Source organism: Hyperolius riggenbachi, chromosome 12 (genome assembly GCF_040937935.1).
Source record: "Hyperolius riggenbachi isolate aHypRig1 chromosome 12, aHypRig1.pri, whole genome shotgun sequence".
Taxonomy (NCBI): domain Eukaryota; kingdom Metazoa; phylum Chordata; class Amphibia; order Anura; family Hyperoliidae; genus Hyperolius; species Hyperolius riggenbachi.
The window spans coordinates 64,444,086-64,588,264 of NC_090657.1; the positions used below are offsets into that span (position 1 = coordinate 64,444,086).

Below are 144,179 nucleotides of genomic sequence, written 5' to 3' on the forward strand. Positions count from 1 at the left end.
TGGCTGCAGCCTGCCCTGGTGGTCCCTCGGACACTGGGACCACCAGGGCAGGAGGCAGCCTGTATAATACACTTTGTATACATTACAAAGTGTGTAGAGCTGTACAGAGGCGCCAGTAGGATAAAAGTCACTAAAACGTTTAAAACGTTCGGGATGCGGTGGTGGACCAGCCAACCCAAAACAGACACAGGTACTGTCGATTGGAGTATATAAATAAATTATTTATTACTTGAATCGACAGTACCTGTGTCTGTTTTGGGTTGGCTGGTCCACCACCGCATCCCGAACGTTTTAAACGTTTTAGTGACTTTTATCCTACTGGCGCCTCTGTACAGCTCTACACATCAATAATCCACCCTTGGTGGAAGGGTGGTACACCCTCTTTTTCTCCTCTATCCACAGAGAGCGACGTCTTAATCCTGAGTGGGGACAGGCTTGGTCTCCCCACCTGCCTTTTCAGTGGTTAACTTGGAGGTAACCCTGGTTTGTAAGTACAATACTTACGTTTCATCATTATCATTCGCACTCCTCCAATACAAGCTACACTATATTGGGCTCTCGGTTTTCTACCTTTATTACAAAGTGTATTATACACTTTGTATGCGGCAATCCGGGTGCTAGTAACCCGCTGGCACTTCCGAACGGTCGGCGCGTTACAGCGCGAGGGGGGCGGAGCCAGGCGCCGTTGGCTGAACGCGTCACGAATGACGCGATCGCTCCGCCCATGCCCATACAAGGACCGCCGCCAATTGTACATGCGGCGGTCCTTGCGGGATCCACTTGCCGGCCGCCTCTGTGCAGTGGGGGTAGTCGGCAAGTGGTTAAAGTTCCTGGAGAGAACTGCAGACGCATCCGAAGCTTACATAGATACATTTTGTTTACATAAATGTATCTAAGTGTGGAATGTGACTCACTCTCTCTGACTGAGGAGCTGGAGGACAGCCAAAGAGTGTGTAACATTTCTCACTTGTTACATTCTATTTAGTTAAATGTATCTATCTGAACTTCTGCATATCTCTCCAGGAACTTTAAACCTCTGTGTTTAACGCTTCCAATGCTGGTCTAGTAAAAAGAAAATGCTGGTTGCATATAATATGCTGTAAATAAGGTTTTAGAGCAAAGTTGAAATGGAGGGTTAATTCCGCTTTAAGCTGGAATTTTTTTATTGACTCAAGTATAAGTCTACCCAGCAAAGTTAATGGCTGCAATTGGGTCTCAGGAGGGGTGAATGACTGCACTGCATAGAGTATTGCAGCCATTAACCCCTGCTGTCCTTTACCTGCAGCCAATACCCCCTCCAGGCCCCCAAATGCAGCAATTATTCACTCCCTTTTATGCAGCCCAGTATATCGCCCGTCCCTTTGTTAATTGCGTCGCCCAGGACTTTCAGACCCGTGTTTACTTGGTATTTCCTTTCCTCAAAGTGTGTCACTTACCACTGGGTACCATTGCTGCAAATGGGAATGTCACTATTAGATCGCACATTACTCAGTGTGGTCAGTGTTGCCCGTGACCCGTGTATAAGTCAACCGCTATACTTTTATGAAGTTTATCAGATCTACATTTCTAGACTTATACTCTAGTATATACACAGTATGATTATAATTAATTACATGTGTAGTACAGATAATGAATAGAACATTAGTAGTAAAGAAAAAAAATGTCATTTTTATTTTCAGTTATATAGCCTTTTTTCCCCATAACATTGCATCATACTGTCACATTTTAAAACCACACTGTCTTTTAAGCTATAAAACCGAGCAGAATTAATGACCCTTTGAACTGTGCTGTAGTAATCTCAAGCTGTCTCTGACTGTTTCTTGGCTTGGCATTTGCCAAGCAGTTCAGTCTCCTGTCTGCCGCCCACCAGTGCAATTTAAAGAGGAACTCCAGTGAAAATAATGTAGTAAAAAAAGTGCTTTATTTTTTACCATAATTATGTATAAATGATTTAGTCAGTGTCTGCCCATTGTAAAATCTTTCCTCTCCCAGATTCACATTCTGACATGTATCACATGGTGACATTTTTACTGTGGGCAGGTTATGTAGCTGCTGCTAGCTGTTTTGGCTGTTACAGACAGCTGTAAACAGCTAATTCCTGTCTGTGAACATTGTTACATTGTGGCAGTTTGCCCAGAGTACCGCGGTACTCAGAGCTTCTTGTGGGAGGGGTTTCAGCACAAAATCAGTCATACAGCGCCCCCTGATGGTCTGTTTGTGAAAATCATTATATTTCTCATGTAAAAGGGGGCATCGGCTACTGATTGGGATAAAGTTCAATTCTAGGTTGGAGTTACTCTTTAAAGCTGAATTGTAGTGTTTGTAACACCGCGTGTGTCAAGCATTGACACGCAGTGGCATTACTGGGTGGCGGAGAAATGCAACATGTTGAGTCCGAGTGTGGCTGCGCTCAGATCTCACTCCATGGGGGGGCCGTCTGTACAGTGCCAGTACCGGGTGCTAACAAGCGCCTGGCTAGTGCAGGGAGCAGCTGACGGATGGTGACTTCACTGCTCGTCAGCTGCCCATGTGAAAGGGCCCTTACTGCTTCAGAACTGTATTCCATTCAGTGGATCGAATAGCTCAGAGAAGCTCTTTTACATAGATGAGGTTGTTGTTTTTTTTTGGGGGGGGGGTTTATTACTCTTCCTGTACCGGAAAACAATACAAGACTCTTCTCTTTGCTATTCTCTTTGCTACTAATGTTCAATTTCTTAGCTGTACTACACATACAATTCATCATCTCATAAGTTTATTTTTGTGTCAGGTTTGCTTTAACACGCAGTAATGCACTGCAACTGTAAGTCTATAAGATGTTCAGAGTGCATCTGCGGAGACAGTGGCAGTGAAGCATACGTTTCATTCATTGTATGTGATAATGCTTGCATAATGGGCAATGTCACTTTTCTCCTACATTGCTTTGCGCTCCTGAGAACACAATGCAGCTCCCCACAGTGAACTTAGCTTTAGAGAAGCAGATTTAGTGATGTGTGATGCACCAGCTGAGAACTAAGCTAATCTTGGGGGGACAAAATGTATGACTTGGGGTAAACACACAGAGGGGAAAAAAAATGGAATCAAAAAGAGATGTCGATTCTAATGTTTTTGCTGTGACACAGAGTCCAGGGGTGTAACAGCTGTGGTGGAAAAGAGACCAGCATACCAAACGCTAGGATCCACTGGTATCGTGGTAAAGGTCCCTTCCTCAGGAGCAAGTCATCATACTATCGGAACAGCCTACCAATGGATATGTTACTCTCTTGTCCACCACAGCACTGTTACACGCCTGGACTAACAACCATACTCTACATTACAGACAATATAGAAGTAGAACTTTTTTTTATAATCAGCATGTTTCTTGCTTCATGTATTTTTCTTTAGCTGCCCATTAACACTACAAATTTTTCATCAGATTCTCTCATGGAAGCAGACAATTAACATCTGGTGTTTACAAGTTATCTGCTCTGCCATGGCAGTGGGGATTCCTGAGCTGACACAGCTAGGAGATCAAATTACAGTGGTGATTAGTCACAGATGAGGGGGGAATCAGACAGGCTAACTTATCTAAATACATACAGGGTGCATTTCTCTATGTTTTCCTTCTGTCCTGTGCAAGAGTTCAGGTCCACTTTAAAAGGAAAAAAACATGGCAAACTTCAGGGTACTTCAGTAGCCCTTTAATTCTTCAGGAGGATTCCTGTAAAACAAAGTGACGCTCTCTGGTTACTGTTCAGACTTACTGGAGGCTCCCATCCATCTGTGTATTCTGAATAAAGATGGAGATGGACTCCAGACCAGTGTACAAAGTATGATCCGATGGGTGACACTTATTCCGTGCTGTCAGCACAGCACCTCTTCATTTTGCTCCGTTGTAGTTTTTGTAAAGTAAAGGAAAAGATCTGCAGCACCAATTCACAGATCACCATCCACTTACAGCTGCCTGCTCACTTCAGCTAGTCAGTGAGATGTAAATAAATTCAGCTTGCATGCAAATTTAATGCAGCTTAGAACTGGGCAAGTCACAATCAAAAGGAAGTGCATCTGACTGACAAAAGTCTAAAGGCACGTACCACTGCCGGAGATTTTCAAACTACGAGGTCGTCTGAAACGCCCGAGGGGGGGGGGGGGGGGGGAGGGTTGTTATGATGACAGTTGCACGTGACTACAAGCTGTCGTCAAACTGATAAGGCTGGTTTTGACTGATCCGCCGACCCGTTCATTCTGAAATCTATTGGAAATCTGTTCCTAGTGTGTGGCACACATCAGATAAGATTTCTGTCAGATGCCTGTCAAGTCAAATCTGATGGTCGAATCTGCTGCAAATCTATAAGTGTATGGCCACCTTAAATGCATTTCCATTAATTTTCCATGCCGTCTGTAATTAACAGCTGCCCAACTCTACTGCTCAATTCCTTTCCCATTCAGTGTAAGGCCACGCCTACCCTGCTACACATCAGCCCAAAGGGAGGAGTGGTTATAGCTAACAAAGCGATCATTATCCCTGCCCCGCCTGCATGACTAAAGTGGGAGTGTTTCAGACTGCCTCAGAGTGAGCAGGCAGGCAGAGGTCTTAGAGAAGGAAATGAAGAAGATTTATGAATTGTTGCAACAGGTATTTTACGGTTTCAATTTGTAAACACTAAAACTTGATTATACATACATTAAAAAAAAAAAGTTCTATTACACATATCTAAAGACTCATATCCCAGTTTGAATTTTAAGAACTTGGGTGTCTAGATCTGAAGCTGTAAGTACTGTAAATGTTGAAGTGAACAGATCTTCTAAAAGCAGGCAATGAGAATACAGTAAAACCCGTTATTCAGAACTCCATTAACTACTTTTGCCTTTTGGACATTACTGTTACTTCCAAAAGGCTGCTACTGCTGTGCTGCGCGCGGGCTCCCGTGCCGCTGCCCGTTAGCCCGGAGATCAATGAATGGGAACGCATTCATTGATCTCAGTCCGTTAGAAAGCCCGACAGCTACTATAAGAAGCTGCGGTCTTTCTGAACAAAAAATAAATACCATCCTCCCTTCACTTCTTGGAAGTGAGAGCGCTTGCTTACAATACTAAAAAAAATAAAAAAAATAAAAAAATTACAATTTAAAAAAAATAAATAGTTACCTAAGGGTCTGAACTTTTTTTAATATGCATGTGAAGAGGGAATATTACTATTATTTTAGTATAAGCTTGTAAATAGCGATGGGCGCAAAACTGAAAAAAAAATGCACCTTTATTTCCAAATAAAATATTGGCGCCATACATTGTGATAGGGACATAATTTAAATTGTAATAACCGGGACAAATCGGCAAATAAAATACGTGTGTTTTAAGTACGGCAGCATGTATTATTTTAAAGTCATAATGGCCGAAAACTGAGAAATTATGATTTTCTTTCCTTTTCTCAATAGTCCCGTTAAAATGCATTTAGAAAAAAAATTCTTAGCAAACTGTACCACCCAAAGAAAGCCCAATTAGTGGCGGAAAAAACAACAATATCAATTCATTGTGATAAGTAGTGATAAACTTATTGGCAAATTATTGGGAGGTGAAAATTGCTCGGATGCATAAGGTGAAAAACGACTGAAGGCAGAAGTGGTTAACCAGAAGTCTTATGCAGCCAGAAAAAAAATCCTGGCCTTGCAGAAATCATACATCTACTTTTACATGTCTTTATACAGTAATACACCTCTGTTAAATTGAGTGAAGTCTATCTTTTGTCCTAATTTGCTTTTTACTGTATTTTAACATTAATAGAGTTTATGGTAAGTATACAGTGTGAACTATAGTATTGGTTTTTTTTAGTTAGGCCTATTTTTAACAGATCTTGTTCTTCCATGTAGTGAAGTGCACCACTTATTTAGGGCTGTGATAATTAGAGGGGCCGTGGGCGCCGCCAACCTGGAAGTCTGAAGAACTGCACACTTCATATCGCTGCTTGGAAGAACCGGCCCTGCGTTCTATCCAAACAATGATAGCAGTGGGAAGTGGAGGGGCGGAGCATAGTAGTTTCTCAGCCCTGGCCTGGCTGCAGTGATGGTATCACAAAGAGGAGTGGGTGGAGATTGAGGCTTGCACTGTTCTGTCCCCACTGGCTGCTGTACGGATAGCAGAAGTGGCCATTCTCCAGGAAGATGGGGAAGCAGTGTTTTTCAGCTGCACCTTTGTGGCTTTTGGACCAGCACTGCTGTCACTCTTCATCTTGAATATCACTCAGGATCCCCTTATGTGTCAGTACCTGTCCACCAGGATTATGACTGTCGCTCATTTTTCATGGGCCGTATAGTTTGATTCCATTGTGTCGTGTACTCCCTGCATCTTGTATTATTATTTACTATTTATATAGTGCTGACGTCTTCTGCAGCGCTTTACAGAGTATATATATTCTTGTCACTAACTGTCCCTCGGAGGAGCTCACAAACTAGTCCCTACCATAGGCATATGTCTATGTATGTATCATGTAGTGTATGTATCGTAGTCTAGGGCCAAATTTTCAGGAGGAAGCCAATTAACTTATCTGTATGTTTTTGGTACGTGGGAGGAAATCGTAGTGCCCAGAGTAAACCCATACAGACACGGGGAGAACATACAAACTCCTTGCAGATGTTGCGACAGACTTGTGTGAAAAAGTCCATGCTTTGTAACAGGAAACTATGAGGCCCTTATGTATGACCGTTGCCTCCCAGAGGTGGAGTCAAGCTCTGATCTATCTTAAAGTTGCCACACACTTATAGATGGCCAATAGATTCATCAGATAGAGTCTTCACTGATCAAAATCTGACTACAGGACACAGGCATCCCACGGCAAAATATTGGACACAGGAGGAGCGCGTGTCAGTGGACAGGTAGGTGACCTGGGACAAGGGAGCCCGCCAGCTGTCCCAAAATGACCACCGTGCAGCGGACCGCTCATTTTTGAGTGAGACCTTGCTGGCCGGAAATTGATTGAAACTACAATCGGGTTACCACGTTTCGGCATCGACCTCTGGGAAATGTTATCATAATGATCCAATCTGATGGAAAAATCAAGAAAGTGTATGGGAACCTTTAGCTGTATTGTCTGTATACACCTCTCTGTGTCAGACTGACAGGCCCCTCACAGACTGCTCATGCTCTGCCTGACCTCCGTACTCAGCACAGATGACCTATGAAAAAAAAGTATTTAAAAATGCAAATTTCCACAAGAAATTAAGCTAATAGCTGCAGATCCATTAGCTGGCAGTTTATTAGTTAACCATTAGCAAAAGGTTTTTTGGCTAAACATAAGTCTCTCCTTGGATCAGTGAAGTTTTGCAAGTTAGGAGGGCGTTTGGCTTATCACTGATACCAAAATGGTCAATTAAAGATCCACCTCAGGCAGTATGTATTTTTACCTCTGTAGAAGCTCATTAACTGATGTCAAATCACCTAGAAGTGCCTAAAAAGGGATCCCTTACGCCAGTCCCTTCCTGCAGCACTTCAAGTGCTCCAAATTGCAATATTTTCAGAATTCAGTCTCTGTAGTTTGAAAAGTATGGTGATGTAGGTCGAGCAGCATATCAACCTACAGAGCCTCCTATTGACTCCTTCAACCATTTTTTAGCAGGCATTTTAGCTGCAGATTCCTTGCTACACCAAAAGGTGACATTTTGGCCACTCTGCTTACTGAGCTAACCGATGATAGGTTAGATAGGAACCCAATTTGGGACCATACATTTATATTCATTAATTCCTGATTATACCTTTGTTGTTTGACGGGTTTGTGAACCTCAGCTTTCAGCAATGAACTGAGGCGCCAGGTAAGGAAGTCTCAAATCCAAAGCTATACACATTAAGAAACATGAACATTCTTTCAGAAATCTAAAGTGGGACCAATACAGAGACACTGCGTGGTTCTCTTCTAAGTAGCTTGTATGTATTTTATGGAGACTGGAGAGGGAAGGATGAGCGCAAAGTTCCCCATTACCACAGGAGTCGGAAAAATATTATTTGGATCAGCAAGCTGTTGAATTAAAGGCAGCCACTATCAGGTCCAGAGATGGGGTCCTAGGCAAAGTAGTAGCTGTGGTTTCCCCTTTAATGGACCATTTGGTAATCTGAGTTAAAGAGGGGTCAGAAAAGGGGGCAGGTGGGCCCCTTTACACCCACTAAGCCCCAGGCACCTACCTAGGTTGCCTTGTGGATGACCATGCTGTTGTCAGGTCACACCTGAACTCATATTAGATTGTCACCAAAGAACAAGACCAAACTTTCCAGGTGAAATAATTGTAGAGCATGTCCGTAACACTCTGTACTGAGGAGAAGACAAAAAGTAAAGAGTGGACACAATGCTCTTCCTGACAAGTAAAGCATTACTATTAAATCTGTGTACTGGTGAATTTTCAAATTATGATCAACAACTTCTGAAAGGTTCTCTTGGAAATCACTGGGAGTCCATGGAATTCCTGCTAGGTTTAGGCTGTGAATTATTTCTCGTGTGAATAACATAGCAGTATGGCATCTCTATGGTCTTTACCAGTAGTCACATATGGCTGTGAAAGTTGGACTATAAATAAGGCCATGCATAGAAAAATTGAGGTTTTTGAATTGTGGGTTTGGAGAAAGCTACTGAGAGTTCCCTGAACTGCTAGAAGATCTTGCCAGTCAATATTTAAAGAAATAAGACCAGAGTGTTCACTAGGAGAGTTAATACGGTTATTAAAACGCAGATATTTTGGTCACATAATGAGAAGACCATATTCTTTGAAGAAATGCTTGTTGCTTAGAAAATTGAGGGCAGAAGAAGAAGACGGCAGAGGCTAAGATACCATACGTGAAGTTACGAACGTGCCTATGCAATAGATGAAAGAAGCAGAGGTTGACAGTACACATCTGGCATGCAAAAGTACATTTGGTCATAAACAAGTGGAGTCAACTAAATGAGGATAGCACCTCTATAAGTGTAGCATGCCAAAAACAAAATTCAGAGACTTCATAGGGTGTAGGTTATGTCATCTGTCTAGAAGGAAACAGAATTTGAATGAATACTTTCAAATATGAAGCAGTCCTTTACGGGTTGCTCCACAAGAACTAGCAACACCAAGGAAACACCAGAAAATGGCACACTTTATTAAATGTGAGCTGATGAGAATGCAATGCCATTAAACTGGCTCTAGGATCCTATTTTACCCAGATGCCAACTAGAAACTGGCAAGCAGATATACGCCAGCCAATAGAAAGCTGCCACATCAACACCACGTGACCGTTCCGCTGACCACAGTGGAATTACAAAATAGACAACCATTTTGTCAATTGCTTTTTTGTCTTTTTTTATCTTTCCGACTCTAATAAAAATGAAATATATCTTATCTAAACTCTTCTTGTGAATATACATATATATAATTTTTATATATAATTATAATGCACAAAATTTAAAAAGTCATATATAGAACTATGAATCTGGATTAGAAACCAATACTGTTACTATACAGCTACATCCACAAAGTTTGTCGAAAGAAAAAACAGCTGAAGGCACCCAAAATCTTCTTGATCAAATAAGGAACTCGCGGCCGGTCCCCTCTTTATATCTAGATATCAATTCTAGATGAAAGTGAAGATAAGGCACTGTTGTTGGGAGAGGGACTCAGCCCAAGACGCTCTTCTGAGCTGATTTGTGCATGGCTAGCATTGGTTATCCATGACCCATCTCCAGCCATCTTCCTTAGGGAAGGAGACCCAGGCGTGACACCTTGGCTGACAGGAACGAGTGGATGATGAAGACGATGGTTTTGGGACAAGAATGGAGATCCAATTGCTAAAGGGTATAATAAAATAAAAAATAAATTAACAATAGTAATAGTACCTTTATAAAGCTTAACCCACACGCACATAGTTACATGGTTATTTGGGTTGAAAGAAAAAAAAAAAAAAAAAAAAAAAAGGACAGACGTTTATCGAGTTTAACCAGAAAACAAAGTAAAACACCAGCCTGCTCCCTCACATATCCCTGTTAATCACATATCCCTGTTGATCCAGAGGAAGGCGAAAAAACCCTTACAAGGCATGGTCCAATTAGCCCCAAAAGGGAAAAAAAATTCCTTCCCAACTCCATATGGCAATCCGTTAAAATCCCTGGATCACCACCACTGGGCATTACCTAGTAATTGTAGCCATGGATGTCTTTCAACACAAGGAAAGCATCTAAGCCCCCTTTAAATACAGATATAGAATTTGCCATAACTACTTCCAGTGGAAATGCATTCCATATCTTTATCACTGACTGTAAAGAACCCTTTCCTAAATAAATGTCTAAAACATTTTTCCTCCATGCGCAGATCAGGTCTTCTAGTCCTTTGTGAAGGCCTAGGGACAAAAAGCTCATCTGCCAAGCTTTTATATTGCCCTCTGATGTATTTATACATGTTAATTAGATCCCCTCTAAGGCGTCTTTTCTCTAGACTAAATAACCCAGTTTATCTAACCTTTCTTGGTAAGTGAGACCTTCCATCCCACATATCAATTTTGTTGCTCGTCTCTGCACCTGCTCTAAAACTGCAATAGCCTTCCTGTAATGTGGTGCCCAGAACTGAATTCCATATTCCAGATGTGGCCTTACTAGAGAGTTAAGCTGGGCAATATTATGCTAGCATCTCAAGTTTTTATTTCCCTTTTAATGCATCCCAAAATGTTATTACCTTTAGCTGCAGCGGCTTGGCATTGAATAAGATTCCAGATGGCGGATGAAACTCAGCCAATATGGACTGCTTTGGGTGACAATTTAGGGTTTACTGCAAACAACCAACCCAGCGCCGACCCACCCCCACATCAAGTTATCTGGATCTTTAGTAACACGATCTGACGAACCAGGAGCGCACTGCTCCTCTGCCTCATCTTGCCCACCGAAAGCTCCACCACAAACTGCGTGTCGTCCCTCCTCCCCGCTCCATTGCGGCACACACGTCACTAGCCTCTAAGCTTAGAACCCTGGATTCAGTTTCACTCAGAAGCTCCTCAGAAATTTACAGAGGCCACGCACTCTGCGGACATTTACCGAGGCTGGTTGTTCTGCAGCCACTCCCCCAATGCCAGACAATGCAGACATTCCCCAAGGTTAGTGCTCTGTACTCACTGAGGCCAGGCGCTCTGTAGACATTTGCCAAGGCCAAGCTACCTGCATACATTCGCAAAGGCCGGGTGCGCTGCAGACATTTACTGAGGCCGTGCGGTTTGCATACATTAATAGAGACCGGGAGATCTGCAGAAGTTCATTGAGGCAGAGCACTCTGCAGATATTCACCAAGGCCAGCCTATTCACAGATATTTACTGAGGCCAGGCAATCCGCAGACATTTACCGAGGCCAGACTCTCTGCTGACATTTACTGAGGCTGAGTGCCCTGCAGAAATTAAGAGGCCAGATGCACTGCTGACATTGGCGGACGCCAGGTGCCCTGCAGACATTCACTGCAGGCTAATGATGCATCTGTCAGCCTCAGCCCTGCAATGTCGCCCGAGGGATCAAGTACAGATCCCTATCGGGTGACATGATCTTGCGTGTGGGCCCAATTCACTAACATCTGTTTGGTAAAAAAAAAAAAAAAACTTTAATGTGAGGTAAATTACCTCATGCAGTAAGAAAAAAAAATTTAGGAGGAGCATTCACTGAGATTACTCACACATTACTGAGATTTTCACACATGCAGTAATAGTTTGGTAAATTATCAAACAACTGTGTAAGTCATCACTCTGTTGTACGTACCAGTTCCCCCTCCGGGTTCCCAAAGTCCAGATAAAGCATCCTGGCCCCATCATCAGAAGACATACGGAGTTTCTCAAATGATTTATGGAGGTGAACGATTCTGTTGAGTCCAGGTTCCTCTGTGAACAGTGTGAAGCCTTTGTCGATGTGTATGCAGAGCGCACACTCTTTCCCACCCCATGTGCATGCTGGGTAGATAAACATTCATAGTCAGAGGACACCAAGGGTCATCGTTACTTCTAAAGGTAACGCAAGGTTACTTGTTCTGGTTCAGTAATGCATAAAAGTAGAGGGTCTCTCACCTGTGGTCACCTCCTGAATAAGCTCTGCAGCACTGTGGCATCCATCTACTAACGCCCGTGTCCATTCTGCCAGCTCTCTGGGGGTCTCCACACTGAACAAGTGAGTCTCCACCCCCTTCTGGGTACCAGACCGAAGGGCAAAGGCGAGCTCTGTGTCATACAAGGGTGAACTCTTGGGAGGGCCAGAGTGTACAAGCCTGTGAGGAGAGAAAGCAAAACAGAAGGTCATCTCATACCCTACATGCATAAAGTCACACAAATCTATAGCTGAACCTTTGCTCAACTATCATCTTCTGTGTTTTTTTTTCAAAACAGCCTCACTCTGTGTTGGGATGGCAACGCAAGATAATCACAGATTCCTCAACTGTCCATAAGCATGTGGTGGTCTGGCAACTAAACAGGTGGCTTTACAGTTTAGATTTAAACGCCTCCAGGGTTGGAGCCATCTTGATTGGGTGTGGCAAGGCGTTCCAAAGGATAAGGGCAGTATGACAGAAGGCTCTAGCTCCAAAAGGTTTTGAGTTGGACACACCTTGAAAAGAGACACCAATGTATGTAATGTATAAATCAGTTAAAACTCAATTATCACATAGCCGAGCAACCACACTCAGCAGGATGCAGCATCACTCATTGGGCTTGATTCACTAAACCGTGATAACGGATATCATAGTCGCGCTAGCGGTTTGAGCGTATTATAACACGCTTAACGTTTTTCGTGCGCAATCGCCTTGTAACGTGCGCAACCGGATATCCGTTATCACAGTTTAGTGAATCAAGCCCAATGAGTGATGCTGCATCTTAGCAGACAATGAACAATGAAGCAGGGAAGGGAGGGATTACAAAGAATTGGAGAGTCCACTGGACTTCTAGTCAGAATTTGGCTGAGATCATTAAAAGGTTATTTTTAATTACAGAAAATGGGTATAAATATAAAATATCTAAGTCAAATATGCTTATTTATCTTGTGTAGAAGGGAAAAAAAATCTGGGAAAATTCCCCTTTACTGTTTAACTACACCACCGTGCGGGCAGCGTGGTGGCGTAGTGGTTAGCGCTCTCGCCTTGCAGCGCTGGGTCCCCGGTTCGAATCCCAGCCAGGTCAACATCTGCAAGGAGTTTGTATGTTCTCCCCGTGAGTTTCCTCCGGGTACTCCGGTTTCCTCTCACATCCCAAAAACATACAGATAAAATTAATTAGCTTCCCCCTAAATTGGCCCTAGACTACAATACATACACTAAACGATAGACATATAACTATGGTAGGGACTAGATTGTGCGCTCCTCCGAGGGACAGTTAATGACAAGACTATATATACACTCTGTACAGCGCTGCGGAAGATGGCGCTGTATAAATACTAAATACTAATAATAATTAAGTCTCTAAAATTATCCCAACATCCATAATATAACTACTAAATATGGCCACTAGATGGCAGCATAATTATATAAAATGGCAATGGTCAACTTTCTGTATACACAGGACATCAAGTGCAGCTTTGAATATCAGAGGGCTGGCTGCACATTATACAGAGAGCTGCTCCACTGCAGGTCTTGACCTTATAACCCACCTATAGGCAGCCAGCAGCCCATGGATTATCACTGCTCAGTCACTTTGGCGCAGAGTGAGCTGAATGACAATGCTGCCACTCATATTCCAGGCGGTGTTAATTACTCTTCCCCCTCCAAGTTATAGCAACTTGGAGAGAGAAATAATTCAGGTTCTGGCGATAATCGGCCCACAAATTACACTGCTGCGCTACTATAGACATAACTTTATGCCTAGGGCGGTGACCAGGTCAGGTGCAGAGTGGGGAAGAGCGTGTACCAAAATTATCTGCCTTAACCTTGAATTTGGGTTTATGATGGTACTTCTGGGTCATTATTATTATTATTATTATTTTTTAATGCAGCTTTTTAATAGTGTAGTGAATGGTAAACTCATTTGGATTTTTTTTTTCTTTTTGCCAGTACCCATTTGTATGTTTTTGTTCGCACTTCCTGTCCAGACAGCAATAAACTTGTAGTGTTGGAAACAGAATATCGAACAAGTTTATTTTGCTGTACTTCAGGTTCTGTCCCCTACTACCATGTTTCATATTAACCACTTAAAGGAATACTTAAGTCTGATAAAAAAAATGACTTTTACTCACCTGGGGCTCCCCTCAGCCCCCTGCAGCTGAACGGTGCCCTCGCCGTGTCCCTCCAATGCGGCTGGTCTCGCCGGCGGCCATTTCCGGTGTGGCCGTCACCAGCCGACAGGCTGGGAACGCGGCTGATTACCCGCGTTCCCGGCCGCAATAGCATTATAGAGGTCGCTATTGCGGCCGGGGACGCGGATAATCAGCCGTGTTTCCAGCCTGTCGGTCGGTGACGGCCAAACCGGAAGTGGCCGCCGGCGAGACCAGGTGCATCGGAGGGACACGGCGAGGGCACCGTTCAGCTGCAGGGGGCTGAGGGGAGCCCCAGGTGAGTAAAAGTCATTTTTTTATCAGACTTAAGTATTCCTTTAAGTACCAGCGGTCTCTGCCCCCTTAAGGACCAGAGGCCGCTGGTACAAGAAACGGCAGAAAAGCGACGAATTGCCGCAATTGCCATCACCGCCGCACGTCGGGAACCTGGGCCACCCACTCTGCCGTCTCTATGACGGCATAGTTCCTGTGAGCCGGTCAGGAGCCGCTTTCATTGGCTCCTGACCAGCTCACTTAAGCCAATGGGAGCTGCTTACGTTGATATGAAATCAGCTCCTGACCTGCTCACAGGGTTCTGTCGTTATAGAGACGGCAGAGCGAGTGAGCTGCTGTGGGGAGTCAGCGGCAAGAACTTCGGGAGCGCCGAAAGCGGCGAGAACGTGCAGCGTCAGTGTACTGAAATCTACGCCCTGGCAGCCAGGCAGCCATCAAAAACGGGTGTAGATTTCAATTAAGGTCCTAAAGTAGTTAGCATCACAAATAGGTCCCAGGTTCAGGAAGTGAGTGATAGTCTCTGCAATGGGGACACCGACGGTAACAGGAACAACCGAAAGTATCTAATCCCTTTAAACTTTATCAAAAAGCTTATTTACGGTCTATGGGCCCCTCAAGGAAAAATAAAATACAGTTTCCCAGCCTGACTTTTTTTTTTTTTTTTTTTTTAAATCTGGCCACAATAGAGCATGTACAACTTTTGCAAAGTCTTGCAGCTGATTACGGTCTTAAACTGAACCCGAGGTGAAAGTAAAAAGAAGGCTGACATTTTTTTCCTTTTAAGCAATGCCAGTTACCTGGCTATACTGCTGATCCTCTGCCTCTAATACTTTTAGCCATAGATCCTGAACAAACATGCAGCAGATCAGGAGTTTCTGACATTGTCAGATCTGACAAGATCAGCCACATGCTTGTTTCTGGTGTGATTCAGACACTGCTGCAGCCAAATAGATCAGCAGGGCTGCCAGAGAACTGGTATTGTTTAAAAGTAAATAAATATGGCAGCCTCATATCATTCTCATCTTGGGTTCACTTTAAAGGATACCAGAGCTGAAAATGTTTGGAGAAACAGGGGGAGCAGGCATATACTACCACGTGGTCCTGGTGCCCCCCACTACGCTGTAACCGACAACGCACGTTTGCACTCTGAACGTTGTACATAATCGTGGTCAAATTCTGTGTAAAATTGTCATATTTGTTTGGATTATGCTTGGTGATATAAACTGGATTCTGATTATGCACCTAAGTGTTTGTGTGATTAGTATTCACTTATTTAAAGGACAACCAAGGCGACATGTGACATAATGAGATAAACATGTGTATGTATAATGCCAAGCACACAAATGGCTATGCTGTGTTCATTTTTTTTTTTTTTTCTCTGCCTGAAAGTTAATCAGGTACGCAAGTGACGGTTTCTGTCTGGGTCGGGTTTGGGTCAGAATATAGCATAACCCTTACTGATAAGTAGTTACAGCCAAAAAACACTTTCCTATCAGTAAATGGCTTCTGAGAGCAGGAAAGATACAGTATAAAAAGGGTCAATAGTTCATAGATTTGAGCTTTGGCATACTTCAATGAAGGGGTCATTGAGCAGAGACAATAAAACAGTAAAAACTTAAAAACTAGATTTAAATCTAAAATTAAACTGTGGGATATCTAAAAACGTCATTTTTAGGAGAAAGAGGGTTGATACAATTGTTTATCTCATCAGATTATTTTCACCTCAGATGTCCTTTAATTAGCAAGACACAAAAATACAGAAACTCATTTAGGAGTTCAGAATTTTTAAACAAGAAACCACATTTTGGGTGAAACTGCTTACACCAGATCTCAAATAGGAACTCTAGTGCAGATGCAGAGATCCGGTTCCTGCAGCCTAGTGCCCCTCCATTCCAGAGCGGAAGTTGTCATCAATAGGGCTGTCACCCTCCATCTACCTCACGAAGCGAGACAGGAGATAGGGATGAGGTGGGGCTTACAACATAGTAGCGCTACACAGATTTACCCGCCCCCTTGTTTGCTGAAGCCCAGCCCCTCCTGGCTACCTCCGCCTTTTTTGGTAGGTAGGAGATGATGCTACTATTCTTTACCCCTGCACGTGTGTATTAGAGAGTGGCCAGATCTCTGCTGATCCAGATAGAAATGGCATTTCCTCCTTACCTGGTGGCGATGAGTGGGTGGCAGAATGCTGGCTTGCTGAACCCCTCTCTGGTGTGCGGAAGGCTGTTGTATAGCAGGAAATCTTTTTCTGTTAGAATGGCCAAAAGGTTCCGCTTCCCTTCCGGTGTCAACTAGAAGCCAACAGATGGGAAATCATGTGATGAGTATTGAGGTTTGTGCAGTGGATGTAGAGCAGTGTTTCTCAACATTACATGCATGTACCCCTACATGGAAGAGGCTGTGAGCCTATTCTGAAGAACATCTCTAGTACCCCTTGAAACGTATTTGGCATGCTAGGTACACACGATGCAATATTCTGACAGATTTACTGTCAGATCGATTATTTCCAACATGTCCAATCTGCCTAATTTCCCATAGATTTTCCGTTTACTTCCATGGGATATCAATCGGAAAATTGATCTGACAGTAAATCTGTCAGAAAATTGCATCAAGGGTACCTAGCATAAAATCACAGCTGAAGTGAGAGGGATATGGAGGCTGCCATTGGATTTCCTTTTAAATTTTCCGATCGATATCCCATGGCAAATTAGGCTGATTGGACATGTGATACATTTGACCGATTTTTGCCAGAATCGATTGAACTATTGATTGGGCGGACATATTGCAGCACCGATTTTTATCGGATTTGATAAAAAATTATCAAAACTCATGCTCGTTCGAGCTGTAAAAACGCCAGAGTGCACCTAATCAACTATGTCTGATGGAGATTTTAAGCATATCCGATTGATACATATATATGCTTAAAATCTCCATCAGACATAGTTGATTAGGTGCACGATGGTAACGGTGTGCAATATCGCGATAACTGAGTGCCCTGAGGGCTCTTTTACACTGAAAGCAATTCAGATTTTAATGCGATTCCGATTTTTTGATACGATTAAAGAAAATCCTGCATGCTGCGCTTTTCTAGTTGTTTTGCTAGCATCCAGTGAAAATCAGAATCGCAAATCAGAATACAAATCAGAATTGGAAATTGGAATTGAAATTTGCAGTGTCCAAGAAGCCTGCAGGACTTTCTTTTAAATCACATCAAAAATCAGAATCGCATGTAAAAAAGAAAAAAAAAAACAACGCATTGAAATCGCATATAGTGTAAAAGAGCCCAGCAGCAGGTCCTCTAATGGTATACAACTAATTATAATGGGAAAGGTACAAAGGGCAAAATATTTTGTGTGCGTTCATACACTGGCTACAGTTGCCATCTGCATGGAAGCACCAGTACAAACGTTGGGGTGCCCTATGTTGTAACTTCCTGTTTGCAGTGCATGTACACAGCACAGGTCGGTGCTCTATTTTCTTCCCTTCCTTTACCACTTCCAATCATGCACATATGAAGTGCTCACGGGCCTCATAAAATGGCAAGGAAGGCCACAAGACATCTCGTACCTGTTCCGTCAGCCAGCCCATGTGTTTGACCTCCTTCCCCAGGATCTGCTTAACATCCTCACGGACACGTGGCGTCAGAGCGCTGACATTAGCGTGAATGGCACTGAACCATGATTGGGCTGTCCCAGCATCTTTCGCTCGGAGGAACAGAACGTCTCTGCCGTCAGCTGAGCAAATTTCAAGATACCTACAGGATAAAAAAAACAAAATGCCAGTCAATGAAACTCCAGTGACAAGGGAGGTTCTGCTCCAGGCCTACCACATCTGTGCCCTCATTTACATTTCAAACTCCGCCCCCTGCTTAAGGTGTACCTGAAGTGAAAATAAACTTATGAAATTATTAATTCCACTAGTAGACCTACGCCCGTTTAAAAGCGGGCTCTAGGCCTGTGTTTCTGGGCGCGCGCGCCCGCCGCCCGTGCGCAAACCCGCCGCACGCCCGGCCGCATGCTCACCCGGCCACCCGCTCGGCTCCCTGTCCCCGTCCTCTGGTCTCTGTGAGGCTGGGTCCGTGCTGCGCACATGCGCAGTAGCAAAAAGCACGGACAACGCTACACAGAGACAGGTGTACGCAGGGACATAGGGGTTTTATTATATAGAATGTGTAGTACCAATGTCAAATAGAACATTAGCAACATAGAAATGAGTCTATTTATTTTCAATTTAACAGCTTAATTTTTAAAACAGCATCAGTCTCAGTTGCTGTTTAGAATCCACACTCTGCCTAGTTAAGCTGATAGCAAAAATAAGTAGTGATCCTTTGTACTTTCCTACAGTAAAACTCAATAGAAGCCCTGTTTCAGTGCCCTGAAACCGGTCCTCTAATGCAGCGGCGTCAAACCCAATCTCGTAAGGGGCTAAAATCTAACAAACCGTCTAAGTCAGGGGTCCCCAAACTTGTTCAGTCAAGGGCTGAGTCAGCATACATCAGACTGCTGGGGGGCCGGAACATACATAAAATGATGCACAAAAGGAGAAGAGGGGGGATTGGCACTGCAGGTGACTTTATTTCAAAGTGGGGCACAATAAATGTTGCACTGAGTGAAATAAAAATGCTGTTGCACAAACATGTGATCAAAATTGGCATACCGGTGCTGCGGAGTGTGAAGATGCGGTGGGTGCTGGTCACTAATCGCCTGAGGGCTGTCTCGCACTACTACGCACTTCCACGGAGGCCAACAGCCTCAGGCGATTAGTGCCCAGCACCCGCACCCCGCACCGGTATGTCAATTTTGATCGCATGTTTGTGCAACAGTTTTTGTATTTCACTCTGTGCAACATTTATTGTGCCTCACCTGCAGTGCCGATCCCCCCTGTTCTCCTCTTTTGTGCATGTACAGGCTTCCAGTCTGGATCAGAGCACGCAGCTGCATCTGAGTGAGGGAAGTGAGAACTTTGCCTGTCACCTCCATCATCACCTATCCGCTGCTGTAGTGCCATCTACCCTATCTCTGTCTATCGGATACATAAAATGAGGTTGAAAAACATTACTTTGAATCTAGGTATTGATGCCCCCCCAATCATGCCCAGAGAAGAACTCCCAGCAGCAGCCATTCAGTCATGTGGCGCCCGAAGAAAGTCTTTGTGCATCAGACAGTGAAGCATACCCAGGTGACAACCTGTCTTCCAGTTGGATATCAGTGTCACCTGATGTGGAATTGGATTGAAAGCCAGCAAATTACTGCTCCCTGGCTTCTACAGTGTGTGGATGGATGGGGCCAGCACTGCTATTCTATATGCGGGCCGCCAATATTTAAAGGTGCAGTGGGCCACATCTATAAGTTATACACTTTGTGTTTGGGGGCCAGTGAAAAAGCCTTGGGGGGCCGCATTCGGCCCGCAGGATGTAGTTTGAGGACCACTGGTCTAAGTCGTGGGCCAAATTGTTTACCTAACTATAGCGACCGTGGGAGGCTTGTATCCCCGCTCCTTCTCCTTCTGCAGATTAGCACAGTAGAGCAGTTTAATATTCACCTGCTCCAGTGCTGCATTGTTTATCACCTGTTTTAGCCTCTATTTACTTTTCTGGAAACTACACTGAATGCAGCAAACTGTTTGACAAGCTCTTTTGCATAAATACCAACTAAAGGTGTTTTTTTGTTGTTTTTTTAACTTTTGCTGTATTGGAAACAAGAAAGACTTCAGACAGTTTCTTACTTGGGCTAGTATTATAGGTTTATCTCATGTCACTTCAGGTACGTTTTTTTGTACAGTAATGCATTATACAACTTTTTAGGGCACCATCCTGAACCCTTGCATATCCGAGGTAATCCAGGGGAAGGTGAAAAACCTTACAAGGCCTGGGCCAATAATCCTTAAAGATGAAAAAATCCTGCCCAACTCCAGATGGCAGTCAGATAAATCCCTAAATCAACCCTTACCTAGTAATTAGGACACAGAGACAGACACATTCTGTTTACAATGAGCAGCCTCTCTGTGCTTAATGTGTTCCTCCACCCCCCCCCCGGCTCCGCTGTCCACCATAAAGAGGGGAAAAGAAAAATCGCCAGGCTAGCGACACGCAGATTGTCACTAGACTGTCATTTACCTTTGCCATGTCATTCACCCCCATTCCCCCGCCTCCGCTGCCGATTGGAGGAAGATTACAGAGGCGGGGAGAGAAAGGACACGGACGGGAAGCCGCTCTAAACAGGAGGCAGGGGAGCGGCGGTGAATGACAGGGCAAAGGTAAATAACAGACTAGCAACATTCTCCGTGTCGCTAGCCTGGCAATTTTTTTTATGGGGGACAGCAGAGACCGGGGGGAGCTAGAAGAACAGCTGTAAGGACACAGAGGCTGCTCATTGTATACAGAATTTGCCTCTGTCCTAATAGGATTTATCAAACTGACCTCAGGTTCTCTTTAAATGAGGGTGTGTGTGTGTGTGGGGGGGGTATGTGCACAGACCCCACCTGTGCTATCTTACCAGGAAGTAACAAAAGTGACCAGATAAGGCTTTTCAATAACTATCAGCTGTCTGTATTTGCAGTGAATCTACAGACACAGACAAAATGTCAATATTGTGCAGTCCTCCTTATGTGTCGCTACATTATTATTATTATTACTACTAGGAGTACAGTAGACATCAGTTAAAGCATATTATCATTATCTTTCCGATACGCTCCATGGGATAAAGCTGAACAAACTGTGCAACTTTGCCTCTGATAAACTCACAATTTAATTGCTACCAGAAATGGTCTGTGAAATGCAGAAAATTCCAGGTGGACAGCTTGGAAATAGGCCTACAAAATGCAGCAGTCCATTTCCAACCTGCATAATTTTGCACAAAATCAGCATTTACATCAGAATTATTAGTAAAATAATTCACTGACCATCTCTAACATGGTCATAATCCTCATACACATATGCAAGGAAAGTCACAGGGATCGGGATCCCATCCTTCAGGAGACATTACAGGTCCAACACTATACAGACGCATTGCTAGCTTCCAGGCAAGCAACGCATTCTGTTGCTATGCAGGGGGACGGGGAGGAGGGCCAATGGAGAACGCCACATGGGTAGCATCATGTGGTGGGTGAGGTAAGTTGGAAGAACAATGCTCTGGCAGAAAAGACAAAAAAAAAAAAAAAAAAAAAAAAAAATAAGAGCCACTGAGATCCACCAATAGTCTAGTACAGGCTTTCTCAACCAGGGTTCCCTGGAACCCCAGGGTTCCTTGAGGACTCTGCAGGGGTTCCTTGGCGTTTTACCCCATCATGGCGGAAGTGTCATAGAGCACACTATAATAGGGGGTACTGTAACAAGAAGCACTAAATTGGGGGCTCAGGAGACACTATAATGAGTGGCAGTGTAATAGGAGATAGTGAAATTAGCAGCCTAACCTATTTAAAGACCATGCCTCCTGAAAAATAAATGTAGGGGTTCCTCGAGACCAAAAAATTGTTTGCAGGGGTTCCTTGAGATCCAAAAGTTATTTACAGGGTTCCTCCAAGGTAAAAAGGTTGAGAAAGGCTGGTCTAGTAGGTTAGGATAATGGTGAATGATACACATGCCGGTTACCACTAAAGCAACCAGTGATTGAACAGGAAACAAAAAAAAAGGGGGATGACACCCCTCCACCAAGGGTGGACCCAAAACTGGTAAGAAACACAACAGAAGTGCCAATCATAGGTTAAACACGGTTTAAAAGAAGTGGTGGACTTGCCTCCCCAAAGAAGACCCTATTTAGTGGAATATTAAACAAAAAATAGGCTTTGACTACTCTACAGTGCAACGTGTTTTGCAGGCATAACCAGCTTCATCAGGCAAAGTAGGGAGTAACTGCAAACCAAGCACCAGCACTTGACTGAGTTAATCCACCAAGGTGTTTATTGGCTGAGACGTCGGGGTGCATCAGGGTCCGCTGTACGCACACGAGTTTCGTGTAGGATGTGGACACAACAGTAGTCTGCTGTCCCTAACATACTTTAATGCCAGGTCTGTTGGGATAAGAAATGACTTACTATTATGGTTTTGGTGACATGGGTGGAAACTGCAGTGCCCAGGGGAAATCATACATGGGGCAATCTGATTGCATTCTGGTCCAGGATCAAACCTAAAGTATGTTTCCGGTTGTGGAAGTAAACTGGCGTTCTTTGGTTGAGGTAGGAAAATCGCACAAATATGCGAAAAGTTTTATGCAGATCCTGGCTCAGATTCCAACCTGGGATTCCAACTTCATAAAGAGAGACCACTAGCTACTCAGCCACCCTACACCTGTTCATGTGGGCAAGCCCCACTTCTTACCTGGGTTCTAGATTGGCAGGCAGGCAGCTTTGAGCCACATAGTTCCACAAAGAGAGAACGCCTGCAGCTACCATACACATATGTAGTTAAGCCCCACCCCTTACCTGGGTTCTGGATCGGCAGGCAGGCAGCTTCGGGCCACGTAGCACATCTTCAGTGGGATGCTCTTCCCGTCTTTTATGTCCCGGGGTTGTAACGCAGGGGAGCCCCTCTTCTGTGGGATGGGTGGTACATTATCCCAGCCAGGTGGGCCTCCGAGGGAAGCGCCTTTAAACAAGGGCGATATGTCCTTCATGTACTTTACTAGGGAGAGAGCACAATGTGATAAGAGTGAGATATACAGTATGCACAACACTGCAACATGCAAATCACAGAGCGACTACAGCATCAGATGTTTCACCAGGACAAGAATAACCTCTTCTCAAATAAGAACTATACAGAAAAAACCTCATACTATGCCTAACCCTAACAAACCTTCAAATACTTCTAACCCTAACCAGCCTCAATTTTTTTTTTTTATACTATTTTTTGCAGTTCATTCAGATATAGGCGCACCTTGAGAATAAAGGACTGCTGTGCATCCAATTTGTCATCAAATGACTTACGGTATATCTAACATCATCATCATAATCATAACGAGTTGTAGAATAAATGTTGATGTGTAGAATAGATTTTAGGGCAGTAAAGATTAAGGCCCATGTCTTGTGAATTAGGATGGAGGCCTACATCTTGTAAATTATTTTTAATGACAAACTGAATCAAAAGCAATAAAAATGTTTATGTTCATATATCCTGTACCTTTGGGACTCAGCTTTTGAAATATGTATTATCCCCATAAATCGCACTGGGGACAACATTTTAAGAGAACCTGAGATGGGGGCTTAAAAAGAAAATATGCGTACCTGGGGCTTCCTCCAACCTCATCGCTCCCTCATGGTCCCCCTCCACCTCCTCATTCTTTAGCAATTGGCCCCAGAAAGTCATCCGATCCGGGGCCAACTGTGCATGCGTGGTGCGGCCGTGTGCTCCCAACGCACTCCCGTTGCCTGGAGCACACTGCTTCTGTGTAGTACAAAATGGGCAGGTGCAGAGCACTCCCGGCGACAGGAGTGGGACGAGGGAACGGACACAGCCAGACTTCGCCTGAACCAACTAGCACCGACTAGACAACTTACCGGAGACATTTGCGCACGAACCAGACGGCGACTGAGAACGACGAGGGAGCAATCAAGCCAGAGGGGGCTGAAGGAAGTCCCAGCAGGGCTGTGGATTTAATACAAAAAACATCCGACTCCATAGTTTATGAAACCACTGACTCCAACTCTGACTCCAGGTACCCACAATTGCTCCGACTCCAACTCCTCGACTCAGACTCCAACTCAGACTCCACAGCCCTGAGTCCCAGGTATATTTTATTTTAAGGCCCATCTCAGGTACACTTTAAATGTTGGGATAACCTGAATAAATGGTCAAATAAAATTTGTGGGCATTATCTACGGTGGCATTGTTTATTTTAAAACTATAGTGGATGGAAATTGAAAAATCGTGTATTTTAAAAACAAATTTCTTTTTTCCCTCTTTAAAATGCTTTGAGAATAAAATTAATTAAAACAAAAACAACATCACCCCCAAAAAGCCTAATTAGTCATGAAAAAAAACTAAAAAAACTAAATCTAGATCATTTTGGTCTGCTAAGTAGTAATTAAGTTATTGGAGAATGAATTGGAGGAGCGCTGAAATGTGAAAATTCCTCTCATCCATAAGGTGAAAACAACCCATGGGCTGAAGTGGTTAAACAATGTTCATTGCCTGTGCCTGGCTATTCTGCTGAGCCTCTCCCTCTAATACTTTAAGCCATAGACTCTGAACAAGCATATGCAGATCAAGTGTTTCTGACTGAAGTCTGACTGGATTGCTGCATGCCTGTTTCAGGCAATTGATTCAGACACTACTGCAGCCAAAGTGATCAGCGGGCCTGCCAGGCAACTGGCATTGTTTAAATGAAAATAAATATGGCAGTTTTCTTTCCTCTGAGCTGTTGAATGAGAAACTTTCACCTTTACATGGCTGGTTCTTGACTTATGTCCGCTACTTTGCAAAAAAAACCAGACTAACTTTTCTTGGGCCCCCTCAATGACTTTGGGGACTGTGTGTATGGCCCACTGAGGGCGTAATCTGTATGGAAAGCAATTAGGTTAGTGTCACATGTTATATTACACCCTCCGCCCCCGGTGTAGACATCTGTTCTTGCTGGATTTTCTTCCTTTAAACTTGGGTGTGACACACACATGACAGCTGGCGCTCCGCGGACGGCTCGCACAATCTGGATGTAATAACTCTGCTTACTCATCATACAACTATTTTATTTGCAAAGTTCCCCTCTCTTGTAAGATCGCAGTGTTCTCTGTATTTTTTCCAACATATTTCTATCTGCGACGGCACAGCCATGTCCCAGAATGGGCATAAGTGACTCAATGTGCGTAGAGGACGCTAATTGCTCAGACACAGCTTTAAAAATAATACAGTACTCTGGGTAATCATGTCATTTTAGTTCTGAACAGGCTGGAAGGAGTCGTGACAGTTTTTGGGAATTTATTGCATATCCCCGTACTGGAGAGGGGTTCCCCCACTTCATGCACCTGGGACCTCTACCAAGCTTTTAAGGTGGCCATACATCCGGCAACTTGGCGGCCGATCGACCATCTGATTTGATTATTATATTTGAATCAGATGAAAATCGGTGCCACCAAGAGCATGCCTGATCAATGATGCAACCAATTTCTGGGAGAAATGGGTCGCATGTATCGATCAGACAAGCTGCAAGATGTAGGCCCAACATGCTCGATCAGGTGTGTGGGGGTAACTGCTTGCGATATTGGGACATATTACGTCACACACTCCCATGTGAGCCGACAACCACATGGGGCGTGTGTATGTGAAGCAGTATGGAGACAGAGCCCGTGGCGGACAGCAACCGGTAAAGTATTCACCCACTGCCACCAGGAAGACATATTACATTATTACATGGGGGGGGGGGGGGGGGGGGGGCTGGGGTTTAGGCCGGTCAGTTCCGGGTGTAAACAATTCCAGTTGTCTGGCTGTCCTGCTGACCATTCTGGCTGCAGTAGTGTCTGAATCACAACAAAAACAAGCACGCAGCTAATTCAGTCAGACTTTAAATCACAGTACCTGATCTTCACATTCGTTCTAGGTCTGTAAATGAAAGTATTAGGCAGGTGTCATACTTGCTCAAAACGCATGCGAAAATGCACATAATGCTTCCTGATGCACAGTTGCAGTGCAAAATACATATATATATATATATATATACACATATATATATATATATATATATATATATATATATATATATAATATATATATATATATATATATATATATATATATATATATATATATATATATATATATATATATATATCACTGCTGTTTTGTTTTTCCCCGACGGTCAGCTGCCAGTCAGATACCAAACACTTTACTGCTCAGTTGCAGAAAAAAAACTGTTGGCTACAGCATGATGAGACACCAGCAGCCAGCCATGCGGAACCAACCAATGACTGCACTGTATTCTCACTTACCATGCCCAATGGAGGCCGTTTGCTCATGCACCACCCCATCATCCTTCCTCCATTGAATAGTAAATGCTCCTCTGCTATCGCTTAAAAGCGTGTAGTGTCATCAGGGGCGTAGCAAAAGGGGGTGCAGAGTTAGCGACCGCATCGGGGCCCTTGGGCCGAAAAGCCCTCCCTCAACTATAGTATTAGCTCTCTATTGGTCCTGTGCTCATAATAATCACTTCTATAGATACTTTGAATAGTAGTTATCATTAACAAACTGTTCCCCATCCCCTTCTTGCACCTCTGACACTGTGGTTGCTATTGGCAGGATTTGGTGCGCTGTTGCAATTGTTATGTATAGAGTGCGTGGGGGGGGGGGGGGGGGGGAGAGGCGGGGCATTGTAAAACTTGCATCGGGGCCCACAGCTCCTTAGCTACGCCACTCAGTGTAATTCTAACGAACGAGCAACAATGGTTAAAGGCGACACACATTAAGCAGGTGTACATTCCTTTATGTACGGGTGTGTACACACATCAGGGCCGGTGCTGTATCCAACTGTGCTGCCCGAAAGCTGCATTCTGCAGTAGGTTATGCACATGCTCAGTGGGAAATGAACAAATTACATCAAATATCTCCTACAGTTCCCAAATGTTTAGGGTATGGAGGGGACCCTGCGAACTACATCTGCACCAAACTGCAGCCCCTAAACTAATCTGATTCCCAAGATAGGTTTCTTTGATCCCTCTGGGGGGAGGTAGTTGGGGGAGGGGGTCCCCCCCCATACCTACACACTTTGGGGCATGTAGGAGGCGTGGCTAAGGAGATATAGCCCACAGCATAAAATAGGAAATCTCAATCGTACTGCGCATGCGCAGCAGCTCAAATTTACAGGCAGTACGATCAGACACAGCACTGGATCCCTCTGAATCTATCTGGTTCATTGAATATGCTCTGGAGGCCAAGCTGCCCTCCGTGTAAGAGCCCCACCATACCAGGCGTGCACGAATATGGTCCATGCTTGCCCAGTACAACGAGGCGGCTCATGCATGGCTTTTTTCCTCCTTGTCTGAGCAGACCATACTTGAATATGCGCAGTAAGGATGCACTCGCATATGGACAGGAGTGCAGCTATGAAAACTATGTTAGCAGCGGTGGGCATGACTAGAATCAGGAAAGCCTCTAGACCATCCAGAGCAGCTTTGGCTTACTGCATAGGCCTGACCATACATGTACATAGCAGTGAGCCACGAGAATAAATAAGACAAGTTTTTGTGACATATGTTGAGGGGCTCAGCATGTGGCAATAGTGGTCTCCAGGAGGACAAGGGGAGCCTCTGGATCATCCTTAGGCTAGGGTCACACTTATTTGAATTGCATGCATTTTAGAAAATGCACACCAAAAAAAAAATGCAAATGTCATATGTTGCTGTGACTTACAGTGAACACTGCTATTCCAGCGCAGGAGATTTGGGCGCACCCGGCGCCACCATAGGCCGTAATAGGAATTACAGCTATAGCGGCACACAATGAGTAACTTCGGGGCCGTCAGCAGACGGAGCTGAAGTTACTTTTTAAACCCTGTAATTCGCACCCCGCAATAGCTGGAAGCCAAATTATTTAATTCCCCCACTATCCACGTGGACCTAGAGGGGGAATAGTATTTAACGTTGCCGGGAACTTGTGCAGAAGCAGGATAAGCCATACCGGCTGTAACCTGCGCCCAAGTCTCCCAGCGCCGACTTCTCACGTACGCGACTTACAGTAGGTAATAGAAATCTGACATTATCGACTGGTTTTGAGCCAGTTCATCTCCTCATGGGGGGTTCAGGGTTTTCTTTATTTTCAAAAGCACTTAATGAATGCCAGTTGCTTAGTCCAACTGTCAGAATAGTGTGGAGCAAGCAGGGAGGCTGGGTAACATATTTGTATTAATCCTTTTCAGGGAGTGTCTTTATAAATAATAAAGGCCATGCTGAGAATCCCCCATCAGGAGATAAGCTGGTCCAACACCTGTCAGTTCTGTTAGACTTCTACTACCTACTGTAAGTGCCCGCAACATAGGAGAAAAGTAATTTATGGCTCATTTTACTCTGGAAGAAACATACTTCTTATCTGTATGTGTTTACATGTAATTTAAATTTTACACTTTTCGTGATAGTGGTCCATAAAGAAAAGAAACAGTTAAATCTTGGTTTCTGCCAGCCATGGAATTCTTCAGACTCTTCCAAGTACAGTTGGATCACTGAAGCGTTCACAGCTCACTGGGCAGAAGTGTCAGCGCTCTGGATTCCTCCACACACAAGATAAGCTCTGAGACCCAAGTTAAACTGAGGTAACGGGCGGATATTACTGTAATCACCTGCCTCAGTCATGTAATTATTCAATCACCTGCGTACAGAGGGCTCGAGATCTCCAGGGTCAATCGCAAGGAGTTTTCTCAGGGATTAAAGGATACCCGAATTGACACGTGACATGATGAGATAGACATGTGTATGTACAGTGCCTAGAACACAAATAACTATGCTGTGTTTTTTTTTTCTTTCTCTGCCTGAAAGAGTTAAATATCAGGTATGTAAGTGGCTGACTCAGTCCTGACTCAGAAGAAACTATAAAACATTTTCCTAGCAGAAAATGGCTTCTGAGAGTAAGAAAGAGATAAAAAGGGGAATTTCTTATCAGTGAGGGTAACACTGTAGTCACTTCCTGTCTGAGTCAGCCACTTACATACCTGATATTTAACTCTTTCCGGCAGGGAAAGAAAAAAAGAACACAGCATAGTTATTTGTGTGCTAGGCACTGTACATACCCATGTCTATCTCATCATGTCACATGTCACTTCGGGTATCTTTTAAAGAGGAACACCCTCTGCTACAAAATCTACCATAAAATATTCTGATACACAGATACCCTAAAGCGGACCTCAACTCAGAACTTCCTCTCTGCTCTAAAAGATAAGCAACAGCATAATAGCCTTTAAAGAAAAACATTTCTTCGTTACAGCCGATATAAATCTTGCAATAATTCTGCAGTGTGTCTACTTCCTGCTTTCATGGAAACAGACAGTGTTAACCTTCTATACTTTCAAATTAGCCTCTGTGCCGAGGCAGCCAGCTGACACAGCTGGGAGATCAAATGACACAGGTGATTAGTCACAGGTAAGGGGAATTAGACAGCCTAAACTCTCTAAATACACACAGGGTGCATTTCTCTATGTTTTCCTTCTGTCCGGTGCAAGAGTTCAAGTCCACTTTAAAGCTCACCCTCTGATTTTCCATCATTAGTAATGCTGAATAGGGGATTTTGCCATTACTCACACTATTTGCATTTCATTCAGCCATTGGAGATCTCTACATACAGTGGTTTACAAAAGCTGGGCAGAGGTCACATGACCAATGTTTTGAACTGTAAAATACACTGATCAAGACCTTTACACATTTGCAGTTTAGGTTGCCCGAAACAATGAACTGCGATTGTTTCTGGTATCTTTTCAAAGTGTCTCCGGTCACCCGCTTATTAGCAAATGGGCATGGATTTTTAGTATGCTTGATTATATTATTTCCCACCAGACACGAGCAGCATACACCTCCACGCGTCCTCCCCCCACCCTCCTCCCTTTCTCCACAGAATAATGTTTTAGTTGGAAGTGTGTATGTAACTTAAAGCAGACCTGAACATATAATAAAAAATAAAAAATTCACTTTCCTGGGGCTTCGGAAAGCCCCCTGCAGCCATCCTGTTTCCCCGCTGCGCCTCACTTTCTCTTCTTGCAGTCACCCTCCACTGCACCTGATTTGCTTTAGTTTATTGATCAATTTTGTATAGAAGTGCTCGGAAAAACAATCCGAAAAATAATCTGAAATCGGACTGGACCCCTCAGAAATCATTTCGACCAGTCTATCCGATGGGAAATTGCATGGTGTGTACCAGGCAAAGGCTGCCTTATCTCCTTCCAAAGCTCAGTGCTGATAAAAGAAGGCCTCATTAGGAAGTATTGACAGAAAAGGATGTCATCAAGAATACAGAAAAGAATACTAAATGGGGTCAAACCTGCAAACCCTGTGGCTGGGAACACACTAGGCAGTGCGTGAAAAGTAGCGTTTCGCTGCATATGCATTTGTGCGTTTTCAGTAGGTTTTGCGTGTGCTTTCAGTGCAATTGCGTTTGTGTCGCCCATGCGGTTTTCTTGCATTCTGTGTGCGTTTTAAAGGGGAACTTAAGCCTAAACAAACATACTGTCATTAAGTTACATTAGTTATGTTAATTAAAATAGATCGGTAATATAATCTTTTACCTACCCAGTTTTAAAAGAACAGGCAAATGTTTGTGATTTCATGGGGCAGCCATCTTTTTCATGGGGCAGCCATCTTTTTGGTTGAAAGGAGGTGACAGGGGGCACGAGTCACATTTCCAACTGTCCTGTGTACTGATCACCCCTCCCAGCTGTGTGCACTAGGCTTCAAATCTCAAATTCAAAATACAAAAAAAATTGTGCCAAAACAGCAGAAGGACAACATCATCATCAGAAATCCCATCATGCTTTGCACAGCATCAGGGGAAAAATGCCCGGGCAGTTTTCTTCTGTGCAGCTAAAAATGAGACTTGGGTAAGAAAAAGAAAGTTCTGATGCTGTGAAACTGTTAAACACCAAGCCTTTTCAGTGCTGCTGAGTAGATTTTTAATCTGGGGTTCACTTTAATGCGTTTGCAGTTCGCATATTTAAATCGCATATGCGTTTTGTATGCGTTTTTGAAATGCGGTTTATGCTAATCCCTAGGAAGTCAACAGGAAGCGGAAATACAAACCCATTTAATGTATTTATTTTAAACTCCCCAAACGCAATACTTCTGCGTCACCATAGACATTTATTATGTGCGTTTAAGATGTATTTTGGAAAAATATGCAGCAAGTCCTGCTTTAAAAAAAAAAAAAAAAAAGCACATTGCAGAACCCACACATATGCGTTTTTCCATGCGGCCCATTGACTTGCATTATGTGGCTTTTTCGCAACGCTAGCGTTTCTGCCTAGTGTGTTCCTACCCTGAAATGTATATAATTTTTTTTTTCAGACGATTAAACACAGTCCATCGATTCTACAGTGCCTTGTGGTAAATACGGCTGTTCTGAAGACTTTTTGCATAGCTAGACTAGTGTGATGGGAATAAAAGTAATAAAATGATGCCTGGAGAGAACCAGTACCATGACGGTGCAATCAAATAAAATAACTATTTTACCCAGTTATATGCAGCCAATGTCCAGTTTGACAAAAATCCGCAACACTTTTTAAACTTTACGAACAGCTTTAATACAAGGGGGATAAAGAAAAGGTCACATTTTACATGAATAATTGCTACGGTATACTATACAGCTAAACGCTTCAGCTCTTCCCCTATTGATTTTATATAATTGACATCTCCTGATTAAGATATAGTGCAGTAATAGCAGTTACAAGCGCTGAGTGCACAATGAAATCCATTTCCTGCGGAGAGGAATTGGTGACCTACTGAGATCAGCAATCCAGCAATCCATGGCTACAATTACTAGGTAATGCCTAATGATGTTGATCCAGGGATTTTATCTGATTGCCATCTGGAGTCAGGAAGGAATTTTTCCCTTTTGGGGCTAATTGGACCATGACTTGTTAGGGCTCGTTTCCACTATCGCGAATCCGCATGCGTCCAACGCATGCGGATTCGCACATGTAATGCAAGTGGATGGGCCTGTTTCCACTGTAGCATTGTTGAGGTGCGTTTTTTTCAGCGGTGAAAAAACGCACAAAAGAGCCGCAGAATTCGCCTGCGAGTGGAATGCATGCGAATCGCATGCAATGTATTTAATAGGGAAATCGCATGCGGTTTCCCCATGCGTTTTTTGCCGCGAATTTGCATAGGTCCCAATGTAAATTCACACAGGCAGTGACATGGTTAAAATCGCATATACACTCACCTATGCAAATTCGCATGCCAATTCGTGGCAAAAAACGCATGGGGAATCGCATCCGCATGCGATTTCATCAGCGGTGGAATCCAGGCGAATCAGCACCGCAATAGTGGAAACGAGCCTTAACCACTTGAGGACCTAGGGCTTTCTACCCCTTAAGGACCGGCCACTTTTTTTCCATTCAGACCACAGCAGCTTTCACGGTTTATTGCTCGCTCATACAACCTACCACCTAAATGAATTTTGGCTCCTTTTCTTGTCACTAATAAAGCTTTCTTTTAGTGCTATTTGATTGCTCCTGCGATTTTTACTTTTTATTATATTCAGCAAAAAAGACATGAATTTTGGCAAAAAAATGATTTTTTTAACTTTCTGTGCTGACAGTTTTCAAATAAAGTAAAATTTCTGTATACATGCAGCGCGAAAAATGTGGACAAACATGTTTTTGATAAAAAAAAACCCATTCAGTGTACATTTATTGGTTTGGGTAAAAGTTATAGCGTTTACAAACTATGGTGCAAAAAGTGAATTTTCCCATTTTCAAGCATCTCTGACTTTTCTGACCCTCTGTCATGTTTCATGAGGGGCTAGAATTCCAGGATAGTATAAATACCCCCCAAATGACCCCATTTTGGAAAGAAGACATCCCAAAGTATTCACTGAGAGGCATAGTGAGTTCATAGAAGATATTATTTTTTGTCACAAGTAAGCGGAAAATGACACTTTGTGAAAAAAAAAAAAAAAAAAAAGTTTCCATTTCTTCTAACTTGCGACAAAAAAAAATGAAATCTGCCACGGACTCACCATGCTCCTCTCTGAATACCTTGAAGTGTCTACTTTCCAAAATGGGGTCATTTGTGGGGTGTGTTTACTGTCCTGACATTTTGGGGGGTGCTAAATTGTAAGCACCCCTGTAAAGCCTGAAGGTGCTCATTGGACTTTGGACTCCTTAGCGCAGTTAGGGTGCAAAAAAGTGCCACACATGTGGTATTGCCGTACTCAGGAGAAGTAGTATAATGTGTTTTGGGGTGTATTTTTACACATACCCATGCTGGGTGGGAGAAATATCTCTGTAAATGACAATTTGTTAATTTTTTTTACACACAATTGTCCATTTACAGAGATCTTTCTCCCACTCAGCATGGGTATGTGTAAAAATACACCACAAAACACATTATACTACTTCTCCTGAGTACGGCGATACCACATGTGTGGCACTTTTTTGCACCCTAACTGCACTAAGGGGCCCAAAGTGCAATGAGTACCTTTAGGATTTCACAGGTCATTTTTGTTTCAAGACTACTCCTCACGGTTTAGGGCCCCTAAAATGCCAGGGCAGTATAGGAACCCCACTAATGACCCCATTTTAGAAAGAAGACACCCCAAGGTATTCCGTTAGGAGTATGGTGAGTTCATAGAAGTTTTTATTTTTTTGTCACAAGTTAGCGGAAATTGATTTTAATAGTTTTTTTTCACAAAGTGTCATTTTCCGCTAACTTGTGACAAAAAATAAAATCTTCTATGAACTCACCATACTCCGTACGGAATACCTTTGGGTGTCTTCTTTCTAGAATGGGGTCATTTGTGGGGTTCCTATACTGCCCTGGCATTTTAGGGGCCCTAAACCGTGAGGAGTAGTCTTGAAACCAAATGTCGCAAAATGACCTGTGAAATCCTAAAGGTACTCATTGGACTTTGGGCCCCTTAGCGTACTTAGGGTGTAAAAAAGTGTCACACATGTGGTACCGCCGTACTCAGGAGAAGTAGTATAATGCGTTTTGGGGTGTATTTTTACACATACCCATGCTAAGTGGGAGAAATATCTCTGTAAATGACAATTGTTTGATTTTTTTACACACAATTGTCCATTTACATAGAAATTTCTCCCATCCAGCATGGGTATGTGTAAAAATACACCCCAAAACACATTATACTACTTTTCCTGAGTACAGCGGTACCACATGTGTGACAATTTTTTGCAGCCTAGGTGCGCTAAGGGGCCCAACGTCCTATTCACAGGTCATTTTGAAGCATTTGTTTTCTAGACTACTCCTCGCGGTTTAGGGCCCCTAAAATGCCAGGGCAGTATAGGAACCCCACAAGTGACCCCATTTTAGAAAGAAGACACCCCAAGGTATTCCGTTAGGTGTATGGCGAGTTCATAGAAGATTTTATTTTTTGTCACAAGTTAGTGAAAAATGACACTTTGTGAAAAAAAACCAATAAAAATTAATTTCCGCTAACTTTTGACAAAAATAAAATCTTCTATGAACTCGTCATACACCTAACAGAATACCTTGGGGTGTCTTTTTTTCTAAAATAGGGTCACTTGTGGGGTTCCTATACCGCCCTGGCATTTTACAGGCCCAAAACCGTGAGTAGTCTGGAAACCAAATGTCTCAAAATGACTGTTCAGGGGTATAAGCATCTGCAAATTTTGATGACAGGTGGTCTATGAGGGGGCGAATTTTGTGGAACCGGTCATAAGCAGGGTGGCATTTTAGATGACAGGTTGTATTGGGCCTGATCTGATGGATAGGAGTGTTAGGGGGGTGACAGGAGGTGATTGATGGGTGTCTCAGGGGGTGGTTAGAGGGGAAAATAGATGCAATCAATGCACTGGGGAGGTGATCGGAAGGGGGTCTGAGGGGGATCTGAGGGATTGGCCGAGTGATCAGGAGCCCACACGGGGCAAATTGGGGCCTGATCTGATGGGTAGGTGTGCTAGGGGGTGACAGGAGGTGATTGATGGGTGTCTCAAGGTGTGATTAGAGGGGGGAATAGATGCACGCAATGCACTGGCGAGGTGATCAGGGCTGGGGTCTGAGGGCATTCTGAGAGTGTGGGCGGGTGATTGAGTGCCCTAGGGGCAGATAGGGGTCTAATCTGATAGGTAGCAGTGACAGGGGGTGATTGATGGGTAATTAGTGGGTGTTTAGGGTAGAGAATAGATGGAAACACTGCGCTTGGGTGGTGATCTGATGTCGGATCTGCGGGCGATCTATTGGTGTGGGTGGGTGATCAGTTTGCCCGCAAGGGGCAGGTTAGGGGCTGATTGATGGGTGGCAGTGACAGCGGGTGATTGATGGGTGGAAGTGACAGGGGGTGATTGATGGGTGGCAGTGACAGGGGGTGATTGATGGGTGATTGATAGGTGATTGACAGGTAATCAGTGGGTTATTACAGGGGAGAACAGATGTAAATATTGCACTGGCGAATTGATAAGGGGGGGTCTGAGGGCAATCTGAGCGTGTAGGCGGGCGATTGGGTGCCCGCAAGGGGCAGATTAGGGTCTGATCTGATGGGTAACAGTGACAGGTGGTGATTGATGGGTAATTAGTGGGTGTTTAGAGGAGAGAATAGATGTAAACGCTGCGCTTGGGTGGTGATCTGATGTCGGATCTGCGGGCGATCTATTGGTGTGGGTGGGTGATCAGATTGCCCGCAAGGGGCAGGTTAGGGGCTGATTGTTGGGTGGCAGTGACGGGGTGATTGATGGGTGATAGGTGATTGGCAGGTGATTGACAGGTGGTCAGTGGGTTATTACAGGGAAGGACAGATGTAATTAATGCACTGGCGAATTGATAAGGGGGGGGTCTGAGGGCAATCTGAGCGTGTGGGCGGGTGATTGGGTGCCCGCAAGGGGCAGATTAGGGTCTGATCTGATAGGTAACAGTGACAGGTGGTGATAGGGGGTGATTGATGGGTGATTGATGGGTAATTAGTGGGTGTTTAGAGAAGATAACAGATGTAAACAATACATTTGGGAGGTAATCTGACGGCGGGTTTGCGGGCGATCTAATGGTGTGGGTGGGTGATCAGATTGCCCGCAAGGGGCAGGTTAGGGGCTGATTGATGGGTGGCAGTGACAGGGGGTGATTGATGGGTGATAGGTGATTGGCAGGTGATTGACAGGTGATCAGTGGGTTATTACAGGGAAGAACAGATGTAATTAATGCACTGGTGAATTGATAAGGGGGGGTCAGAGGGCAATCTGAGCGTGTGGGCGGGTGATTGGGTGCCCGCAAGGGGCAGATTAGGGTCTGATCTGATAGGTAAAAGTGACAGGTGGTGATAGGGGGTGATTGATGGGTGATTGATGGGTAATTAGTGTGTGTTTAGAGGAGAGAATAGATGTAAACAATGGATTTGGGAGGTGATCTGATGTCGGATCTGCGGGCGATCTATTGGTGTGGGGGGGTGATCAGATTGCCCGCAAGGGGCAGGTTAGGGGCTGGCTGATGGGTGGCAGTGACAGGGGGTGATTGACGGGTGATTGATGGGTGATTGACAGGTGATTGACAGGTGATTGACAGGTGATTGACAGGTGATCAGGGGGATAGATGCATACAGTAAACAGGGGGGGTGGTCTGGGGGGGGGGGGGTCTGGGGAGAATCTGAGGGGTGGGGGGTGATCAGGAGGGGGCAGGGAGCAGGGTGGGGGATAAAAAAAAAAATAGCGTTGACAGATAGTGACAGGGAGTGATTGATGGGTGATTAGGGGGGTGATTGGGTGCAAACAGGGGTCTGGGGGGTGGGCAGGGGGGGGTCTGATGGGTGCTGTGGGCGATCTGGGGCAGGGGGGGGGGAAAAATCAGTGTGCTTGGTGCAGACTAGGGTGGCTGCAGCCTGCCCTGGTGGTCCCTCGGACACTGGGACCACCAGGGCAGGAGGCAGCCTGTATAATACACTTTGTAAACATTACAAAGTGTATTATACACTTTGTATGCGGCGATCGCGGGGTTAACATCCCGCCGGCGCTTCCGTATGGCCGGCGGGATGTTGCGGCGGGTGAGCGGCGCCAGGCGGAGGCGGAGGATCGCGTCACTGATGACGCGATCGCTCCGCCCATGCCCCTACAAGGACCGCCGCCAATTGTCAATACGGCGGTCCTTGCGGGGTGCACTTCCCGGCCGCCAATTGTACATACGGCGGTCGGGAAGTGGTTAAAGGGAAGGTCCAAGCAAAAAAAAAAAATGAGATTCACTTACCTGGGGCTTCTACCAGCCCCATGCAGCCATCCTGTGCCCTCGTAGTCACTCACTGCTGCTCCAGTCCCCCGCGGGCAGCTTTCTGACCTCGGAGGTCAGGGCCAAATTGCGTACATTTTTACACATTCCCGCTAGTGCAGGAACATTAACACATACATTTTTACGCGTTAGTGGTGAAACGCGTAAATTTTTGTTCCTGCACTAGCTGGAATGCGTAAAAATGTATGCAATGTGGCCCTGACCTCCGAGGTCAGAAAGCTGCCAGCGGGGAACTGGAGCAGCAGTGAGTGACTACGAGGGCACAGGATGGCTACATGGGGCTGGTAGAAGCCCCAGGTAAGTGAATCTCATTTTTTTTTTTTGCTTGAACCTTCCCTTTAAGGGTTTTTTCGCCTTCCTCTGGATCAACAGGGATATGTGAGGGAGCAGGCTGGTGTTGTACTTTGTACTGGTTGAACTCGATGGACGTATGTATTTTTTCAACCAAAATAACTATGTAACTATGTAAGCACAAGCGAGGCTTTCTGCCCATCAGTAATTTTAAACCACTGGATGATCTGCATGCAATATGAACAGATTACATGGCGAATATCAATCATTTCTTGATCTCTCTTCTATTTTTTAACTTCTCACTTTGCAATGTTTCGATTTATCTTTTTTCATGTTTTCGCTTAAAGAGAAACTCCGACCAAGAATTGAACTTTATCCCAATCAGTAGCTGATACCCACTTTTACATGAGAAATCTAATCCTTTTCACAAATAGACCATCAGGGGGCGCTGTATGGCTGATATTGTGGTGAAACCCCTCCCACACGAAACTGTGAGGATCATGGTACTGGCAGTTTCCCTTTCTGTGAACCTTGTTGCATTGTGGGAAATAGCGGTTTACAGCTGTTTCCAACTGCCAAAAAAGCAAGCAGCAGCTACATCACCTGCCAACAGTAAAAATGTCACCATGTAATACATGTCAGAATGTAAATCAGGGATTTAAAAGATTTTACAATGCGCAAACACTGACTAAATCATTTATACATAATTATTGTAAAAATAAAGCACTTTTTATTACATTATTTTCACTGGAGTTCCTCTTTAAGTTCCTCTTTAGCCAGTTCAGCCTTCAGTCGTTTTTCACCTTATGCATCCGAGCAATTTTCACCTCCCATTCATTCGCCAATAACTTTATCACTACTTATCACAATGACTTGATCTATCAATGTTGTTTTTTCCACCACCAATTAGGCTTTCTTTGGGTGGTACATTTTGCTAAGAATTATTTTTTTCTAAATGCATGTTAACGGGAATATTAATAAAAAAAAAATATTTTTCAGTTTTCGGGCAGTATAGCTTTAAAATAATACATGCATCCATAATTAAAACCCACGTATTTTATTTGCCCATCAGTCCCGGTTATTACACCATTTAAATTACGTCCCTATCACAATGCATGGCGCCAATATTTTATTTGGAAATAAAGGTGCATTTTTCAGTTTTGCGTCCATCACTATTTACACGCTTATAATAAAAAAAATAAAATAAAAAAATAAAAAAAAAGTAATATACCCCTTTTTACATGCATTTAAAAAAAAAAGTTCAGACTCTTAGGTAACACTTTTTTTTCTTTTTTTTATTGTAATTTTTTTTTCTTAATTAAAAATTGTATTTGGGTATTTTTTGGAGTGTGGGAGGTTAACAGTTAATTTTAATTGTAATGGTTTGTGGGTTTCTTAAAAAAAAGTATGTAGATGTAGTTTTACTATTTGGCCACAAGATGGCCTCAGTCTTTCTTCCTGTAAGCGAGCACTACAGGAAGTGAAGGGAGGATGTGAAACTTTTTTTTTTCTTTAGAAAAATCGCGGCTTCTAATAGGAGCCATCGGTCTTTCTAACGGGGACTTAGATCAATGAATGGGAACTGCGACATGCAACATCTCTAGTTCTCTTTAACGGCAGCCTTTAAAGCAGGGGTCTCAAACTCGCGGCACGCGGGCCATTTGCGGCCCTCGATACAATATTTTGTGGCCCTCGCCGGCAAAAGCTTCCTTACAGTTCGCACCAGTGCTCCCAAGTAATCCGCCGCATCCCGTCCGCTAAACAAGGGCTGCAGAGCCCTGAAATTGCCCGGGGGGCAATCCGCCAGCATTTCCTGTAAGGGGCAGAGCTTTCAGCTTCAGCTCTGCCCCTCCTGACATCAATCGCCGCCTCTCCCAGCCCCTCTCTGTGAAGGAAGAGTGAGAGAGGCGGCCATGCGCCGCGATTGAGAAATTCCTTATGCGGCCCAGCCTCATCCTGACTTTGCCTCCTGCGGCCCCCAGGTAAATTGAGTTTGAGATCCCTGCTTTAAAGTGACCCAGAGATGTCCGCTATTAAAGATTTTTTACTTACCCGGGGTTCCCTCTCCAGCCCCATAAGCATGGATGCGTCTCTCGCCATCCTCCTGCATGCCTCCTCTGGTATTCGACTCAAGTCGGGTCCATTCTGACTCCGTGACGTCAGCCGTTTGCACAGAAGGCCCTATGCTGACGTCACTGAGCTGAATACCGGATCTGATTGCCGCTTAAAGGATACCCGAACTGACATGTGACATGATGAGATAGACATGTACAGTGCCTAGCACACAAATAACTATGCTGTGTTCCTTTTTTTCTTTCCCTGCCTGAAAGAGTTAAAGGGATACTGTAGGGGGGTCGGGGGAAAATGAGCTGAACTTACCCGGGGCTTCTAATGGTCACCCGCAGACATCCTGTGCCCGCGCAGCCGCTCACCGATGCTCCGGCCCCGCCTCCGGTTTACTTCTGGAATTTCTGACTTTAAAGTCAGAAAACCACTGCGCCTGCGTTGCCGTGTCCTCAATCCCGCTGATGTCATCAAGAGCGCACAGCGCAGGCCCAGTATGGTCTGTGTCTGCGCAGTACACTCCTGGTGACATCAGCGGGAGCGAGGACACGGCAACGCAGGCGCAGTGGTTTTCTGACTTTAAAGTCAGAAATTCCAGAAGTGAACCGGAGGCGGGGCCGGAGCATTGGGGAGTGCCTGCGCCAACACAGGATGTTTGCGGGGGACCATTAGAAGCCCCGGGTAAGTTCAGCTCATTTTCCCCCGACCCCCCCTACAGTATCCCTTTAAATATCAGGTATGTAAGTGGCAAGTGGTATGTAAGGAAGTGACTACAGTGTGACCCTTACTGATAAGAAATTCCAACTATAAAACACTTTCCTAGCAGAAAATTGCTTTTGAAAGCAAGAAAGAGGTAAAAAGGGGAATTTCTTATCAGTGAGGGTCACACTGTAGTCACTTCCTGTCAGCACTGAGTCAGCCACTTATATACCTGATATTTAACTCTTTCAGGCAGAGAAAGAAAAAAAAAGGAACACAGCATAGTTATTTGTGTGCTAGGCACTGTACAGACACATGTCTATCTCATCATGTCACATGTCAGTTCGGGTATCCTTTAATGGAGGCACGTGGGAGGATGGCGAGGGACTCATCCGTGCCTATGGGGCTGGAGGAAGCCCCGGGTAAGTAAAAAAATCTTTAATAGCCGACGTCTCTGGTACACTTTAAGGCAGCAAGTCTATAAGAAAACGGAAAACTCCTGCACTTGCTCCTTGATGCAGGAAATTGTAATTCCATGTAACTCCATTGTTTCCAAACTTAGAAAATGTGAATATTTTATTTGGATATTATAAATTTAAATGGCACTTGACAGGACGTTGCGCGATTTGAGGCTCTTTAACATTTGATGCCCAAGTTCGTATGAGGCCGTTTCTTTTACAAAAGCCGTTTCAGCTTCCTCCACAGCTAGAAAACTTTAGAGGCTGGCATTGCGCCCACCGGCTCCATGTTCCCACTTGTGCCTGCCAGCTGCCCGTTAAATCTGCCTCTACTCATTCAACCAGACGGCAGCGCCCAAGCCATAAGCAGAGCAGACCATCGGACTATAAAAAGACAGACGCAAACACTGGCGAAACTACAAGGCTACCGGAGGTCAGAAGAAAAAAGGCATAGCCGTATGTGAAGCACAGGGCTATTCACAGCTCTCTGCAAAACAGATCTCAGTGCTGTGTATTCATTTTATGGTATTTGCAGGTTACACTTACTCAACTTCAGTAGAAAAATCTAAACACACAAGATATTTGGCAAAAAAAAAAACAAAAAAAAAAAGTCATTAAATATTTCAGCTTTCGCATGAGTCTGCTGTAAGGGCTCTTTTACACTACATGTAATATAGATTTTGATGCGATTTTACATGCGATTCTGATTTTTGATGCAATTTAAAAAGTCCTGCATGCTGCATCTTTTATGCCTTATTCTTCTTATGTTGCCAGCATCCAGTGAAAATCAAAAATCCTAATTGCATATTGGAATAGCGATTTGCAGTGTAAAAGAAGCCTCAAGGAGCATTTCTTCCAAGCACGCTTTGAGGTGTTTTTTCTGCTCACGCATTTTTTACCTGATTGCAAGGATGCTCAAGTAGCAATGCAAATCCCAGTACATCACTTCTAGTAGACCGATCGGATTCTGTTTCTGTTCTGTGAGATTTGCGTTTCAATCCCATCCACTGTAAGGCAGGTGTCACACTTATTCAAAAAGTGCAGCAATTTATTGGATTTGCAATCACCCACATCTAATGTATTGTAACGATGACAACTTTTATGCGTTTGTGCATGATGAATGTTTTGCAATTTTTCTGACTTTTAAATTCAGGTGGCAGGTCATAATTTTTTTTAATGCACGATTAAGGGCCTGTTTCCACTACAAGCAGATTGGATGTAGAAAAACTGACTCCAATGAATGTCTATGGGCCTGTTTCCACTAAACGTGATTTTTCTGATGCAGATTTTCCCATTGGCATTCATTGGAGTCAGTTTTTCTGCATCCATTCTGCATCAAATCTGCGTGTAGTGGAAACAGGCCCATAGGCATTCATTGGAGTCAGTTTCTCTGCATCCAATCTGCGTGTAGTGGAAACAGGCCCTAAGGCCTGGAACCCACTGAAAACAGCAAGCGCGAAACGCTACCGCTAGAGTTTTGTCTGAGCGGTTTGCAAGCGGATTCATGCGCGTTTGCGGTCGCGTTTTGCAACATTGTATTTTTTTGCTTAGCGGTTGCGTAGCGTTTTACGTTTTTATCCTGATTGGTCCTGTGAATTTTTCATTTTGTTACAGTGTGCTGAACCGCAAAACGCTAGCAAAACCGCTCAGTTTAGGTTTTGCTGAGCGTTTCCGCTAACGCTCCCAAAATGCTGCACGTCCTGCGTTTGCGTTTCTGGGAAACGCAAACGCTCCTGTGGAAGTTGCCCCATCCATTAACATTGGCCCAGTGTTTTGGCAAAGTGCTAGCGTATCGCAACGCTGCCAAAACCGCTCCTGTGGGTACAGTTGAATGACAGTCATTGGCACAGCAGAAAAGTCCGTTAAAAAAAATAAAAAAAAAAAAAAAAAATTGCACATTTTCATGTAAATTCACAGGTATGCACGGGAAAAACCACGAATTAAAAAAAATCACAGAATTTATGTACATTTATATGCAAATATATGCAGCTTGAAAATGGACCAATCAAGTCCCACTCAGGTTTAAAATGATTGGTCCATTTTCAAGCGGCATACATTTGCATAAAAATTCATATAAATCTGCATGGACTTAAAAATATTTACATCTCACTGATCATCCCTAACACACACACGTGCATAAAGAAAAGAAAAATTAAAAAAAGAACTTGTGCGAGTTTTTGCAAAGTGGACCTGAACTCTTGCACAGGACATAAGGAAAACAAAAAAATACACCCTGTATGTATTTAGAGAGTTTAGCTCGTTTAATTCCCCCTAATTTGTGTCTAATCACAAGTTGTAATTTGATCTCTCCCATGTCACATGACTGCTATGGCAGATAAGGCAGATAAGCTCATTTAACCTCTTGAGGACTACAGGGCTAAACCCCCCAAGGGACCAGGCCATTGTTAGTAAAATTGGCCACTGCAGCTTTAAGGCCAAGCTGCAGGGCTGCACAATACAGCACACAAGTGATCCCCCCCCCCCCCCACCTTTTCTCCCCACCAACAGAGCTCTGTTGGTGGTGTCTGATCGCTCCCCCCATGTTTATTTATTTAAAAATATTTATGTCCGTTTTTTTTTATAACAACCCGTTTCTTTAACTATCTCCCCTCCCTCCCTCCCCACAGCCAGCCAATTGCAGCGATCGGCTGTCATAGGCTTCTGCCTATGAGAGCCGATCGCTCGCTTGTCCCCCAGGGGGACAGCCGTGTGACACGGCTGTCCCCAGTACAGCGCTGCTGCCGATCGCAGCGCTGTACATAGAAATAGACGGCGATCACGCCATCTAATAGTCTCCCGAGCGGCAATAGCCGCTCGGAGACTGAAGGCGGGGCGGAGCTCCGCCCCCCCAAGCAGGAGATGCGCGTGCAGCCTGCACGCGATCTTCTGCATTAGCTGGCCCCAGGACTTTACGCCAATTGGCGTTAGGCGGTCCTGGGGCTGCCGCCGCAGCTACGCCCTTCGGCGTGACGCGGGCGGAAAGAGGTTAAAAGCACAGGATGTTAACAATATGTCTGCTTCCATGAATCAGGAAGTAGAAACCGTGCAAATGAAGTTTAGGATTTCTATCAGCTGTAACAAAGAAATTTTTTCTTTTTGTTTAACCTCCTGCTGACTGCGTCACGCTGATGGGTATGGCAGCGGCGGCAGCCCCAGGACCTCCTACCGCCGATCGGCATAAAGTCCTGGGGCCAGCTAATGCAGGAGATCGCGCGGCAGGCTGCGTACGCATCTCCTGCTTGGGGGGGCGGAGCTCCGCCCCGCCTTCAGTCTCCGAGCGGCAATTGCCGCTTGGGAGACTGTTACGGCGTGATCGCCGTCTATTTACACGTACAGCACTGCAATCAGCAGCAGTAGCGCTGTACTGGGGACAGCCGTGTGACACTGGAGAGCGATCGGCTCTCATAGGCAGAAGCCTATGACCACCAATTGCCATGATTGGCCGGCTGTGGGGAGGGAGGTAAAATATTGAAAGAAACAAATTTTTTATTAAAAAAAATATATTTGTGTAAACAAAAATAAACATGGGGGAGCGATCAGACCCCACCAACAGAGTGCTCTGTTGGTGGGGAGAAAAGGGGGGAAATCACTTGTGTGCTGTGTTGTGCAGCCCTGCAGCTTGGTCTTAAAGCTGCAGTGGCCTATTTTACTAAAAATGGCCTGGTCACCAGGGGGGTTTAGCACTGCGGTCCTCAAGAGGTTAAAGGTTATTATGCCATTGCGTATCTTTTAGGGCCCATTCACACTAGAAGCTCTTTTCTGAGCGTTTTGCGATTGATTAGCGGTTTTAAAATCACTTCCATTCACTTTCATTAAAATCACGCTAAAATTAATGGGAAAAAAAAAATCGATTCTCGCATACGAAATCGTCCCGATTTTCACCGTGATTTTACTGAAAATGAATGGGACCGATTTTAAAAAACGCAAATCCATTTAAAAACGCTCAGAAAAGCGCGTCTAGTGTAAATGGGCCCTCAGAGCAGAGCAGATGTTCTGTGTTCAGGTCCGCTTTAAAAATTGCAGAAAATGTCATGCAGGAAGATTTGTACTGACAAGAATTAATGGATCATAACTCAATGGGACCCACAAGCACATTGAAAGCCACACAGCAAAATAGGGGGAAACAAGCTGGAAACCATGGCAACAGTGTGTGGTTTGGTGTTGAAAGGTACCCAGAATTCTTTCTCAGTTGGTCCCAATGGCTAACAGGTCTGCCAGAAGCAGAAAGGAACCCTTCTCATCTTTTCAGCTTCACTGTGTGTACTCTTTTTTTTTTTTTTCCACAGGGAAACTAAAGTTTGCTTTCTTAAAACAGAAAGAATTTGCGATAATTCAGGATGGAGTGAGCTCTGAGATGTCTCCCAGAGCATCACTGCTGAATATATGCAAATTAACCACTGTTGCCCTTAGAAGCTAAACACACCTCCAGATCCGCTGGAATGTAATGATGTGTCAGCTTGTTAATTTGTACAGAGCCATAATAATCCAACATGCAAATAGACGGTTTCGGATTGGTTGATCCTCATCAGTGCATGGCATGGATTACTTTGGCTCTATGGAGTAGGGCTTGAAACACCCAGAGGTACAGACTAACCAGCAAGCTCATGGTAAACCAGAACTCATTGGAGGGTGTAAGGAGAAAGGCTCCCGTTTGGACGGATGCTGGCTCTGCGTATGCAACAACTGAGGGTAGGAACACACTAGGCAGAATCACATATGCATTTTCCACTATGTGCTATGGAAAACGCATATGCGATTCTGCTTAGTGTGTTCCTACCCTGAGAGTAACCACTTCCACTACAACAACAGCTGAGAGCAGCACGCCAGTTTTCACAGTGTAGCATGAGAGTGCCTCAGAGTGATGATCAGGGACAATGTTCATGCAATACAGTTTATTAAAATGCCTGGAATGTGGTATATAGAGAGGTTTTAATATGTTATTTTTCCTTTGGGAATTTGGAGAAACAGTAATAGTTTGTGACCATTTTGGTTACGTCTACTTTAATCTCTGTGCAAATTTCCCTTGATGCCAGCTCTCACTAAGTGGAGTATGGATTTTTTTTTAAAAATCTTACACTAATTCTATTCCAGTTCCTCAAAACTACAATTACAGGTCCTCGGCAGAGTCCAGAAGGCTTTCGTGTGAGAGAACTATTTTTCCCCTCTTCTCCATAGAAAGTGCAGGACACTTTTAAAAGCAGGTAGTGTTTTGCTCCCCCTATTTCTGAAATTAGAGACTTTATAATAAAATGTTAATAAACTAGCAGTTGCTGCTTTACGAATGTGCGTCTTGTTTATTTCCACATGAGCAAGCGCTGACGCACCTGAGCTGCTGTGGACTGAATACTTTCGGTTATAAAAAGGACTCTGTGAGCCGTCATTGGCATGCACACGGAATAAGAATAACGTTCATAAACTTTTTTTTTTTTCTTTTTTAAAGAAAAATTAGTTCTGTTATGTTGCTGCACAACTTAAAGCGGACCTGAACTCAGAACTTCCTCTCTGCTCTAAAAGATAAGCAACAGCATAAATAACCTTTACAGAAAAACATTTATTTGTTACAGCTCATACAAATCCTACAAAAAAAAAAAAAACTGCAGTGTGCCTACCTTCTGCTTTTATGGAAACAGGTAATTGTTAATAGTTTCAAATTAGCCTCTCTGCCATGGCAGTCAGCTGACACAGTGGAGAGATCAAAAATTACTTTAAAAAAAAAAACTTGTGATTAGACACCGATTATGAGGAATTAGAAAGCCTAAACTCTCTAAATACAAACAGGGTGCATTTTCTAGGTTTTCCTTCTGTCCTGTGCAAAAGTTCAGGTACACTTTAAAGGGAACCAGAGACAAACTAAAGAAAATATTTTATACATACCTGGGGCTTCCTCCAGCCCCATACCCGTTGCAGTTTTCAGCGTCGCGCATGTGCGGAAACATTTTAGCAGTACACTTCCGCACATGTCATCAATTGCCCAACAGGAAGTGTTTGGCTGTATGCCAGACGGGGATTAGAGTGTAAGAACGTGGTAATCCCTGAAGGCCGGGTTTTGGCGGTGCGGCGGCCGCACTGCAAATCTGTGAAGCTAGCCTGAGGGTTTACCTACACAATCTGCTCATTGTATTCAATATCTGTTGACCCTCCTACTACACGGTGGTGGTAAAATTGGTCAGTAATTGGCCAATTATAATTGAAGATGTGTACCAGGCTTTAGTGTAAAAAAGGGCCATAATATGAACAAACCTACTGACATACAGTAAGCCTGGTACACACTTTACGATTGGCCAATCGCTGACCAATTTAACCAACGCCAGCTAGTATGAAGGTCAACAGATATTAAGGACTATGAGCAGATTGTGTAGTTAGACCCTCATATTACATATAGGCAGCAAATTTAGTCAGCGATTGGCCAATCACATTTGAAAGGGTTTACCAGGCTTTACAATGGTTGTACGTTCTAATGCAAATTCACATGTGGGAAAACGTACAGGAATCAGTCAAGTGTGAACCCTGACTAGAGAGTGAAAGATAAGGGAGCAAAGTTGGGAGGGGGACGCAAAGATGGAAATAAAATACTTTAACCACAGTGGTAAACCCCCCCTAAAGACCAGGCACATTTTTACTAAAATGGCCACTGCAGCTTGAAGGCCAAGCTGCAGGGCCGCACAACACGGCACACAAGTGATCCCCCCCCCCCCCCTTTTCCCCCCACCAACAGAGCTCTCTGTTGGTGGGGTCTCATCGCCCCCCCCCCAGTTGTTAATTTATTTTTTTACAAATAATTATCTCCTTATTTTTCTATTTTTTTACTATTTTTTTCTTTTGTATCCCAAACCTCTCCCTCCCCCCAGCCGGCCAATCACGTTGATCGGCTGTCATAGGCTTTATCCTATGAGAGCTGATCGCTCTCTTGTCCCCCAGGGGGACAGCCGTGCCGCTCGAAGACTGAAGGTGGGGCGGAGCTCTGCCCCCCCCCCCCCCCCGAGCAGGAGATGCGCACGCAGCATGCGCGCAATCTCATGCAAAACAAAGCCCCAGGACTTGCCGCCAATCGGCATTAGGCGGTCCTGGGGCTGCCGCCGCGGCCATGCCCATCGGCGTTAGCCGGTCGGCAAGAAGCTAAAACAAACAGTTAAAAAGGGTTGGCAATGGAAGGCTTACATCTCCCGACCCACAGGACTGATACGTTTATTGTACACAACAAAGATAAGACTAGTGATGGTCAAGTAGATGCAAATAACTTCGAGTTGATGCAAATTTATGCAGCTTAAAATGAACCAATCAAATTGATTGGTTCATTTTCAAGCTGCATAAATTTGCATTTTGCATCTACTTGACCATGACTAGATAAGACGACACGTTTAGCTGGTTTCACTCGCTTATTCAGGTCAATGATAAACATGTGCCAATCGGCTAAGGTGAACGGGGCAAGGGTGAAAGAGTTGAGTGGTCAGTAGGATGCAGATGCAATACAAAGCATTGGAGCATCGCTCTTGTGCTGTTCCTGCCTGCGACCCCCTCACTATCCAGCCCACTCAACCAGCCAAAGTACGGTCTTTCCCAATCAATGTTCAATCAAACAAATTTATTTTTTTCATAAACACAGAATGTATTATTATTTAGTATTTATATAGAGCCAACATCTTCTGCAGTGCTGTACAGAGTATATGGTCTTGTCACTTACTGTATTTTTTGGACTATAAAAGACTTCTCTCCCAAAAGTGTGTGTGTGTGTGTGGAGGGGGGGGGGGGGGGGGTCTTACGGTCCAAATGCAGATAGTTCCTGACTTGCAAAACGCCTGCCAATATGAACCTCCAACCAGCCACAATGTAAGGGACTCCCTGTACTGTACCCATGCAGAGGAAGGCACAGGGGGACAAACGGAGGACACAAAGGAGCATAGAGGAGGGCACAAAGAGGACAGAGGAGGGCACAAAGAGGACAGAGGAGGGCACAAAGAGGACAGAGGAGGAGAACACAAGGGGGATAGAGGAGTACAAGAGGCACAAGGGGCATGAGGTACAGAGGAGGAATAATCCACAAGATGCCCCTTCACCATGGAAGCACCAGGTTTAGTATATATATTTTTTCCCCTGGTTTTTGTCCTCTAAACCTAGGTGTGTCTTATAGTCAGAAAACTACGGTAACTGTCCGTCAGTGGAGCTCACAATCTAGTCCCTACCATAGTCATGTGTCTATGTATATATATCGTGTAGTGTATCTACTGTAGTCTAGGGCCAATTTTAGGGGGACGCCAATTAACTCATCTGTATGTTTTCAGGATGTGGGAGAAACCAGAGTGCCCGGAGTAAACCCACACAGACACAGGCAGAACATACAAACTCTGTGCAGATAATTCCTTGGCTGGAGACCCAGCGCTGCACGGTAAGAGTTCTAACCACTACATCACCGTGCTGCCCGTATGTATGCTCTGCTCTACTTCTCCTTTCTGATTGCATCCCTTTTACACATCCAGCAGTAGGAGTGGCCTAGATATCTCCCATGTTTTGTGGAAGCACAAAGGTGAACATGCCCAGCATAGGAGTGGGTGGGGTGAGACTGTACTCCCCTTTAGGTGGAGCACATGAGGGGGGGGGGGGATGTAAGATATTACTGTTTACTAGAAAAATGTTGACAGTGCAAGACTAGAATTTATTCCCAACATTTGTACAGCGCTGACAGGTTACAGTTTTACTTTACAAAGTACATCCAGCCCTTCCCACAATTCATTACTGTGATAAGGAATCAACATCTGACAAGCAGGCCTGGCATTCAGCATTAATCCCTTCTATGATTTATCACATTATCTTTATAGTGTATATTTACAGCCTTTACACACTGCCAGCATGTTTAATATCCGCCTTGCTGTGTGTAGGTCTCCCGAGCAGCACTTTCTGTTCAGTTCCAAGCCTCCCACATTCCCCTCCCAGCATCCCTGGAATGTACAAGTCCCCCTTAACAGCTGTGAGGGAATCATCAGCATTCCTGGACACAGAGTAACAGTGGGGGAGAGTTAAACTACAAGCAAATCCCCTGTAACACCCATTCTATCACTCTACCACACGTCTGACCCTTCTTCAGGGACATTTTATTTCACAGGGATGCCTTACTACCAGCCTTCATTGGACACCCCCCTCATGACAGCATCCTCCAGTTATACAACCCTCAACCCAGAGACAGACTGAATGCATACAGAGGCCTGCGGAGTGCTGGTGTGCAGAAGGCCCCCGTATATTCTGGACGTGAAAGGGAGGCCTCTTCCAATTCCATGAGGCAATAATCCAACGTATGTTTGTGTAGCAACACAATTCAAAAAGTAATTTCAAATTGCTCTAAAAGCCAGGAAACTATGACTTAAATTACTTAAAAAGAACCTGAAGTGAAAATAAGTCAGAATAGCCATAGGCCTCAATTCACTAAGCTTATCTCCTGTCTTTAATAACGTTTCTAGAGTTGTTACCATGGTGATAAAGCATGTAGTATTCAGGAAACATTTTACCTCAGGCAAACCTAAAGTTAACGCTTCTGTCTTTAAGTTAACTCTTCAATCCTTAAAATAACTCCAGAGTTAAAGACAGGCTGTTTATTAACTGCATGTGAAAATAACTACAGAGGAGGTAACTTAACTACAGAGGAGGTAACTGAAGGAGTGAAGAGATAAGCTAACTCTTATGTGGAGGTAAGTTTTCTCTTGCCTTATCTCCAGCATGATCTTAGTGAATTGAGGCCTTACTGTGTGGAGGTAAGTTTTCTCTTGCCTTATTATCTCCAGCATGATCTTAGTGAATTGAGGCCATAGACAGGTCATACTTGCCTTCTGTGTAATCTACTACTCAATCTCTTTCTCCTCTCCTGCGTCCCATTTGTTCACTGTGATCAATGGATTTCTCCGTCCTCCATTTTAAAAATGGCCATTACCCCTAACAGCTTGCTGGTCAGCACACTGTTAAACTGTAATATCACCCACTTGAGCCATAGGGAAACATTGACATTACCTTGCACATTCAGTTGTAACTGAAAGCTGAACTGGTATATTTCAGTTCTGACAAAATATTGTCAGAAGTGGAAGGGATCACTGTAAGAAGAAAATGGTGAGTTTCTGAAAGGAACTGATGGTGAGGTAAGTATGTAATATTCATTTGCAGCTACGTCCTGTGTTTATTTTAAATATTTTTCCTCGCTTCAGGTTCTCTTTAAAGAGGAACTATAACCGAGGTTTGAACTTCGTTCCAATCAGTAGCGGATACCCCCTTTCCCAAGGGAAATCTTTACCTTTTCTCAAATAGTTCCTCAGGAGGTTCTATGTGGCTGATATTGCGGTGAAACCCCTCCCACAAAGTGATGTCAGGACCTAGGTCCTGACAGTTTCCAGTTTGTGAACTTCGTTACATTGTGGGAAAGAACAGCTGTTTCCAACTGCCAAACAACAAGTATCTCCCCCTGTGCATATGTATACCTATAAAAAAAAAAACAACTTTTTTTTAGCCTATCGCATTGTTAGTGGGTGTGGTTATAAATAATGGCAGTTGGTGCGGTCTAGTTTTTTTTTTTTAATGCCAGTAGTAGTAGTAACAATGATGACGTGCAGGCTCATGTGGATCAAACATCATGAACAAACAGCCTTACCTTCAAGCACCACCTCTTTGCCAGTCTTCTTCAGAGCTTGCACAGCGTCGTCATGAGTCGCTTCACTAAGGTCAACCCCATTCACAGAGAAAATGGCATCTCCCACGTAAAGAGCACCTGTTAGGTCTGCAGCCAAGCCCTTAAAAATCTTGGAGATAAGGATGGGCATCTTGTTTTCTCTTCCACCTGTGAAGAATAAAAGTATGTATGAGGAATATGCACATCGCCTTTTGAAGATGAGAGAATACAGATTTAGTCTATGAAGGCAGAAAGGATTAAAAGTGGACCTGAACTCAAAACTTCCTCTCTGCTCTAAAAGATAAGCAACAGCATAATAACCCTTAAAAAAATGTCCATTACAGCTGATAAAAATCCTGCAATAAATCTGCTGTGTGTCTACTTCCTATTTTCATGGAAGCAGACATTGTCATATCCTGAGTTTACAAATGATCTCTCTGCCATGGCAGTCAGCCGACACCGCTGAGGGATCAAATTACAACTAGTGCTTAGTTACAAATTAGGGGGAATTAGACAAGCTAAACCCTCTAAATACATACAGGATGCATTTCTCTGTGGTTTTCCTTCTGTCTTGTGCAAGAGTTTTGGTCCACTTTAAAGGATACTCGAAGTGACATGTGACCTGATGAGATAGACATACGTATGTACAGTGCCTAGCACACAAATAAGTATGCCGTGTTCCTTTTTTTCTTTCTCTGCCTGAAAGAGTTAAATATCAGGTATGTAAGTGGCTTACTCCATTCTGACTTAGACAGGAAGTGACTATAGAGTGAACCTCACTGATAAGAAATTCCCCTTTTTATCTCTTTCTTGCTCTCAGAAGCCATTTTCTGCTAGGGAAGTGTTTTTTAGTTGGAATTTCTTATCAGTGAGGGTCACACAGTAGTCACTTCCTGTCTGAGTCAGGACTGAGTCAGCCACTTACATACCTGATATTTAACACTTTCAGATAGAGAAAGGAAAAAAGGAACACAGCATAGTTATTTGTGTGATTGGTACTGTACATACAGATGTCTATCTCATCATGTAACATGTCACCTCGAGTATCCTTTAACAGGCTGCTGTGTTGCTCAAGAAGGAATCTGAGGGAAGCACGGAAGTGTCTCTGGAACAGCTCTGTGTTTTAGCAATAAGCTCAGTACCTTTTTAACTTGTATAGAGTAATCGGTAGTTTTAAGAGCACAAAAGGCTGCACATGAAGACATGGCTCAAAATATCTTCATCTAAATATCATACTTATTTATTTTTACTTTTGAAGGATAAAGTGGGCTTGTAAATAAGCTGAACCATCTTCAGATTGCACTCGGAACAATAACACCTCAGTAATTTAGCCCTCCTGCACAGATCTGAGAATCTCCTCAGCTGCCTGTTTACATGTAGTTATGTTTTACCAGCAGCTGACATATTCCAAACACAGCTGTGTGGCTGCTTGCTAGTCTGTGGGCTTCTGCATGCCTATTCTTGCTCCAACCAAACTCCTCACTGCTGCAAGTAGCTTGTGCAATAGCATGTAAATACGCATCAGTGATCTGCACTTCGGGTCTGGTAACTACCGGTACTCTCCATTGTTACTTCCACATGTTCTCTCAGACACGATGTGCAAACGATCGATCAAGACAAGCAAGGGCTTTGTTGAGAGGTACGCGTGGCCGTGCTCCCATCCATGAATGAGCGTGGCCACTTCGCACCTGCACAATAGCACTAAGCCTCTTGAACTACTCTGCAGGCTCAGTGCAGCCGCGCTCATTTAGGGATAGGATGCAGATGTCATGGCCCATTTTTCAACCAGGAACCCAGCGCTGCAAGGGGACAGCACTGCCCACTATAGCACCTTACCCAAAATTAGTCTACAATATTGTACACAGTACAATGGAATTGTTCAATTTTCCTGTTTATTCAACCAAAACAATTGAATATTAAGAGAAAATCGAAAGGAACTCTTTTTTAGATTGAGAAATAATGAATGATTGTTCTGTATTTTCAATAAAAATCTCATCAGATGTGTTGGAAAAGTCAGATAGAACAATATAAAGACTGCAATTTCTATTCAATCATTTGTTTGATATTTTCGAAAAAAAATTGGTTTGATTTTTCTGATTATTCAAACAATTGGAAAATTGATCAGATTGCTCTGGTTAAACACAAAATAGGCCTGAAAGATTTTAGGCAAAAATTGAATTGCGTGATTTCTGTCTGAAATTTCGATTCACGATTCGCTTCAAATCAAGCTTTTTTCCTTCTCCGTGCCCATTTGTTCCCCCCACTGTGCCTCTCTGGGTCTCTCTCTGTGCCCCCTCCTGATTCTCTCTCTGTCCCCCTCTGGGTCTCTCTCTGTGCCCCCTCCTGGTTCTCTCGCACGCATGCCCAGAAGACCCAGGCTGGACACGACTGAGTTATCGAGGCTGATTGCAGCTGAACGGCAGACCACGAGAGGACAGCAAGGGAATCGCACAGGTTTATGCTGCTGGCGAAAGCAGCAGGTAAGTATCGACTTTTCTTACATCTTCAGCTCTGGTACACTTTAAGGACCAGAGATTGCTGGTACCACAAAACCGCGCCTCCCAACGAATCAAGCACATCTCTATGATGGCAGAGCTCTGTGCGCTGGTCAAGAGCTGCTTTCATTGGCTCCTCAACTTGTCCATCAATGTTAGCCAATGGGACTGGCTCACATCGACCACGAGGTCAGGAGCCAATGAAATCGGCTCCTGACCGGCTCAAAGAGCTCTGCCGTCATAGAGAAGGCAGAGAGAGGGACCTGCAGCGGGTGCAGATCAGCGGGAGAAGCAGATGAGATCTACGTCTTGTCAGACCCGCGCAGCCACCTGCAGGACGTAGATTTCAATCAATTGCGGTCCGCAAGTAGTTAAGAATTGATACATCACGGGAAAAATAAAACGTAAACAATGGCAGAATATGATTTCCATATCACAAATTTGTGCTTCAGGCTAGTTCAGGCTATGGGAATCCATTATTCATGTAGTTATTTCCCAAAGCAGTGAATACTATTATAGCAGTCACAGGTCTGGAGGAGGTTAGGCAAACTTAAAGGAAACCCTTGATTACCTCAATAACAGCTCAAGCATTTATTCCGGTCGCACCAATGTTTATAAACTAACACAACTGTTATGGTAACTGCGATCTGGTTGGCTGAATAGGAGGAATGCAGAAATAAGTAAAAAGGAAAGAAAAATAGCTGTGACTCACTCTCTCCAAACATAGCACTGTCACAACATATCAATGTGTCAGACGATGACCTTGTCAGAACAAGTCACTGTCTCAAAAGAGGGCGCTATCAGCAGATGTCAGTGACAAAATATGCTCCCCGTCACAAGACTTCCACATGTCATCTGTCACCATGTCAGAATACAGTGGAATAGGATACATCACCCCTTACAAGAGGGAACTGTGAGTCTGCTCTAGGGATGCAAAACCGGGCTGCATGGACTTACTCATGGAGAAGCATGTTATAGCTAGTGATGGTCATGTCTAGAACTCATGGAGAAGCATGTGATCGGTTTGGTCAGGTGATATACACGTAAACAGTGGCCATACATCTCTCTCGACTTCGCGGCCGATCGACCATCCGATTCAATAATTATCTAATTAAAACCGGTGCCGCTACGTGCATGCCCAATCAACGAGGCAAATAATTTGGGGTCGAAATTGGTCAAACATGCTGAAAGATGTCAGGGCCGTCGTGGTCGATCGAGTGCGCTTCGGTAACTGCGAGCGATATCGGGACGAGCGAAAAACAAGATGAGACCCCTGTGCTGTTCCCCAGTGTATAAATGTGCCCCCCGTGTGTATTTATACATTACCTGTCCTATGTTGCCCACCACACGGTGGCCATGCGATTCTTTCTCTACCATTTGCGCCTCACATGCCGCCAACATATAGTGCATGCATGGCGTCACATGGGCCACACACCAGCGGCATGCGAAATGCAAATGGAGGAAGCGTAAGATGGAAGGGTACCGCGCGATGGGCGACATAGGACAACAGGTAATGTATAAAGGCACACATGGAGGGCACAGGTGAGGTGATGGACCTGGCCAATTCCTGGGAGATTTAATTCTGAAAATGATCAGGAATTGGCCCACGGCATATGTGCTGCCAACAGATCTCTCTGTAATCAGAGTCAGAGAGAGATTTGCCTTTTGGTTGAATCTGCCCATCATCACTAGATGTGATCAGTTTGGTCAGGTGACAGATATGCAAGTCTCTGATTTGCTAGTCATGATCATGTGCTAAAGCAGGATGTGATCAAAGCAAATCAGAGCTTTGCTTATCTGTCAGCTATTCGGCTGCAGATCCATCCTCTTCATGCATGTGCATTGTTTCTTCTGTAAGGCAGGGATGCTGGGAAATGCATCTGATTTTCCCTTGTACAACCAGCTGAATGTAGAGAGGAAAAGGAAACAAGCACATTTACGCCCATAAAACAAGTACTCCAGCATGTTGTTGCTATATATACACACACACACACACACACTACTATTAAGATTTATACAGTGACAACGTCTTCCATGGCACTTATGTTTTCTTACAATGCTGACTGCCATTAGGATTTTCTTTGTCCATTTCTGGGTTCAGTTAGGCTGTACAGATCTCATCTCCTGGTATACACAGATAGGCCAAATTGTTCCCATCAGTAATAGGATATTGACATACACATGCATGATAGCTCCTCGGACTGATCATTAGTTCAAGAACAAATCTCTGTAGACCTGATTTGTTAGAAGCTGAAGATCGGTGGAGAGCCGTGTGTTCCTGGCAAGCCTGGGCTGGAATATTTTGGAAATACTTTGCTACTAGGTGGCCACATATTGCAGCCCTCATCTGGGCCATTCCACATCACGACTAGTGGAGGTTTTCATACAGTCTGCTCAATCCACATCAAACTCTTATGTATTTATATCATGCTGACATTATCTGCAGACTGCTTGCAGTGCTTCAGAGTCATGTCAGCAGCTGTCCAGCTTAGGAGCTTGCAATCTATTCCCTACCACAAGTCCTATTCAAATGTCTCTATCTTATTATTATATATGAATATAGCACAGACATCTTCTGCAGCACTTTACAGAATACATAGTCATGTCACTGACTGTCCTCAAAAGGAGCTACATATAGTTACACAGTTTTTTTTTGTTTTGTTTTTGTTTAATAACCAAACACTACCTTGCAAGGCTTTCGTCCCGGTCCCCGGCGATGACGTCAGGCCGACCTCCAGGTAGAGCAGTAGTTCTGCGCCTGCAAAGTCCGCTCCGGTCCACATGGCGGTGATTGACAGCTCCGCTCGTGCAGGCGCAGTACGGCGGTCGGCCTGACGTCATCGCCGGGGACCAGGACGGAGCTGCGGCAAACGGCAGAGCTGCGGCAAGGGACATGCTGGGAGCTTGAGGCTGGAGGAAGCCCCGGGTAAGTAGCGCTTATTTTGTTCATATTATCCAGATAACTCCTTTAAGTGGAAAAAAATTCCTTCCCGACTCAAGGTGGCAGTCAGATAAAATTCCTGGATCAACTCTGCTGGGAATGAACTAGTAATTTTAGCCGCAGGAGCCCTTCAATGCAAGGAAAACATCCAAACCTCTTTTAACCACTTCCCGACCGCCTAACGCACAGAGGCGGCCGGGAAGTGGAGCCCTGAAGGACCGGCTCACCCACAGAGGCGGCGGTCCTTCTAAGGGCATGGGCGGAGCGATCGCGTCATCCGTGACGCGATCCTCCGCCGGCGCCTGTCACCGCTCGCTCGCCGCAACATCCCGCCGGCTATACGGAAGCGCCGGCGGGATGTTAACCCCGCGATCGCCGCATACAAAGTGTATAATACACTTTGTAATGTTTACAAAGTGTATTATACAGGCTGCCTCCTGCCCTGGTGGTCCCAGTGTCCGAGGGACCACCAGGGCAGGCTGCAGCCACCCTAGTCTGCAACCAAGCACACTGATTTCTCCCCCCCCCCCCTGCCCCAGATCGCTCACAGCACCCATCAGACCCCCCCCCCTGCCCACCCCCCAGACCCCTGTTTGCACCCAATCACCCCCCTAATCACCCATCAATCACTCCCTGTCACTATCTGTCAACGCTATTTTTTTTATCCCCCCCCCCCTGCTCCCTGCCCCCTCCTGATCACCCCCCACCCCTCAGATTCTCCCCAGACCACCCCCCCCCCAGACCACCACCCCCCCTGTTTACTGTATGCATCTATCCCCCTGATCACCTGTCAATCACCTGTCAATCACCCGTCAATCACCCCCTGTCACTGCCACCCATCAATCAGCCCCTAACCTGCCCCTTGCGGGCAATCTGATCTCCCCCCCACACCAATAGATCGCCCACAGATCCGACATCAGATCACCTCCCAAATCCATTGTTTACATCTATTCTCTCCTCTAAACACCCACTAATTACCCATCAATCACCCCCTATCACCACCTGTCACTTTTACCTATCAGATCAGACCCTAATCTGCCCCTTGCGGGCACCCAATCACCCGCCCACACGCTCAGATTGCCCTCTGACCCCCCCTTATCAATTCACCAGTGCATTAATTACATCTGTTCTTCCCTGTAATAACCCACTGATCACCTGTCAATCACCTGCCAATCACCTATCACCCATCAATCACCCCCTGTCACTGCCACCCAACAATCAGCCCCTAACCTGCCCCTTGCGGGCAATCTGATCACCCACACCAATAGATCGCCCGCAGATCCGACATCAGATCACCACCCAAGCGCAGCGTTTACATCTATTCTCTCCTCTAAACACCCACTAATTACCCATCAATCACCCATCAATCACTCCCTATCACCACCTGTCACTGTTACCTATCAGATCAGACCCTAATCTGCCCCTTGCGGGCACCCAATCACCCGCCTACACGCTCAGATTGCCCTCAGACCCCCCTTTATCAATTCGCCAGTGCAATATTTACATCTGTCCTTCCCTGTAATAACCCACTGATCACCTGTCAATCACCTGCCAATCACCTATCACCCATCAATCACCCCCTGTCACTGCCACCCAACAATCAGCCCCTAACCTGCCCCTTGCGGGCAAACTGATCACCCACCCACACCAATAGATCGCCCACAGATCCGACATCAGATCACCACCCAAGCGCAGTGTTTCCATCTATTCTCTCCTCTAAACACCCACTAATTACCCATCAATCACCCATCAATCACCCCCTATCACCACCTGTCACTGTTACCCATCAGATCAGACCCTAATCTGCCCCTTGCGGGCACCCAATCGCCCGCCTACACGCTCAGATTGCCCTCAGACCCCCCCTTATCAATTCGCCAGTGCAATATTTACATCTGTTCTCCCCTGTAATAACCCACTGATTACCTGTCAATCACCTATCACCCATCAATCACCCCCTGTCACTGCCACCCATCAATCACCCCCTGTCACTGCCACCCATCAATCACCCGCTGTCACTGCCACCCATCAATCAGCCCCTAACCTGCCCCTTGCGGGCAAACTGATCACCCACCCACACCAATAGATCGCCCGCAGATCCGACATCAGATCACCACCCAAGCGCAGTGTTTCCATCTATTCTCTACCCTAAACACCCACTAATTACCCATCAATCACCCCGTCACTGCTACCTATCAGATTAGACCCCTATCTGCCCCTAGGGCACTCAATCACCTGCCCACACCCTCAGAATGCCCTCAGACCCCAGCCCTGATCACCTCGCCAGTGCATTGCTTGCATCTATTCCCCCCTCTAATCACACCTTGAGACACCCATCAATCACCTCCTGTCACCCCCTAGCACACCTACCCATCAGATCAGGCCCCAATTTGCCCCGTGTGGGCTCCTGATCACTCGGCCAAACCCTCAGACCCCCTTCCGATCACCTCCCCAGTGCATTGATTGCATCTATTTTCCCCTCTAACCACCCCCTGAGACACCCATCAATCACCTCCTGTCACCCCCCTAGCACTCCTATCCATCAGATCAGGCCCAATACAACCTGTCATCTAAAAGGCCACCCTGCTTATGACCGGTTCCACAAAATTCGCCCCCTCATAGACCACCTGTCATCAAAATTTGCAGATGCTTATACCCCTGAACAGTCATTTTGAGACATTTGGTTTCCAGACTACTCACGGTTTTGGGCCTGTAAAATGCCAGGGCGGTATAGGAACCCCACAAGTGACCCCATTTTAGAAAAAAAGACACCCCAAGGTATTCTGTTAGGTGTATGACGAGTTCATAGAAGATTTTATTTTTTGTCAAAAGTTAGCGGAAATTAATTTTTATTGGTTTTTTTTCACAAAGTGTCATTTTTCACTAACTTGTGACAAAAAAATAAAATCTTCTATGAACTCGCCATACACCTAACGGAATACCTTGGGGTGTCTTCTTTCTAAAATGGGGTCACTTGTGGGGTTCCTATACTGCCCTGGCATTTTAGGGGCCCTAAACCGCGAGGAGTAGTCTAGAAAACAAATGCTTCAAAATGATCTGTGAATAGGACGTTGGGCCCCTTAGCGCACCTAGGCTGCAAAAAAGTGTCACACATGTGGTACCGCCGTACTCAGGAAAAGTAGTATAATGTGTTTTGGGGTGTATTTTTACACATACCCATGCTGGGTGGGAGAAATTTCTATGTAAATGGACAATTGTGTGTAAAAAAAAATCAAACAATTGTCATTTACAGAGATATTTCTCCCACTTAGCATGGGTATGTGTAAAAATACACCCCAAAACGCATTATACTACTTCTCCTGAGTACAGCGGTACCACATGTGTGGCACTTTTTTACACCCTAAGTACGCTAAGGGGCCCAAAGTCCAATGAGTACCTTTAGGATTTCACAGGTCATTTTGCGACATTTGGTTTCAAGACTACTCCTCACGGTTTAGGGCACCCAAAATGCCAGGGCAGTATAGGAACCCCACAAATGACCCCATTCTAGAAAGAAGACACCCAAAAGTATTCCGTACGGAGTATGGTGAGTTCATAGAAGATTTTATTTTTTGTCACAAGTTAGCGGAAAATGACACTTTGTGAAAAAAAACTATTAAAATCAATTTCCGCTAACTTGTGACAAAAAAATAAAAACTTCTATGAACTCACCATACTCCTAACGGAATACCTTGGGGTGTCTTCTTTCTAAAATGGGGTCATTAGTGGGGTTCCTATACTGCCCTGGCATTTTAGGGGCCCTAAACCGTGAGGAGTAGTCTTGAAACAAAAATGACCTGTGAAATCCTAAAGGTACTCATTGGACTTTGGGCCCCTTAGCGTACTTAGGGTGTAAAAAAGTGCCACACATGTGGTACCGCTGTACTCAGGAGAAGTAGTATAATGCGTTTTGGGGTGTATTTTTACACATACCCATGCTAAGTGGGAGAAATATCTCTGTAAATGACAATTGTTTGATTTTTTTTACACACAATTGTCCATTTACAGAGGTATTTCTCCCACCCAGCATGGGTATGTGTAAAAATACACCCCAAAACACATTGCACTACTTCTCCCGAGTATGGCGATACCACATGTGTGGCACTTTTTTGCACCCTAACTGCGCTAAAGGGCCCAAAGTCCAATGAGTACCTTTAGGATTTCACAGGTCATTTTGAGAAATTTCGTTTCAAGACTACTCCTCACGGTTTAGGGCCCCTAAAATGCCAGGGCAGTATAGGAACCCCACAAATGACCCCATTTTAGAAAGAAGACACCCCAAGGTATTCCGTTAGGAGTATGGTGAGTTCATAGAAGATTTTATTTTTTGTCAAAAGTTAGCGGAAATTGATTTTAATTGTGTTTTTTCACAAAGTGTCATTTTCCGCTAACTTTTGACAAAAAATAAAATCTTCTATGAACTCACCATACTCCTAACGGAATACCTTGGGGTGTCTTCTTTCTAAAATGGGGTCATTTGTGGGGTTCCTATACTGCCCTGGCATTTAGGGGCCCTAAACCGTGAGGAGTAGTCTTGAAACGAAATTTCTCAAAATGACCTGTGAAATCCTAAAGGTACTCATTGGACTTTGGGCCCTTTAGCGCAGTTAGGGTGCAAAAAAGTGCCACACGTGGTATCGCCGTACTCAGGAGAAGTAGTATAATGTGTTTTGTGGTGTATTTTTACACATACCCATGCTGAGTGGGAGAAATATCTCTGTAAATGGACAATTGTGTGTAAAAAAAGTTAACAAATTGTCATTTACAGAGATATTTCTCCCACCCAGCATGGGTATGTGTAAAAATACACCCCAAAACACATTATACTACTTCTCCTGAGTACGGCAATACCACATGTGTGGCACTTTTTTGCAGCCTAACTGCGCTAAGGGGTCCAAAGTCCAATGAGCACCTTTAGGCTTTACAGGGGTGCTTACAATTTAGCACCCCCCAAAATGTCAGGACAGTAAACACATCCCATAAATGACCCCATTTTGGAAAGTAGACCCTTCAAGGTATTCAGAGAGGGGCATGGTGAGTCCGTGGCAGATTTCATTTTTTTTTTGTCGCAAGTTAGAAGAAATGGAAACTTTTTTTTTTTTTTTTTTTTTCCTCACAAAGTGTCATTTTCCGCTTACTTGTGACAAAAAATAATATCTTCTATGAACTCACTATGCCTCTCAGTGAATACTTTGGGATGTCTTCTTTCCAAAATGGGGTCATTTGGGGGGTAATTTATACTATCCTGGAATTCTAGCCCCTCATGAAACATGACAGGGGGTCAGAAAAGTCAGAGATGCTTGAAAATGGGAAAATTCACTTTTTGCACCATAGTTTGTAAACGCTATAACTTTTACCCAAACCAATAAATATACACTGAATGGGTTTTTTTTTTCAAAAACATGTTTGTCCACATTTTTCGAGCTGCATGTATACAGAAATTTTACTTTATTTGAAAAATGTCAGCACAGAAAGTTAAAAAAAATCATTTTTTTTGCCAAAATTCATGTCTTTTTTGATGAATATAATAAAAAGTAAAAATCGCAGGAGCAATGAAATAGCACCAAAAGAAAGCTTTATTAGTGACAAGAAAAGGAGCCAAAATTTACTTAGGTGGTAGGTTGTATGAGCGAGCAATAAACCGTGAAAGCTGCAGTGGTCTGAATGGAAAAAAAGTGGCCGGTCCTTAAGGGGTAGAAAGCCCTAGGTCCTCAAGTGGTTAAATGCAGGTATAGAATTTGTCAGATTTCTCCATATGCAGATCATGTCCCCTTGTCCTTTGTACAAGCCAAGGGACAAAAAGTGGATCTGCCAAGCTTTTGTATTGCTCTCTAGGTTTATTTATTAACATGTACAGTATAAATACATGGTAAGCGAGACCCTTTTAGCCCTCTGATTAATTTAGTTGCCCATCTTTGTACCTGTTCTAGTATGTAAAGGTCCTCCCTACCTTCCTATAGTGTGGTGCCCAGAACTGTATCACATACTCCAGCTGTGGCCTCACAAGTGATTTATAAAGAGGGAGTAGTATACTAGCATTTTGTGATTTTATTTCACGTTTTATGCATCGCAGAATTGCATTTACTTTAGCTGCTATTGCTTGGCATTAGATAAATATGGGTGTTTAACTGGTTATTAACCCATATTACCAAGTTCTTCTTCAAGTCTGATGTTCTCAGTTGGCCATGCTGTTGCGATATTGATGTAAAATGTCACTATCCTCAGAGTTTATAATTCTGCATCATTGTGTATCATCTGCAAAGATGGCAACATTACTCTGTATGCCAATTGCTAAATCATTAATAAATATTGTAGACTGAAAAGGATTGGACCTAATACAGACCCTTGTGGGCAGGGCTGTGGAGTCGGTACAAAACCATCCGACTCCTCAGTTTGTGAAACCACCGACTCAGACTTCAGGTACCCAAAATTGCTCCGACTCCTTATGGTGGCCACTAATGATTTTTTTTCATCCAATCTGACCATTTCTATCTAATATAAGGGAACTAATCATACCATGCACAATCCCGGTTTACCGGTTTTCGGGGAGGGGCAACGCAGCGGTGGACCTACTACCATAATATTATTATGGATGAGTACACACATCTAATTTTGACTGGCCAATTTTATCACTTTCATGTTGTAATAGGGCCATCAGATTTTGAATACAGTACTATGAACAGTATGTGTAGGTAAGCTTTTGTACTACTGGAAGCGGTAAAAGTAGCCGTTCCAAACTGGATGTGTATACGCATGCTTATTTAATAGGAGGGGTCAATTAACTTCTTACTATGATTTTAAGATATGGAAGAAAGCCCATGCAGAGAACATTCAAATGGCATGCAGATAGGGTCCTGGTCCAGATTGAAACCAGGGACTCCAGCTCTGCTCGGCAATAGCACTATCCACTATGCTGACGTATAGATAATCTGATCATTTCAGTGCATCAGAAGTGACTGCCTGTGTAGACTGTGTGCAAATGCAGAAGGAGTATGGTAAGGCTTGTAAACAGAAGGCTTTTGGTCTCTTCCGAAGACTTCCCAGTCCATCCAGGAGATGTAATCCCACCAACATGTTTTAACCTTCCTGGCGGTATGATTATTTCTGGATATTAGGGTCTAAAAGTGGTGCAAATTTTCTCACAAGCTTTTAGATTTTTAAAGCAGGAAAAAAAAAAAAAAAAAAAAACGAATATTGCAGCGAGACTCCCTGAGACCCAGAGCTCCAATTCTCCCCTCCTGTCCTCCAGGTGGCGCTGTAACCCTGTAGTGAGAGCACTGTCGTCATGACGACAAACCGTGTTCTCACCCGAGGGATCGAGCACCTCCAAGAACCGGAAGAAGGATGGCTCTTGGGTTTTGGATCCCGCGGGAGGCACGTTAGAAGCATTGCTATGCTGCGCTGTCTCCGTTTACCTCCCGGTGGCCACCCAAAGTCAGGCTTGGGATTACCATTCCTGGCTTTTTTTCTAACCCGAGCCCAACTCGAGGTTACCGCCAAAAAGGTGAAGTCCAGTACCTCCAACCAGTGGATGTTCCTGGCATAGCTCCCAGGGAGTAAATAAATATAGACCCTCATGTATGGTTTGAGACAAGCAGCCCTTCTGCCACTAATGTTTTGTGATTTGCACAATAAAAGACATTTTTGGCATGTAATGGTGTGTTGTGGACCTCTCATTTTTGGATACACGTTTGAGAGAAGCAACATGGGTACGTTTCAATTCCTCCTCCCTTTACAGAAGACAAGAGAATATCAGTTCAGTCATCTCTGCTTTATGCACCCCCTTTATTAATATATCCCGACAGGTCCCTAAACGCCCCTCAGGAAGATGCACAGCAAATTGGAGATATTTGATTTAAAAGCATTTTTGTCTATTAATATTTAACAAGGGCATCAATTCTTAAAATGCTAAAGGCACAAAGAGGAATCATGTGGCCGGATTTAAAATAGACATAATCCCATCAGACATGTCACTCCTATGAGTGCACAGTGGCACATCCATGGGTGGACCCCTCAGAAAAGCCTGCAGATCGCTGTCACGTTCACTTGGCCCGCTGATCCGGGAGGGTGAGTGACTCTTTAGGAATGCCAATGCTATTTAGGTGCCGCTGACCTCTCTAAAATGTCAGCACTGTTCAGAGCTGTAATGCAGCGACCACTGAAAGGAAAAGTAAACTTAGCCATTTTCAGATGCAGTTTTATGAAGTGTTAAAGCAGGATTAAACTCTGATTACATAATAAAAATCAATTCGATATTGATTAAAATGTATATAAAGAAAAAAAAAAGAAAAAAAAATCATTGCACCCCTAATCCTATATACTAATACGCAGTTGTAATTATGCCCGGGTCAAGGGCGCAGCTGCGCACACACACACAAGCGCCACACTAAGCCTCCGCCCACAGTAGTCCTCTGAGTAAAGACTCCGCACTAAACCCCCAACCACAGCGGCACCAGGGAGCATTGGGGCTTTACTGGTAAATAATGATTCCGCAGACAGGAGGATGTTCCCATTTGAATTTGCAGTCTCTTATTTCCAAAGCCGAGAAAGTCGGTTTTTTTAACACTTTTGGGAGCAATTGAAATTTTTGGAGCAATTCTGAGGTAGGTACAGTACATTTATTGTGCCAAATAGCTTTTTATTATTTTTTTTATTGATAATGTTATCCTTAATCTTTCTAATCTGGTTTTAAAATTACATTAAAAAAAACAAAACAAAAAAACAGCGCCTGAGAAATCAAGCATCTGGCAACAGTCAGCTAACTCATTCTTCTCACCACTAGAGGTCGTTGTTAGGACACCTGAGCAAAGCTCTCCATTGTGTTGAATGAGGAGTCATTTCCAGCTAAATTAGCAGGCAAAGGGTTTTTGCCTGAGGGTCTTTCATTTGCCAACACAGACACAATCAGGCAACTGTTATCATTTGTCTTTGGGTGACATAAGTGCAAATTAACTCTAAACTTAGAGAGCCTGAAATGAAATGCCCCGTTGCCGGGAGCGTTCTACTAATGCGCAAGCTCAGTACTCTCCTGGCCGCAGGAGATCAATGGGGGAGTGCGTGTGGCCTCACTGCGCATGTGCTGACTGGCCGAAGATACCAGGAGCTCTTATGTAGGATGCAGGAGGCGGAGGACGGCGCCGACGGAGCGATCGGGCTGAAGGGGGCTGGAGGAAGCCCCAGGTATACATGAATTTATTTTTTTTGTTTCATCTCAGGTATACTTTAACACAGACAGCAGAATACAAGCTGGAGTGCAGCGAGGTGGGTAAAACACGTAGGAGGTAGTAGCCTATGGCCTCAATTGACTAAGCTTTATCAAACACTTTATCAAACGTTTGATAATTTACCTCATGGGTAAAATCTAATTTTGAATATACTAAGGTGTTATAGATTTATTGAATGTTTTATTAATAAAATGTTCAACAAATCTATAACACCTTAGTGAATTCAAAATTAGATTTTACTCATGAGGTAAATTATCAAATGTTTGATAAAGTGTTTGATAAAGCTTAGTGAATTGAGGCCATAGAGATAGAGATTCACCCTCAATGTCCCTTACTGACTCCCCCGGGTTTCCATGTGGAACCACCAATGTCTTCTGACAGCTTGGAGTATCTGAGAGTAATGCTGGGAATACACGTTTCGTTTTTGCCTTCGTTTTAGCCTTCGATTCGTTCAGTAAACGAATCGAGTGTTGAAAACGTATGTGAAAATAGTCATAATCTCATTATAGTTTCGATTAATAGACCCCAAAAACGAACGACTAGTGATCGAACATGTTTGATATTATCTCTCTTTATCCATCTAATCGAGCCATTGGTAGGCTTGATGGCTGTTCAGATCAATTATATGTTCGTTTATGTTAGTCCGTCCCTGTAAAAAGGGATTTTCGTTTCGTTTCTTTGCAGCCTTCGATCATTGGAAAAACAAAACCATCAGAATCGAAAAAAAAAACGAAACCGTGGGTGGTGATATTAACCGTACGTTCGATTATTTCGGGAACGAAAAGGACAAAAGGCACAATCGAAACGAAGGCTAAAACGAAGGCAAAAACGAAACGTGTATTCCCAGCATAAAGGTAGCCACACTGGTCGATTTGCCATCAGATTCGACCAACAGACAGATCCCTATCTGATCGAATCTGATCAGAGAGGGATCGTATGGCTACCTTTACTGCAAACAGATTGTGAACCGATTTCAGCCTGAAACCGTTCACAATCTGTGGTGGTGCTGCCGCCGCTTCCCCCCATCCCGCATACATTACCTGCTCCACCGGCGCGACTCCCGGGTCTCCGCTCTTCTTCTCTGCTCTGGTCTGGTCTCCGGGTCCGGCATGCTTCACTTCTTCCTGTCTGGGGGAAGTTTAAACAGTAGAGCGCCCTCTACTGTTTAAACTTCCTGCCGGGACAGGAAGAAGGGAAGCATGCCGGAGACCAGACCAGACCAGAGCGGAGAAGAAGAGCGGAGACCCGGGAGTCGCGCCGGCGGAGCAGGTAATGTATTGCAGCTCTATTGCGGCGGTCGCTCGAACGCCGCTAGCGATGCGCTCTTTACCCGCGGGTGATCGACGGTTATTTTCCGCACGGCGCGATCGACGGAATGGATCGAAATTCGGCATGTAGCGCAAACGATTGGCAGCAGATTCGATCCCAGTGATCGAATCTGCTGTCGAAACGGCGGCAAATCGGGCCAGTGTATGGCCAGCTTAAAGGTGCCCATACACTCGTCAGATTGGCAGCAGATAGATAAGAAATGCATCTGATGATCTATCTGATGCGTTTTTAGAACATTTTTTACCAGGATAGAATTCCAATAGATTTCAGTTTGAAATCTATTGAAATTCGATCTGATGGCTTTTTTTGCCATCAGATTTCCATTAAGGCCAATGCAAACTGATAAGCAATCTCATCAGATCGACCTAAATTTTCCACCCTGCCAGTTCGATGGAAATCCATAGAAATCGATCGAAATCTGCCATCGATCGGTCGATTGGCCAACCGATTTGCAAACAATCAATCGATCAATCGGTCGGCCAGAAAATCGGCTGAGTGTATGGGCCCCTTAAATGTCACAAGTCTATCACATTGCAAAAGTTTGCATTAAGTAATGCTGCCATGGCAACAAAGTAACAGGTTATGTGGAGGTGTGCACTGGTGACAATAGTGTGGGAGGTGGAATGCAACACATTCATCTACAGATGTGTTGTGGACAACTGACAGAATAGTGACATTAAAAAACAGAAAAAAATACACATTGTGCTCTGCAAGTGTCTAATGTGTTTAATATATTAACTGGTGTAGACAGTTTTCATCTGAGGTACTTTATGCAATTAGCCCCTGAAATTGGGATGGAGTCTGGAGGACTTTAGGGCTGGTTCACACTACAAGAGATTTTCTAAGCGCTTTGTGATTTTAAAAGCGCTTGCTAATGTTATCCTATGTGTGTGTTTACACTGGAGTGATGTGATTTTGTAAAAATCCCCCATAGCATTGCATTAGGAAGAGCTTTTAAAATATCTAGCACTTAAAAGCTCTTGTAGTGTGAATCAGCCCTTAAAGAGACACTGAAGCAAACTTATTTTCCCCATTTTACCTTATAATTCGCTTCAGTGCTCTCAAGCCAAGTAATCCGCTGCGTCCCCGCCGCTAAACGAGCGCTACAGAGCCCCCAAATCCCCGGGGGGCAATCTGGCCGGCATTTCCTGGAAGAGGCAGAGCTTTCAGCTTCAGCTCCGCCCCTCCTGACGTCAATCGCAGCGCATCGCCGCCTCTCCCCACCCCTCTCACTCTTCCTTCACAGAGAGGGGCGGGGAGAGGCGGCGATCAGTGTGGCGATTGACGTCAGGAGGGGCAGAGCTACAGCTGGAAGTTCTGCCCCTCAGTGCAGCAAAATTCACGACCAAGTTGGTCGTGGATATTTGCAGATGGATTTGGGGGCTCTGCAGCGCTCGCTTAGCGGCGGGGACACGGCGGATTATTTGGCTTAAGAGCACTGAAGCGACTTATAAGGTAAAATGGGGAAAATAAGTTCGCTTCAGTGTCTCTTTGAAGTGAGCCGGAAGTAAGAGCGATATGGAGACTCACATATTGATTTCCTATTCAACAATACTAGTTGACTGGCAGTCTTGTTGATCTTCTGCCTTCACTAGTGTCTGAGGCACAACCCTGAAACAGCCATGCAGAAAACGCAAAACTTAAAAAGGAAATGAGATTTACTTACCTGTAGCCCCTGGCAGCCGATCTGTCCCTCTCCGCATGTCAGGGTTCCCCTCTGTAGCAGGCGAGGTCGGCATCTAATGAGCCTGCACGAGCGTGCAGTTTGCTCTCCCGTGGCCCTGAGTGTTCTGCGCAGGTGCAGTGGTTCCGCGTCTGTGCAGAACGCTCCAGGCCACGTGAGCCCAATTGCGAGCAGCGCAACTGCATGCTTGTGCAGGCGCACAAGATGCGGACTTGGCGAGGTTGGCATCTGCAACGGAGGGGACCCCAGAGCTGCAGGAAAGGACAGATCGGCTGCCAGGGGCTGGAGGAAGCCCCAGGTAAGTAGATTTTTTTTATTTTTTAGTTTGGACCTCTGATCCGCATGCTTGTTCAGGGTCTATGAAAAATTATTAGAAGCAGATGCTCAGCAGGGCAACCGGGCAATGTGCATGGTTTAAGTAAATAAATATGGCAGCCTCACTTCAGGTGGGCTAGAAAAACACTCTTCAGCATTAATGTTACGCAATCACGGCCACAGCACGAATGGCTGTATGAATTAGCAATGTCTGATCAACCACATGTTTCCCTGGAGGTATTAGGTTTAAATTGCTTTTATTATAATAATGTTGATGGAGTTTCAAGCTATTTAAAAAGATACATGAGGCCACCCTACAAAAGAAAATCTTTACTCACCTGGGGCTTCTTCTTCTACTAGAAGTCTCTCTGCCCAGCGCCGAAATTCCGCTTCTGGCTGCTGCTGCCCCCTCCATAAGAGCCTGACCTGCAGATGGGTTGCAGTCTTCTGCGTATGCGCGCCTCTTGTGACTGGCTTAAACTGCACAAGCACAGAGCGCTCCCGGTCACAAGAGGGACATGGCGTACAGAAGACAATGACCCAGCCATGGATCTTATGGAGGGGACACAGCAGCCAGAAGCATGGCGGAAGTATAGCGCTTTATTTTTGTAGGGTGGCCTAATGTATCCTTTAAGTGTCTTCACCAATAGAGACATTCTGCAATTGTGAGTTCCTATACTGAGGCTCAGTTTTTGAATTTCTTGGTCTTGTATAACTAGTTCCATTGCCTTACAAGAAGAGGTTTAGAACTGGCTAAGGGCTCAAACCCACTAGAGTGATTTTCTGAGCGTTTAGGGAGCGATTCAAACTGCTAGCAATTTCCCTAAACACTCAGCTAATGTTAATGGGTGAGCCAAATTCCACTGGAGCGATTGCGAATACCAAATCGCAGGACATGCAGCATTTTTCGTGTTTAGAGTCTCCTACTTCCTGGTGACGTCCGCTGGATGCTCGAAAGTGCTACAGAGCTGCAGGCTGCGTGCAGAGGAAGATTTTTAGAGAAATGCCACGCAAAACCTGGTTTACCTCTGAGGAAGATTCTGATGTCATTCAGGGCAGCCATCAGGGAGGGGGGGGGGGGGGCACACAACTGACACTGCAGTGAGGGTCCCAGGGCTTCTAGGGGCCCTGCCCCCCCCCCCCCCCCCAAAGGGCTGGAAGGGCCGCATGTGCTGGCTTGTGGCTAGCTAACCAGCACACCGCGTTCCAGCACTGAGGGAAGAGTGACATCAGCGCTTGAATGTGGGGAGCAGATTAGTGAGCCCGCTATAGCGGACTTTCTATACTGGTGGCAACAACCTATATCTGGCTACAGGCTACCTATACTGGGCCACCACCTAATACCTGGCTACCTATACTGGGGCTGGAACCACCTCTACCTAGCTACCTATACTGGGGCACCACCTATACTGAGGGCACCACCTGTACCTGGCTACCTATACTGGGGCACCACCTATACTTGGCTACTTATACTGGGGCGCCTATAGCTTGCTACCTATAGTGGGGTCACCTGTACCTGGCTAATCTATACTGGTGCACCACCCATACTAGGCTACCTATATTGGGGGCAACCATACCAGGCTACCTATACTGGGGCACCACCTATAGTTGAATACTTATACTGGGGACACCTGTATCTTGCTGGCCTATACTGGGGCACCAGCTACCTATACTGGGGGCACCTATACCTGGCTACCTATGCCTGGATACCTATACTGGGGGCACCTATACCTGGCTAGGGCAGGGGGACAAACTGAAATACAAGGGGACAAGAAATAACACGGGGGGATAAAAGGGGGAACGGAGGCGGACAAAAGAGGAACAGGGAGAAAAAAAGAGAGGAGATGGGAACATGAGGTCACACAGAGGGACACATAAAAGGCACAATCTGAGGTGAGTCAGAGGGGGACAAAAGGCACAGGAAGAAAAGAGGGGGACAAAAGAGAATGGATAAAGCATAAGAACGGACCTAGAAGTCCCTATCATTTGTTAACCGGGGACTACCTGTATATTGCCAGTATTTGGCTCCACCCACAACATGCCATGGCCACGCCCACTTTTTGCAACATCACGCTATGCATGCCACTTTCTCCAGTGTTGGAGCCATACACATTTTCCGCCACAGCGCACGGACACGGATGGGGTGGCTTGTGGGCGGGCACAGAAACCAGTGGGTGGGCCCAGGGATGGGGGCCCAGGCCTGATGATGTGTGAGGGGCCCCAAAATTTCTGATGGCGGCCCTGATGTCATTGTTAAAGTGCAGCCACATGAACTGCTGTATAATAAAAGCTGTGATGACTACAAAAGCAGCCAGCAAGCTATGGACTGAAATTGCCAAAGAGTTGTATGAAGATAAATGCATACTCTGCAGGTGCCCTACAATTTACGCTACGTTTCCACGTCAGGAAAATCGTATGTGATTTATCTAAAAATCAGAAAAAATTTTTACATGCATTTTTATGCAAGTTTTTGCATGTGAATTTTGGCAATGGTCCTTATTTATATGCTCTGCCTAGTAACAGCATGACAAGTTCCTTTTTTTTTTTTTGGTAAGAATATGGACACGAAAATTTGCATTTGAATGCGATTTTTTGCATTATATATGAAAAAAGATCATATGCAGCATGGAAAACTATAGGACAGGTTGTCAGATTTATTCATGCATATAATTTCATGCGAAACTCGCATGAAATGGAAACCAGCCCATTCACAATCATTGGTTTTCATACAAATGAGAATTTTCATTGCGAAAATTCATGGGGAAAAAAAAATTGGAAGAGTAGAAACCTAGCCGTACACCAGGCTTACCTAAGCATAAGGGAATGACCTGCTTATTCAAACCACTACACCAAAGTTATGCATTACGTTGCTTCTCGCTCATGTGGAGGTGAAACTTGCAAATACTTTCTATTCTGAGAAGATAAATAAATGACCCAAATAAATAAGGGACCGCGGACAGGGATTGGAGGAGAGGTGGTATTCAAGGGGAATTAAAATTAGAGAAAAAATAATTACATAATCTTTATTGACCGTAAATAGAGTAACAGGCTCTGCTAAGTTAAAAAGGATGTATAGAAAGCTGATGTTTTCACACATCAGGACTCTACAGCCACGTAAAGGACTTTGAGCATTAGTTGCTACCAACACCTTCAATTCACATCAGGCTGTTGGGCATCTGCCGCACAAACGTAAATGGTGCTGGGCAGCCAAGGGGACCTCCATTATTAATTTACAGCATTTGACACGGAAATTAAATCAAAACACGCGGGTAACGACGCGTTTCCCGAAACACAAGATAACTTCATTAGTGGTACAGCCAGTTTAGATTGCTGCATCCGTCATAATAACAAATAGACATGTACCAAAGGCACTTCACAGAGAATAATAAACATATATTGGGTTGCATATTCATCCTTAACAAGAGCTATTGATTCACAGGGCAATGTAAATAATAGATGGGTTATTAATCATAGCTTCCTCGGATGGTGGTGGGGCATAAGGTACTAGCAACAGCATCTCCTCATCTGTATTTATACGCTTCTTGTAGACTTTGCCACAAATTACCAATTTTATTTGAAGAATTAACCTTCATTCTTCCACCTAAGTACCTTCTAGATTGTAAGCACACAAGGCCAGGTCCCTCCACCCCCTTAGGCATCAGGATAGTCCTAAGTGTGGTAGGTGGACGTTAGGGTTGGGTATCAGGAAGAGGATTGGTTAAGGTCAGGTGATCAACCAACGAGATGCACCAAACACCGATAAAATCCGTGTTGCCACCAGGGCTGTGTAGTCGGAGCAATTTTGGGTACCTGGAGTCGGAATTGTAGGTTTCTTTAACTAAGGAGTTGGGGTTGGATGATTTTTGTACCAACTTCTCAGCCCTGGTTGCCACCCCTTGAGTATCCATAACTCTCTGACGAAACTCTGCTTGCCAGCAGCGAATCGAACCATGAGCTAAGGAGGTCACTAAAGGAGGCCTCACATTTATAAATGGCCACCCGATGTGCCCAAAACATAGATCCCGCTCTGATCAAGCTCTGATCAGAGAGGGATCCATTGTCGCCACACACTGCAAATAGATTTTTTACAGATTTCAACTTGAAATCTATTAGAAATCTATCGAACTGCTATGGGTCATTGATCTACTGCCGCCCTGTGTAAACAAGATCATCCGTCTAGACCAGGCATGGGCAAACTTGGCCCTCCAGCTGTTAAGGAACTACAAGTCCCACAATGCATTGCAGGAGTCTTACAGCCACAGTCATGACCCATAAAGGCAAATGCATTGTGGGACTTGTAGTTCCTTAACAGCTGGAGGTCCAAGTTTGCCCATGCCTGGTCTAGACCAATACATCATTACAAACGATTTTGGCTGAAAATCTTGCGATCGGCAGACATGTTGGGGCATAAATTTCCAGCAGATTCAATCGCTGTGATTAAATCTGCTGGGGAAAGTTGACTAAAATATGAGTACCTTAACCGACTCAAAGTGATCAAAGCTAATGGAAATATCGACTTGTGTATGGTCCGGGAAGTCCTTTACTCCCCTAGTAAGACAAAGAAACAGAGAGCCCAATATAGTGCAATGTGTTTTGGTTAAAGGGAGCACAACAATAGAGTCTAGAATAATACTCACAAAGGTGGGTTACCACTAAGGCAACCACTGTGTAGACAGGTGGGGATCATAAAACGGTCCCCACTCAGGTTAAAATGTCCCTCCTCTCTGGAGTAGGTTAGATGGGGATGCAGCCATTACCACTACCATTCAAAAGGGAGGTTGTGGTGGACTTACCTCCAGGTACTTGGACACAGTGTATTTTTAGAAGCAGCTCTTTAGTGAAAAAGTATAAAACACCAGCAACAATAACAATTTCACTGCACCATGTTTCGCTGGCGTACACACTTCCTCAGGAAACTAGGCGAAGTATCTTGGAGGCATAAAACAGTATGCTCTGGACACCGTATTCTATAGCAGGAGTCAAACAGTATTTTATAATAGCAGTCATAAAGCATAGGTATACGAATAATCGAAATGCTATGGGCAGCTGATCTACTGCTGCCGTGTGCAAGAGAGATCATCCATCCAGGCTAATAGATAATTTCTAACGATTTTGGATGAAAATCAATCAAAATTACGACCAATCAGGCATGTTGGGACATAGACCTTCAGCAGATGCAATTGCAGTGATCAAATTTGCCAGGGAAAGTGTACTAACGTATGAGCACCTTAAAGGACAACTGAAGTGAGAAGAATATAGCTGCCATACTTATTTCCTTCTAAACAATACCAGTTGCCTGGCAGCCCTGCTGGTCTATTTGGCTGCAGTAGTGCCCAAATCACACCAGAAACAAGTATGCAGCTAATGTCAGAAACACCTGATCTGCATTTACATGTTCAGGGTCTAAAAAAAAAAAATATGGCAACCTCCATAGCCCTCTCGCTTCTGTTGTCCTTTAACAGACTCAAAGTGATCAAATTTGCAGGAAATTTTGAATTGTGTATAGTCAGTTTTCAGGGAAGTCATTTACTTTGCTAGAATGCTTTTCCTAAGCAAACCTAGGAAAAAAAAAAAAAAAGCTATAAACTCCATTGCCAACAGGATAGCATTGGAACCCAGTACAGCATGGAGAACATGCTAACCCCGTTGCCATGGCAGATAAACAGCCGCATGAGCTTACAATCAAATTTGAGGCTTACGGCCGTGTTGAAAATGACACAGCCAGCCAGCATCTGAAGCGGTTTCTCTTCACACAGATATGGGTCAGGCTGCATCCTATTCATTTATGCTGACATATAATAAGTGAGCGGCCTTATTGGTGTCTTATTCTGGGCTGAGGCAGTGCTGTTCTGTCTGGGAGAGGATCATATATTAAACATGCCACAACTGCAGGCTCCGCTCTACGCCGGTCTGGGGGAGGGACTTGTGTCCTCCTAAAGTATGTCACTGAACCATTTGGAAGGACAGCGACAGACTTCAAACTAAATTCGACATGCACGCTTGTGCTATTTTGGGCACAGTAGTTGTGTGACAAACTGAACTGAGCGCCTAGCGTGAGGCAACAACGCCGTACTGGCAAAAAAAAAAAAAAAAAAGCCACAGAGAAGCCTCCTGTGTGTGAAAAACCCTCCGTAGACAGAAAAATCTAGGGCACTGGCATTTGTCATACACATACAGTAATGATCTACAGGTGCTAATGTGTCACTGTCTCAGGCAAGGTCCACAGGAGGGGGGACCTCAATATCCCAACATGTGAGGAATGGCACAACAAGACCTACTTTAATGATATCGTTCAGGACTGGAGAAGAAAAAGCGAACATGCAAACCTTGCCTATTTTAGGGCTGATTTACAAATCGACAATCGCTGGAGCAAACTCTCACCGTTTTTGCCAGCACTTGCTACAGCAATTTCTGGAGCGATCTGTCGAGTCTATGGAAGCGCTGTATATATCTACTGCCAGAAATTCTACAGCGGTTCTGATTTTTCTTCATTTTTTTGGGGGGGGGGGGGCGGGGAGAGTATCTGTGTTAATAAAGTTAAGAGTCGAGGAGTCGGAGTCGGGTCAATTTTGGGCACTCGGAGTTGGAGTCGTGGTTTCAGAAACTGAGGAGTCGGGAGTCGCATGATTTTTGTACAAAATCCACAGCCCTGTTAAGTATTAGACTTAGGAGTCGGAGTCGAGGAGTCGGAGTCTGAGCAATTGTGGGTACCCGGAGTCGGAGTTGGAGTCGTGGTTTCAGAAACGGAGGAGTCGGAGTCGGAAGATTTTTGTACCGACTCCACAGCCCTGTCAGGCTATCAGATAGCTGAGAAGATCAAAGCCTAAAGCTCTGCACATCCGTAGTGCTGCAAGAAGTGGACGCATCAGCCAATCATGGCGCTTATACAGATAAATAACAAGCTCTGCTTATAGAGGCCTAGGAAAAACAACATGTGGCGGCCTCTAACTTTCACTGATGAGGGAAATGCTTTCCTTCACGCAGTTATTCCATGAAAGAAAAAAAAAAATGTAGCGACCAATACTGCTGCTGCCCATAACACAGCAGCCGCCCAACACAAGCAGCTGCCAGCACAGTTACGTAAACCCTAAGGATCTCATTTCCTGCAGAGGTGAGGACGGCTTTACATAAATATTTGCCAATGTTATCAGCAGCTCTTATGCAGTGCACTCTATGGCTTAGCATTCCTTCCCAGCTAATGGCCAGAAACAACAATTAAAGTGTTAGTGAGATTATACGCACACTTTAAAGGAATACTGTAGGGGAGGGGGGGGGATGAGTTGAACTTACCTGGGGCTTCTAATGGTCCCGCGCAGACATCCTGTACCCGCACAGCCTCTCACCGATGCTCCGGCCCCGCCTCCAGCTCACTTCTGGAATTTCAGACTTAGAAGTCTGAAAACCACTGCGCCTGCGTTGCGGTGTCCTCGCTCCCGCTGATGTCACAAGGAGCGTACTGCGCAGGCACAGACCATACAGGGCCTGCGCAGTATGCTCCTTGTGACATCAGTGGGAGCGAGGACACGGCAACGCAGGCGAAGTGGTTTTCAGACTTATAAATCTGAAATTCCAGACGTGAACCGGAGGTGGGGCTGGAGGGTAGGTTACTGGCTGCGCGGGTACAGGACGTCTGCGGGGGACCTATTAGAAGCCCCAGGTAAGTTTAACTCATTTTCCCCCGATCCCCCTACAGTATTCCTTTAACCTTATGCTGGGTACACAGGATACGTTTTTTCTGCTCGATAGATGGATTCGATAAGATAATTCCGGTCATGTCCGATATTCCTTCCAATCGATTCTGTGCTCGATTTCTCATAGAAGTGAATGGAAAAAAGATCAGAAAAACTAGAGAAAGATAAAAGAATCGAGCACAAAATCAAGCGGGAAAAAAAACGATCGGTAGAAAATCGAGCGAAAAAAAGTATTGCGTGTACCCAGCATAAAGCTGGCCATACATATAGCAATATTGTGGCACAATCGACCATCTGAATAGATTATCGAAACAGATATGAATTGATGCCTCAAGAAGCATGCCTGATCAACTATTTGACCGATTGCAGGCAGAAATTGGTCAAATGTATTGATCGAGCAAAGCCAGAAAAATCTCGGCCTGTGACTGTGTGCGCATCGGTAATGACGTGTGATATTACGATGACCGACAAACACTACACAATGCCGGCCGTTGTTGCCCAAATTGTAAATGCTTTTGTATGGCCCTCTGATATATTCATACATTTTAATCATGTCACTCCTTAGCCGTCTTCTTTCCAGAGCTAAATAAACCCAGTTTGTCCAACCTTTCTTGGCAAGCGAGACTTTCCACCCCCTGATTAATTTAGTTACCAGTCCTTGTACCTCTTCTAGTATGTTTAAGGATACATGATGCAAAAAAAAATAAAAAAAATAAAAAAAAAAATCAGATGAATTTACCTGGGGCTTCCTCCAGCTTCTATAAGCCTATGTGTCCTTTGCAACTCTGCTCTCAACAAGTCTCCTGTGGTGCACTCCATAGCAGCCACCGATCAGGCAGCTTCTGCACACGTGCCCCGCTTGCAGTCGAGGGCCTGTGGCCCGGAGTATTCTGCTCAAACACAGTCGACTATGAGCAGCGCGGCCACTCGCATGCGCATTAGCTGGCAACCGCTACGAAGGGGACACCAGGAGACAGAGCAGAGCTGCAGCTAGGGACACATAGGCTTCTAGGGGCTGGAGGACGCCCCAGGTAAGTAAATCGGATTATTTTTGTGCCTCATGCATCCTTTAATGTCCTTCCTATAGTGGGGTGCCCAAAACTGTATTCCATACTCCGGATGTGGCCTCACAAGTGATTTATACAGAGGGAGTAGTGCTCCAGCATCTTGTGATTTTTTTCCCCTGTGTTATGCATCCCAGGATTGTATTTGCTTTAGCTGCTGCTGCTGCTTGGCATTGAATAGGGGTGTTTAACTTGTTCTCAACCAGTATTCCCAAGTCCTTCTCCGAGTCTGATGTTCCTACTTGCAGGCCATTTATCTCATGCTGTGCTCTACCATTGCCATGTCCAAGGTGCAGGACCTTACATTTATCTACATTAAAATGTAATCTGCCTGCACATATAGAATGCTGTTGAGATCCTGTTGTAAAATGTCACCATCCTGCTTAGAGTTTATAATTCTGCATAATTTTGTATTATTCGCAAGGATGGCAAAATTACCCTGTATCCCACCTGCTGGATTAATACATAAATCGAAAAGGATTGGACCTAGTATCGATTCTTGCGAGACCCCTCCTGCTAACAGTTTTATAAGAAAAAAAATAATAATTTGCATTGAAATTGGTATTGCAAAAAAGGTTTAATTTTTCTGCAATAGAAAAGGTAAAGTTGCAAGAGGCAAGCTATCAACAGTGGCCCAACTTCTGCAGCAGCCACAGCTTCCCGATGACAGAGGGTGAATATGCAGTCAGCAACAACTCCCATGTAGCATGGAACACCTCATAGTGTGGGTCAAGTTTACTTTTTTTTTTGGGGGGGGGGGAAGAATTGTAATCCTGTGTACACTAAAGTATTTATATAGCACCGACATATTATGCAGCGCTGTACAGAGTATATTGTCTTGTCACTAACTGCACCTCAGAGGGTCTCACAATCTAATCCCTACCATAGTCATATGTATGTATGTATGTATGTATGTATGTATGTATGTATGTATGTATGTATGTATGTATGTATGTATGTATGTATCATAGTCTAGGGCTAATTTAGAGGGAAGCCAATTAACTTATGTATGTTTTTGAAATGTGTGAGGAAACCGGAATGCCCGGAGGAAACCCACACAGACACGGGGAGAACATACAAACTTCTTGCAGATGCTGACCTGGCTGGGATTCGAACCAGGGACCTTGCACTGCAACCACTACGCCACCGTGCTGCACTATGCCAAAAATTGTCAGCCTGAAAATGTTTAACTTCATTCCAAAAGATGAAATGTTTTGCACTAAAATGATAAAATGCATATATTATTCTTTTTCTGAACATCTACCTTAACCCTGTTCAAGTTGCCCAATATTATGGCGTAATTTACCACCACCGTATATTTTGCTCCAGCAAGGCTTGTTGTTATTAATATACTGGAGAGCTGAGCCTCCTTCCAGGTTAGAACAGAGGTTGTTTTTATTGCTGGTCCTCTGCATGACAAGAATGTGAAAGTAGCATTCCAGGATGAAGAGTGGAAGGCCTCCCTGCACAGTCTGACAGATAGTATATAGGCTACAGCCAGGAGGCCTTTAAGGTGGACCTGAATTTAGAACTTCCTCTCTTCTGTAAAAGATAAGCAACAGCATAACAACATGTTCTCCCCAGGCTCTTTTAGCCGGGTGCTCCACCCGGCTAGATTTAGTGACCACCCGGCTGTCATCGGCTCACCTCCTCACCTCCTCCTATGCTGTAAGCAGAGTTGCCCTGCATTTTCATCTCGACCCACCCAGCTACATTTTCATGCCACCCGGCTACTATTTTATGCCACCCGGCTGGAAAAAAATTCTGGGGAGAACACTGTTCGCTACAGCAGATACAAATCCTGCAACAAATCTGCAGTGTCTACTTCCTGCTTTCACTTAAGCAGACATGGTTTAACATCCTGTGTTTACAAATTAGCTACTCTACCAAGGCAGCCAGCTGACACAGCTGAGAGATCAAATTACAGTTGTGATTAGTCACATATGAGGGGGGGGGGGGGGGACTAGATAGCCATGCATGCCTACAGGTTTTCCTTTTGTCCTGCATACACTGTAAACAAACAAAATTGGAGACGGCACACAAATGGCTCAGCTATCAAACTGTATAGGGAGCATACAGAGGTACACACACACATACGACATGTTTCGGGCGTCGCCCTTACTCACTCGAGGAAGGGCAATACAACAGGTCATGTGTACCTCTGTGTGCTCCCAATACAGTTCGATTGCTGAGCCATTTGTGCGCCGTCTCCAATTTTGTTTGTTTGCCCCCAGGTGTCCCCCCCTGCTAATACTGCTCTCGTAGTGTAGCATAAGGGCCAACAGATTTTAACCACTTCCACACCATGACATTTTATGCTGATCTGTGCAGCGTGGGCTCTCCAGCCCACAGCACAGATCAGCTAGCAGCCAGGGCGATCAGACTTCCCCCCTTTTTTCCCCACTAGGGGGATGTCCTGCTGGGGGGGTCTGATCGCCGCCGGCTGCTTGCGCTTGCGGGGGGGGCTCTTCAAAGCCCCCCTCCGCAGCGCTTCCTGGCCTCCTTCCCCTTCCCTCCCTCTCCCTCCCCCTGTGAGCGGCGCAGGACGGAAATCCGTCCTGAGCCTGATGGGATAGGCTTTAGCCTATCAGATGCCGGTGATCCCCGGCCAATCAGAGGCCGGGGATCGCCGATCTCCTCTACGGCGCTGCTGCGCAGCAGCGCCGTATACATGTAAACACCGGGGAAGATCTTCCCCGTGTGTTTACATTTACCCTGCGAGCCGCCGATCGGCTCGCAGGGTGTTCACGGAGACACCCTCCGTGAGCTGACATGGAACGGCCGCTCCATGGTATACACTTCTGGATTCAGGGGCGTGTATATACGCTCCGAGAATCCGGAAGTGGTTAAATACTATGAACAGATTGTGTAGGTAAACACTCATACTACATGGAAGTGATAAAATTGGCCAATCAAAAATGGATGTGTGTACCAGACTGTATACAAGCCACATAAGTTTCAACTGCGATCATACAACTAATAAAACTTTAAATAGGAGCGCAATGTGGCCTCATAATTAAAAAAAAAAAACCTAGGCTACCTGACTGGGGGCTGGGTGGGTCAGGTAGCCACAATCCCCGCCGCATCATTAGCCTGCACTGAGCCCACTTTCACTTTCATGACCGTCACAGGAAGCCCTAGTGGTCAGACCGCAAGTGGCCTTCCAAACGGTGCCAGCGCACGGATCGTGCGAACTCTGGTCGCAGTCAATGCGCAGGAACCATTGGGAATTGGCCGCAGACAAACCAGAAGGGAGCTCGTGAGGTACGGTAATTACAACTTTACACACTATTCCAGGGTATAACTGCCACCACCTCCGTTACCATGGGACAGAGGAGCCCGCTGACTGTCTGAGCCTAGATCTACAAATAAAAACGGTTAAAACACGCTGTATTCTGTCTAGCCAACAACAAACAATAGTAGCGTCTCTTCAGAGACCTGGGATCAGTTTCTGTGTATGCTGAATAATAGGGTAGCTAGAACAACAACTGACGATAGCGTCGGTTTATTGAAAGCAATATAAATAATATATACAGACAATTATTAAAATCAACAATTATTAAAACAGTAATAGCCAGTATGAAATAAAAGGGAGAAAATACTTAGGATTTGTGGAAATATGTCCGTTCTGGGAAAACTTGTAGAGTTCCTTTTGTTCAGTTCCAGCAAAGTTTAAAATCCACGCAAACATGGAAAATGTCCTTTGTTCCAGGTTACAGAAGATGGCCAATCAAGATGGCCACTAGCCATGTGTCCTTTGTTTCAGTTTAGACAAGATGGCCGCCAACCATGTATCCTCTGGCTGGCAATGTGCTCTCAGGAAGGTGGAATTTGGAGGACTGAGGGGAGGGCCCCTCACAGATACTTTTGAGGAAGCTGGTTTGGGGGTGTAGCAATGCCGGCCCCCTCTGAGTTACCAACAAATGACAGTTCATTCCCTCAGAGATTTTAGGGCTAAACTTATGAAATGCTGTAGCTTCTGAACCATACACGTTATATTTAGGGGGGTAACAGATTCATACTTGTTGGAAAATACAGATTAATATGACAGACATAGCTAAGCCAGCGGGTCAGGCTCCTGAGAAGATTCATATCTCAATAACCGGACGGGCTATCAGAATGAATGTCATATCAGCACGATGGCCAGATTATACCGAACAGGACGATATGAATTTTATAGCTGTGCGACATACGGTTTTCGTATACCGACAGGAAATCATACCACCCATGCTTTTCTTATGGCTGGCTAAGTGGCTCCGGCCAGTCTGGGAAAGAAGAAGGTTTTGAATAACCCCCTGCTGGGATTAGCTTCCTGAGCACAAGGGTTTGTTCCTGCTCATTAGCATATCAAAAGAGCCATCCTGCAGTTAAGCAGAGGCTCCTACACAATCAATCCTGATTCTAGTGATCTGAAGCGCAATCGATGCAGAGAATCGAGTGCGATCGCTTTTTCTTCACGGGCGGGGTTCCAGGACGCGTCTGCGGCCCCGCAACCGTCCGTGACAATGACTTCTGGGGTCACGAGGCTGGAAAGAGATCTAACCCTCAGCGTGCAGGGAGGCAGGGGGCGTGGCCAGGGAGAGAGCTGCGCATTGCCAGCTGGGGAAAGCCTGCAGGAACGCCCCTAGTGGGTTTTTTGAGCAGGGAATCCCTCTCCTCCCATTACCCTCCGAAATACCGACAAATATTTTACCGCCTCGGGTTCTCCTTAAATTCAAGAAAAAGGATCACATCTATAAAAAGTCAAACTGACAAGTAGAGAATGGTCGATGAATTGAAACTGTATTGATTAAATGACGTAAAAACTGAATCAGAAAGATCATGTTAAACAATGATCAATTTACATTCTTTCGAGGTCACTTTCAAATCTGTATGTGCACGGCCAGCAATGGTTACTTTTCAGCCATCCACACAAAACAGAGATACTCAGAGGAACTGTAGTGCAAATAACAGCAAATTAAATTGCTAATTTTTTTACACTATACGTTATTATTTAGTCAGTGTTTGCCCATTGTAAAATCTCTCCTCACCCATATTTAAATTCTGAAATGTATCACAGGTGGGGGACATCTTTAATCCTGTCAAATGCAGTACCTGCAGAATGTTATTTTCTGAGAATTCTGAAGTCAGTAGTACAAAATATACTGGGAATTCCGCAACAGCCTACGCTAAGCATCACTGGGAGGGGGGGGGGGGGGGGGGGGAGAGGGGCTACATACCAATACACAGTACCGCTATATTTAAATGGATATAGAGACTTCCATCTTTATTTGCTCTTAAACCATACCAATTGCCTGGCTGTCCAGCGGATCATCTGCCTCAAATACTTTTAGCCATAGACTCTGAACAAGCATGCAGTAGATCAGCTGTTTCTGATTGAGGTCGGACTGGATTAGCTGCATGCTTGTCTCATGTATGCGATTCAGATACAGAATGATCAGCAGGACTGCCAGGCAACTGGTATTAACAAGAAAATAAATAAGGCAGCCTCCATATCCCTCTGGTTTATTTATTTATTGTATTTATAAAGCGCCAACATATTAGTTGGTTCCCAACTAATCAGTAACCCTTTAAGAAATAAACTGGATTTAAAATAATAATAATAATAATAATAATAATAATAATAATAATAATAATAATAATAAAAATATATATATATATATATATATATATATATATATATATATATATATATATATATATATATATATATATATATATATATATATATATATATATATATATATATATATATATATATATATATATATATATATATATATATATATATATATATAAATAATACAGAGCCAGTTACCTTACCTGGGGCTTCTTGAAGCCCCATGCAGTCATTCTGTGTCCGCAAAGTCCTTCCACAACCCCCCAGCCAGCAGCGGCGACCCAGTTAGGTGTGTTCTGCGTATGCGCATTTTCCCGTACTGCGCATGCGCAGAGCACTGCTATGTCCAGGTATGCCATGAGGAGGCATGTGGCCAGCCAGCATTGAGAGGGTCGCTGCTGCTCGCGGGAGACGGCTGTCGAGGAAAGCACGACCCGGGCACAGGATGACTGCAGGGGGCTGTAAGGAGCCCCAGATAAGTTAAACCTTTTTTTTTTTTTACGTAATTCTGAGAATACACAATGACTTTTTCCAGCATATTTCATGGCCAATTGATTGTCAGAACGTTTTCCATTAACTTCTCATAAAATCGATCAGAAAAACGATCAAAAGCAGATCGGACCTGTCGGAAATTATTGAGCAATCTATGTGCAAAAAAAAAAAAAAAAAAAAAAAAACACCTCTGTGTATTCCCAGTGTAAGATTTTCTTTAAATCTGCCCAGCCAACAGGTCAACACTGAATTAAGCAAAACACAAGAAAAATAACTCTGGAACTGGCCTCACACTTTTAAGCCATCAAATAAAATGACTAAACCATTGGTAGAGTTTAGTCACTTTCCTTTTCAGAGAATGAGAAAGATTTATCAGTCAATAAGTGAATGAGAAAGCTCCTCATTAGTACACAGCGCAGGCGGCAGAGCATGGCTAGGGCATGGTGCAGTGAATGGCAGCAGCAGAGGGGCGCTCTCAGGGACAGCCAGCCGACTCAGAGAGGGAGGATGAGAGGAGGAGGGCAGACCAGCCCTCGCACATGTTGTGAGACCAGTTTTTTTAGTGGCCTGAGTACCACACCTCCCGTGTCACCCAATATCCCAGAGCAGGATGTTCTCCAGCCAATGGGAGGAAGCTTCAGTTTTCATGGCACAGTGAAGGGAGAGAAGTCACACGCTGAATCTGGCTTATAAAGTTGTCTGCAGACTCTGTGTCTGACCTGCAGCCCTGTGTGCCCTTATTAACTCCCTGAAATATTTTATGCACATGCTTGTGTTACTGCAAGTGGCAAGTGACAGTGGAGGCCTGTTCTCCTGTTTTGTCAAAGTCACCTGCAGAAGAGCTCAATTTCTACTACAGGCATTCCACACTGCAAGGATTAATGGCAATTTCTACTTGCTTTTCCACCATATGTGTACAAACACAGACATTCCACAGTGTTCCTAACAGAAACTGTAATATGAAAGCAACAAAACCTGCTGACGCACACTGGATTACTCAAAATACAGAAAACTACTTTAATACATTTACTAGTAAAACAGGGCTGCAAGTACGGAGGGAGGGCGACACACCGTGGGTGCCGCTGGTGGGAAGTGAGGGTGACACCGTGGGTGCCGCTGGTGGGGAGTGAGGGTGACACAGTGGGTGCCGCTGGTGGGGAGTGAGGGTGACACCCCAATGTATCTTTGTGGTCATGCGTGTTAAACTGGAAGTAGGTGTTGAGGTCGCGCACGTCTTTGATCACGCTCCCTTCACCGGGAACGCCCTGCACATGCGAGGTGTGATACTGCTCATGCGCAGGACGCTCGCAGCGACGGAAGTGTGATCGAACGACATGCGTGGCCAGGGCCGCATAGGCACAGTGGCCCATCAGGAACCAAACAGTCACTGCGGGGGACCGGATGATCGCTTTGTCCCCAGCGTGGGCACAGTGCGGCTGCAGGGTGCCGGTAAAAGCCCCAATTAAGTTAAAATGGATTTTATTTATTTTTTTCACTATCTCATTCAGACTTTTCCCACCCAACTTTCTTGCTAATTGTAGGCAGCTTGGCCAATTCAAAGCGACAAAGAAGTTAATTTGGCTGACTCAATTCTAAACGATCTGCATTTTATTTGCATGTAGGCTAGATATACCCGCCTCCCATTGACCATGTCTTCTCATCTAAGGGGTGGCATTCACAGCAGCTGTGCCAAAATGTATTGTGCTTCACCAGAAATGCGTGGGGATGCAAATCCAGGTATACTCCTGAACATGGCCACACAGGCAAGTATATATCTCACCTGTCAGACAGTCAAGCTCTTTAAAATGGATATCCAGCCTATAACACATATTGAGGGCTTATAGTCATTTGTTACAATGTGCCCTTTTTTTTTTTTTTTTTTTTACAAACTATAGCCTTACAAATAGGCTACGGTTGTTCATACAGCCAAACACGGCAGACCAGGCATCTGTCCACTCCCGAAGGTGGAATTATGCAGATCACGGTGCTTACTCACCGTCAAATAGGGAGTGACGCACTGGCCACACATGCACCTGACGAGACCTCTGAGACGAAACACGTAGGGAAGAGCCAGTGCATCTGAACTCACACCAGGAAACACCTGACGCATTTAAATGAACCAGTGGCAAACGATTCCAGGTTACGAGGAGGGAGCGGGACGCCATACCCCATGTGAATTTTCCTGGTTTAGCACCGCTCTTACATACGTTATGCCAATAAGCCATTAGACCCTGTTGGTTTTGCAAGTATAATCTATTCGCCGACAGGGCACTGTTTATCTTACTGTATTACGCTATGTATTTTTTCATTGGTTTAATGGATTCTGTGATTTGGAGCATTATGTGTGGATTAAAGGACCACTGAAGTGAGAGGGATATGGAAGCTGCCATATTTATTTACATACCAGTTGCCTGGCAGCTCTGCTGATCCTCTGCCTCTAATGCTTGGTACACACGATTTTTCAGTTCGATTCTGTTATCTTTTCTTATCAATTTCCATCCACTTCTATGAGAAATCAATCAGAAAAACGATCAAAAATAAGATGGGACATGTCGGAAATTATCTAATCTAACACAAAATTGTATGGTTTGTACCTAGCATCACACTTTCAACCCTCCTTAGACAAGCATGCAGCAGATCAGGCGTTTCTACATTATTGTCAGATCTGACAAGATAAGCTGCATGCTTGTTTCTGGTGAGATTCAGACACGATTGCAGCCAAATAGAACAGCAGGGTTGCCTGGCAACTGGTATTGTTTGAAAGGCAATAAATATGGCAGCCTCCATATTCTTCTCACTTCAGTTGCCCCTTAAAGAGAACCCGAGGTGGGAATTACTAATACTATTGGGGCACAGAGGCTGGTTGCGCACACTAAGACCAGCCTCTGTTGCCCCATCGTGTGCCTCCATGTCCCCCCTGCTCGCCGCTGTAGACCCCGCAGTGCTGGCGACACGCAGCGCGTTGCCAGCACAATGTTTACCTTAGCGTTGTCAGTCAGCGCCGCTCCCCCGCCTCCTCCGTATCGCCGCTACCCGCCCGCGTCACTTCCCTCCTATCAGCGGGAGGGAAGGGACACAGGCGGGTGCGCCGATGCAGAGGAGGCGGGGGAGCGGCGCTGACAGACAGCGCTAAGGTAAACATTGTGCTGGCGACGCGCTGCGTGTCGCCAGCACTGCGGGGTCTATAGCGGCGAGCAGGGGGGACATGGAGGCACACGATGGGGCAACAGAGGCTGGTCTTAGTGTGCGCAACCAGCCTCTGTGCCCCAATAGTATTAGTAATTCCCACCCCGGGTTCTCTTTAAAGAGACACTGAAGCGAAAAAAAAAATGATGATATTATGATTTGTATGTGTAGTACAGCTAAGAAATAAAACATTAAGATCAGATATATCAGTCTAATTGTTTCCAGTACAGGAAGAGTTAAGAAACTCTAGTTGTTATCTCTATGCAAAAAAGCCATTAATCTCTACGACTTTCAAAGTCGTGGAGAGGGCTGTTATCTAACTTATTATCTCAACTGTAAGTGAACTAATTACTTTTCCTCTGGCAGAGGAGAGGAAATTTACGCATTGAACCAGTAACGCGTAAAAATGTATGTGTTAATGTTCCTGCACCAGCGGGAATGCGTAAAAATGTACGCAATGTGTCCCGCCGACCTCAGAGGTCGGCAAGCTGCCAGCGGGGGACTGGAGCAGCAGTGAGTGACTACGAGGGCACAGGATGGCTGCATGGGGCTGGTAGAAGCCCCAGGTAAGTGAAACTCATTTTTTTATTTTGCTTGGACATTCCCTTTAAGTACATGTTGTACTTGTTTTGTTTGAAAACCAATATAAATTGATTAATATAAAAAAAAAAAAATAATAATAATAATAATAATAATAAATAATAATACCACCACCAGTTGCTTGACTCTCCTGCTGATCCTGTGTCTCAAATACTTTTAGCCACAACCCCTCAACAAGCATGCAGATCAGGTGCTCTGACTGAAGTCAGACTGGATTAGCTGCATGCTTGTTTCAGGTGTGTGAATCAGGCCCTACTGCAGCCAAAGAGATCAGCAGGACTGCCAGGCAACTGGTATTGTTTATAAGGAAACATCCATATCCCTCTCAGTTAAGGTTCCCTTTCAAGCATCTTTGCCCCCATTGGAGTCATTAAAGAGATAGATGCACCTGCTACCTGAGGTGGCTTTTATCTGGTGAGCGCATTGGGATTGGGGAAGTGGAGTGAGAGAACGGAGCTTGACACGTGTTGCACCCTGCCAGGGCCGCCATCAGAAATTTTAGGGCCCCATACTGGGCAAACCTAATATCCTCTCAGCCCCCACATGGCAATCTTTGAAGGCCTGAACATACTAACATCGGTAAGTCTGCTTTTCAGTTCGTTAAGACTGTACCTGCGCTTGCACAGAATGCTCCTAGCTATGGGAACACGATGGAAGAGGTGCACCGCTCAGAACAGTGCATGCGCAGTGCCCCGCAACCCAGCTAGATTGTGTGGACTTCACAAGTGCACAATGGATTGGAACAGAAGGGTATAGAGGGAGCTGATGGACTACAGGGGGCTGGAAGGAGCCCCAGGTAAGTCGAGATCCTTTCCTCCCATTCATTGGTGCGGTTTGCTTTAATCACTAACTGACTAAGGTAACTCCTGGATGAGCCTCCTGGCACATCTCATCACATTAATGGGCAACCCATGTGTGGCCCTGTTTGCCGGGGACACAGGTTCACTCGGGCCCCATACAGCAGTCCCCCCTTTGATGCCCTGAAGGCAGCCCTACACGCAGTGGACTAATGGATTGTGCTGTAAAATATTACACTATGTCAAAAGTTTCCTTTTATGTAGCCAACCCAGTGGAATGCACAGCGAGTCATTGAAACCTTTACTACTGTGAATACTTGTTGCAGCGAACCCACCAACTGTCTCTTGCAGCCACAAACACTTTTCTTATAATTGTATTAGTGATAGCAGTGAAGTACCTAAATTGCTGCAATGCCGACGCACAGGCTGTATGTAGCGTGTTATCGCACGATTCATGCCTAATGCACAGATTATGCAGTAATGAAAATCAATGGGTGACGCAGGCAGTGTGCACGATGGGAGTGCGGTGCAATGCCCAGCAGAAAGTATGTCAGCAGCCAAGGGGCAGCACTATGCATATGACCATGTCGCTCCACCTTGGCGCAGGGTTATATGAAGGCAGATTTCTGCAGTGTGATGTGGTGCTAATGTTATGTGTGCAACTGGCATTAAAGTTATGCTAAAAATACTAAAATAGAACTATTAGACTGGAGTAACACTTTGATATAGAGAATACAAGAGTGGAAACAACCAAGTAGGAACATGAACAGCTCTATGCTAGGTGGAAACAGGCTGGAAGTAGGAGCCCTGGAAACTCCACCAGATGCCAGAATCCAGTAAGTGACTCACGCAGCCCATGGGAAGCCGCGAGTTCATCATAAAGGCTGCAGCAGGTGTGCAGAGCCAGGACATCAGGTGCTCACATCTTACCAGCGGAAACACACGCAGCTGGATTAATAGATCCCTTTCCAGTATTAACCAAAAATTTTAAGTGCACCTGTAACTTAATACTATTATTAAAGAAAAAAAAAATACCCCATAGAGGCACTTTTTCTTACAGGTTTAAGCACAATTGAAATATACCAACTCCACTAGCAAAGTATTGTACCAATCTCAATTAAAAATGGGATAAAGGGAACCAAAGGTGAGAGGGATATGGAGGCTGACATGTTTATTTTCTTTTAAATAATGCTTATTGCCTGGCTGTCCTGCTGACCCTCTGCCTCTAATGCTTTTGGCCATAGAACCCTGAACAAGCATGCAGATCAGATGTCTGACCAAACAGACAAGGATTAGCTGCCTGCTTGTTTCAGGTGTGCGATTTAGACCCTACTGACAAGAAAGATCAGCAGGACTGCCAGGCAATTGGTATGGTTTAAAAGGAAAGAAATATGGCAGCTTCCATAGGTCTTACACCTCAGGTTTCTTTCAAGTTGGCCATACACATCCATGTCCCCAATCAAATCCAGGCAGATTCAATCACTCTGATCAGATCTGCCAGTGACCCTTGATTTTTCAATAGCAGTATGTATGTATTAGGCATACATTACCAGTGACTTTTCTGTGGCTCATTTCAGGAAGCCAGGAATAGGGTAAGAGAACATTCTTTATATTTTCAATACAAAGATTTTAAAGAGACTCTGTAATAATAATAAATAAATAAATAGTTACCCTGGGGGGTACTCACCTCGGGAGGGGGAAGCCTCTGGATCCTATTGAGGCTTCCCCCATCCTCCTCGGTCCCACGTTGGTCTCCCTGCAGCCCACGGAATGCACAGCCGACAATTTGTCAGGCTGTGCAATATTTACCTTTCCCTGTTCCAGCGGGGGCGCTGTTGCGGCTCTCCACTCAGAAATAGCCGGTCTCAATCGGGTCTGCTCTGCTGCGCAGGAGACTTGCGCCTGCACAGTAGAGCGGACCTGACGGGAATAGGCCATTTCCGAACCGAGAGCCGCTACTGCGCCAGTAAGCTAAATATTTACATGCCCGCTGTTTAGAAGGCTGCAGGGAGACCACCGTGGGACACAGGCAAACAGGGGAAGCCTTGATAAGACCCAGAGGCTTCCCCCTACCGAGGTGAGTAACCCCAGGGGAATTTTTTAATGTTACAGATCCTCTTTAATGAGGCATCCACTGTTGCATTTATTTTCCTGGTTTCAGCATCAGAAACACTACCTCTATTTATATATTGCTGTATATTGGTATGTAGCCCCCCCCCCCCCCCTCCCAGTGATGTCACAGCCTAGGCCAATTAGCTATACTGACAAGTAGATGTACAGAGGCGCCAAAAGGATAAAATATGCTCAAATGTTTAAAATATTCGAGTGGCGGCGTTGGACCGGCCACTCAGAAATAGACTCTATGCTGTCGCTTAAAGAGGAACTGTAACGAAAAAACGGCCCCTGGGGGGTACTCACCTCGGGTGGGGGAAGCCTCAGGATCCTAATGAGGCTTCCCACGCCGTCCTGCGTCCCTCGGGGGTCTCGCTGTAGCCCTCCGTACAGCGGTGACGTAATATTTACCTTTGCAGGCTCCTGCGCAGGCGCTCTGGCTGCTTTCGCTCCGAAGGAGGCGGAAATACCCAATCGCCGTCGGGTCCGCTCTACTGCGCAGGCGCAAGTCTCCGGCGCCTGCGCAGTAGAGCGGACCCGACTGAGATCGGGTATTTCCGCCTCCTTCGGAGCGAAAGCAGCCACAGCGCCCCCGCTGGAGCCTGCAAAGGTAAATATTGAATTGAACAGTCTGCACAGTCGCCGGCTGTTCGGAGGGCTGCAGCGAGACCTCCGTGGGACAGAGGACGGCGTGGGAAGCCTCATTAGGATCCTGAGGCTTCCCCCACCCGAGGTGAGTACCCCCCAGGGGATCTTTTTGTTGTTACAGAGTCTCTTTAAGATAAAGACAATTTATTCACATACTCCATGAACAGAACCGCAACGCGTTTCACGGGTATATTCCCGCTTCCTCAGGCAATAAACAGACAGGAGTACACAGTACAGTCTCAAGGTCACGAATAGCGCTATTTGTGACCTTGAGACTGTACTGTGTACTCCTGTCTGTTTATTGCCTGAGGAAGCGGGAATATACCCGTGAAACGTGTTGCGGTTCTATTCATGGAGTATGTGAATAAATTGTCTTTATCTTAAGCGACAGCATCGAGTCTATTTCTGAGTGGCCGGTCCACCGCCGCCACCCGAATATTTTAAACATTTGAGCATATTTTATCCTTTTGGCGCCTCTGTACATCTACTTGTCAAGATATCCACCCTTGGTGGTTGGAAGGCTGACAAACCCTCCTTTCCTTCTTCAGAGAGCGACATCTTAATCCTGAGTGGGGACAGGTCTAATCTCCCCACCGGCCTATATAGTGGTTGCCTAAACAGTAACCCATGTTTGTAAGTATAATACTTACTCCACACTAATTCTCCCTGATCCAATACATACTACACTATATTGGGCTCTCGGTTTCTCTGTTTTATCAATTAGCTATACTGTATATTTTCTACTGGCTTTAGGAAACAAACATCCCGCAGAGCTGCACCTGCCAGCAGTAAAGATGTCGCCACCTGTGATAAGTTTCAGAATGTAAATCGTGGTGTAGAAAGATTTTACAATGGGCAAACACTGACATAATAATAAAGAATAATAATAATAATAATAATAATAATAATAACTAAAAAAATAACCTGCAAGTCTATGTTTCTGTGGGTTTCCTCCAGCTATCCTGTTTTCCTCCTACTTTCCCCCCAAAAAATACAGATAACACCCTTTACCCTCTCTAAAACAAAATGCCTTTAGGGCTATTTCACAGTGCTTAAAATAATTCTGCATATCAACTCCCTGCCCCATACAAGGCTATAGGCCTGGTCACATCTCTGCGTTGTAACCAATCACGTTATTCTAACTCGCTCCATGCTGGCTTTGTATTAAAAGAGTACTGGAGGGGGTGGTGGGGTGAGTTGAGTTGAAATTACCTGGGGCTTCTACTGCCCCCCCCCCCCCCCCGACATCCTCATTGAGGACACGCCAGCGCAGTGGGCCGTGACAGTCGCAAACGTTTTGTCCCGCTGCAGGCACAGGATTGTCAGGAAAGTTCAACTTTTTTTTTTTCCCCCCCTTACAGTTGTCATTTAAGTCCAGTCTCCATTTCAGTTCGCACTCATAACTCCTGCATTATGCAACTGGCCGCTGTGAAGCCAGCCTTAAGGTGGCCATACAACATACAATTTTTTAAAATATCTGTTCAATTCAAGCATAGCAATACATTTTTCTGACTGATTGTAACAATTCAAAAATCTGACCAATGTACCACACACCTATGTTCATTTTTTCCCCAATCATGAATAAAATAATTGAATGCTCAGGAAAAAAAAAAGGATTGGAACTGTACATCAAGAAATTCATCACACACCATACAATTCTTGATAAAGTTGGTCTGAAATTTCCATCATGTCCAATCTCCAAAAATTGGAAAAAAAAAACAAAAAAACAAAAAAAAAAAAAACACTTGAAATTCAATTGGATTTATTGATCGAAAAATAAATGCTCTCGATTTTTCAGGACACCCAATCTAATTATCGAATTGGTGAAAAATTGGATTTTTTAATTGTATGGTGTGTGGCCACATTTAGACTAGGCTAGGGACATTAGACTGCCCTATGGTAGAGAACAGATTGACTGCTCCTCTAAGTTAAGTGACATGACTATGAACCCTGTAAAAAAGCAACCGTGAAAATACACGCGTTATGCAAATACACAAAAATAATAAATTGCTGCAGAGTTCACTTCATAAATTCTGTGTAGCACCTGAGCCAATAACACAAAAGAGGAGAGTCCAGGGACCTCCTTTATACTCCCGAATAGGAGAAAAGCTGGAGGTTGGCACTACAGTGGCATAGCATACATAACTCTATATGTAGGACATGCAGTGGCTAGAGATGGATTTCAAGCACACCCCTTCTCAAGAACCTCTTCAGCGTGCTCTAGCCGTAGAATATGGATGAAAGTAAATGAAGATGGAAGGAAAGCTGGCACTGCTGCAAATGTTCAATTTATTGCTTCAGATTTCAAAAAAGTGCAAAAAGTACAACATTAAAAAAGCTGCAATTGGTGGTGCACGTACCAAGGGAGAAGGAGGCGTTGATGGTGGTGGGTGCAGGGCACAGGATGCCCGACGGTCATTTCGTGCTAAACAGCGCTTCTACGGTAGCCGCCCTGCACCCACCACCAACGACGCCTCTTCTCACTTGGTACATGCACCAATTGCAGCTTTTTTAATGTTGTACTTTTTGCACTTTTTTGAAATCTGAAGCAATAAATTGAACATTTGCAGCAGTGCCAGCTTTCCTTCCATCTTCATTTACGTACTTCCTTTATACTGTTACCATGGTTTCATAACAAGCTTAGTATGAATATATTTAAGGACTCCTGAACAGAGGAATATGGCGACTGGCATATTTATTTTATTTTTAAAACTAGTAGACCCAAGCCCATTTAAAAAACGGGCTCTAGGTCTTTTTTCTGCGGCCGCCAATGCGCATGCCCGCCGCACGCACCCGTCGCGCCCGCCCGCCTCGCTCCCTGGTCCCGTCCAGCTGCGTCCTGCTTTCTGTGTCCCTGTTTTTTGCTACATGCGCAGTAGCAAAAAACAGGGACACAGGGAAAGCTGGACGCAGCGACACAGGGAATTTATTGTATAGGATACCGGTTGCCTGGCAGTCCTACTGATTATGTTGGCATCAGTAGTGTATGAATCACACACCTGAAACAAGCATGCGGCTAATCCATTCAAACTTCCATTAGAAATATGGATCTGAATGCTTGTTCAAGGTCTATGACTAGAGAGAGGCACAGCAGGACAGCCAGGCAATCTGTATTATTTAAAATGAAATAAAAATGTCATCCTCCATACAGGGCTGTGGAGTCGGTACAAAAATCTTCCGACTCCAACCCCGACTCCTCAGTTTCTGAAACCACGACTCCGACTCCGGGTACCCAAAATTGCTCAGACTCCGACTCCTCGACTCCGACTCCTTAGTCTAATACTTAACAAGGCTGTGGATTTTGTACAAAAATCATGCGACTCCGACTTCAGACTCCGACTCCTCAGTTTCTGAAACCACGACTCCAACTCCAACTCCACAGCCCTGCCTCCATATCCCTCTCACTTCGGGTGTGCTTTAACTAAAGCAGAGCTACCCTTTCCTGCCAAAGTATAAAAGCAGTCCAGAGCATAACCAAGTCACAGTAGTAACATCCGATTTCAGATTTATTTATTAAATTCTTTGTCCACCCACACATTACCTAGGGAACTCTAGCCCATAAAAGCCTCCTCATACTCAACTACAGGAGTCCTTCGCAACTCACAGGATCACATGAGGCAAGCACCAACCATGCATGGAATTGTCCTGACAATGCCTTCCCATAGGAAATGGGAAGGGAATGAGAGAATGGCTGGGTGAAAGGCCATGGTCCCACTAACAACTTCCACCGTGCAAGGAGGTCATCAAAGTGGACGTAGTTTCAGCAGTATTATACTGCCCCCGATTCTGCCCCTGTAATACAGTCCTCACAGTGTCTTTTATAGCACCACCTGATCTGCAGAGTTCCTCTGAGTCCTGCACGTCAGCCCCTGCTACTGTGATCACACAGCGGGTACAGAGTGATGGAACCAGAGAATATCAGAAGTAGGAGGCCCAGACACTCAGTCACGGAGGAGGATCGTGGCAGACAGGTAGCAACGCATCTACTTCCCAATGCCAACCTGCAGATAAGGGGGCGGGGCAAAGGGTCAGCATGGTGACATCTGTATTTGTCACATGATTGCAATTGATGATGCAGAACCAAGGAGAGAGAGGGCACTCACAGCAATTTGTATTGTGAAAGGGGCACTATGGCGAAAAATTTTAAAATATACGCAAACATATACAATATACAAGGCTTTTATTATTTATAAATATATTCCCTAATGGTGCCCATACATGGTACAATTTTTTCAATCAATCTTACCATTTCTATCCAGTAGAAGGGTAAATTAAGTGAATATACTGAAAGGATCATTTAGGCAGTTCGCTTATATTATATAGAAATGGTAAGATTGGATGAAAAAAACTGTACCACATAAAAAGGATTTAAACAATGATGCTGACCAGCTTCTCTGCTGGCTGCACAGTTTTTTTTAGCAGTTGGACAGAGCAACTTCCATTCACTAAGTGCTTTTGAAAATATATGAATCCCTGAGAATCCCACCTGAACAGATGGACTAGTCCAAAACCTGTCGCTTCTGTCAGATTTCTACTACTGACTGTAAGTGACAGCAACATAGCAGAAAAGTAATTTATTGCTCATTTTACTCTGGAAAAATACGTACTTCTTATTTGTATAGGTTTGCACATATTTTACAAATTTTCACCATAGTGCCCTTTTAAGGAAATAATGAAAACTATTTTTTTTAAACATGTTATTGGAATTCAATGTGGCCAGCCTGAAAGCAATACTGTTCAGCTGGAAGCAGCTTGGCAGAGTCTAGTCTACAGATCGCAGGCCCGCTGCTGGCCTTTGCTCCTCTAACCTCTGCAGTCGTTGGGACACAAACACACACTTTAGCTCGTCAAAACAATCTTTACCACTTTACTTAAATGAACGGGTTATCAATAGGTCAGCGGCTCAGCATGTTTGAACAGACAAAAATCAGATGCAACAAAACAATGGTTTCCACCACTGGCTGGTTTACAGCAATCCATTTTTTGAGGGACAGACCTGACAGTTTGAGGAATAGAACATATTAGCTGCGACATCATAGCGGACCACGGGACAAGTACAATATACAGGCAGCACGGTGGTGTAGGGGATGGCACTCTTTGCCTTGCAGTTTAAATCTAGCCCAGGACACTATCTGCATGCAGTTGCCGGCTGTCGGCATAATGTGGGCGTGTGACGTCACACATGCGCCCATGTATATGCAGTAAACACGCGGGGGTGTGTATGGGAGGAAAAATGCAGAGATGGAGCCAGTGGCAGATACCGATAGGTAAAGTATATTGCACAGGGGGCATATTTTACATTAGGGGGACAGCACCAGGGGGTTCCGTTGGGCTTGTTGCTCATCCTAATATTGCACGCCGCTACTGCTGCACACCCAAATGAGAGAGTGTCGGTCCTACATCTTGCAGCATGTCCGATCGATACATGCAACTAATTTCGTACCGATATTGTTTGCATCGCTGATCAGGCTTGCTTTTGGCGGCACCAATTTTTACCAGATTATAGTAATTTAATGGGATGGTGGATCGGCCGCCAAGTCACCTGATGTACAGCCACCATTAAAGGACAACTGAAGTAAAAAGACTATGGAGGCTGCCGTATCTGTTTCCTTTTAAACAATGCCAGTTGCCTGGCAGTCCTGCTGATCTATTTGGCTGCAGTAGTGTCGGAACACCACCAGAAACAAGCATAAAGCTAATTTTGTCAGATCTGGCAATGTCAGAAACCCCTGATCTGCTGCATGCTTGTTCAGGGTCTATGGCTAAAAGTATTAGAGGCAGAGGATCAGCAGGATTGCCAGGCAACTGGCATTGCTTAAAAGGAAATAAATATGGCAGCCTCCATATCCCTCTCACTTCAGTTGTCCTTTAAAGCAAACCTGTAAGATACTTACCTAGGTAGAGGGAAGCTGCTGGATAGTGCAGAGGCTTCCTGTGTCCACCAACCCCACTGCCGCTCCTCTTCATGAACAAGACTACCAGGGAATGTTTCAGGAAGGGATGGGGGACGACACTAGATCACCAGGGAAATGGGATCCGCTGGTCTTTGATGGGGGATAACCTTCCGGTCCTGTTAATATATACGGTAAAAATAATAATTATCAACAACGACCTCTTCTCACTCGGTAATCTACAGAGCAAGAAAGCTCCGGCAACTACCATTATGTTCCCCAGCTCACGGCCTCATTCTACTCCCCCCTCTTTCCATAGGACAGAACTGGCTATTCATCTGGAAACCAAGCAGCACGACTGCCTAGCAGCCATAGGTAAACGGTCACCCTGAACAATCAAGAACAGATCCAGGTAACAATCATCCACCACTCGCTTCACTCATGAGATTTGGCCAGAGTCGGCGTTTACATAAATAGTGATTCTGAATACAGCTGAACTGTTCCAGCAGGAACTGCTATCGAACTTTAGATCATCAGATCTGCCATAAAACATTTCTCTATCTCCACCCTCCCTCATGGGACGCCTGATAAACAGCTGCCTTGTGATTGTGACTGTACTGGCTCTCACTCTCACAGCAAAGGAATTTCTGCATTAAAGTTTACATGGAATATGCTTACTACACAACTCCTTGATCCCTTCTCCCTCTCCTTTCAGAGTGAACACGCGGTGGCGGCTCCCTGCGGGGACTGGAGAGACACTTCACCCGCTCTACATAGAACATGCCTGCTGCAGTAAACTTAACTCGCATAAAAAAAAGTTTACAAGCCTGGAACACGTCAGGCTGTCAGCGAAGATGTGCTTACTTTATGGATATACATTATGTACTTATACGCGACATACAGTTTCTGACTCAGAAATAAAAGCTGGGGATTATCACTTGCAGCACTCATGCAGTACTGAACTATAGCGGGGCTAAATATAGCACCGAGGGGACTTATTTACAGAGGCATAGATAGAATATCAAGCATAGCTGATGGTACTTTAACATGATTTCCTGGGACACTGCGCTGCTAAGCCATGTACCCAAGGCCAGGCACACACTACAGGCGGTGTAGAGAAGGGTGTGATCAGTTAAAGCAAACCTGATGCAAAAAAACAAAAACAAAAAAAAAACACCTTATGATATAATGAATTGTATGTGTAGTATGGAAAATGAATAGAACATTAGTAGCAAAGAAAAGAGTCTCATTTTGATTTTCAGTTATATAGCTTTTTTTCTATAACACTGCATCATACTGTCACAGTTGCAGTTTTAAAACCAAACTGTCTTTAAAGGTATAAAACAAAGCAGAAATAATGACCCTTTGAACATTCCTGCAGTAAAACCTTATCACAAGCTGTCTCTCACTGTTTAACCCTCGTGGCGGTTTATCAAAATCCGCCAGGGGGCATCAAAGCCATTTTTTGTAATTTTTTTTTTCATGTAGTATAGCCGCTGCTCAGCAGCATCCCCCCAGGCCCTCCGATCGAGAGATCAGGAGATCCTGTTCAAAGAACGGGATCTCCTGGAGGGCTTCCCCCGTCGCCATGGCAACGGGCGGGATGACGTCATCAACGTCGTGACGTCAAAGGGGACTCCGATCCACCCCACAGCGCTGCCTGGCACTGATTGGCCAGGCAGCGCACGGGGTCTGGGGGGCGGCTGCGGCGCAACGGATAGCGGCGATCGCGTACTACAAGCAGCTAGCAAAGTGCTAGCTGCGTGTAGCATAATAATAATAATAATAATAATAATGCAAATCGGCCCAGCGGGGCCTGAGCGGTGCCTTCCAGCGGCATAGCCCGAGCTCAGCTCGGGCTTACCGCCAGGAAGATTAAAGGAGTTATCAGGCGAATCTTAAAATAAGTGCTACTTACCCGGGGCTTCCTCCAGCCCCAATCTCCCAGCATGTCCCTCGCCGCAGCTCTGCAGTCAGCCATTCACCGCCGCTGCCTCCCGGTCTCCGGCGATTATGTCAGGCCGACCTCTAGTAGTTCTGCGCCTGCGCAGTCCGGTCAACGTGGCGGTGATTGACAGCGACCTAGAGGTCGGCCTGATGTCATCGCTGGGGACCGGGAGGCAGCGGCGGCGAACGGCTGACGGCAGAGCTGTGGTGAGGGACATGCTGGGAGATTGGCAGTTTGCGATTTTGTGCGCGACTATTTTTAGCGCCTTCCCACGCGTTGTGATCTTTTTGTAAAGCGCTTTTCTAAGCGCTTTTGAAGAGCAATTTGTTTTTTCACTTTCTGGCGCAAGAAGTGAACTCTTTGACCCGGAAAAGAATAAATACCATGTATTTATTATTAAAAGCACTGGGGAAATCGCTATACCAAGCATTTTTTCAAGCGTTTTGCGATTTCCCTATACCTGCCGTTATAGGCAAATCGCCCCCAAAATGGTACAGGCAGCGCTTTGGTCAGCCAAGCTTATACGAAAACTCCCATAAGAAATCATTGCATAAACGCTTTTAGTGCAATTTACAAAATTGTCGGGGCTTGAAAAAAAAAAAAAAAGGTGAAAACGCCCTAGGTGTGAACAAGCCCTTAGGGCCCTTTTCCACCAGCGCGTTTGCGCTGGCTGAATCGCAAAACCGCAAACCGCTAGCGATTTTACAATCGCTACGGTTTGCTTTTTAACATAGGAATCGCGGTAGGTCATTTCCACTACCGCGATTCGCTTTTGTCGGGAACGCAAACGCGCGGCGGAGCGATAATTGCCACGATTTTGCTATGCAGTGCATAGCATAGCAAAATCGCGGCCGCAAACGTCGGGGGAATCGCCGGTTTTGCGATTCAGCAATCGCTAGCGTTCAGCGTGAACGCTAGCGATTGCAGGTGGAAAAGGGCCCTTAGCGCTTCAGGTAACAGGACTGAAAGGACAACTGAAGCGACAGGGATATGGAGGCTGCAATATTTATTTCCTTTTAAGCTATACCACTTGCCTGGCTATCCTGCTGATCCTCTGCCTCTAATACTTCTAGCCATTAACCCTGAACAAGCATGCAGCAGATCAAGTGTTTCTGACATTATTGTCATATCTAACAAGATTAGCTGCATGCTTGATCCTGGTGTTGTTCAGTCACTACTGTATCCAAACAGATCAGCAGGGCTGCCAGGCAACTAGTATTGTTTAAAACGAAACAAATATGGCAGCCTTCAAATTCTTCTCACTTTAAGTGGACCTGGGGGGGGGGGGGGGGGACAGCTCAGAAAAGCTCTTTTGCATAGATAACATTGTTTTCCAGTACAGGAAGAGTTAAAAAAAACTTCAGAGACTTTTCTTTGCTACTATTGTTCTATTTCTTAGCTGTACTACACATGCAATTCATTACTAAAATGCATTTATTTTCGCTTCAGGTTTGCCTTAAAGGATACCTGAAGCGTGAAAACTCACGTCAAGGACCATTTTTGCATGAAAATTAAAATGCATACATATAAAAGGCATATTTCTCCCAGAGGAAAATGCACCATAGATTACTTATATTTTTCGAATACATTTATTTCCTATGTCACTGTCACATACAGTAGGTAGTGAAAATCTTACAGATCCACTGGGTCTTAGAGTAGTCTATCTTCTTGTAGGGGATTCTCAGTTATTTTTTATTTTATTTTAAAAAGCACTTAGGGAACTGCAGTTAATCAGTCCAAAAATAAGAGACTATACTGCGTACGCTCCACTAGAAGATTTCTCTGTCAGGGGATCGCTGTAATGAAAAGTCACTTCACCTCAATTTCTTATATCCACCAAGTCACTGCACTTACTCATACGCAGAAGCGAGTCTTGAATCACTGCATATCAAGCCACTTTTGTCAGCCAAGGGGAAGACCCAGGTGTAAAAGCAGATTCCAGTTTAATACTTCATACACGCAGGATTACAGAGGCTGCACTCGCTCCAACCGCGGACAAACAGAGCTGCACATTACCATCCACCTTCCTTGCTTCCTGGTGTGACGTCAGCGCGAACCTCCGACTCCGTCCAGCGAAGTCAAGGGTTTCATAAACTGAGGAGTCGGAGTTGGAGTCAAATGATTTTTGTACTGATTCCATAGCCCTAATAGGGCTGTGGAGTCAAGAGTTGAAGCAATTTTTGGGTACCTGGAGTTGGAGGCTTCATAATTGGAGAAGTCAGAGTTGGATGATTTTTGTACCGACTCCACAACCCTGTTCAAAACTACACAGGACAAAGTAGTTCTGAAGAGCTATTCGACCAAGCAGCTTTACCAGCAGACAGTGGTGGAATGACAAACCGCATGGAGGAAGGGAAGCCTTTATACTATCCAGGGCCTTCCCTCTACTTCCAGCCCTGTACACAGGGCTGTGGAGTCGGAATCGTGGAGTCGGAGTCGGGCAATTTTGGGTGCCTGGAGTCGGAGTCGGGAAAAAATGCACCGACTTCGACTCCGACTCCTAATGAATTTGTAACTGTAATTAAAATAAAAAAATATGATAAAATGTTCTATTTCTCAGATAATAGTCATTAAAAATAATGTATATATACACAGTAATAGCTGTGCTTAGTCCACAAAAATGAAATAAACCAATCAAAATTAGTTACTTGTGCTGCTTCAATAAAGCAGTCCCCGTATTTTTAAGGTCAGATATACATTTCTGATTGTGACTGTATATATGATGTGTACACAGGAATCTCTTATATATGTTACGGCCAGAACCCGAAGTTTGGCCAGAACTAGAAGTGGCCGGCCACTTCGGGTTCTGGCCGGCCAATGTGCGAACTGGCCGCTGCGCTGCGGCCAATGTGAGAAATGCAACAATTCCTGTAAAGTTAATGGGATGTTGTGGCCGCAGCGCAGCGGGCAAATGTATCACACATCTTTACTTTATTCAATGACATTAAGCCGACCGGCTTTTTCCCCGCTTTCTCTCTTCCCCTCGCCTCTCTCTCCTCCCCTCGCCTCTCTCTCTTCCTTCTCTTATGGGCAGCCGGGCGGGGGACACGCGTGTCCAGGAGAGTCGTTCGTCGCGGCAGGAGAGCAGAGCGGGGAGGCTGCAGACATCGCTTCTGCCAGCACCCGCTCTGCAAGAACGGCAGGATTCCCCTGCCGCGACGAACGACTCCGGAGGCTGCCCATAAGAGAAGAAGAGAGAGAGGCGGGGGGAGGAGAGAGAGGCGGGGGGGGGGGGGGGAGGAGAGAGGCAGAGAAAAAGCCGGGCGGCTTAATGTCATTGAATAAAGTAAAGATGTGTGATACATTTGCCCGCTGCGCTGCGGCCACAACATCCCATTAACCTTACAGGAATTGTTGCATTTCTCACATTGGCCGCAGCGCAGCGGCCAGTTCGCACATTGGCCGGCCAGAACCCGAAGTGGCCGGCCACTTCTAGTTCTGGCCAAACTTCGGGTTCTGGCCGTAACATATATACTAAATAACATCTATGCTGTAAGAATAAAGCCTGATGTGTAGCTGTGTCACTAATAGAGATGGTCAACGAGATGGAAATAATTCTGCATTGATGCTGATTTATGCAAATGTATGCACTCCCTTTGCTGATGAAATCAAATAATTTGATACGTTGTTAAAATTTGGTTTGGTGACTACAAATTAAAGGGTAACTGAGACGGATGAAAAGTAAAGTTTTATACATACCTGGGGCTTCCTCCAGCCCCCTTCAGGCTAATCAGTCCCTCGCTGTCCTCCACCACCCGGATCTTCTGCTATGAGTCCTGGTAATTCAGCCAGTCAGCGCTGTCCGGCCGCATGCCGCTCCCACAGCCGGGAACATTCTGCACCTGCGCAATAGTGCTGCACAGGTGTAGTATGCTCCTGGCGGCGGAGTGTGTGCATGCGCACTACGCCTGACTGGCTCAAGTACCTGGACTCATAGCAGAAGATCCAGGTGGTGGAGGAGGACATACAGGGACTGATTATCCTGAAGGCGGCTGGAGGAAGCCCCAGGTATGTATAAAACTTTAATTTCATCTGTCTCAGGTTTACTTTGTTACACAGTAGTATTATACTCTACATATGCACTCCCCACAGAGCTGCAGGAATCCACTGAGAATGCTGTCCACATTGAACACAGAGGTGTTGTCTGTTTACAATCTCCTCATTCCCCTGCAGAGTACCTGCACATCATTCTTACATGTACCCACACTTACACTGCCTAGGGCCTGATAGATGTTCTTTGTTCCGGTTTGTACCTTTTACAAGTACTCTTACCAAGGACTAGTTTTAGTCTAAAGGGAATAAATATAGTAGTCTACATATCCTTCTCACTTCAGCTGTCTTGTAAAATTCCTAAGCGTTGGCAGTTAAGAGACGAATTTCATGTTACATACTTTTAATCAACAAAATTGTAATATGCAAATTAGAGGAGTCGGAGTCGTGGAGTCGGAGGAATCCTAAACTGAGGAGTCGGAGTCGGTGGATTTTTGGACCGACTCCACAGCCCTGCCTGTACACACGCCAGACACTAAGGCCAACTGGGGACACCTCTGCTGAGAACCTGGCAACCTGGCATGGGTATGGTGGCCCTGTTCCTCTCCATGCATAGGCGAGTAATCTGGAATGTTGGATCACCTGATGCAAGTATGGGCAGAATCCACTGTTCTTCCTGCTTACCACTCCGTCATGCACCATGTGAAATTGCCACACACCCATATCCATAGCAACAGAATGCCTTGCTAATCTAGAGGCTAGCAATGCCTCTGTAGATCTTTAGAAGGGTCAATATATCAAGACAAGTGCAAAGACAACTGAGACAGAACAGGAGTGGTTACCCAGGTAAATCAGCCTCACAGTGCTGTGTTTTGTGTTGTTCACCATGACAGTAAATGTCGATTTTCGTAAGGGTTGAATGTAGCACAAAGTACTTCCAATTTAAGAACCCCCTTAAAGAATAACTGTCAGGCTGCAGAAGCAAATTTAAACCTCTATTCTCCTGTGTTAAACAGTTTAGACGGAAGCCAAAAAGGCAATAGTGAAGATAAAAATCTCTCTTACATTTAATGTGTGCTTATCAGCAAAGCTGGTAGGCAGGGGTCACACTTGTCGGCTTTCGTGCGCGTTTTCTGCACAGAAAAACTGTTTTCAACTAAGAACTCATGTTAATCAATGAGCTAGGTCACACTTGAATGCAGATTTCGCACGCAGAAAAAAAAACTGACATCTTGCGCAATTTGTCAGTTTTCTCTATAAATTACATTAGCTGTTGTAAGGTAGAGGTCACACTTGTCTTTCAGTTTTCTGAAAAGAGTAGAAACTGAAAGACAAATGTGACCCCTGCCTTAGACCTAAGAGGACGCAAGCCGCATACCATACTGCAAAGCATTCTGGGGCCCTCCCCTCGGCTGCTAAGGAGAAGACAGGATCAAGTTTCAGCAGCTTCTAACTCAGTCCAGCCACAGCACAGATAAATCTCCGGGCAGAGTACACTGCAGGAGTCCGCTATTGTTCCTAGCCACATGGCTAATTAATATTCACTGCACACTAGTGTTATTCAGTACGAGCTTTTCTGTGATCAGGAAGCAGGCAGGACATGACAACACATTTGACTTCATAGGAGACAGACAAACATGGAGCCTGCCATGAGCTGTCAGGAACATCAATCTCTGCATATACCATATACAAATTCTGTGAAGTACAAACGTGGACAGTGAAATGCATATGTAATGTAAGTACAGCCAATCTTTAGCTACTGATATATGTGTTTATTTTCTCTGAGACCTTATACCTAACAGCTCCTCTTTAAAGTGGACCTGAAGTCTTGCACAGGACACAAGGAAAACAAAGATATGCACCCAGTGTGTATTTGGAGAGAAGAGCTTGTCTAATTCCCCTAATCTTCAAGTAATCACAAGTGTAATTGAGCTCTCAGCTGTGTCAGCACAGAAATTCAGCAGTCTCCGCAGATACAGCTAATGTGTGCATTTCATTATGCCTGCTTTGTAGTGCGGGCGTTTTGTAATGCACACAGTGTGGCCTTAGCCTGACAGGCACAAGTATTCTCTGAAGACATGAGGAGTGCCCCTGTTGAGAACAGTCTACATGCAAGCTGGGACAGCAGAATTAAGTGTTGACCAACAGTAAACTCTAAGAACAAAAATCTTTAACCTTTATCTCATCAGTAAAGGAGAAGTCAACGGACCGTCACTTCCTCTAGAAGCACTGACTTTATGTTAAGCTCAATATCAGATCGCTGGTCACGTTTCAAAACCTACAGTGAGGTACAGACGTTAAAGTGAACCTGTGGATATTTCAGAGGCTTCATGTATCATCCTCCTCCACCCTCACTGTTGCCAAACACGGACCCACTGAACATATCCAACAAAAGGTTGTTGGCTCTGATCTCATGGCCACGCTCCCCACCATGTACAAGCGTGGACTAAGGCTATGTTCACATTATAAATCAAAACCGCAAGCGCTAATCGCATTTTTCTTCAAGCGATGCCCAGCGTTTTCTGAGCGTCGAGTGATTGTGTAAACGCTTTTGCAGAGTGATTTGTTTCTTCACTTCCTGACGTCAGTCAGGAAGTGAACTCTTTCATTCGGAAATGAATAAATACAATGTAAATACATTGTACACTTGTACATGGTACATGAACGTGCTGGGGAAATCGCTATACTTTCCATTGAGCCAAAGCACTCAGAAAATGGTACAGGCAGCACTTTTGGAAGCAGATCGCAATCGAATTGCTCATATGTGAACACTTTCATACGGAATCATTGCACGAGCGCTTTTAAGGAAATTTCTAAAATCGCTGACGCAAAAAAAAAAAAAAAAACTGTAGGTGTGAACAAGCCCATACTGTGTCTGCGCATGCGTAGTATGCCCAAACTGCTCCTCCCCGAGTGGCTCTGTGCTACTGTGCAGGTGTGGCCGTGCAGATACAGTATAGTCGCACATTTACAGGAAGGGGAGCGTGGTGAACTAAAAGAGGGTCCTCCCGGCCAGTGACGGGAGAGTCGGGAAGACAAAGGAAGCCTCTGGGGGATCCTGAGGTTTCCCTCTTCTTAGGCGAGTACAATTATATGGAAATGTTATTTGCACATCTATATATGTCAGTGGTGAGGCAGATTACTTCGGACTAACAAGCAGCATGCTGTGCGTTTACCGGACAGCATGCAAAATTACAGCTGCAGTTTAGCAGTAGCATAAATACAATTCAAGGCCCTCCCCCCAATGTTCACGCCACTTCCCTTGCCTCCCCTTGGTGCTCTTCACAGCCCTGGAGCCCATCTCACAAGGGTCATAAAACAGGTGTGGCCATCAGGATCTTCACACCCATAACAAGTGTAGCCACAAAAACACCTGATCTCAAGTATGATCCTCTGTATAGAAGGAAGGGAAGTTGGGGCTCCTCACGCATACATATGAAATCGCCGTCGGGAGACTTGGGCGCAGGATACAGCCGGTATGGCTTATCCTGCTGCTGCACAAGTTTCCGGTGGCGTTCATTACTATTCCCCTCTAGGTCCATGTGGATAGGGGGGAATAATGTAATTCGACTTCCAGCTATTGCTGGAGGCCGAATTACAGTGTTCAAAAGCAACTTCAGCTCCGTCTTCGGACGGCGCCGAAATTACTGACTGTGCGCCTCTTTAGCCGCAATTCCTATTACGGTCTATGGTGGCGCAGGCTGCGCCCAAGTCTCCTGCGCTGTTATTACAGCCGTCTGCCACTCCCCTCTAGTAACGCCACTGAAGTAAAGCATAATTCTATGTATCGTATGCATCACACTAGTAACGTGCAGTGTGACTTTGCCATCCAGGGTTGCAGGATGCACAATGCAAATGGCACCGTGCGACAGTAACGTCAGTTCAGCTTTCTCACATACCAAAAATTCTAGTTTACAAGAGGATCATCCAGCAAATATAAATACAGACTGCAACCCCCTCCCAACCACTCAAGCCACAAACAGGCCTAACCCACTAACAGTTGATACTTCCAAATCAAATACCAATTGGCAGGGTCAGTTTTCTCGTTAGGCACGGTAAGCTCACTCAGAGCCTACAAGTAACACTTTTGGAAAGCACCTGTTCAAGGACTCCCACACATCAGCGCTCGATCTAGCCACATGTCACTATCGAAAACTGCATAAATATGGACAAGTGTGAACAAGCCTTGACAATCAGAAGGAACAAACTAGGTTGCATAATAACGAAAAAAAAAAAACAAAAAAAAAAAAAGAAAGAAATCTCTGTCCAGTTTAAAGGGTACCTTAACTGAGAGGGATATGGATTTTTCCTTTTAAACAATACCAGTTGCCTGGCTGTCTTGCTGATCTAATTCACCAAAGTAGTGGCTGAATCACACACCTGAAACAAGCATACAGCTAATCCAGTCTGACTTGGGTCAGAGCACCTGATCTGTATGCCTGTTTAGGGGCTGTGGCTAAAAGTATTAAGGCCCATACAGACGTCGGATTTTTCCGAACGACGGGTCGTTTGAACGTCCCATGTTTCAGTCGTCCGCATGCCAAATCAGCGTGTGTACAGACTGTCGTTCGCGTGACTGAGTTTGAGCGATCCGCCCGCAGGAGAGTCAGGCACCTGGTATTATTTTAAGAGGAAAAATCCATATCCTTCTCAGTTTAGGTTCCCTTTAAGCTGTGCAACAGAGGCGTGGTTTGTGGCATGTATTGATGGGCGGGGTTTTAGGAAGACCCCATTTTCCTGTGATCACAATTTTATCCATACACACTCCACACCAAATTAAAAAAAAATAATAAACAAAACACATTGCTGGATTGCAAAAACACACCGCACTGCATTTGCTATACAATTTGTTTGCACTCCCATTGCCCTAGTCCAGACCCCAATGCATGAAAAAAATGCAATGTGCACTGCACTGCGTAAAAATATAAATCACGCAATTTTAAAAAGGGCACCACGATTATTACGTTAAATCACACTGCCCTTGCGATCGATTGTGGTTGATCCGAAAACTGAATTAAAAACACTGCAAGTGGAACAGGACTTGAGAAGAAAAGGCAGTCCAACCTATTTTAGAACAGTGCTCTGCACACAATCTCTAGTTTTAACCACATTTCATGCATGACCTAGTCAAAAATCACTCCGATGTGTATCAACAATTTAAAGAGACACTGAAGCGAAAAAAAATATATGATATAATGAATTGGTTGTGTACTATGAATAATTACTAGAAGATTAGCAGCAAAGAAAATATTCTCATATTTTTATTTTCAGGTATATAGTGTTTTTTCTAACATTGCATCATTCTCTAATATGTGCAGATTACACAACACTAAGCATTCAAAATGATTCTTTCAGAGCAGTCTGTGAACTAATGACCTCTCCTCTGCCAGAGGAAAAGTAAATAGTTAACTAACAGTTGAGATAATAAAAGTCAGAAAACAGCCCTCTCCACGACTTTGAAAGTCGTAGAGATAATGGCTTTTTTTGTATAGAGATAACAACTGGAGATTCTTAACTCTTCCTCTACTGGAAACAATTAGACTGATGTATCTGATCTTAATGTTTTATTTCTTAGCTGTACTACACATACAAATCATAATATCATAGTTTTTTTTTCGCTTCAGTGTCTCTTTAAGCCATGCACAAATCACTAGTCTTATTGAGATGACCCAGCAGAAAACCTCATAGGGAAATTCCACTAATGAGATTCGGTGGAAAGTACCCTCTCAAACTGCAAGGCTTCAGATGAGGTTGTAGTTAACTACGCCCACACTATTTGGCCAATCACAAACTTTGTGCTGTAGAAGGTGCTGCGATTAAAGAACTGTTCCCTATGAGGTTTTCCACTGGGTCACATACTCAACCACTACAACCATCAAAGTCAAAACATAATGGCTAGATAAGAGATTTTAAGACCCCTATCAAAAAACTAGTTACCAATATCAACTTGTAGAGATGGTCAATGAGATGCAAATAACTACAAGCAGGATTATTAAAATTCTGTATAGAAACTGCAAATATATGCAGCTTGAAAAAACGCCCAATCAACTCCCGCTAAAGTCAACAAGTCCATCTTCAAGCTGCATATATTTGCATGCACAGTTTGCATCATTTTGCATTAATATCAGAACTATTATCTTACAGACTACCGGTAGTACACTAGGACATCATCTTTAAAGCGGAATATAACCCTGCATTTCAACTTTGCTCTAAAACATTATTTACAGCATATTATATGCAAAAAGCATTTTTTTTTTACTAGACCAGCATTGGAAGGGTTAAACACAGAGGTTTTAAGTTCCGTGCAGACATTCAGATGGTTACATTCTATTTAGTTAGTGTGTAACTGTTTATCAATAGATACATCTCTTTGGCTGTCCTCCAAGCTCCTTCTCAGTGAGAGAGATGAGTCATAATAAACACATATTTGTAAACAAAAAGTATCTAACTCAAGTTCGGATTCGGTTGCAGAAATCTCTAGGGACTTTAAAGCCCTGTGTAACCCTTCCAATGCTGGTCTAGTAAAAAAAAAAAATGCTGGTTGCATATAATATACTGTAAATAATGTTTTAGAGCAAAGTTGAAATGCAGGGTTATATTCCGCTTTAATGTCTGGATTTCCCTTGGTTGTTGGAATCATAATAACTGGAAAAAGTGAAGGCTGAACCAGAACATTGACTGCTGGTCATCAGATGCAGGAGCAAGCGATGGACTAACTGACAGCTTTATTATTCTATCAGTTAATTAATAATTTCCAAGATTTATGTACAAAGTTCTGGTTCTGACCCCTATGATTCCAGCGTCCACAAAAAAAATAAAATTTTGTTCAATTGGTTCAGATGGGCTTCTCCAAGATGTCAGCGGCTCTTAGCCAACGCTAAACACTTTTTTGCTACCAAGCAGAAAAGGATTCGGCATCGGTTCCTGTTGTTTCTTCATGGTTTGAGCCCCTAGGGGGCACGTAACTGCTGGAACGCAACCGTCTTCGAAGCTACATACAGCGTCCAAGATGAAGGGATTTAATGCGGCATTTACTTAAAAAGCTATCCCAGTCGTTTAAAAAAAATGCTTCCATTCATTCAAATGGCAAGCCAGTGGATCATTTTCCAACATGGCTTTCATCACCTGCCAAAAACGCCGCATTTACCGCCCATCTGAACCAGCTCTAACATATACTGTATATACTTTTTTTTCTTTTTCTAAAGTGGAAAGCATTTTTACTAAAGTCAACATTTTTGAGCAAGTTGCATACGGTATTCCTTTTAAAATATATCCAATATATATAATGCATGCATTACTTGACGATGTAACGTAGTTTGGGTCTGATCACTGTCCATAGTAATCAGAGACAGCCACTTGCATGAGGAGAGGTGCAGCCAGTGCCTGGGCAATGTGTCTGTAAACTTGCAGAAGTGTGGCTGGACATAGTTTGCAGTGACAGCTCCCAGCACCGTACACAGAGGCGCCCTTACCCTTGATGCTGACCCCCAGCCCGCCTGCCTCCTGCTTCACCACTCTGACCGTCCTCCGCAGGTTGATGATAGAGTCCGGGACCCCGCCAGCCGGGTCCCCCCCATTCACCGCCTTCTCCTCCGGCAGCGGCGCTCCGCTCTCCGGCTCCGGGGTGAAGCTCAGAGTCTCCTCGCCCAGCAGCAGCAGGATCCGGCTCCAGCGCTCCCCGGGACTCCGGAGCTCCAGCAAGCCGCTCCTGTGAGTCCTGGCTGGGGAAGCCATGGTCAGCAAGCCCGGAGAGGGATTGATGGAAGGAGGGGGGACAGGAGAGAAGCCTCTCCGGGCTGGGAGTGGGGAAGGGAGGGGGGGCAGAGGGAAGACCTCCCTGGACTGGGAACGCCCATACCCAAATCCTGCCAAGGCCAGGGGGACACACCCACCTGGTGCCAGCCCTATAGATTATGCCCACTACTGTGTCCTGACTGCCCACTGCACTGTAGCAGGTGTTGCTGTGTCTGATTTTTTTTTACAAGGCTCTATGATAATGCTGCCTCTCTTGCATGTTCTTTGCTATAGTGCCCACTGCTATGTGAAATCAGATAATATGGGGCAATGTTAACTGGGGCCTAAAATATTATTAGGCACCAATTATTACTGATGGGTAAAATACCTGTACTTTTATATTACCACTATACTACTAAAGGCTTTATTAGCACCTAAAGAGTACCTGTGGTGAAAATAACCTAATTAATATAATTGCTTATTTTTTACAATATTCGTTTATAGATTGTTTTTAGTCAGTGTTTGCCCATTGCAAAACCTTTCCTCTCACTGATTTACATACTGACATTTATCACAGGTGGTGACATCTTTAGTTCTGCCAGGTGATCTGTACAGAATGTTCATTACTGAGAGTTCTATGCACAGAGAGAGATATTGGTTGCTTGGCAGCAGGGCCGGTTTAAGCAACAATAGGGCCCCAGGGCAAAATAAACCTGGGGGGCCCCCCAACAAAAATCGGCATTAAGGGACCTTTTTTGCAGCTGGTATAGTCAGGCTGTGAAGCTCCAATCGGTCGGAGCTCCACATTCTGGCTACCCCAGCTTGAATGGGGGACAAGGGGTTAAAAAGTTTCAGGAGGGGGGACCCCACATAATTTTTTTTTTTAAATTCCCACACTCTAAACATAAAAAAAAAAATTGGGAAAATAGGAAAAAATGCCAGGGATCTCCATGCAGCCATATTGCGGCTGTATAGCAATCCCTGGCCAAAGCGCTGCGGCTGCGTATGGACCCCCTGGAAACCCCATCAGGTAATGTATTGCTCTTTCTTTTGATGCATGTAAAATTAGACTACCGTTAGGTTTGCTACTAAAAGTGACATTTACCGCATTTAAAAGTATACTTTTTTCCTTCGAAACTTTAAAATCTATTTTCTCAAAAACTAGAAGGTCTTTTTGAAAAACAAATAGTTTGTCCTCTTATTCCCAATGATCTCCTTAACATATCCTGCAAATTTAGGGTTTCTAGCATTTAAGGTGGATTTGCTATTAACAATTAAAGTCAGCGGGTTTTTAAATGTGTATTTTTTTCCTTTGAAACTTTAAAAATCGATTTTCTCAAAAACTATAAGGTCGACTTGAAAAAAATGTTTTCCTCTTGTAGCCACTGGGGGCCCCTACAAGCTCTGGGGCCCTGGGGCAATTGCCCCCTTTGCCTCTATGGTAGCACCGGCCCTGCTTGGCAGTTTGGAAAGTTGGAAGTTATTTTCCACAATGCAACGAGGTTCACAGCAAACTGTCAGGAACATGGACATGACATCACACTGTGGGAGGGGTTTCACCACATTATCAGCCATACAGAGCAGACCCCCCTGATGACCTATTTGAGAAAATAAGTTTTATACATACCTGGGGCGCCAGTTGGCGCAGGTGCAGTATGGTCAAGCCCGCTCCCCCAGCTGGGAACGTTCTGCGCCTGGCAGTAGTACGTCGCAGGCACAGAGCTCTACCTGCAATGGGGCAGTTACCAGGCAGGATTGCAGAGGCTGTAGGCAGAGGAGGACGGCAAGGGACTAATCAGCGCGAGGGGGCTCGAGGAAGTCTCAGGTATGTATAAAACATTTTTATTCTATCATCTCAGTTAAGTTCACAGTGGGGTGTTGCGCTGCACAGGAGCGTAGCAATATTGCTACGCCCCTGCAACCCTCCACCGTCACAGCCGACTCCTGTACTTAATGCAAAGCAGCAGTGGAATGGTGAGACAGGTCCTCTTCACTCTCCTTCAGTATACAAATGCTGTATGAGCAACCACCATGTGGCTTCCGTCCCAGTCACACATCACTCAGGGACAGAAGGGAAGCGTCTGACAGATCTCTGCGGAGGGGAAGCACAATGCAGTTATGCTCCCGACGGTGCAATGTAACAGAGGCATTTTAAGGCACAGAATCACACTGCAATTGAATGTGTGATGTTCTGAGTGTATCTGGTTTGATGCGATCCAACTGAATCCGATCTCCCAACGCAATGCATGCAGTTTGGTACTGCATAACGCGTGCATTACCAGCGGCAGTGAAGCATAGTTTTCATTGGCTGTATGCTTCACTGTATGGGACACGCAGGCGGGCATCATGTGCAATGCCACTAAGCAAACAAACTAAACAATCCCCCTTCCCCAAAACAAACCTCTACCTAAACGCTTAATAATATCCCTATGTCACAAAGCAATCCCCTTACTAGAAGCCTAGCACTGCCTAACACTAATGCCTCTACCAAAGCAAACCACATAAGAAATATCTAATAGTAGCCCCTCAAAGAAATTCCCCACCTCAACGTCCAACACATACCATCCAGAGCCGGATTTGTACATTTAACCACCCAAGGGCTGCTGTCTCCAGCCCCCCCCCCCCCCCCCCCCCCCAAAAAAAAACCCAGTACAGATAGTTCCCCTCCCATATGTAGCAAAAGGTGTCCCCCAGTATATGTAGTCCACCCCCCACCCCCCCCCCCATATGTAGCCAAAGGTGTTCCCCAGAGCAGGTAATCCCCCCCCCATGTATAACCAAAGGTGTTCCCCAGTATAGGTAGTCTCCCCATGTGTAGGCAAAGCTGTCCTCCAATACAGGTAGCCCCCCTATTATATGGAGCAAAAGGTGTCCCCCAGTATAGGTAGTCCCCCTCCCATATGTAGCTGGCTGGACCATGTGTCATTATGCTTCTGCTGCTTCTACTTGCATGGAGGGGGAGGAGGGCCCTAGGAGAGGGAAGGAGGAGAGAAATTGCACCCCCCCTCTGGCACTGTTGGCTGTGCAGCTGCTACGGGCTCCCAGAGATTCAGTACATTTAGCCACCTGCTGCATACATGTACAGTGTGCAGAGGTACTGGGGTGGCTCGCGCTCTCTCTCTCTCTCTCCATTTATAGCTGCCCTCCTACCTATCCCTGGCTACCTATACTGGGGGCTTCTCCATTCATGGCTGCCCTCCTACCTATCCCTGGCTACCTATACTGGGGGCACCTATGCCTGGCTACTTACCTACCTATTCTGAGGGCATGCTTTTTGGTGGCACCGCGGCCAAAACGGGTGAAGGAGATACGGCACATCCGCACAACTTTGTTTCTGGAGGCACAAAGTCTATAACCAGCCTTGGCTGACAGTGATGCTGATAGATCAACTGTCCGCTACAATCTCCGATAACTCCACCTGTCTGTAGTATATTCTCTTTGTAACCATCCTGCCCTATAACTCAAACTGTGTTCCAGAATAAGCCACATCTGGCCCGCCTTCCACGTATTACATATGATGTCACAGTCTAAGCTCCGCCCAATGCGTTTCGGCATGAATACCACTTATTAGGGGCTTTTGGAAAAATAGGTAAGTAACTTTTTCAGTTTGGCTTCAGTTTTACTTCAAAGCAGACCTGAACTCAGAATTTCCTCTCTGCTCTAAAAGATATGCATCAGCATAATAACGATCACTTTTAAGATCACAAAGTGAAAAGATCACTTTTAATCAACCCACAACACTAATCCAAAATACTTTCAATATTAAAACCAGTTGCAGTCATAGCTATGAAGAAAATCCACCATGCAGATCGATCAGTTCACTCTGGAAGCAATAATGTGATGGGCTCACCAGCTACTCTGTTTTGATGCAATATGGTCTATTCTTTGGCGATTATAACAAGAATAGCCACACTCACTTTCACTTATGCCATCGTATGGCATTGCGTGGCCTCCTAATCTCTTTATGTGAGGCCAGCAATAGGGTTATGTCACACAGCCGGCTGTAACATGTCATCACAACATATTTCTGCAGGCTGCATCATGTTTCTGGATGCCACAACCTGTCTGTAGACATTGCATAATGCAGCTAACAATAGGCATGCATCGCGGGTGACTGATGCCAGCGACAGCGTCTCCTTAAAAATTGCTGACAACCTTCAGTCTCTTAGGGCTGGTACACACCAGAGCGGTCCTGGAGCGTTGCAGGGGGGAAACCGCTTGGCTTATGAAAGTGAATGGGATGGTGCACACCAGAGTGGTTCGTTTTTTCCACAAATGCAAACTTGGGGGCTGCAGCACTTTTTTTTAGATTTCTGAGGTGTTTCTGAATCAATGTTAAAGTATAGGAAAGTGGAAAACCGCTCTAAAAAACACTAGATCAGAGCGGTTTTCCAGGTGTTTTTGTTCAGTAACAGCTTTACTGTGACAATATTTGAAATCTGCTACACAAAAACGCTCCAAAAACCGCTAGGCATGTTTAGAAAACCTCTCTAAACATGCCTAGCATCGCTCTGAAATCTGCTTAAAAAACCTCTAGCATTTTGCGGATCTGCTAGAGGTTTTTGGTGTGCACTGGGCCTTAGGCCTCGTTCAGACTATACGCGCTGCCGTCCGCATTTTGGCAGCGCGTATAGTGTGCGACACGCAAGAACGGTAGAAGGGCATAGACAGCCCTTCTACCGTTCCCATCATATGCGCTGCGTGGCAGCGCGATTGCGCTATCGCGTGCTGCACGCATTTTTGGGAATCGCAGCGCAGATCCCAATCATTGTAATGAATGGGATCTGCAGCGCAGCGCATAGGAGCGCAGATGGCGTGCGATCGGACGCGTTGCGTTCCAATCGCACAGCCATCTGCGCTAAATGATGTGAACGAGGCGTTAGTGACTGGGAGGGAGGTTAATGGTACAAAAAGCATGAGACCCTTAGGCATCAACTATGCATTCAGCTTTGCCACACTTGCTGCCCTTTAATCAGTACTGTCACGCTAAAGTTGGCCACACACACACCATACAATTTTTTAAATATCTTTTCAATTCAAGAATTGCAATCAAGTGTTCTGACTCATTGTAACATTTAAAAAAATCTGACCAATGTACCACACACACTCATGTTCAATCTTTCGCCAATTATGAAAAAAATGATTGAAAACTCAGGAAAAAATTGCTTGGGTCTGTACATCAAGTAATTGACAATCTACCACAGACCATATAATTTTGATAAAGATTGTTCAGAAGAATCCAACACTCCTTTTATCGAATAAAAACAGGAAATTCTATCAGATTTCTCAAACAAATTAAAAAAAAAAAAAAAAGCTTTCGATTTTTCAGGACAACCGATCGTAATTATTGAATTGGTGTAAAATTGGAACTTTAAATTGTATGGTCTGTGGCCACCTTAAGGCTATGTTCTCAGGCCCAGTGCACACCAAAACCGCTAGCAGATCCGCAATACGCTAGCGGTTTTGGGAGCTGATTTCAGAGCGATTCTAGGTATGTTTAGAGAGGTTTTCTAAACATACCTAGCGGTTTTGGGTGCGTTTTTGTGTAGCAGATTACACATATTGTTACAGTAAAAGCTGTTACTGAACAGCTACTCTAACAAAAATGCCTGGCAAACCGCTCTGAAGTAGCGTTTTTCAGAGCGGTTTGCGTTTTTCCTATACTTTACATTGAGGACGAAACGCTTCCGAAATCCGCAAACGCGCAGCAGGATGCGCGTTTGCGGCTTGGCAAAAACCGCAAACCACCGGTGTGCACCATCCCATTGCAATACATTAGACAAGCGTTTTTATAGGCGGATGCGGCCGGCGGATCGCTCCAAAAACCGCTCGGTGTGCACTGGGCCTTACTTGGGCAGAGAACAGGACTTTTTTGTCCGTTCCCTGCTTATTAGTAAACAGATAGTGAACGCTTCCTTTTTTATTAAAAAGTACCCGTAACTAGAGTTGGGCGAACAGTTCTGCTGCCCAAGCTGTCATTTATCTGTGGCTCTTACTACTTCCGGGTCGCAATGACCCGGAGTAGTACGTCTGCGCTGGCCCGGCGGAGCGTGTCCTAGATCGCGCTCCCGTTGCCGGGCACTCTCTGCGCATGTGTGTGACGTCATGAGTGTCGGCTCTGTATAAAATACTAAATAATAATAATGGAGATGAAGTAGAAGGCCCAATTCTGCTACCCGCATTACAGCTGAGACTCAGACACCTCCAGGACTATCCTACAATTATTATTATTGATTTATAAAGCGCTAACATATCCCATGGCGCTGTACAAAGTAAGAAAAACAAACATGGGGTACATAATAATGCAGATAATGGTATACGTCAAATATGGACGCTGGTACAAAATATAGACTTGATAATTACAGTGATGGATGTAGTATAATGAATAAAATGTATAACAGAGCTACGAAATGAATAACAAATTCCAAGACACAAAAGGGTGAGAGAGCCCTGACCCTGCGAGCTTACAATCTAAAGAAAACCTTGCAAAATGCCTTACACCTCCCACTGTACATCCTCTAGGGCCACAGAACCTCAGTAAGGCCCAGTGCACACCGAGCGGTTTTTAGAGCGATCCGCCGGCCGCATCCGCCTATAAAAACGCTTGTCTAATGTATTGCAATGGGATGGTGCACACCGGCGGTTTGAGGTTTTTACCAAGCCGCAAACGCGCCTCCTGCTGCGCGTTTGCGGATTTCGGAGGCGTTTCGTCCTCAATGTAAAGTATAGGAAAAACGCAAACCGCTCTGAAAAGCGTTACTTCAGAGCGGTTTGCCAGGCATTTTTGTTACAGAAGCTGTTCAGTAACAGCTTTTACTGTAACAATATGTGTAATCTGCTGTACAAAAACGCACGCAAAACCGCTAGGTATGTCTAGAAAACCTCTCTGAACATACCTAGAATCGCTCTCAAATCTGCTCCCAAAACCGCTAGCGTATTGCGGTCTGCTAGCGGTTTTGGTGTGCACTGGGCCTAATAGAGATCAGCTTTGTCTGTTTGTGCCTTGACAAAGGGGACCTATCATCGGATTGTACGAATCATAATTGTATATGTGTGCATTGGGACAATAAAAACTTAATTGTTCCTTAGGACTCGTTTCCACTATAGCGAATCCGCATGCGGGCACTGCATGCGGATTCGCATAGTCAATGTAAGTGGATGAGGTTGTTTCCACTTGTGCGGCGGCGGGAGCGTTTTTCGGTGCGGCAGAAATCTGCACGGCAGAGCCGTCAGATTTCGCGTGCGGGAGGAATGCGGGCGAATCGCCGCTAATGCATTTATTAGGGAAATCGCATGTGGCTTTGTCATGCGGATTTCCCCGCGATTTCGCATGGTTTGCTATGGAGCTTTACTCAAGCAGTGACGTGGTTAAATTCGCCTGGCTCCTTGCCATGCGAAATCGCAGCTAAATCCGCAGGCGAAAACGCAGCCACATGCGATTTCTACTGCGGTGGAATCCAGGCGATTCCGCACCGCAACAGTGGAAACGAGCCCGAGTCTGTGTGCGGATCCCCTTTTTGATTCATGGATTTGGATTGCTACGGAATACCCAGCACCAGCATTACTCCACTTCTTGGTGTGCGGTTTTCTTGATTAAATCACACACCTGACAAGCATGCAGCTAATCCAGTATGACTTCAGTCAGAGCACCTGATCTGCATGCTTGTTGAGGGGCTGTGGCTGGAAGTATTAACCACTTCACCGCTGAGGGGTTTTACCCCCTGAGCACCAGAGCAATTTTCACCTTTCAGCGCTCCTTCCATTCATTCGTCTATAACTTTATTATTACTTATCGCAATGAAATGAACTATATCTTGTTTTTTTCGCCACCAATTAGGCTTTCTTTAGGTGGGACATTATGCCAAGAATTATTTTTTTCTAAATGTGTTTTAATGGGAAAATAGGAAAAATGTGGGGAAAAAAATAATTATTTTTCAGTTTTCGGCCATTATAGTTTTTAAATAATGCATGCTACTGTAATTAAAACCCATGAAACGTATTTGCCCTTTTGTCCCGGTTATAAAACCATTTAAATTATGTCCCTATCACAATGTTTGGCGCCAATATTTTATTTGGAAATAAAGGTGCATTTTTTTCAGTTTTGCGTCCATCCCTAATTACAAGCCCATAGTTTATAAAGTAACAGTGTTATACCCTCTTGACATAAATATTTAAAAAGTTCAGTCCCTAAGGTAACTATTTATGTATTTTTTTTAATTGTAAATTTTTTAATTTTTTTTTAATTACAAAAAAAAAAAAATGGGGAGTGTGGGAGGTAATGAGTTAATTTTATGTGTAAAAGTCATTTATTTGTATGTGAAAAATGTGTAGGGTGTAGTTTACTATTTGGCCACAAGATGGCCACAGTAACTTTTTGTTTTAATGCGACCTCCAAGCTTCCTTCCGGAAGCTTGGAGGAAGAATAAGGAGGCTGGACACATGAGTTTTTTCTCACATTGATCGCGCTGCCCATAGGAGAGCAGCTGATCATTGCGGGGCTTAGATCAACGAACGGGAATGGATTTTCCCGTTCATTGATCTCTGGGCGAGCGGGCGGCGGCGTGTTTACTAGCGACGGGCGGCGTGTTTACGAGCGGGAGCGCGGGCAGCGTCGGGAACGCGGAAAGTACGTGTTTCTCCGTCCCTGGTTTTTAAAGGATGGAAAAAGGGGCGGAGAAATACGTACGCGCGGGGGTAAAGTGGTTAAAGACACAGGATCAGCAGGAGAGTGATGCTACGTACACACATGCGACAACGATCGTTCGTTGAGAACGACGAACGAACTTTTAATTGATGAAAGAACAACCTATGTAAAGATAGTTTTAAAAGGTGTAGAACAAACGTTACATCACGTAAAGCAACTATTGCGCCTGCGCATAAAAATGAGAAGTTTCACAGAGAAATAGTGAAATGCGCATGTCAGGCCTAGTACGAACGACCGTTTCCAACGATGTACTACTTTTGCAAACGATCGTCGTTGGTTAAAATCCGCCGAGACAGAACTTTCTTTTGTAGCGATTTGGCTCGTTCGTCGTTTGCCTTAATAGTCGGTGGTTCGTTTTTTGTAACGATCGTCGTTGGTAAAGATCGGGGTACGATCGTTACAAACGACTATAGTCGCATGTGTGTACGCACCTCGAGGCAACTGGTATATTAAAACAAAAAAATACATATCCTCCTCAGTTTAGGTTCCCTTTAATAGGTGCAAATATAAAGGGTGTTTAGCACATGGACCACTCTCACCCTCAGAAGTGATTGCAAAAGGCCAGTCTGCTAGGATGACATGGCAACCCTCCAGAAATAAGTGGAAGCCTGATTGGCCTTTCACACCGGTGCAGCCTTTTACCGCATCTCACCCTTATGCTAATGAAAGTCTATGTGTGCTTTCTTACAGCATGCAGTGCGCTGCACCAGAAGTGGCCAGTCTAACGTGAGCGCATACCTATGTTGCTGCATGACTCCTGCCACCACCTGCGGCTGCGGCGAACCGGAAGTCATGCAAGTCTATGGCGGGGTGCAAGTTTTAATATGCGTCGCGCATTTTACCAATACACTTCTGAGCACGTCATCAATTGAGCCACAGGAAGCGAGCGCTAGAGAGCGTCACTTCCTGATTGACAGGGATTACCGTGTATCAACATGGTAATCCCTGAAGGCCTGTTTTTGGCGGTGCGCACTGCTACCACCAATATGCGGTGTGAAACCGGCCTCAGTGTCAGGGGCGTAACTAGAAATCACTGGGCCCCACTGCAAAATTTTGGATACCCCCCCCCCTCCTTTCTGCACTGAGGTAAACCAATGTAATTCAATAGGCTAGTGCACGCTTGAATGTGTCTTCCCCATGCAGGTGTAAACAGACAGCAGTGAAGCACTTCAGGCATTTTATCTATCAATTACATTAACTTCTGAGATAAAACGTGCATGTTTTCCCACATACAGACACACATGGGGCTTGATTCACTAAACCGTGATAACTCATGTGGTGGCCGTTTTTGCATGTTTTTGCTTTTGCGCGCATTTGTGAATTTTTTTCGCACGGAAATTCGTGATTGCATTTGAAAATTCATGATCGTGAAAATGCGTGTGAAAACAGCGGTGATATGAGTTCTCACGGTTGAGTGAATCAAGCCCATGGTGTGCAGAAAATGCATACAGAAAACCAACAGACGCGTGTGCTCCCAGCCGCAGCTTATTACACTCACTCTGTCCATCTCTGATGGAGCAGAACTGGCTCTGCAGACTTCTCCAGCATCACTACAGTACAGAGCACTTGGGAAGGGGTAGAGAGGTTGGGGGCTGGGCACTGTACAAAAGAGCCTGCTGCACACTGAATAGGGACCGTCTACAAATCTATATCTAAAAAACCTTGTACGATTCCTTGTCAGTGGCTGAGCAGATGTAGTCCTTAGAAAAAAAATATGCTCTCTGCACAATTGGTCTCTCTCCGTGCCCTTAGTTGTCAGTCAGGACAAGGAAAAGAAACTTCTCCCCCCATGGGGCCCTCTGCAACTTCTGGGCCTCCCTGCGGCTGCATCCTTTGAAGGGTCTATTGGTACGCCCCTGCTCAGTGTGACATCAATACTGAAACTTCATATGGGAAATCAAGTGCATAAATGGGTGAGCTTGGGGAAGGAAGAGATAACAGCAGTTTTTGTATATTTTTATGTACTGTAAATCTGAAAAGCATCTTTTTTTTGGGTAGAGGAGTGCATGTGCCACTTTACAGACTGCCATGATCCCTCCTGCACTCCAGAGAAGGGGACCTGTTCATAACACACCCCTGCCTAAGTATGCCCTCTCCCATAATACACTGCAGTAAGGAGGGTTAGTGACAGCCCAGGCCACACCCCTCATCTCCTAGAATCTATTTCCTCCAGAAAGGCTAAGTAAGGCCTCTTCCCTCTATCACATGGAAGGTTTCCTTAGGGCTCATTCACACTTGAAAGCACGAAACGGTAGCGCTTAAAGCTACCGTTTTGCGTGGGTGATTTTACCGCGATTAGCACGGTAAAAATCACTGGACACCCTCGCGATTCCTGAAAATCGTGATAAGCGCTTGGCTAAGCACTGTACCACAATTGCTCGAGAATCGCATCAGAATGCTGCAGGTAACAGGTTTTGTGATTGCTGTTAATCGAGAAACGCCCGCGATTGGCAGCAATTGCGGCAGTGAAATCACTGCCATAGGGTTATAATTGCACTAGCGCTTTAAAAAACACTAGTGCTTTGGTGATTAGCGGGAATCACCTGCTAATCGCCATTTTGAGAATGGGCCCTTAAAATTCCTGGAGACCAACTTTAATAAAAGTAAGATGGGCAATCTTGAGGCAATATATGCAAATCTGTCACAGCTGGTTGGCCAGGATTACAGACGAACGGGTGCCAAGCAGACAAAACTGTTGCAAATCCTTAACACACTTGACACAGCCAGATTTACTGAGAATAAACCCAGATTCTGCGTGTTTTACTCAAAGTCATGAAGTTAATTTATACGCTACATACATATGTCTGCAGTGGATTTTTTTATTTTTGCTACAAGATATTTTATACCGTATCTGTTTGACTGTCAATCATTTTGTCATGTGTATGTATGAGTAAGTATGGGTAGCAACTGGTTTTGCATATTAATAAATCCATGTGGCTGGCTGTGCCATTGCGCATTTTCTGTGTAATCGTCTTAAAAGGGGCCTCTTTGCAAGATTGCTTAAAGTGTTAGGGCTGTTTTACACTGAGGATCAAAATATTTTGAATGGCCATATCACGGAAAATCGAATAGTGTCACGATTGCTTTGTGATTTTCCTGAGCTCTTATACTTTGTATAGGAGACAAATTGCACAAAAAAATGCAGCAGGCATGAAGATTGCAATCGGGAAAAACGTGGGCAAATGCAGTGCACTAATGGAAACATCCCTGGGACCTAGAACACTTACCGTGTCGTGCCAGAAGTACCCGATCGGCCGCCAGCCTACCGCAAAGTTGAAAGTGTGTTACCGCGGTGATGCAGCAGAATGCATGTAAGTCAATGGGCAACGCAGGGATTTTAAAATTGTTGGCGGTGGTGGTGCAGTATGACGCAAGGACGACGGGAAACCTGGGAATCCCAGTGACGTACTTCCTGCTGGGAGTACGTCACTCGGCAAGGAGCAGTGACTATGCATATGACCCTGTCGGCGCACTCTGCCTCAGGGTCATATGAATGAAGGTTTTAGCGGTGCGATGCAATGTGGGTGGAGCATCGCAATGCATTGGCCAGGTGTAAAACCGGCCTTAGGCCTGGAACCCACTGAAATCCGCAAACGCAAAACGCAACCGCTAGCGTTTTGTCTGAGCGGTTTGCAAGCGGATTCATGCACGTTTTCGGTTGCGTTTTGCAACAGTGTATTTTTTTCCTCAGCGGTTGTGTAGCGTTTTGCGTTTTTATCCTGATTGGTCCTGTGAATTATTTTTAATTTTGTTACATTGTGCTGAACCGCAAAACGCTAGCAAAACCGCTCAGTTTAGGTTTTGCTGAGCGTTTCTGCTAGCGTTTCAATACTTTACATTGAAGCGCTAACGCTCCCAAAATGCTGCAGGTCCTGCGTTTGCGTTTCTGGGAAACGCAAACGCTCCTGTGGAAGTTGCCCCATCCATTAACATCAGCTGAGCGTTTTGGCAAAACGCTAGCGTATCGCAGCGCTGACAAAATGCTCAAAAAAACGCTCTTGTGGGTTCCAGCCCTTAAGGTGCACCTGGCGTTTTGCTATCCAATCACCAGCAATTAGTAATCATATGATTGATAGGCACTGGAGTTCAGCTATGATATAGCTGAACAGCGAATCAGCTGTGGTGTGGCATTAATCTATAGAGGTTAGTGTTAGCAGCAGGAGCGTAACAATAGCCCCTGCAACGGATGCAGAAGCAGGGGGGCCATTAGAGGGAGAAGGCTCTGGGGGGTACCCTGGCTCTGAGACCTTCCAGGGCCATTTTTAGGGGCAAGAGGGGGTGTCGTGCAGGGTGGGGGAGCAGCAGGCACAAACAGCAGCAGTGGGACGACTACCCGCTCCCTTACCTGGAGCTGCTATCAGTGTTCCCCCATCCAGCAATGACAGTTGAGGGGGGGCCCCATCTAAAGTTTTGCAGGGGTGCCCAGTGATTTCTAGTTACACCCCTGGTTAGCAGCCTAGTAGATTTTGTCATCATACGTTCTGGGCTACTTTGATACTTTCTAAATGATTGCAATAGAACAGAAGTACACAGATCAGATGTTCTGACTTTCCTCCTCTGCACACCGGTTCTATGACAACCACTAAGGAAACATTATTGCCAATAAATCAGAATTACAGCCATAAAACTAGCATTTTTTAGTCTAAATAACAGCATCCAGGCACGTAATTTGGGTGCCACCATAGACTGTAATGTCAATTTCAGCTACAGCAGCGCCTGGTGTATAATTTGGGTGCCGGACATAGCCGTGGCCAATTTTTCGTAAAGAAGGGTTGTGTAATGGCTACAGTAGTGCTAGATTCAGGAGTAGCTGGGGGGGGGGGGGGGGATTCATGTATGGAGGAGGTTAAAGAGGAACTCCAGTGAAAATAATGTAATAAAAAAGTGCTTCATTTTTACAATAATTATGTATAAATGATTTAGTCAGTGTTTACCCATTGTAAAATCTTTCCTCTCCCTGAATTACATTCTGACATTTATCACTGGTGGTGACATTTTCACTGCTGGCAGGTGATGTAGCTGCTGCATGTTTTTTGGCAGTTGGAAACAGCTATTTCCCACAATGCAGCACAGACAGGAAACTGCCAAGAGTACGTACTCAGAATTTTTGTGGGAGGGGTTTCACCACAATATCAGCTATACAGCGCCCCCTGATGGTCTGTTTGTGAAAAGGAATAGATTTCTCATGTAAAAGGGGGTATCAGCTACTGATTGGGATAAAGTTCAATTCTTGGTCGGAGTTTCTCTTTAAAGCCTTGGTAGAATCAGCATTGCTCATATTCTACTAGCAGCTTCAGCCAGTGCCCAAATTTACCCAGCACCTTTTTTACATGCCTCCGCCTCCATAGGTCTCCGACAGGTGTACTTTAAAGTAAAACCATATGCATTACATAGAAAAATAACTTGTAGGGAACGTAGCTTAGGGCCCCAGTGCAAGTTTTACATCATGTCTCCTCAAGCCCTCTATACATAACAATTGATATGGAGCATCAAAACATGCCAAGGACAGCTGCAGTGTGTAAACTGCTTATCAGCTTAGCACCAATAAAGAGCCTATAAAGCTGTTGAAGGGGGGCCCCTACTGAGCCCATCTGGGGGCCCTGGTGTGGTCGCTACCTCTGCATCCAATATTGCTATGCCACTGTGTAGGGAGAAAAGCTCATACCTCTCCAGTGAGGTTCCCGTGGGTCCTCGGATCTCCTCCCCGGGCACTGCCGTGATATTAGTGAGCCTCCTAGAACTTCTCTTCCAAGATGGCTGCTATGTCCTACCCCTATGGGAAGATAAAGGGAGCAGTTTTGAGTGATAGGACTGCTACAATCTTACCTTGTACACACTTACAGTGACAAGAAGTACAGCTTAGTCACTCTCTCCACATTTGCCATGTCACCTGTGGGAGAGGAGATCTTCAGATTACAGAATGAGAGGACCAGCGGCCTTTCAGGAAAAGAGAAGTATCATGGGTTTTTTTTTACAACTTTAAAGTCAAAATTGAAAAACGGACAGATTAGTGCTGTGAGTACAGCACTGCCCTGGTTGTCTTAACCGCCAAAACGTTCCTTTTCCGTTAATTAGTGGTGTGTGGCATGAAAAAACGCACACAAGAGCCGCAGAATTCGCCTGCGAATGGAATGCATGCGAATCGCTGCTAATGTATTTAATAGGGAATTCGCCTGCGGCTTTGGTATGCGAATTTTCATGCGAATTCACAAGCGAATTCGCATAGGTACCAATGTAAATTCACACAGGCAGTGACATGGTTAAATTCGCATATACCCTCACCTATGCGAATTCGCATCCGCATGCGATTTCATCAGCGGTGGAATCCAGGCGATTCTGCACCGCAATAGTGGAAACGAGCCCTGAGTGAGCTAGGAGGCAGGAGTTGCACTGGGAAGACAAGGCAGCGGATTGTAAACAGGGGGTGGCTCCAAGATTTTTTTTTTTTTTTTTTTTTGCAGGTGCTATGCAAGTGCTAGATCCACTGCAGGGGTAGGTGACCTGCGGAAAGTGGGCGCAGTAATGATGGGTCATGAGCAGGGCCAAAAGTACATAAACTTGGCAGCAGTTAGTAGTTCACTGACAGTGGACATCAACAGGAAACTTTGAATGAAGCCCCCTCTCCTAATAAAAAAATGATGTCCTACTTACTATTGATATAGCAGAGATTAGATTGTACGCTCCTCGAAGGACAGTCAGAGACACGACTATGTACTCTGTAAAGTACTGCAGAAGATGTCAGTTCTATATAAATACATAATAATAATATGGTAGGACATTAGACTAGGACTATGGTAGGATTAGATTGTGAGCTCCTCTGAGGACAGTCAGTGACTCTGTACAGTGCTGTAGAAGATGTCAGTGTTTACCGGTACCGACTGACCATAGTGCTTTCTTGATCGGTTCGGGTCAATGTCCTCCGGTCTGTCCCCGCGCCTGAACACTATAAGGGGCCCATACACCTAACGATTTTCTTGCCGATATACAGCAGATTCGATCACGGTGATCGAATCTGCTGTGAAATCGTTGCGCAAACGCAAACGATTGATTTCTGTCCGAAATCAATCGTTCCCGTCGATTCCTGTCAAGCCGTCCATGTGGAAGATTTTTCTTGATCGCCGGCGGGTCGGGAGTCTGTAGATAGCGGCGTTCGAATGCCCGATGACCATTGCAATACAGCACATCAATTCTTTCAAAATACTGTGATCACTCCTTCTAATCACCGAGCATCAATCCTTGCCAGCATTATAAGTAAACACCTTGAAATAGGGAAAAAAAAATATTTCCCAATGCTTCCATGTCCTCACACGTGGGTAGATGCCCCGCCCACTCTACCCCATAGGACCTTATAATTATAAATTTCAGGTGTTACCGACCCCTCCCCAGTCTTTTTGTCCTCAAGCTCACCTCATGGGTCCTCAACACGGGGCAAGATTTGCCTTTAGATTTTTATTTTGTTTTGCCCTACCTAGTCGCTTAAATAGCGATTTGTTTTTCTCTTACTATGCCCGATATACTATAAACTAGTTCTGGGCTCCTCGTGTCTGCTGGCCTTGGAGGGATGACTCATCTCCTATATATACCCGTGCCTATAAATTAGGAGGGTTGGAGGAGTCTTATGGCGCTATGCAGTACTAAACGTACTGTTATTTTACGGTGAGTGGGAGTTTCTTATCTTTCCCTTCTTCTGGGACTGCTCGGGCTGCACGGTGGACGCAGTGAGATCTTCTTTAGGCCGCACGCGCGGCGACTTCTTCCGCCTCTGCCTGCTTGGAGCGCAGATCGTCACTTCTGGTGACGTACTTCCTCCTTCCCTGTCTAGGGAGGAGGCGTAGACGCGTCTCCAGTTCCGCCTGCCGGCGTGCGTTTGGTGGGCGGGCTGGGGAGGGGCGGCCCCGATAGGCGGACTGATATCTTTTATTAAAAGGGCGCACGGAGATGGCGTCCGGCGACCATTACTCTGTCAGTCTGCTGAGACTGCGCGGGCTGCAGCTGTACGAGCCAGGGCTCCAGGATGGATCAGGCTGCTAGCAGTACACCCCAGGGGGAATTCTCTTCTACTTCATCTTCAGGTAACATGTTGGTTACTTGTAGGGGTCTAGCTCTGTGTAATGGAGACGCATTGAGCTTGTTCTGATTTCACTTCCTTTTCTCTAGTCAGCTGCTTTAGCTGCTCCTGTTGCTCCCACTGCACCTCAAAAAGACCAGCACCGGGTAAAAAGGTATGGGCTTTTCAGGTAGGTTCTTACCCAGGTTTTTTTATGGTGCTTTCAGCTATAATGCTGATACGTTTTCCTCATTTTTCAGCCCAAAGAAACATAAGAATAAAAAGAGCACCCGATCAAGATCGCGGTCAAGACGTAGGAGCCCATCGCCTCATTATAGGATGAGAAGCAGATCAAGATCACGACCAAGATTTAGAAGATGTTGGGCATGCGACAGAGAGGCCATGCCAGATAGATCACTCTGCAAAAGATGCTTTAGAGATCTAGCAAGTGAAAAGGAACAAACACCAATAGATGTGTCGCAGATGATCACCCAAGCAGTGCAGGATTCTATGAAACAATATCTGGCCTCATTGCCTTCTACTCCTGCGCAGCCACCCGAAGATACACATGCACAAACTACAGAGGAGTCTGAGGAATTACCAGGCGGCTTTGATTTTTCTTTAGTCCAACCTTACATTCAGGCAGTTAAGGATGCAATTGAGTGGGACACGGCGGAAGTTGATGAGCCATCAACTAGTACCCCTAAGCAGAAGGAGTATTTCTCCCACCTCAAAAGGAAAACCAACACGTTCCCCTTTATGGAAGAGATATCGGAAATAATAAAGGAGGAATGGGAAAAGATAGATAAGAGGATACCGTTGAATAACAGAATATCTAAATTATATCCCCTAAAACCAGAAGAGACAAAGTCATTTGACAACCCACCTACAGTGGACGCCTCTGTGATACGCTTAGCAAAGCCCATGACACTGCCTAGGGAAAATGCCACATCATTTAGGGATGTTCTAGAGAAAAGAATGGACTCAGAGCTAAACAGGATTTACATCAACACGGGCAATACATTAAAACCAGCGATAGCACTTACTTCCGTGTCAAGAGCTCTAAGAACATGGACAGCCAATATAGAGGAAGCTATCAGGGCAGGCACTGACGCAGATGCTATTATATCAGCCCTAGATGACTTTAACATCACGGCGGATTTCATAGGAGAAGCGGAGGTGGATGTAGTGAGATGTTCTTCAAGAGTGATGGCCTCTTCCGTAGTAACCAAACGAGCCTTATGGCTGAAATCTTGGACAGCCGATTCGTCTTCCAAACAAGATTGGTGCAAGATACCTTATGATGGGTCTAACCTTTTCGGAAAGGAGATGGATGACGCTATTAAGAGGGTAACAGGAGGGAGATCTGGGCTTATCCCTCAGGAAAGAAGAGGAAGAAGATCTATTCCTCAACAATCCAATCGATTCCAGCAATCGAGATATAGAAATGCAAGAAGCTATAAACCAGGGAAAGAATTTAAAAGAACCTGGCAAAGTTCTCAGACCAACCTTCAGCGAATGACCAGGCAGAGGACATCTCCAGCTACACCGGCACAACAGAAACCCTTTTGACGGTGTACCTGCTCAGACCTATCCAGTGGGTGGAAGACTAACTCACTTTTCACAGGTTTGGGCAGAAAATATCAACAATCCTTGGGTAAACCGAACCATTGCGAGAGGACATCGTTGGAGTTTTACCAGGACTCCAAGAAATCACTTCGAACAAACAAGAATACCTGTCCAGGAGGAAAAGAGGCTGATACTAAGCCAGTACGCAGCCACATTAATACAGAAGCAGGCAGTGACCACAGTCCCCGCGGCGGAGCGAGGAAGGGGAGTATACTCCCCATTATTCTTCGTGTTAAAGAAGACGGGGGACTGGCGGCCGGTACTGGATCTAAGGAGAGTGAACAAGACAATAAAACTGAAGAGATTCAAGATGGAATCTCTGCAGTCGATAAGACAGGCTATAAGACCTTCAGATTGGATGCTTTCCTTGGACCTCGAGGACGCATATTTACACATTCCAGTCCACTCGAGGTTCCAAAGGTATCTCAGATTCGCCATCTCGGAAGACCACTACCAGTTCACTTGTCTCCCGTTTGGAATCGCTACAGCCCCAAGAACTTTTACCAAGACCCTACTAGCAGTGGTAGCCCTACTTCGGGAGAGGGGCTTACGAGTGTTTCACTACCTGGACGACATATTACTACTAGCATCGGACAGGAACACTCTGCTACAACACAGAGGCTTAATGATGAACACACTGAGAGATTTCGGCTGGAGGATCAACTATGCCAAGAGCCAACTGGAACCCACCCAGACAATGGTATTCTTGGGAGCCCTATTTCAGACACTGGAGAACTCCATAAGCTTACCGATAGACAAGATGGACAATCTTATTCAGAGGGTTCAGATAGCAATGTCTTCATCAACAATGAGGGCAAGACAGTGCATGAGTCTAGTGGGGTTAATGACGGCATCGATACCCATGGTAAGATGGGCACGCTGGCACTTAAGACCGTTCCAATGGAATTTCCTACAGCAGTGGAACAGGAGATCACTAAACCAGAGAATTTAGATTACAGCTCTTGTAAAGAACAGCTTGTGGTGGTGGACATCACGGGAGAACCTGAGCAGACACCATTATATACAGACCAACTCCAGGACCACCATTACCACGGACGCCAGTTACAGAGGCTGGGGGGCACACTGTATGGATCAGGTAGCACAGGGACGCTGGAAAGATTCTGCTTACAGTCTACCGGCGAATATCATAGAATTGAGAGCAGCCTATCAGGGTCTGCTTCATTTCCAGCATCTAATTCAGGGATCTACAGTCTTAATGAAGATGGACAACAGAACCGCAGTGGCCTACGTGAGGAGACAGGGGGGCACAAGGAGTATGAACCTGTTACAAGAGACGGCCCCTATCCTACAGTTCGCAGAGAGCAATCTGTGGGACATCACGGCAACCTATATTCCAGGCAAACAGAATCTGACAGCGGACTACCTCAGCAGGTATACACTCAACAACAACGAGTGGAGTCTATCGCAGGAGACTTTCGAGTGGATCTGCAGCCAGCTGGGGGTTCCAGAGATAGACCTCATGGCGACCCCAGCGAACAACAAATGCAAGAGGTTCTTTTCCAGATACCCATACAGGCAATCAGCGGGAGTGGATGCCCTGTCTACCCCATGGAGATTTACACTAGCCTATGTCTTTCCACCAATTCCGATGATCAGACCTTTACTACAGAGGCTTTTACAGGAGAGAGTAACACTGATAGCCGTCATTCCTTACTGGCCGGGACGCCCATGGTTTCCCCTTCTGTGGGAGTTGAAGTCACAATCCCCAATTCCCCTGCCGGACAAGAGAGACCTCCTAACTCAGGGGACAATCCTACATCACAACCCCCAGAAACTGAGACTGATGGCATGGACATTGAGGGGGAGAGGTTAAGACTCGCGGGATGTTCTAATGAGGTAATTAGTACATTGAGGAACGCGAGAAGACCTACTACTAATACAACCTATCAAAGAGTGTGGAATAAATTCCTTCAATTTTCTAAGGAGAGAAGGTTCAATCCCATAACACCAGAACCCCAGGAAGTGTTAGAATTCCTGCAAAGAGGTCTCACGAATGGACTAGCATATCATACAATCAAAAGCCATATATCGGCTTTATCGGCGGTTACAGGAATCTCATGGGCATCACATTCTTTAGTAAAACAATTTGTGAAAGGAGTACTAAGGATTAGACCACCTAAGAAGAATTTATTTCCGAAGTGGGATCTTCCTCTTGTGTTAGACGCTCTCGCAAAGGAACCTTTCCATCCAGCACATAACAGTACGATTTGGCATACAACCCTGAAGACAGTATTCTTGGTGGCCATTTCGTCAGCCAGACGAGTCTCAGAATTACAGGCGTTAGGGGCTAAGGAGCCGTATATGTGCCTATATCCGGACAGAGTCATCTTAAGACCAATTCAGGAGTTCATACCTAAGGTGGCATCCACCTTCCACCTAAATCAGGACTGGACTTTACCTTCTTTTCAGATGGAGGACAGTAACGACAGTCACCCATTAGATGTAGTACAGGCCTTAAGAACATATCTACAGATTACCTCAGAGTTCAGGCAGTCAGACAGATTGTGGGTAGTCCCCTCAGGATACAGGAAGGGACAGGCCGCTTCTGCAAGAACTATAGCCTCCTGGCTAGTAAAAACCATTCAGGCAGCTTATAGAGCTCTTAACCAAGAGCCCCCACAACAGATTGTGGCACACTCCACTCGCAGCATGGCCTCCTCTTGGGCTGCATATAACAGAGTACCAGCAGATAAGATCTGCCAGGCTGCTAACTGGTCCAGCATACACACTTTCATGCGCCACTATAGGGTTGACCTATCAACCCAAAGCTCAATTATATTTGGTAAAACTGTCCTGTCTGGAAATTGAAGTTTAATAAAATTGATATGTTTGCAGTGACATTTCCCTCCCTTCATTATTTTCCTAGTTAACTCCCACGTGTGAGGACATGGAAGCATTGGGAAAACGGAAAATTGTTCTTACCTATAGGTAATTTTCTTTTCCCGATGCTTACATGTCATCACACGACCCCCCCTTCTGAGTTTTCGGTGAGCTGAGACTTACGGAGACTGGGGAGGGGTCGGTAACACCTGAAATTTATAATTATGAGGTCCTATGGGGTAGAGTGGGCGGGGCATCTACCCACGTGTGATGACATGTAAGCATCGGGAAAAGAAAATTACCGATAGGTAAGAACAATTTTCCGTTATGGTGTAGCCTGTTAAATTTCTATTCTATCATCCTCATGTGACAGGCATTCATAAACATACAAAGGTGTGAGAAACACAAAAGGGGTCCACCACCTGCGGGCTCAGGCATTCCCACCCATATGTCCCTGCTCACCAGAAATTCTCCTTTAATCAACAATCAATGCCTGCCACCTGGGACATGGTTATGGAACATGAGTGTAAAGTACATCGAATAATGTTGATGGGGATAAGTAAGGTATAACAATTCAAATGAGTGTGATAATATGGATTAGGTTGACATGGAGATAATAATGGAGATAATAATATTGCTGTGTTGGTGTTAAGTTTAAAAATTCAAGGTAAAATGTTATATGGTCACTATAAGGTGGGAAGTGGATTGAAGTTCACAGTAAAACATATGGATAAAATATTTGTATAATAAAGGGGAATAATGGTCAGCACGGATTTAGGGTGATAAACTAGTTGGCACTAGGATAAGAAATAATGCTATTGAGGAAATGTAATGGTGATTGCAATACAGTAATTGACCTATAGAGGGTGCACATAATAGGGATAAGTATATTCAATGATAGGATGTGGAGCCTTGCACTAATGACTATATATATGGGATAGGAGATTGCACGTTATAGTATATATGAATATGCATAATGGTGTAAATGGAATGGTGTTTGCAATACAGTAATGATCTCTAGAGGGTGCACATAATAGGGATAAGTATGTTTAATGATAGGATGTGGAGCCTTGCACTACAAACTGTATATACATGGGATAGGAGATTATGTGTTAGAGTATATATGAATATGCATAATGATTACACAAGTTTGGTATATAAGGGAATATAAGACAAAGGGTGGGGTGTGCATAAGTAATTAGTAATATACAGAATAATTATGGACTCATAATATATACGTGAATACATTACAGAATAAGTTGGCACAGTTTTGGCATAGAAATTTATATTGCGTCGCAATTTAACCAATGTGATGTGTAGATAGCTTAGTGGATTGTGTTTTGGCAGATTAGAGTTAATATAAGTCAGAGTGGCTACGGGGTGGGGTATGATATATAAATGTAAACCATCGTATCTGGTGGGTTTCAGGATTTACCGCATGGGAGCAACCAAGATGCAGACAAAATCTGCATAGGGATAATGGACCCGGGTGACGTTCGCTAATGATGCACGAAGTATATCAAGAGTAAAGGGATACCAATGGAACGCAAGCCGGATATAGTAGTTAATGTATGGAGGTGAAGCGCATATAGGAAACAGAAGAGGATGGCGCATGCGCACGTAAGAATTGAATACGTAGGATGATGTGGTAGGGGGGAGGAAACAGAGGAACACGGATGAAATGACGTGATGCGGAAGTTAACTAAGGATGCACGGAGAGAAATCAGGTAAAGTATAATCCGGATAATAATAATAAGGCTCTGGGTATAAAGGTAATGAGTTAGTATACTGGAGGGTAACGGGCAACCAGTATATCCGTGCAATCGGAGGCGGACGACACCGGGCTCAGATGTAATATGCAAATGTGGTGGGAGGTGGATATAAGACCTAGCTATACGTGCTGTCATTAGCCCCTAATGAGTCATGTGACATGACGAAACCGGTAGGGCGGAGCTACAGGACATACGAGCTGAGTCTTTGAGGCGGCGTGTAGGCTGTGGAGACACGAGACGCTGAATCCTGCCTAATCCGAGGGGATGGTGATATACAATGCTGTTAAAATGTTGTTTTAATGTACGGGCATTACTTACTTTTAAGCGAAGTATTAAAGCTGGTTTTACACATAGTGCATTTCTCTGAGTTTGGTTGCAGATCTATCCATGAGGAAAAAGCCCAGGTGGCAGGCATTAATTGTTGATTAAAGGAGAATTTCTGGTGAGCAGGGACTAGGGTCGGCCTTAGGTTTCACAGCGCCCTGAGCGAAACCTGATTTTTGTGCCCCCCCCCCCCCCCTTCATCCTCTTCACGTGTGCACACGCACACACACACAGGCCCATATACAATTCCCCTTTTCTCCTGAGATATCTCCTATGGCAGTGGTTCCCAACCTTTTTGACGTTGTGACACATCATGCCAAATGCTCAAATCTCTGTGTCCAGTATGTATAATAGAAAAATACTATTAATAACCACGAATGGATGGAAAGAGTGCATTATCCTGAATACACTTAAAAATGAAGGCTAGAACCTTTCAGGAATATTAATAAAAACAATCAGTGGGACAGTTAGCCGCCTTCCCCCCCATTTAGAATGATAGCACAGCACTGACAATTTGCTCCACACGTTATAGCCGCAGTGCGCCCCCCCCCCCCCCCCCAAAAAAATGCCCTCAGACTCAGTATAGGTAGGTAGTCAGGTATAGGTGCCCCCAGTATAGGATCTCATGTGTAGGTGCCCTCAATATAGGTTGCAAAGCATAGGTGCCCCCAGTATAGGAAGTCAGTTGAAGGTCTCCATCCCCCCATAGGTAGCCAGGCGTAGGTGCCTCCGAGCTCTCAGTAAAGGTAGCCAGGTGTTGGAGCCCTCGGTAAAGCTATAGGTGCCCTCAGTATAGGAAATCAGGTGTAGGTGCCCTCAGTATTGGTAACCAGCTATAGGCGCCCACCTTGGGAGGTGGCGCCCTGAGCGACCGCTCCGGTCGCTCATATCAAAGGCCGGCTATGGCAGGGACATATGGGGGGGGGGGGGGGGGAATGCCTGAGCCCGCAGGTGGTGGACCCCTTTTGTGTTTCTCACACCTTTGTATGTTTATGAATGCCTGTCACATGAGGGTGATAGAATAGAAATTTAACAGGCTACACCATATATTTTTTCCCTATTTCAAGGTGTTTACTTATAATGCTGGCAAGGATTGATGCTCGGTGATAAGAAGGAGTGATCGCAGTATTTTGAAAGAATTGATGGACTGCTACAGATTGGTAATCTGCAAATAAAGCGATCCACTGAGGAAAGGGATTGGCATATGTATGTACTGTGGTCTTAGGGAAGGGTGAAGCGCAGCACAAAATACATTGTATTTTTCCAAGCATCGCAATACAGCGGCAATACATTACATGCTCCGGCTGGCGCGAGTCCCCGCTGTCACCGATGTCTTCTTCTCCACTGGGTTCCGCGTTCCGGTCTGGCTGGCTTCACTTCCTGTCCTGGCAGGAAGTTTAAACATTAGAGCTTCCCCGGACAGAAAGAAGCGAAGCCAGCCGTACCGTGGACTCGCGCCTGCCGGAGCAGGTAATGTATGCGGGGGGAGGGGGGGGTTAGGGCGAAGGCAGCAGCAGTGCCACCACAGATTGTGATCGGTTTCATGCACACATCGATTCACAAAATCTGTTTGCAGTAAAGGCAGCCATACGATCCCTCTCTGATCAGATTCAATCAGAGAGGGATCTATCTGTTGGTCGAATCTGATGGCAAATCGACCAGTGTATGGCCACCTTAAGGTAGGTGGGCTAAACAATTGCCAGGTAGGGAAGGTGGGTGGGTGGCTGGATGATTACCTGGTGGGAGTGGGAAAAGATAGCCTGGTGGGAGTGGGAGGGTTGCCAGATAGATAGATGGATAGCCTGGTGAGGGTGGGCAGATAAGATAGATAGCAGGGGGGGGGGGGGGGGGCAGATCGGATAGATAGCCGGGGGCACAGATCAGATAGACTGGTGGGGGGAGGGTGGTCAGATAAGATAGATAGCTGGGTGGGGTTAGGAGGGTGGGCAGATAGCTATCCGGGTGGGCAGATAGATAGATAGCCGGGTGGGCAGATAGCAGGGTGGGCAGATAGGTAGCATCAGATAGATAGCCGGGTGGGAGGGTGGCCAGATAGTTAGCCGGGTAGGCAGATAGGTAGCCGAGTGGGCAGTTAGGTAGCTGGGTGGGAGGGTAGGCAAATAGGTAGCTGGGTGGCAGGGTGGGCAGAAAGGTAGCTTGGTGGGAGTGTAGGCAGATAGGTAGCCAGGTGGCAGGGTGGGCAGATAGGTAGCCAGGTGGGAGGGTATGCAAATAAATAGCTGGGTGGCAGGGTAGGCAGATAGGTAGCCGGGTGACAGATAGGTAACCAGGTGGCAGGGTGGGCAGATAGGTAGCCAGCTGGGAGGGTAGGCAAATAGGTAGCTGGGTAGCAGGGTGGGCATATAGGTAGCCGGGTGGGCAAATAGGTAGCTGGGTGGGAGTGTAGGCAGATACAGTGGCTTGCAAAAGTATTCGGCCCCCTTGAAGTTTTCCACATTTTGTCACATTACTGCCACAAACATGAATCAATTTTATTGGAATTCCACGTGAAAGACCAATATAAAGTGGTGTACACGTCAGAAGTGGAACGAAAATCATACATTATTCCAAACATTTTTTACAAATATATAACTACAAAGTGGGGTGTGCGTAATTATTCGGCCCCCCTGAGTCAATACTTTGTAGAACCACCTTGTGCTGCAATTACAGCTGCCAGTCTTTTAGGGTATGTCCCTACCAGCTTTGCACATCTAGAGACTGAAATCCTTGCCCATTCTTCTTTGCAAAACAGCTCCAGCTCAGTTAGATTAGATGGACAGCGTTTGTGAACAGCAGTTTTCAGATCTTGCCACAGATTCTCGATTGGATTTAGATCTGGACTTTGACTGGGCCATTCTAACACATGGATATGTTTTGTTTTAAACCATTCCATTGTTGCCCTGGCTTTATGTTTAGGGTTGTTGTCCTGCTGGAAGGTGAACCTCCGCCCCAGTCTCAAGTATTTTGCTGACTCCAAGAGGTTTTCTTCCAAGATTGCCCTGTATTTGGCTCCATCCATCTTCCTATCAACTTTGACCAGCTTCCCTGTCCCTGCTGTAGAGGAGCAATCCCAGAGCATGATGCAGTCACCACCATATTTGACAGTTGGGATGGTGTGTTCTGAGTGATGTGCAGTGTTAGTTTTCTGCCACACATAGCGTTTTGCATTTTGGCCAAAAAGTTCCATTTTGGTCTCATCTGACCAAAGCACCTTCTTCCACATGTTTGCTGTGTCCCCCACATGGCTTGTGGCAAACTGCACTTCTTATGCTTTTCTGTTAACGATGCCTTTCTTCTTGTCACTCTTCCATAAGAGCCAACTTTGTGCAGTGCACAACTAATAGTTGTATGAACAGATTCCCCCACCTGAGCTGTAGATCTCTGCAGCTCGACCAGAGTCACCACGGGCCTCTTGACTGCATTTCTGACCAGCGCTCTCCTTGTTCGGCCTGTGAGTTTAGGTGGACGGCAGAGGCGGGACAAGGTCCTCCAGCACCCAAGGCTGAGACACCTAAGTGCGCCCCTCCATCCCTCCCACCCCAGCTGTCACACACTGATTGCTATTAGACTAAGAGGTGCCACAGGGCCCACAACCTCCCCAACACCTTAATATCTAGTTATCTGGCTTGCAGTCACTGCTATGTATCCCCTTATTTCTTTCTGCTTCAAACGCAATTAGGAATGACAGCTGAATGAATTTTGCGCCCCCTCCTACACTGCGCCCTGAGGCTGGAGCCTCTCCAGCCTATGCCTCGGCCCGGCCCTGGTGGACGGCCTTGTCTTGATAGGTTTACAGTTGTGCCATACTCCTTCCATTACTGAATGATCGCTTGAACAATGCTCCGTGAGATGTTGAAGGCTTTGGAAATTTTTTTGTAGCCTAAGCCTCCTTTAAATGTCTCAATAACTTTATCCCTGACCTGTCTGGTGTGTTCTTTGGACTTCATGGTGTTGTTGCTCCCAAGACTCTCTTAGACAACCTCTGAGGCCGTCACAGATCAGCTGTATTTGTACTGACATTCGATTACACACAGGTGCACTCTATTTAGTCATTAGCACTCATCAGGCAATGTCTATAGGCAACTGACTGCACTCAGACCAAAGGGGGCCGAATAATTACGCACACTCCACTTTGCAGTTATTGATTTGTAAAAAATTTTTGGAATCATGTATGATTTTCGTTCCACTTCTCACGTGTACACCGCTTTGTGTTGGTCTTTCATGTGAAATTTCAATAAAAATTGATTCAGGTTTGTGGCAGTAATGTGACAAAATGTGGAAAACTTCAAAGGGGCTGAATACTTTTGCAAGCCACTGTAGGTAGCCGGGTGACAGGGTAGGCAGATAGGTAGCCGGGTGGAAGATAGGTAGCCAGGTGGCAGGGTAGGCAGATAGGTAGCCGGGTGGGCAGTTTGGTAGACGGGTGGGCAGTTAGGTAGACGGGTGGGCAGTTAGGTAGACGGGTGGAAGAGTAGGCAAATAGGTAGCCGGGTGGGCAGATAGATAGCCAGGTGGGATGGTAGGCCGATAGGTAGCCAGGTGGGCGGATAGGTAGCCGGTAGGCAGATAGGTAGCCGGGTGGGCAGATAGGTAGCCGGGTGGGAGGGTAGGCAGATAGGTAGCCGGGTGGGCAGTTAGGTAGCCGGGTGGGAGGGTAGGCAGATAGGTAGCTGGGTGGGTAGATAGGTAGCCAGGTGGGCAGTTAGATAGTAGGGTGGCAGGTTAGGCAGTTACGTAGCTCAGTGGGGGTGGGGGCCCCGACTTCTATGCTCCCTGCCTCACCTGGGTGTCCCCCCTCCTATTACGAGCAGCGTAAGAGCAGCTGTTACAGCAAGGTTCCGGCGGGTTAAAACAGAATATAGAGGTCCAGCTTCCCGGTCTACGCTGTCTCCTCTGTAATTGCCGCTCGCACTAAATCAGGAATCAGTGCAAGCGGCATACAGAGGAGACAGCGAAGACCGGGAGGCAGCTGCACCTCTAGCATCTAATTTACCCTGCCGGAGCCTTGCTGTAACCTCTGCTCTTCTGCCGCTCATAATAGGAGGGGGGGGGGGCCCAAGGTGAGGGAGGGGAAGGATAGGAGGGGGGGCCCCGGGGGAAAAGAAGTTTAAAAAAAAAATAAAAAAACAGCGACACTTATGGGCCCCTGGAGAAATGGAACTTGAGGGGCCCTCGTGCCCTGGCACGGCCGTATGTCCGCCCCTGATGACGTGCATTTTCATCTGGTGTCTGAAAAATGTGTGCATTCCGTCACTGCAACAGACATGCTAGCACATGTCTGAACGGATCCTATGCCTAAAACACAGAGGCATATATAGGTGGGTGCCATGACTGCTCTCGTTCTGTGATGCCATGCCTGCCCCTGTGCTGCGCCGCCATGCCTGCCCCTGTGCCTCCCCGGGTCCCCATCACTCAGACCTCAGAACAGATTAATTCTGTTATCTGGAGAACATGGCTACTTAATTTATATATGTAGGGTGTTAGAAAAGAGGACAGAGAGGAAATAATCTATCTATATATATATAATAGAGTAAGTGCCTCAACCTTCAAGCAAGAAGAAGAAGCAGCACCCTGCCCCCAGGGCCGGTCCAAGCAAGAAGAAGGGGCCGGTCCAAGCAAGAAGAAGAAGTAGCGCCCTGCCCCCAGGGGCGGTCCTAGACCTGCCACCGAGGTGGAGGGGGTAGCGGGCAGGAAGGGGGTATTGGGCACAGCGGCGGGGAGGGGGGTCGGACCCCCCCCTCCCTCACCTGGGTCCCCCATCTGCGCTCCCCCTCTAGCTTAAGTTCAGCAGCCGCCGCTATTGTATTATAAGTGGATGGCATTGCAGGAAGTGATGACAGTGGAACGCACGCTGGAACGCGGAAGAGGTGAGTCATCCCTGCCTACTGACTCACCTCTTCCGCGTTCCAGCTTGCGTTCCACTGTCGTCACTTCCTGCAATGCCGTCCACTTACAATACAGTGGGCGGCATTGCAGGGAAGGAGGTCTGATCCCCCTCCCCGCCGCTGTGCCTAATACCCCCTTCTTGCCCGCTGCGCCCTCCAGCTCGGCGTATGCTACGCCGCGGGTCGGCTAGTGATAGATATATCCAAAAAAGTAACTTCAGCAATATCCTGGGCCAAAAAACACAGGCAACCATAACACATGTACATGGGAAAGGATGCTGTTTTTAAAAGGGAAGGGGGTTTTGATGGGGGAGGGGGGGGGGGGGCTGCAATTTCAATGTTTACCATAGGGTACCATAGGTTTACCACAATATTACCCAGGTACCCCCCTGCTAAAACAGGATCTGTCAACACGTCCGTTGGTCTGTTATGCTCTGTGAGTCGGACCGTTTTTGACTGTAGTGTGAACTTACCCTTATACTGCTCAAATGCCACCTTCATCTGGATAAACGTGGCTTTCTACTGTACTCATCGATGGTCAGAGATTTGTCTTGAGTAGCTGGAGGGTAAGGACTGGTGGGGATTCGTAGTCACACAGCATTGTACTGCATTGAGTAGTACAATGCTAGTGGTTTGATAAATTCTCAGCATGATTTATGAGCAGCTCCGTACTGCTCATGCGCGACCGCCCTTTCTTGGGCACTCATGCATGTACAGTACACAACCGCCCATCTTTGGAAGCACTCAGGCTCTCAAAGACTTCTGAAGCCTCCCGCGGCCGGGGATTCAAACTGGCGATCCAGCGCAGGAATGCGGGGACCATGAGAGGAGCAGGAAGGCTTTATAGGACCCAGAGCCTTCCCTCTCCTTAGGTGAGCATCTGGTTTTGTTTTTTTAGCTTAAAGAAAACCTGTAACGAAAAAAACCGTCCCCTGGGGGGTACTCGCCTCGGGAGGGGGAAGCCTCAGGGTCCCAATGAGGCTTCTCCCTCCCCTGTAGCTGCAGACAGTTCAGCGCTGGCTCCCCCGAAGTGTCCCAGAATCCTCCCTCGAAAAGGCTGACAAGAGCTGATAAGCGCTGATTTATTTACCTTTCCTGGCCCCAGGCGGGGTGCTGTTGCAGCTCTCCGTACGGAGATAGGTGAAAATAGCCGATCTCTGTCGGGTCCACTCTACTGCGCAGGAGACTTGCGCCTGCGCAGTACATCGGCCCAACAGCGATCAGCTATTTCCGCCTAACTCCGAGCGGAGAGCCGATACTGCGCCTGTGCTGGAGCCCGGGAGGTAAATATTGACATTCTCGCCGTTTCTGGAGTTTTTTTGCCGCCGCCGTGGGACACAGGAGGACGAGGGAAGCCTCAATAAGATCCGGAGGCTTCGCCCATCATAGATGAGTATCGCCTAGGGGAGCTTTTTCTCATTACAGGTTTTCTTTAACACTAGCTTTAAGCTGCCAGAACATCAGTGCCTATAGGCTCATACGTGAGAATGTCAGGCAGTGCGTTCTATGCACTTTATGTTTTTGCGCATGGCATACCATTTATGCCCCTGAAATACACACAGCAATGTGTATAGTGGGTAAGAGGCCTGACTCTCAGCTCCATGTTGCCTCATCGTAACATCTGCTGCAACTACAGAAACTGTAGACTCGCAGTATTCACTTTGGCTAAGTTCAGGTAGATCTTACAAAGGAAAAGAAAATAAAGTAATTTAAACGCCTACATCATTTTCTACATATTCATGTTCAGCTTTTGCATACTAAAATGCACATAATGGTTTTTACACAGACAATAAAAGCTGCTACTATTATTTAAGATGGAAAATATTGTTCTTTAAGAACAGGAGCTATATGCTTAAAGTGGAACTAAACTCAGAACTTTCTCTCTGCTCTAAAACATTAGCCACAGCATAATAACTTTTATGGGAAACTAAATCTTCATTACCATTTATGTAAATCCTAAAAAAAAAACAAAAAACCTGCAGTTTAACTTGATTTCAGTTTGGAGGGAGCACTGAAAGGGTTAAGCATCAGTGCTTACTGTATGGGGTGTGCTGCCTAGGCAGAGCTCCTGCAGTATATTCACAGCTGCTGTTAAGAACTTGATCTGGCTAAACACACACAGAACGGAGAGAAGTGAATTTCTTCAGCATCTGTATGTGGAATAAGAGACTTTTCTTTGTATGCTGCGCAATAATTTGGGTCTGCTTTAAGCTGATCAACCTCGCCAAGGTTTTTCCTCCTGATCAGTCTATAAACTAACCATGTACAATACACTGTAAAATTATACCAAACTGTAAACAGAAGAGACATAACAATTTACTGGAAACACGGACCCAAGTTATTAACCTTAAAGGGTGCACAGGAGAAGGAGAGAGAGGAGAGGAGACTGGCACTGCAGTCAACTGTTTATTCCAGTTGACTGCAGTGCCAGTTGACTCCAGTTGACGTACGGCCGTTTCGCGCAAAAATGCGCTTCCACGGAGGCTCTAGTGGATTTTGAGTGAAACGGCTGTAAGGCATACAGTGCCCAGCACCCACCATCACGCACACTGCCGCCCAGATTGGTATGTCGCATGTTTGCACTATTGTGTTTTTATGCTTGTCATTTTGTTGCACTATGAAATAAACAGTTGACTGCAGTGCCGGTCTCCTCTCTCTGCTTCGACTTGTGCAGCATATCCTGTTGATCAGAGCACGCAGTCACAGCCATTCAGTGTGAGAGGCATTGTGGGTTCTACCAGCTCCCCGCTCAAGAACACTTCCCAGCTGCAGTGCCAACCTAACAACCTCTCTACCCAAAATAACCTTAAAGGGTACTTGTGAGGAGGGAAAAAAAAATCAAAATTAGATACCTACCTCATTAGAGAGAATCCTCCTTGAGAGCTTATTCACATCTAGGGCATTTTCACTATTTTTTAAGCACTGGTGATTCTGAAAATCGCAGTGCTTGTACAATGAATCCTTATGGGACTGTTCACATTTGCGCGTTTTGGCAGCTTTCCACTGACCAAAGCGCTCCCTGCACCATTTTTTGGGTGATTTTGCTACAATGGAACATGTAGGAAAAACGCAAAATGCTAACAAAATCGATTTTGCAGCGATTGCATTCGCGCTTTTAAGAATAAATACATTGTATTTATTCTTTTCTGGGTCAAAGAGTTCACTTCCTGACTTGCGTCAGGAAGTGAAAAAAGAAATCGCTCTGCAAAAGCGTTTTGAAAAAGTGCTTTACACAACAAAGTAGTGCGCAGCTAAGCAACCAGAAGGGGAAAAAATCAATCACTCTCAAAATCGCAAAACACGGCCTTCAGCAATTTTGATTTTAGATGCGTACAAAGCTTGACTGTACCAATCCAGTGCTGGTACCCTCCGAACATATTCAACAAGAGCTTGTCGAATGTGTTCTTGTGGCTGAGTTCACATCCGTGTACGACCGCAGTCTCACTGTGTAGGCTGTGCAAGTTCAAGATTGGACTGTTGACATTCAAATCCGTACACAATTTGGGCCCTGGATACATTAAGGACTTGATGAAACTGCACCATACCACTCAACCTCAGATCACCAGAATCCATAAACTTGGTCACTCTCAGAGGCCAGAGTGCACCTCAAAACCTTTGGAGCCAGAGCTTTCTGTCATGCTGTCCCACCCTTTGGAATTCCCTACTACACACAGTAAAGACATTCCCATTCCCATCCCTGAAGTAATTCAAATCCAGACTGAAAAGCC

The 144,179-nt window shown here is 45.1% G+C and overlaps 1 protein-coding gene across 1 annotated transcript; it reads right to left on the bottom strand.

The window, feature by feature from the left end:
• Positions 1-9,062: 9,062 nt before the first annotated feature.
• SNTA1 (syntrophin alpha 1) lies at positions 9,063-111,334 on the bottom strand. The gene is made up of 8 exons (XM_068263274.1): positions 110,988-111,334; positions 51,474-51,659; positions 22,896-23,094; positions 18,045-18,231; positions 16,638-16,768; positions 12,017-12,213; positions 11,715-11,902; positions 9,063-9,772 (listed from the first exon to the last, which is right to left on the bottom strand). The coding sequence occupies exons 1-8, from the start codon at positions 111,247-111,249 to the stop codon at positions 9,680-9,682; spliced, it is 1,443 nt and encodes a 480-aa protein (XP_068119375.1). The 5' UTR covers positions 111,250-111,334; the 3' UTR covers positions 9,063-9,679.
• Between the last annotated feature and the right edge of the window lie 32,845 nt (positions 111,335-144,179).

Coding starts and splice junctions, on each gene's coding strand:
- SNTA1 (XM_068263274.1), bottom strand. CDS start 111,249: ATGGCTTCCCCAGCCAGGACTCACAGGAGCGGCTTGCTGGAGCTCCGG. Junction 51,660..110,987: donor GCTGGGGGTCAGCATCAAGG/GTAAGGGCGCCT, acceptor TATTCTTCACAG/GTGGAAGAGAAAACAAGATG. Junction 12,214..16,637: donor CACCCACTCATCGCCACCAG/GTAAGGAGGAAA, acceptor CTCTCCTCACAG/GCTTGTACACTCTGGCCCTC.